The sequence below is a fragment of the Scyliorhinus torazame genome, chromosome 18, assembly GCF_047496885.1.
Source record: "Scyliorhinus torazame isolate Kashiwa2021f chromosome 18, sScyTor2.1, whole genome shotgun sequence".
Classification (NCBI taxonomy): domain Eukaryota; kingdom Metazoa; phylum Chordata; class Chondrichthyes; order Carcharhiniformes; family Scyliorhinidae; genus Scyliorhinus; species Scyliorhinus torazame.
Window position 1 is genome coordinate 4,489,772 of NC_092724.1, and position 140,762 is coordinate 4,630,533.

The following is a 140,762-nucleotide window of genomic DNA, read 5'->3' on the forward strand; positions in this document are numbered from 1 at the left end:
ACAGGAGAGAATATTTTGGGTTTTCATTTTATTCTGTGGAGGATCGGACTCTTTCCATCAATAATACAAACAGATTGTGATTAGTGATCATGCATTCTCATGCTGTTCTTGTCTGATATGCTACATTAAGCACATTTAGTCCATGGTCATTTGTAGCTATCTGTTTTCTAATTGCAGCTCCCTGAAGCCACTGGGCAGCATATAAATGGGAAACTTCAGGGTCACTGTTTAAATTAGGTCGGGCACCTACTTGATCATTTAAACTTGCTCATGCCACATGAGCTGTTATGTCCTTGCTGTAATGTTGTGCTTTACAACTTGATAAAAATATTGCAAAATAGTTTTCTAAAAAATAATGGGAAGGTCATTACAGGACTATTAATAGCTGGGTCAGTCAAGCAGGCTCTCTCACCACAAGGAAATCTCTTGAAAGGCACTTTAGTGTGCTTGTCTCTTGTGTCAGCCACACAGATGCAATTGGTGATGTGATAATCTTGCAACATAAATCATGCCTGAGACTACAAGTTAATCATTATCTTTTGACAATTTTCTCCCATGCGGAATACATCGAGTCCTTGAAGGGCGACGGTCTTCTCAGCTTCAGGCATCCTTTGTGACTTTATTTGAGTGGCCCTTATTTGCACATCAGCCTCTCTGCCCTGTGTCGCTCAGATTCTCCCTGGTGAGTTTTGAAGGGGAAAACAAACTAATAAATCCATTCCACCAAAATAAATGTCTTATATACAGAACAAATCGTGTTGCGTTGTATTTCAGTTAATTTTTGTTGAAGTTTGTTTCAGTTTGAATTTGTTTTGGATTTATAAATCACAGGCTGAATTTGCAAACTTTTGGGAGTTTTGTTTGTCCCCAATCTGAGCTTCCAGCTCTGTCACAATGATCTTGTCATGTGCATGGAAGGGATGTCAGCATGACATCACTAGAAGGGAAGTTTGTCATGTGATCCAGTCTCAGCTTTACTTTTGCTTTGATATATATAACTATTTACATGTGCTTAATCTTTCTAAATGAACCCACAATGTGCTTATCCAATTCCTTATGAGCGATAGGTGCCTTGTACCTTGTGCAGTAAGTAAGCCCAAGGTATTATTGCATCATGATAAAAACACGACAGTAAGTGCCCACATCTAGGACATCATCACCACCAATCCCAACCACTCCCTGCTCATCTTCCCCTACCTGCAAACACAGCCCATCTTTTCCTGAAGCTCTCATTCATAACTCTTTTTCTCGTTTCCTCCAAACCTGGTGGTCCTGCCAACCATCCTCTGCCCTCTGTGCACTCCACCTCATCGAACACTCTGTCATCCTACCCCAAGTCTTGGTGAACCATCCTTCTGACCCCAGCCGATCTGAACTGTCTCTTGACACCTGAATCTTGAAACTCTTATCCCCTGTTTAAATCCTCCAGAGCTCACTTTGTCCGAGCCCCCTTGCAATGGCCTCACCGACTACCCGACCTCGCCCTCCCATCCAACCCGTGTCTTGAACTCAATTCCCTTTAACTCCATTGGTGGATATATCTTTGGTTACTATTCCTATGGTAACTCACGATCCATTCATCATAATACATGTGGTACATTAAATCAAATGTATCTTATTAGAAAACTGCTGAAATTACTAAAAAATAATTAGTGAGAAACTTCAAAAAATGGTGTTTTGTGAGTTGGACAGGTCATTCGTCCGCTACTAACTTTGACCAGATTTATTGCGATTGCTCTGACCTGCTGACATTTGGAACTGTGAACTTGTTTGTGAGGTAAAGATACTGAGAGCTAGTGGGTGCTGTTTATCTCTGGAACAAGCCTTTCACAACCATTTTCACCTGTATTAATCACAGGGCATACTGATATTTAATGAGCATTTTAAAACATTTGCAAAGCAAGTAAAGACGAGGCTATATTAGAACAGGTCGGGCTGTGTCTGCGGAGAGAGTTAGAGCAAAATGGGGGTATTTAATGCCCTCCCTGAGGTGAATTTGGAGGCAGGGGGAAATTTAATCTATTGGGGCAGTACCTGACGGCTACCCTGCCCCACCTCCTGCCTCTGACCTGAGTCAGTCGGGCTGAGAGACTCGTGGACAGCCTTCCTGCCCAGCTGCCAATTGATGCTCGTAAGTAGAAAATTAATACCCACCTGAGAGTCTCACCCCCTCCACCATTGGTAGAACCAGATGTGGGCGGGGCAATCTACACGTGGGAAGCCTAAAAATCAAACCCTGTCATGTTGGCTTGGGGACTCCTAAGGGGGAGGGGGCTATTCAAAGGTCCTCGGTGCCTGATCGGGGGATCTGGCATTGGGAAGGGCAGTGGGGGCGGTGGGGGGGGGATGTTCTGAGGGACATCAAAGAACCAGTTTTAGTCACATGGGCAACAGCAATTGACATGCAATACAAGGCAGATGGTGATCATTCGCAATAAACTATCGTCAATTTCCCTTGTTAAATTGCAAACCTAGAGAAACAGAGTCTAGGGGTCCATTGACTCTGCGTTTTGAAGGAAGCTTCAGAGAATGGCAGGCATGAATTCCTCAAAGAAGTGCTGCCTAGACATGTCCATTCAAGGGGGAGGGGTGTGGTGGGGTGACCCCACCTGGTGTGACTCAATTCATAACTTTCTGGATGTGTGACAATTTGGGCTGATTCCGACACCCATCTTTCTTTTTTAAAATTTAGAGTACCCAATTAATTTTTTTTCCAATTAAGGGGCAATTTAGTGTGGCCAATCCACCTACCCTGCACATCTTTTGGGTTGTGGGGGTGAAACCCACGTAAACATGGGTAGAATGTGCAAACTCCACGCGGACAGTGACCCAGAGCCGGGATCGAACCTGGGACCTCGGCGCCGTGAGGCAGCAGTGCTAACCACTGCGCCACCGTGCTGCCCCCGGCACCCAGCTTAACAGTTCATCAGTGTCCGTTTATAAATAAATAAAAACAGTTCCAGACTTCTCCATATGAGCACAGACCATGTTTAAAGTTATCTTTATGACATGCCTTTTACTGGGCAATGTTTCAGGGGAACCCTTTGCTTACATGTTTACATATAATATCAATATATTCACTCTGGGCTAATATGTGGATGGTCTCTCTCACACACAGTGAGCAAGGTGATATAGAGAACAGCAGTGAGCATGCAATTGGAAGCCTATTCAGCAAATGAAGTCGCATTGGGAAGGCAAAGATTGCTGATCAGTAGATTTGGGTTGTATTGGCTGAAGCTACCAAGGTTGATTGGCAAGGAGCTGCTAATTCCTTTGTAGGGGCTCCGAGAGGAGGCATATGGTTAAGGGACATCCATCCTTCCAGAAGCATCTGGAGCAGCAGGCATGGGGTGAAGCAACGTAAATCCAACACAAGCTGCTGCTAATGTCACAGATCTCTGGCCTTGCAACTTCTAAACTTGCCAGAATTACAATAGGCTGTCAGTGAGGTGTTATACCCATCAGTCAGCGCACGTCTGCAAGCAGCCGAGTTAAGAGGAGTGATAGGCTAGAAGATAGATGTCCTGCCTCTTAAAGCTGATAATATAGGAGTAATTGCTGAGGGAGAGTCATGGCTTAGGTGATAGGTTCAAATCTTACTCCCAGACTTGAGTGCAGCAATCTCTGCTGACACTCCAGCACTGAGGAGGTGCAGCACTGTTGGAAGTGCTGCACTGAGGAGGTGCTGCACTGAGGGAGTGCTGCCTTTTGGGTGAGACGTCTTGTCAACTCAGACAAATGTAAAAGATTCCATGGCACTATTTTGAAAAAGAGTAGGGGAGTTACTTCTGCTGTCCCGGCTAAAATGCATCAACATCATAAAAAGCAGATAATTGTGATCACATAGTGCCCTGCCCACAAAAAGCAGAACAGGTCCAACCTGACCTAAAACTGCCCCATCAGTCTACTCTTTATCATCAACAAAGTGATGGAAGAGTCATCAACAGTGCTGTCAAGCAGCACCTACTCGGAATAACATGCTCACTGATGCTCAGTTTGGTTTCAGTTAGGTCCATTCAGCTCCTGACCTCATTACAACCTTGGTCCAAACATTGACAAAAGAGCTGAATTCAAGAGGTGAGGTGAGGGTGTTGCTAACTTTTGGTTGGTTCTTAATTTGGCTCTATTTAATCACGTTTGCTCAAGAGTCGGCAGGTATCTTTCGACATACCACAAGGTTCAGAACCGAATACTGATCAATGACTCGATACACCAGTTAGTAAGTTCAAAAGCAATGCTCATTTATTTACACACAGTCAAATCTACTCATGCATAAACTCTAAGAACTAAACTACCACTATTACTAAGGCCTATACTTAGCTTCGGGCACCCACTCAGTCAGAGGAACAATGGCCGTTGCTCGGTTCTGAGGCTGCTGGGTTGAGCTGTTTACAGGGTAGCAACTAGGAGCGTCTATCTCGTAGCATGCGTTGACTTGGAACTTACTTGGTCTGCTGTAGCTGCTAGGCTGGTCTCTCTCTTCGGTGAGAGCCAAAGCCAAAGGAGGAGGATTCTCCCTTGGGAAATACCTTTTATACTGAAAAGGGCTTTGCGCTCTTTTGGGCGGGCTCTGAACTTGGCCTCAACTAATTGGGTCTTTCCCTATCATCTGTATCGATTTTCCTCCAATAGAGGGGTGGTTCCCTGATCGCTGGGCGTGTCCTGGTGACTGTCAGTCTGCTTTGTCTTAGCTTCTTCTGGCGCCGGGGAGTCTGTCCTAACGTTGTGTATCTAAATGTTTCCCTTTTGTCCCCGGAGGTGGCTCATTAGTATGTACATCCTTTGGTAGTTTATGTCCTGTCTGAGCGTTTAAGGTTCTAATCAACAGACAGACCTTGCACCTGCTTGTTTCTTTGCATTGTCCAATTTTCCCTGCAGTCTTTGCGTATGTCCATTTTGTAATCGGGACGTGGCCATCCCAGATGTCTACAAGGGTGACTGTCCTTGATTGAGTGTGGCATCAAGGAGCCCTAGCAAAACTGGAGTCAATGGGAATCAGGGGGGAAACTCTCCACTGGTTGGAGTCATACCCGGCACAAAGGACAGTGGCTGTGATGGTTGAGGGTCAATCCTCTCCAGGAAATCACTGCAGGTGTTCCTCAGGGAAATATCCGAGGCCTTTGATCTTTGACCACTTCATCAATAACCTTCCATTCATCAGAACATCAAAAGTGGGGATGTTCACTGATGATTGCACAATGTTCAGCACCATTCGCAACTCCTCAGATGCTGAAACATTCCATGCCCGTACGCAGCAAGACTTGGCCAACATTCAGGCTTGGGCAAGTGACATTGCAAGATAAATACCAGGCAATGACCATCTCAACAATAGAGAATCCAGCCATCCCTCCTTCACCTTCAATAGCATTGCCATCACTGAATACCACACCCTCAACATCCTGGGGGTTACCAGACAGAAACTGAATTGGACTAGCCATATAAATACTGTGGCTACAAGAGCAAGTCAGGGGTTGGGAATTCTGCGCGGCATAACTAACCCAAAGCCTATCCACCATCTGCAAGATACAAGTCAGGAGTGTAATGGAATACTCTCCACTTACCTGGATGAGTGCAGCTCCAACAACACTCAAGAAGCTTTACATTACCCAGGACAAAGCAATCCATTTGATTGGCACCGCATCCCGCTCCTTAAACATTCACTCCCTCCACCACCGAGGCACATTAGCAATAGTGTGAACCAGCTACAAGAAACGGCAACTCACTAAGGCTTCGTCGACATCACCTTCCAAACCTGTGACCGCTACCATCTAGGATAAGGGCAACAGATCCATGGGAACACCACCACCTGGAGCCTCCCTCCAAGACACTCACTATCCTGACTTGGAACTATATTGCCCTTCCTTCATTGTCGCTGGATCGAAATCCTGCAAAACCCTCCCTAACAGCACTGTGAGTGTACCGACACCCCAGGGCCTGCAGTGGTTCAAGAAGGCAGCTCACCATCACCTACTGAAGAGACTATAAAAGCTGGCCTAGCTAACGCCACTCATATCCCATGAAAGAATTTCAAAAGTTGTTGTTTGTGGGCTGCCAGGTTTCCGATATTACAACAGAGGTTGCACCTCACAAAGTATTGAATTACTATAAAGTACTTTGAGACATGCAGCGGTAACGAAAAGTGCTATACAAACTTGCGCCCCCAAGTTTGACAATGCCTGGTTTAGACTACAATATTGGGCTGGAATCTCCGTTCTGGAAACTAAGTGCTCCCTCCAGCGGAGACTCCCTCCTGGTCCCTGCTTGCACTAGGAGCCGCGTCCATGTGCGATTCCCTCTCCTTTTCCATGAAAATATATGCATGGAGGAGAGCTCGCAGGATTCTGTTGGAATCCCGTTACCCATTTTGAGCGGGAAGTCCGATACCAAGGTCTGGTGGCTGGTCCCCCTCCCCCCCACACAATGCAAAACCTCCCCCCCCCCCCCCCCCCCACCCAACTGTAAAGTTGGGATATCCGTCCCCCCCACCATAGGAAAAACAGGTAACCCCCCACATACACGCACAACACGCACAAATGAGGGTGGCCCAACCCCTCGCCCAGCAGACCCTGCCAACGTACCTTCTCCAATCAGACCCCCCCAACAGAGCTCCCCCCCCATCAGATGTTCCATCAGAGACCCCTATCAGAAAGCCCCTACCTGAAAGCTGAAAAGAAGTCCAGGCAGGTGCATTTTCACTGACCCTTTCCTTTTAAAAAAAAATGTTTATTAAGAATTTTTCAACAAAATTTTCAACCATACAAACCCCGTCCCCCGTAACAAAAAGAAAAGAAAAGTCGCGTAGCAAGACATAAACATGTCAAATCAACATAATACAGAACTTTGTACATTGGATTCCTCCCGCACATATCAACTTTCTGGAACATTTATGTATTTTCTTGCTCAAGTGCCCCCAGGAAAACCCCCCTTCCCCGTCCACCCTTCTTCCCCCCACTGACCCTTTCCTAACATCTGCTGCCTCAGACAAAAGTGTTTAAAGTACCAGCTGTTACAAGTGTCAGAGGCTTCCTTGAATGCCAAATACGTTTCAAAGGGTTTGAAATCCCTTGACAACCTTTGAAATGCAAATCTTCCATTCAATTTCACACAGCAATATGTTATATTAGCCGTTAAGATTTCCTCTATTTCACAACAGCTTTTGACGTGATGCGGAGCTCTCAATTGTAGCAAGAGTGTTTATAAACATTGTGGTTAGCATCAAAGTCGGGTCTTGGAGGTGCATTCTCACATGAAGGGAAAGATAGATCAACAATCCACTAAGCAGCTGTGTCTAGGGTAATAAAACTGCCAATCACTAGCTAATGTAATGCATTGCTGTGCAAAATTGAATTGACCACTCGTGAGGTCATTAATGCCTTGCGATACTATATCCAGAGTATAAAGCTCCTGACGTCGTGCTTTGCAGTTAGCTGCTCCCACAACCTTCTCACTCTGTGACTGGAGGGCCTCCTGCTCCCCTTGTGGAAACCACACATCTCTCTTCCTTTCTACCGCCTCCACCAGGACCTCCAGTGTAGCATTATCAAACCTTGGGGCAGACTGTGTTCCATTGTCAACCATTGCCCTTCGCTGCACGGCACCGTTCTGAATGATGTCAGCACCTCCAGCACCCACAATCCCAAGAGGTGAAGGCTAGGTTTAAGGAGTGCTAACAAGTAACAACATTGGAATCCCTTCTGACGCATGCATTCAATGAACAGTGCAGGCAGCAATCATGCTTATGGCTGCTTTATACTGAGTGGGTAGTCCCACACCATGGTCCTCATGTCTGTTTTCAAGTGTACTCAATTGGATCCCCGTGATCTGAATATGATCACATTGCTCTGTGCAAATTGGCTGCAGCATTTTGTACTTTGGAACAAGATTTTGTCAAAAGTGTTTTATTTGGTTCTAAAATGATTTGGGACATCTGGGGCGGGATTCTCCACTGCCGCGCCGAAGTGCCCACGCCGTTGTGAACGCCGCCGAGGTTCACGACGGCGCGAAACGGCCCCTATCCCGACCGATTCAGGGCCCGATAATGGGCTAGGCACGGGGCCGCGTCATCTACACGTGCCGCGTAAAGGTGGCGCCGCATACATGACGCATCCGGCGCCGCATAACTGGCGTAACCCGCGCATGCGTGGTTGCTGTCCTCTGCGAGTCCGCCCCGCAAGAAGATGGTGGACGGATCTTGCGGGGCCGCAGAAGGAAGGAGGTCCTCCTTCAGAGAGGACGGCCCGACGATCGGTGGGCACCGATCGCGGGCCACCCCACATTTGAAGTACCCCCTGGTGCAGGATCCCCCCTCCCCCACCCCCGCAGGCCGCCCCCCCCCCAACGTTCCCGCGCTGTTCCTGACGGCAGTGACCAGTTGTGGACGGCGCCGGGGGGGAACCCGCCGTTTTGGGCTAGCATCTCGGCCTATCCGGGCTTGAGTATAGCAGGGGTGTCGGAGAATCGCCATTTTGGATGTCTCGGGCGATTCTCCGGCTCGACGGGGCCGTTCCTGCCGCTTGGGCAGCCAAACGTTCCCGCGACGTCGGTCCAACGCCCTGCCGCGATTCTCCCAACCGGCGCGGGAGTAGAGAATCTCGCCCATGAAATCCCGACAGGAATGCATGTTTCTCTTTTCCTTTCTGTCTCTCTTTTTGTCTCTTTGCTTCTCTCTTCTTTCTCACATCACTAATACAATTGGAATAACATTAAGAGATGCATAAAATTGGCATCGAAACAGATCTCTTACTGCGCTGGCACTAAACAAATGTTGTGCTGTGATAAACAATACTATGCCAGTTGCAGCACAGGAACATTTATCCAATTATGCTTTTTTTCTCTCATCTATTTTGTCCTTTTTACATGCTCATTACCAACTTTCCATCCTCCTCCACCCCATGAACGGTTTTGATGTGTGAAATGTGAAATTCCTCTGTGCGCTATTTTTGACTGGACTGATTGCTTTGTTAAAGTATCAGATGCAGGAATTTGACCCAAATGCATTAATTAATCACCAATGGCCGCTTCTACGTTACTGCCGATGCGTAGGTTCTGCATTGTTGATGCTGCTGGTCAATATAAATACACTGGCAGACGTGGAGAACAATGACTTTCACAAGTCTCCTGATTTCCCGCTGCGCCTCCCTCCAGCCCAGAAATACCATTGTGAAGATGGTGCCTGGGTGTCCTTTTCCAGATGAGGAAATGGATTATCAGGAGTTGCATGTATAAACTTTGACATTTTCAGTGTTCATCCCTATCACTGTAAACTCCCCCCACCCCCCCACCCCCTCCAAGATATCTGAGCTCCTCTAACTCTCACCTCTTGTGCATTCCAAAACAAAACTGCTCCACCATTGGTGGCCATGCCTTCAGCCGCTTCGGTCCCAAGCTGGCGAAATGCCTCCCTACAGCCCTCTGCCTTTCTACCTCGCTTTTCTCCAAGAAGACACAGCTTAAAATCGACCCCTGGACCAAACCTTTAGTCCGAATATCTCCTGATGTGGATCGGTGCCATGCTTTCTTTTATAGTTTCCCTGTTAAGCGCATTGGGGTGTTTCACTCTATCAAAGGCACCATATCAGTGATAGGCAGCCTAGGCTGGCGATTGGGCCGAATGTATGGCTCGCCTTCATCTTAATGAGACGCAAGATTGAAATGGTGCTCGTTCACTAAATATGATGCTGTGAATAGATTAAATACATTTACTAGATGCCAAATATTTCAGAACAAGTTATAGGGGCAGCACGGTAGCACAGTGGTTAGCACTGTTGCTTCACAACGCCTGGGTCCTGGGTTTGATTCCTGGCTTGGGTCACTGTCTGTGCGGAGTCTGCATGTTCTCCCCGTGTCTGCGTGGGTTTCCTCCGGGTGCTCCGGTTTCCTCCCACAAGTCCTGAAAGACGTGCTGTTAGATGAATTGGACATTCTGAATTCTCCCTCTGTGTACCCGAACAGGCGCCGGAATGTGGCGACTAGGGGCTTTTCACAGTAACTTCATTGCAGTGTTAATGTAAGACTACTTGTGACAATAAAGATTATTAAAAATTAGGAAATGGTTAAGCATTTATATATTAATAGAACTGTCATCAACTTCAAGTGGTAAAGGCAGAATAAATATTTCCACTTGACTGGACGCAGAGGGAGCGCATGGCTCTCTCAGTCAATGTTGTGAGCAATCAGCACGCACCTCATTTCACTCACCCTCGCTTTACGTGTGAATCACTTCAGCCAAACTGTTGGGGAAAAGCACGAGTGGAAAGCAGCTGAATGTGGCAGCCCTGCACCTGGGCAATGGTCAACAAAGTGACTCGTGGTCAGCGCTCAGCCCCCTAATGGGCTGCATGTTACCTGTTGTGTTGGGCTTCTCGGGCCCTCCGCCTGCACTTTTCACCTCCGAGGTGGCCTCCGTGCAATTGTTCGAGGACAAGCCGGTGCATGCTGTGTGGGATCACAATCCGGTCCAACTTTAGGAGGACACCATCAATGACGGCCAAGTCGTCCCGGACATTGTAAAATTGTGGGCACTGCCCCTTGAGCCACCCTTCCGTCATGTGGCGCATCACACGTTGTAGAAGGGGGTCAGCCGCAGTCTCACGGCGAATGTGGGCCAGACGTGCATCAGTCGCCAGCAGATTGGCCGATGTGAAGGCTACTGTTGCGTCGACCTGACAAACGAACCCCTCCGATTCGGGTGGTGTGTTCACTGCTCTGGACAGGGCATCCGCGATGATGAGGTCCTTTCCCGGGGTGTAGACAAGTTGGAAGTCGTACCTCCGGAGCTTGAGCAGAATGCGCTGGACGCGAGGGGTCATATCGTTGAGGTCCTTCTGAATGATGCTGACCAGGGGGCGATGGTCGGTCTCCACAGTGAACTGCGGAAGACCATCCACATAATCGTGGAATGTGTCGATGCCGGTCAACAAACCCAGGCACTCCTTTTCAATCTGCGCATAGCGCTGTTCTGTGGGGGTCATGGCCCGCGAGGCATAGGCGACCGGGGCCCATGATCAGTGTTGTCCCGTTGCAGGAGTACCGCCCCAATGCCGGACTGGCTGGCATCAGTCGAGATCTTTGTGTCCCGAGTGGTGTCGAAGAGCGCCAATACCGGTGCGGTGGTGAGCTGGAGACGACTGATGTGCTCCTGTGGTGTGGTGGACCAGATGATGACGTCATCAACATAGACTCGTACCCCTTCGATGCCCTCCATCATCTGTTCCATGATGCGATGAAACACCTTGGATGCCGAGATGATGCCAAACGGCATCCTATTGTAGCAGTATCTGCCAAAGGGAGTGTTGAAAGTGCACAGCTTCCTGCTGGACTGATCCAGTTGAATCTGCCAAAAACACTTTGAGGCATCAAGCTTGGTGAAAATTTTAGCCCGGGCCATTTCGCTCGTGATTTCTTCCCGTTTGGGTATGGGTCGGTGTTCCCTCATGATGTTGTTGTTCAGGTCTTTCGGGTCGATGCAGATCCGGAGCTCGCCGGAGGGCTTCTTGACGCACACCATGGAGTTGACCCATGGCGTAGGCTCGATGACCTGGGAAAGCACTCCTTGGTCCTGCAGGTCCTGCAGCTGCTGCTTGAGGCGGTCCTTGAGTGGTGCTGGGACTCTGCGAGGTGCGTGAATGACCGGGGTGGCGTCCGGTTTGAGCCGTATTCTGTAAGTGTAGGGCAGTGTGCCCATGCCCTCGAAAACCTCCTGGTTGTGGGCGAGGAGCGAGTGGAGCTGCGCCCTAAAGTCTGCATCCGGGAAATCGGACGTGCCTTCTGGAGACAGAGTGTGTACCCGCTGAACGAGGTGGAGGATCTTGCACGCCTGTGCGCCTAACAGAGAGTCCTTCGAGGATCCAACTATCTCAAAAGACAATGTGGCTTTATGTGAGTTGTGTGTAACCTCGAGCTGGCAGGACCCCGTGGCCGGGATAACGTTTCCGTTGTAGTCAACCAGCTGACAGTGGGATGGCAGAATCGGTGGTTTAACCTTCAAGGTGTAGAAGGCTGACCATGCATTGAGATTGGCGGAGGCACCAGTGTCTAAGCGGAATGTGATTGGTGATTGGTTGACCGTTAGGGTGGCACACCATTCATCTACCGGATTAATGCTGTGCACTGGTATCGGCTGGTGGGTCCGACTTGGGGACATCCGGTTCTTGTTTAATACCACAACGCGGAAGGCTTCCCGGTCGTCGGTATCACCGGTCTGCACGTTGTCAAGGTATGACTCGGTGCATGGGGGCTGAATGGCCCGCACGTCCCTGCGAGGCTGGCGGAATTGCGGAGAGTTGGCAGGTTAAGCTGCTCGACAGCAGGCAGCGTAGTGGCCCATCCTGCCACAGCGGAGGCATTGTCGCGCTTTGGCCGGACATTGCCGCTTTAAGTGTGCGGATCCACAGTTGCCGCACGTCGTGACTTCATGGCGTTCGTTGCACCACCGTGCATGCGCGGTGCAGTCCTGCGTAGAGCGCGCATGCCCATCCCGTCCCTCTGCGTCGATGTCCCCTCTTTTGGCGCGTACAAGCGCGGGAGGCCTCGGAAAGCGCGCGAAATGGCCGCCCTCGTCCGGGCCGCGGGCCGGGAGGAATTCGATCGACTGGACGCGCTCGGGCTCGTAGGACACCTGCCGTGCCGATTCGGCCGCCTGGGTTTGGGAGTACCGGCTGGTCGCGTTTTCGTGGAGGACGCAGGTCTCGATGGCGGTGGCTAGGGTGAGGCGCTATATTTTGAGGAGCTGCTGGCGTAGGGTGTCCGAGGTGACCCCAAAAACTATCTGATCCTGAATCATGGAGTCGGAGGTGGCCTCATAGCCGCAGGACTGCACGAGGATACGGAGGTGTGTCAAATAAGATTGAAAAGGCTCATCCTTACCCTGCAGGCGCTGCTGGAAGAGGTACCTCTCGAAGCTCTCATTAACTTCCACACTGAAGTGTTCCTCAAATTTTAGAAGGACCGTCTTGTATTTCGTCGTGTCCTCGCCTTCCGTGAATGCCAGGGAGTTGTAGATGTGGATGGCGTGTTGCCCCGCCGTGGAGAGGAGGAGGGCGATCTTCCTGGTGTCCGATGCATTCGTCCTGTCTGTGGCTTCGAGGAAGGGCTGGAAGCACTGTTTAAACAGCTTCCAGTTGACGCCAAGATTTCCAGCGATCCGGAGCGGCTGTGTCGGGCTGATGGTTTCCATGGCGCAGGATGGTGGGTTTCTGAAGAGGTGCAGGTAGGTCTCACAGTCGCTGGCAAGTTTCCAGGCCTGGTATCATGTTGTGTTGGGTGTTCCGATACACAAACGAACCAACACGGTTGTAGATGGTACAACTCTGTTTTATTATTCTGTACAATAATAACTATTAACCTCTGGCTGTGGTTCGTACTTCACCAGCTAACCTGTGGACCCAGCCCTTTCACTATCTTAGTGAGGCACTCAGCACATGGTGTATGTCTGAGTGGCACGCTGTGAGCTCTGTGCTCTGAGCTATCTCCTGGTAGAATGAGCGGGAACAGTGGTGTTCCCTGTTTTATAGTGCGTGTGCTCTCACTGGTGATTGGCTGCGATGTTGTATGTGTGTTGGTTGGTCCAACTACCTGTCCATCAGTGTGTGTGTGATTGCACCATGATATGTTAATGTGGATATCATGACATTACTCACCACTGCGCTCTACGAACATAAGTTGTTGTTGTTGTATTGGTAACTAAACTTCATCGTGAATGCTACAGGATGTATAGGTTTATCCTCGGGCGTTCCTTCAAATTTATGCTATTAATTAAAAATTTCTTTTGGGTGATTAACTGTTAATGGGACATGTTTATCTCTTGCCATCTTTTTAATTGGCTGAAAATGTATTTTTCAAAGGGGGAGTTCAACAATCAGTAACCCTTTTAAACAAATGAAATTGCATAATTAGTATTAAGTTTAAAGTCCTTTGATTTGATTTGGTCTGGTAATTTTTTTTGTAATGTTTGAGCGAAGTTTGTTCCTTTATGTGATTAAGGGAACTGGTTTATAGAATAGTTACTGAACCAAATCAGCTGGTACGGCTGAATTAATATTAACAAGGACATGGAAATTGCCTGTGTTCATTATGTGTAGTGCCACTGTAAGAACATTATTTACAATCCTGTTTATAATTTCATTATAAATGGCTAATGGCAGAGTCCTTCCCCGAAGGTCTCTCAATCAGGGAGCTCCAACCATGTCAATTTTGCATTTTCATTCATTCCCTCGCACTGTTGGGTGCAATAACTCAACCTAGTGCGTCTCCTTCAAGTTGCAAACACTAGCTACTCTTTAAACGACACTGGAAGAGAGAATGTGGAAGTTAATCACATCTTTTATAGCTCGGTTTTACACCGCTGTTGAAACCTCTACTTTGATGACACAACTCACCCATCACAATGAGAGTCCCTGAGAACAATATCTCTTTTGGAAAGCCACTGGACTTTTACATTTTACACTAACAGACACTCATGCTGGGAGCTAGATGTTTGGATTTCAGTGTGAGGTGTGAGAGCATTGCCTTACATGAATTGGAAATCCAGCGACAAATTTCCATGAAATTTCAGATGAGAATTCTGCTCCTGAATGCGGACTATGACAGTCCATAATGTCCAGCACATTGTTAGTATTGCATTAAGCACTTTTGAGGATTGCTCCATGCTGTCCAGCTGTTGAATAAGTCATCAATACAACATCAATGACCCATATGCTTTGCTCCACTCCAAAAGTGTATAATTGGCTGAGAGCATTCAGGGATATCCAGAGGTTGTGAAATATGCTGTTTTTTCTCAATGTATAACCAGGGAGAACATGTTCAAAACCTGCGCAGAGTAAGCAGAAAGCAGGAAAGGGTTCAAAAATAGCACTCTCTGCATTGTTTACTTACTACAGTGTCTCAATAAGAAGCTGTATGCCAAGGTATATTGCAGCACTGATCTCAGAATGACAGGCTTGTTGTCCAAGTACTGTTACAATGAGAGTGAGGTGTTTATCAGTAACTTGAAGAAAGACTGTGTTTGGAGGAAGGGGGAGTGGAACGAATTTTACGGCATCTCAGGATATCACGGTGTGCAGCCAGATGGGTTTTTCAAGCCTTTTTATTTTGACCAGAAGCATCGATGGGACACTGGGTCTCCGACACAGAACCGTGCTCTCGAACACTGATGGGACACAGTACGAGCCTTAGGTCAGAACATGATGGGTTTTTTCCCCATCAGAACTTGTGATAATCATCACTTTTTCGATAGGGCACTAAGTACATTGCTGGATGGGTAGGGAGAAATGGAAATGACTCAAAAGATCACCTCAATTTGCAATCGTACTATGAAGCTACATCTGCAATGTCTTTGAAAACACTCCGGGATTGCACGTTTGAATGTGTAGCTGGCTGTTGGCCACATTATTTCCAGTACCAAGTGCAGGTAGCCATTGTTCCTTGTTTTGCTATCTGATCACAAGGCTATCCCCGAACGAGGCTAGTCGCGAAATAATTCAGTGCGCAAAGCCCTTTATCAGCCCAGCACAGTCCAAATGCAACAGAATTTCCAATTAGCACAAACACTGACCCAGCGAGCAGAAATAAACCCACATCACGGTCCCCTGGCGACACAAAAGACGAACAGTCACAACAATGTGCAGTTCATATATCAGAGCAATGCAGACGCAAAATGTGAACGCAAACAATGAACTATTGGGAAGGATTCCTTTTTCCCACCCGTCCAGCTTATTTAAAGCTTTGTCCAACCAAAATCCTATTTGCATCAAATGAGCACAGAATGAGATTTTACAAGACTTACACGGCCCTCTGCAGTCAGTGACTCGCTGTGCTGGGTAGCTAGTGTTATTCTGACAGCTCAGTATGTTTTTTTTGTTGCAGAGAAATAACAGGAGATGCATAAACAACAATTCCTGTCATTCTGCCTTATTTTACAGCTGCCTGTAGCATCCAAAGGTGGGAGCCCTTATCAGGGAATCAGATTAAAGTAAATCGCGAAGGATCTTTTAAAGCAGTAAACTTACTCTGTGTGTCAACATGGCAATACACAGTGAATGCATAAGTAGATATTATGCCTGGTGACAGTCAAAAAGTTAATTTGTGAAAACAAGCCACCACATGCCAAAGTTAGGGCAGGCCAAGTTTAAAGTATTATAGTGGATCAATCTTCGAACCTTTTATACAGTTGGAGCCTTATTGTAATGAATTAATGCAAGGCACATAATGTTCACATGCCGGAATCTCCTGCAGTGAAGATCCACGTCCTGGAATCTCCTGCAGTGAAGATCCACATCCCGGAATCTCCTGTAGTGAAGATCCACATCCTGGAATCTCCTGTAGTGAAGATCCACATCCCGGAATCTCCTGTAGTGAAGATCCACATCCTGGAATCTCCGGCAGTGAAGATCCACATCCTGGAATCTCCGGCAGTGAAGAACCACATCCTGGAATCTCCAGGCAGTGAAGATCCACATCCTGGAATCTCCTGTAGTGAAGATCCACATCCCGGAATCCCCTGTAGTGAAGATCCACATCCTGGAATCTCCGGCAGTGAAGATCCACATCCTGGAATCTCCGGCAGTGAAGAACCACATCCTGGAATCTCCAGGCAGTGAAGATCCACATCCTGGTATCTCCGACAGTGAAGATCCACATCCCGGAATCTCCTGCAGTGAAGATCCACATCCCGGAATCTCCTGCAGTGAAGATCCACATCCCGGAATCTCCTGCAGTGAAGATTCACATCCTGGAATCTCCTGCAGTGAAGATCCACATCCTGGAATCTGCTGCAGTAAAGATCCACATCCTGGAATCTCCTGTAGTGAAGATCCACATCCCGGAATCTCCTGCAGTGAATATCCACATCCTGGAATCTCCTACAGTGAAGATCCACATCCCGGAATCTCATGCAGAGAAGATCCACATCCTGGAATCTCCTGCAGAGAAGATCCACATCCTGGAATCTGCTACAATGATTTGATCCATGTGGTTACTGGTCCACCCACCTCATGCTGCATGTGGTGCTCGAAGGTCACTGGTGGCTTCCATCTTCTGATCTCTGCAAGCAGCCCCAGGCCTTTTCCAGGTGATTCTGATGTGTCCATACCACATTAGTCTGAAAGATAAAATGTATTAATGTTTATATATCTGTTGCAGAGAAAGGGCCAACGAGGTGATTACAGAATCATACAGGGCTAGATTATTACCCCCAAGACTTGCTTAATCACAAACCTTACACATAAGTTTAAGTTTGGTTTATAAAGTAATCTTTATTGTCACAAGTAGGCTTACATTAACACTGCAATGAAGTTACTGTGCAAAGCTTCTAGTCGCCACATTCCGGCGCCTGTTTGGGTACACTGAGGGAGAATTCAGAATGTCCAATTCATCTTTCTGGACTTGTGGGAGGAAACCGGAGCACCCGGAGGAAACCCACGCAGACACGGGGAGAACGTGCCGACTCCGCACAGACAGTGACCCAAGCCGGGAATCGAACCTGGGTCATTGGTGCTGTGAAGCAACAGTGCTAACCACTGTGCTACCGTACCGCCCATATGTGATGCAGGTTTTACTTCATGCATCTTATCCTTTCAACTAAGAACAATTAAATAAATTATTGATAAGGTAATACTAGTTATTGTGTGATGTTTCAAAATTGCCTGAACAATCACCTGTTCTGAGCCTTCAGTTTTATTATTTTCTTCAATTTTCCTCAATCTAATTCTCTCAGTCAATTTTTCTTCATTCCAAAATTGCAACAATAATTTCACTTCAAAAATACTTCATTTGCATTAAAGAGATTTGGGAGATCTTGAGGATGTAAAGGTGCTACGTGACTGCAACTGAAGCTGGCCGGGACCTCCATATCAATACTGTAGCTACAAGAACAGGTCAGACAGAGGCTGGGGATTCTGTGGCAAGCAACTCACCTTCTGACTCACTCAAAACCTATCCATCGTCCACAAGGCTCGAGTCAGGAGTGTGATGGAATACTGTCCACTTGCCTGGATGGGTGTAACTCCAACAACACTCAAGAAGCTCAACAGCATCCAGGATAAAGCAGCCCCGCTCGATTGGCACTCCATTCACCACCGTAAACATTCACTCCCTCCACCACTAACGCACAGTAGCAGCCGTGTGAACCCTCTGTAAGATGCACAGCAATAACTCACCAAGGCTCCTTCATAGTTTTCATAGAATTTACAGTGCAGAAGGAGGCCATTCGGCCCATCGAGTCTGCACTGGCTCTTAGAAAGAGCGCCCTACCCAAGCCCACACCTCCACCCTATCCCCATTACCCAGTAACCCCACCTATCCCCATTACCCAGTAACCCCACCCAACACTAAGGGCAATTTTGGACACTAAGGACAATTTAGCATGGCCAATCCACCTAACCTGCACATCTTTGGACTGTGGGAGGAAACCGGAGCACCCAGAGAAAACCCACGCACACACGGGGAGAACGAGCAGACTCCGTACATAACAGTAACCCAAGCCGGGAATCGAACCTGGGACCCTGGAGCTATGAAGCAATTGTGCTAACCACTGTGCTACCGTGCTGCCCTAGACAGCACATTCCAAACCTCTGACCTCTGTGTGACAAGGGTAGCAGATGCATGGGAACACCACCTGCAAGTTCCTCTCTGGGCCACACATCACCGTCGCTTTGAACCATATCACCGTTCCTTCATTGTCGTTGGGTCAAAATCCTCGAAAGCCCTTCCTAACAGCACTGTGGATGTACCTACACTACATGGACTGCAGCGGCTGAAGAAGCTGTCTCACCATCATCTTTAGGGATAGGAAATAAATGCTGGCGGAGTCAGCGACACCCACATTCAGTAAAATAATACATTTTTTAAAAGTTATTTCTTTGTCCTTCCCATACTGGTTTACAACACAATGCTTGTAAGTTATTTCCATTCGTGACCTGTCCACACTCAACATCCACTTCCAGCTCAGGTGCCTGAGTAGCTGCCACAAGTGACTATTCCGGAACCATATAGCATGGAAGGAAGCCATTCATTCCATCTTACCTATGCTAGTTATTTGAAGGTGTAGTCTAACTAGTCCCACTCCCCAGTTCTTTCTCCAAGTTCCCACAAAATCTTCTTTTCTAGGTGAATAACCAATTTCCATTTGAATCTGCTTCCACCACCCTTTTAGAAAGCGCATTAAAACCTGCCCAATATTCCTCACCCAGAAGCACTGAGGCCAACTGCAGTGGGTGAAGTTTATCTTCAGCTAATAAGAAACACCATCGATGAAACAGGGGATGGCACCTCAACCGTCCTTTAAGCACCCTGCCCTGTTTCCCTTCTCATTGACCACATTGAAAAGGAAATGAAATGGAGGGTGGGCGGCAGAGGGGGAAGGTGCAGTAAGCAACCACTGACGTTGAGTTTCACCCCCCCCACCCCTCATATAGCCCTCAGATGGCCGATATTATTTGACTTCTAACAAAGAGAGGAGATGCAATCAGAGACACTATCGACCTGCATTACTCTATAATCAGGGGAGCAGAAAAAATGATTTCCTCTAATACTTACTTTCTTCAAACTAACCATGGACATGGAGATGTTAAATAGTACTTTTGCATGGTGAAGCACTGAAACCTAAACGATGAAGGCTAATGGGCTATTGAAGGCCACAAAGACATTTGTTCAGCGAGCAAGTCCATTAATAGTCTTGAAAACATTCAAGGGCATTGTGATTTTAAAGAACAAACTTGTATGTTAGGAACTCCAGCACAAAAGCAAGAATAAAACATAGTAATTTTAAAGCAAAATACTTGTGGATGCGGGAAATCTGGATTAAAAACAGAGAATGCTGGAGACAGTCAGGTGGTCTGTCAGCATCTGTGGAGGGAGAAATAGAATTGTTTCGAATTGAATATGACTGCTTCAGAAATGAGGGAAGGCAAAATTGTGAAGGCTTTTATGCCATTGAAAGATGTTGCTCTCTTTATTTGGTTCTAAATCTGGTGGTCAATATGGTCGCCTTCCTTAATTCTAATTACGTTTGTTTTAGCGTCGTCAGGTATCTTTCGATACCGCCACCGAGGTTCAAACCGAATACTGATCAAAGAGCCGATACACCAGTTAGTAGTTCAAAGTCAATACTATTTATTTACACACACAGCAATATCTACTCATGCACGAAATACTACAGACTAAACTATCACTACTGCTAAAGCCTATACTTAGCTTCGGGCGCCCACTCAGTCAGAGGGACAATGGCCGATCGTATCTGAGGCTGCTGGGGTCGAAGTGGTGAAGGGGAACAGCTAACATCGTCCGTCTGTTAGCGAGCGTTGACCTTGGACTTACTTGCTTCTGGTGTAGCTGGTGGAAGGGTCTCTCCGCTTTGAGAACCGATTCCAAGAGAGCGTTTCTCTCTCGGGGCCTTCTTCTTATACCCAAAGGGGGCTTCGCATGCTTTTGGGCAGGCCTTGAACTTGGCCCCAATCAATTGGGCCGTATCTTGATCACTCGTATTGATCTTGACCAATAAAGGGGTGGATGCCCTGATGGCTGGGCGTGTCCTAGGTGGCCGTTGGCCTGGCTTTGTTTGTGCTTTCGGTTTTGGGAACTGGCACCGTGAGGTCTGGAGCCAGATCGGTTACTTGAGTATCTCCCTTTGTTCCCGGAGATGGGCCATCAATATGCTAATGGACCTCCAGTTTCAGTCTCGTTTGGGAGCTGCGGTTCCAATGCACGTACAGGTTCTGTGCCTGCCTGCTTTCTTCGCATTGTCCATAGTTCCCTGCAATCTTTGCAAACATCCATTTTGTATTCTGGAAGTGGCCATCCCAGATGGCTACAAAGGATTGATGGGAAGGATAAACAAAAGGGAATGTCTGGGATATGGGACAGTAACTTCATTGCATTGCAGTAAGCCTACTTTTGACATGAAAGATTATTATTACAGAGGACAGGAGGGATTAAATGACAAAGATGTCATGGAACAGAAGGCAAATGGAGTGGTGATAACAATGATAAGGAAATAAAGCATTTGTCCAGAGAGAGTGTCAATGGCAGAAGAACGAACAACTGTGTCTGAAAGCAAAATCAGACCAACACATAGCGAATAAAAAAAATAGAATCAAAATGGGGACAGAGTTCATGGTCTGAAATTGTTGAACTCGAGAGCTCAGAATGCTGCAAAGTGCTCAATCAAAAGTGCACCCACGCCGGGTGGGAGAATCGCCGGGGCACCGCGGCGAATCGCGCCACGCCGCCCCGACCCCCTCACGCGATTTTCCCACCCCCCAGAAACCAACGGTGTACGATTCGCACCGGGGTGCTCGGAGAACCAGCGAGCGGCGATTCTCCGGCCCGGATGGGTCGAGCGGCCGCTACGACACGACAGGTTCCCGCCGGTGCTGTCCACCCCTGGTCGCTGCCGGCGGGGATTCTGCGGGAACGCTGGGGGAGGCGGCCTGTGGCGGAGGGAGAGGGGCTCCTTCACCGGGGTGACCTCCGATGGGGTCTGGCTCACGATCGGGGCCCACCGATTGGCGGGCCGGCCTCTCCCCCCCCCCGGGTCTACCTCCTTCCACGCGCGGCCCCAGAACACCGGCCCCATGTTGGTGAGGGGCGGCGTGCGTAAGACATTCCTTGCGCATGCGCAGGATTGGGCTGCCCCAAATGCGCATGCGTGGGGGCCTGTGGGGGCCAGAATAGGTCGTGCCCGGGCCCTGTTCACGCCGCCATAAAACGCAACGGCGTTCGATGGCGCGAACACTTGGCCTCCATATCGGAGAATTGCCCCCGGGGTGCTGTTCCTTGAGCTTATGTTGAGCTTCATTGGAACACTGAGGCCCACAACTTAAATTTGGGCTTGAGAGCAAGGCGGTGAATTAAAATGGCAAGGGTCGCGTTTGCGGACTGAATGGCAGTGGTCCACATTCTGTTTGATCTTTCTCTTGTAATGGAGACCATATTGTGAGCAGTGAATGCATTAGAGTAAATTGAAAGAAGTTCAAGTGAATTCTGTTTGGGGCCTTGGACGTTGAGGAAAGATGAGATGAAAGGGGCATTTTTTACTGCTTGTGAGATGAAACATGGTCACCGCGTTCTAATCGCTTTTTTCACTAGCTACATAAAATAAAACAAGAACATTTACTCAAGGCCAGAAAAAAATATTAGTTTGCTGTGCACCAGACTCTTCTGGCCACTCTCCTCTGTGAGTAGGAGCAATTCTTTTATTTATTCATCATATACAGGGAGTGCGTTCCGTTAGCCAGCTCAGTATATTCAGTAACAAAATCCTACAGCATGCAGACTTCAACCATTTCTGAAGGTAAACACTTTGACACAAGGAGATGAAATTCCTTTATGTCAATAATTTTACTGAAAAATCTGGCACAGGTACAATAATGACAAATTCTGTGCTGTGTTGGCGCTGACTTTTCAGTGAAAGTAATGACAAGAGCAATTTCACCCCATGAACGAGTAGTTTTGCCTACTAGTCCTGCCTTTGTTCAAGATCTTCAAGGTCGATGGGGAGGAACATTATTTTTTGCGCGCGCGTTACATTTGCAGATGATTAATGACCACTTGGCTGAAGTACTTTGAGCCTTCCCTATATTTGGAGCCAATAAGCATCTTAGGAAAAGGAGGGGTAATTGGAGGTTGACAGAAGGGCTATTGATTTAGATGGTTGCAATGGAAGTCTCATTACAATCAGGTTGAAATGAAGAACCCTCCAGTAGGACAAAAACAATATTGACCACAAAAATGATGGCAGACTAAACATGTCGTTCAATAAGCAATGAGAGCCAGATGTTCAACATCTACTCCTTTTGGTTTCAACATTAAGCTCACAAATAGCTGTTTTTTTCAGTAATAATGCAGCAACAGAACCACAACCGTTTCATTAATTTAAAAAAAAATGAAAGAGATATTTGTGATGCAAATGGGGATTGCTATTGATAGGAAAAATTGTTCATTGTTATTTCACCTCTCAACAAAAATTCTCCATTTGATTGATCTGACATATTGCCCTGTGTAATTAGATGCAAACATGCTGCGGAATATGGAACTTCAGCTGGCAAAGTGTTTGATTTGGTGTTGCTGTGGGCTGTGTTGTCTCTTTAAATAAGACAGCTACCACTTGCAATGCATGAAAAAGTACAATGAGAAGCAAGTTAATTTGGTTCTTTTTGCGTTTGATTTTCCGTTTTCTTTTCCAATGTGAGTGTGAGAGAACCTCCTTGCAAATAACGCAAAGCACAAACCCAAACTTGTTCAATGTGAAACAAACAAAGGTCCCCAGCTGAGCGGGAAACCAGATACTCCAGGGATTACTGTCCACAACGTAAGTGGGCAGATACTTAGGGGGCTAATCTTAGGGGCTTGTTGTACCTGCCGGGAGCTTCGTCTGGTAGCTGCGCGACTTTTATAATCAGGATTATCTCAGGATTTACTGGCCCTCCAAAAAAGTCTCAGTAAGTTATGGGCATTGTGCGCACAAGTTTCTGATTTTGGCTCAAAAGGTAAAGTTGCAAGGACCAATGGCATAAAGTTGGCTTATATTCCCTTGAGTTTAAATGGGTGAAGGGAAACTTAATTGAGTTACATAAAATGAAAAAAGGGATTTGTTTGAGTAGTTGTGGGGAAACTATATCCTCCGGCAGGAAAATCTAGGAGAAGGGAAAGCAGTTTTTAAATGAAATGAAAATCGCTAATTGTCACAAGTAGGCTTCAAATGAAGTTATTGTGAAAAGCCCCTTGTCGCCACATTCCGGCACCTGTTCGGGGAGGCTGGTACGGGAATTGAACCGTGCTGCTGGCCTGCCTTGGTCTGTTTTCAAAGCCAGTGCTAAACCAGCCTTAATAAGAGCTTAACTGAAATCATGAAGCACTTTTTCACATAGAGGATGATGGAACTTTGGAATTCTCCACAACAGGTTGTGGATATTCAGGCAATGCTTCAGGACTGAGAGATTTTTATTAGATAAAGAAATCAAGGGTTATGGTTCAAAAATGGGCAAATGGAGTTGTAGCACAGATTGGCCATGATCGAACTGGATAGAATAATGGGCTTAAGGGGCTGAATGGCGTCAGCTTGGTTCTGCATTTGTCGTGTTGATAGGTGACATTTTCTGGGAGTAACATGGACTCACTAAATTATCTTTCGACTGTTCCTATTAGACTCTTTAGTCTACTGTGTAAATTCAGCTGCCCAAAATACCTACATTTAAGTGTGAAAACATTTGATATTCTCCACTGGTAATGATCATTTTTGGCTTGGTTTCTTGATTAATAAATTAAGATCTTTTAAGATGAACAGAAATAAAACTGCGGTGAGCTGTGATTTTCTTGTGTGAGCAGTTGAAATGGTCAATGCTCTTTGCCCACAATGCATAGCTGGACATCATTCCCTAATGTCTTCAGGGTTGGGTAGTGTGTGAGCTTCAGTACCAGTGAGATGTTGGTTGTGACACGATATGTCCCTGCGAATGCCCGAACAAATCAAAAAACATCTTCCTCCAGCTGTTGTTAATAGGCAGTGCGCAGCCCCATACACAATCAGCCCGCACTTGCAAACCCCAAAACAAAACATTTAATGATTCCGCAATTGGGCAAAACCTGCGGAGCAATCCTTGGTGCGCTAATAGCTACTCTAAAAACCAACTTAAGATAATCAGTCAGGCTCATAACACAGCTTTCTTGTGATTGTTAGCAGTGACATACATCCGCAGAGACCCAGTGGGCGATTCTCCAAGCCCCGCGCCAGGCCGGAGAATCGGAGCAACCGTGCCACGTCGCCCCGACAGCGGCGCGCGATTCTCCGAGGTGCAGAAAATCGGCGCCATTTGCGCCGGCGCATTTGGCTCGCTGCGGGCCGCTGGAGTCGGCAGGGCCGCCGATTCTCCAGCCTGGATGGGCCGAGCGGCCGCTCCGACACGACAGAGTCCCGCCGGCGCCGTTCACCCCTGGCCTCTGCCGGCGGGAACTCTGCAGGAACGCTTGGGGGGCGGCCTGTGGGGGCAGGAGGGGGGCTCCTTCACCGGGGGGGGGGCCTCCGAAGGGGTCTGGCCCGCTATCGGGGCCCACCGATCGGCAGGCCGGCCTCTCTGTCGGCGGGCCTCCATTTCTCCGCCGGCAATGTTATAGCCCTGCACCATTGTTGTGCGGGGCGGCCTGGGGGAGGACGGCCACTGCGCATGTGCGGGACCCAAGGCACCGCGTCTTTTACACGGCGCCGGGTCTCCGACTCTGCATCGAGGCCCCGCCCCCGCAAATCTCACCACGCCCCTGCCAGCCCCACAAAGGCCCCAGAATAGGGGTCTGGGAACGGGTGCCGACGCCGGAGTAAAACACTCCGGTTTTTACTCTGGCGTCGGCACTTAGACTCCTGGTGGGAGAATCCCGCCGACTTTCTCTGCAAACACAAGGAATATGTTCAAGCCTTGCACCTATTTTGGATTACCCGGAAGCATGTGGAGTTTATAATTTTCCATTGCTTTCTCCATGGCAATGCCTCAGCCAACCAGAGTCAACTTGCTAACCAATCAGCACCCTTTTCTCCTCCAGCATAAATTGCTGTGAATGTTTGAAATTTGGCATTCTTGCATTTGTCCTGATTAGTGAGAGATGAAAAGCTTCAACCACATGTAATAATAATAATAATCCTTATTGTCACAATTAAGCTTACATAAACACTGCAATGAAGTTACTGTGAAAAGCCCCTAGTTGCCACACTCCGGCGCCTGTTCGGGGACACGAAGGGAGAATCCAGAATGTCTAATGTTTCTCTTTTCAGTAACATTCAAGTTCTATACACCCAAGTGGCTGTTTGCAAAATTTGTCAAGAGCTACTTTGATGATGCGATTTGTTACGGGAATGGGCAATGAGGTGATGGGGAGTCAGGGTCAGTGAAGACTTTGTCTTTGGATGGATAAGTATTGATAGACTAAAGGAACCTCCTCGTCTGTATTTGTCTTGTGTCCAATTTATATTGCGGCCATCAAATCATTGCATACTGATCAGGGGAAAACTTCCCTGGCTGTTGTCAAGTGGACGGCAACAGAATCCTCCCTACACATCGCTTGCAGAGCGCTCAAACTGCACCACAGGTCAAATTGAAACAGTAATTTCCTTTTGATTCAGGCACGTCTGCTTCCTTGTACTAACCTGGGAAATTAAATATCCTCACACCTAAGAGTTAACCCGTCAGAATGCTGTTTAATTCACAGCAGAAATTATGTGTTGCTGCTTGACAGATGTGGTAGATGATGATAAATGGAGGTCCAAACTGAGCAATTACGAAGCTGCTCAGACATGCTGGTATTTAAATGCAATCATTTGAATGTACAAGTGTTTCAAAGTGAGATAAAGAGCCTGCAGCATCAATGGCTTGCTTTCGCGGGTATCATTAGAATGCTGCCAATTTGGAATGTCCTCGAAACATGGCTGCCTGATGCCTTCCTTTGGTCCCATTACCCAACTCCATGGGATGGAAATGCATTTTTCCCAAAGCCACCAGGGAATTTGCAGAGGTAATCCACCTAGAGATGTGAGAATTATTAATGGAGTGCGATCATAAATTACTTTGTTTTTCAACAAAGTAGTGAAATCATAAAAACAACTAGGCAATTAACTCAAAAATAAAATCATACATGGCCCCTATAGTGACTATTGGGAGTTTTATTATTATTGTATTTTTCTCTGACTTTTGCTCACAGTCCCCATTCCTTGTTGGAGCTCACCCCCTGGCACCAATAACCATCCCTTACTTTACTGGCAACCATCTTTCACGGGTGAACAGAGACAGTGAGAATTAGTAGACCTTGTGGGACATGGGGACCATTACAGCTGATCCCAATTTTATTCTCCCCCAATGCTGATTAACAATTACTTTCAACTGGGAGTGACGGGAAATGAGAACAAAGAATGAGTGAGAATGAATGGTTGGTCTTATCCCACCCAATTCTGCTCCTATGTCTTAGGGTCTTATGGTCTAAGTTTGCGGATGATACGAAAATTGGTTGGGTGAATCCAGCAACCGGGTATTTAAATTAACTGTAAGGCTCATTTAGATATGCAGATCCTGATCACATCGGGCAGAGCGAGTTGAGTGACTCACTATCGGCCCAGTGTCTGGTGAGGTGCCCCATTTGAGACTTCCTTGCAATTCACCCGTTGCACTCGGATCCCCGCTGGGCACAACGGGATCGCTGAATCGCACCCACAGTTTTTGTGGGTGTTTATGGTGACATAGGTTCTCGTCGCCTCATCCAGTTCAAATAGCGAGTAGGCGCGCTCATGTCCAACTTAGTATATGTCAGGCCCCCAGACAACTTTGCATACAGGTCCCCTATTTTGGCTATGGTGTACCTGTCCAACTTCCCAGCTTGATTCACCATTAATTTGTAATTTCAACAAATTCTGATTGTCTTAGTGGATTTAACTACTGGTACAATGGGTGTTGCCCACTCAGAAAATTACACAGGTTTGATGATGCCTTGATCTTCCAACCACCATTTAACATTTTCCACTTCTGCATAAGGCACGGACGGGCCTTGTCCTAAAAGTTCTGTGTGTAGCTTCTGGACCCACATGGATCCTAGCTTATAATCCTTTAATCTTTCCAAGTTCTATTTGGAATACTCCTGTTACTTCATTAAGACCTCATTCAGGCCCCCTCATTTAGAATCATAGAATCATAGAAGTTTACAGCATGGAAACAGGCCCTTCGGCCCAACCAGTCCATGCCGCCCAGTTTTTTACCATTAAGCTAGTCCCAGTTGCCCGCACTTGGCCCATAACCCTCTATACCCATTTTACCCATGTAACCATCTAAATGCTTTTTGAAAGACACAATTGTACCCGCTTCTACTACTACCTCTGGCAGCCCATTCCAGACACTCACTACCCTCTGAGTGAAGAAATTGCCCCTCTGGGCCCTTCTGAATCTCTCCCCTCTCACCTTAAACCTATGCCCTCTAGTTTTAGACTCCCCTACCTTTGGGAAAAGATGTTGACTATCTACCTTATCTATGCCCCTCATTATTTTATAGACCTCTATAAGATCACCCCTAAGCCTCCTACGCTCCAGGGAAAAAAGTCCCAGTCTATCCAGCCTCTCCTTATAACTCAAACCATCAAGTCCCGGCAACATCCTAGTAAATCTTTTCTGCACTCTTTCTAGTTTAATAATATCCTTAATATTAATAATTTAATCTTAAAGATCTCCAGCCAGTTTAATTTTATCTCCTGGAGCCAATCACATCCCATCCAGCTCGATTCCTGGCCTGAAACTACCACCAGAGGAAGCTGTGCTGAGTACTGTCCATAATTTGCAGGGGCTGGGTGGAGCCACATCCATATGTGGGGGGGAAGGGGTGTACAGATGAACCACAGATCGTAAAAGAACGGGAAGACAGAGGTGAGGGGGCAAAATCCCATTTTTAAAAACGCAGGACACAAGGGACATAGCCACAGGGGACAGGCCTAAGGGCAAGTGGAGGATCAGAGGGAGTACAAATACATGGGGAAATACGTGCCAGGGCAAACACTGGACAGGGCAACTGAGGCAGATCGGCCATATGGGGCCCACAGCCACAGAGGAAGGGGAGGGGGAACATGTGGATGTAAACATTTATCGTGACACTCTTTTGTTTGTGTTATGTTTTTCTTGTTCTTTGGTTTATCTCTCTTTTGTAATTCTAATTTTGCCGCGGTTGCTTTTGTTTGCTATTTTGCACGGTTATGACACTTGTAATTTAATGTATCAACTGAAATGTGTAACATAAAAATGTGAAAAGCAATAAAAACATTTTTTTTTTAAATGGTTGCCAGCACCCTCAGGAACTGAGAGGTGCTTTACACCAAATGGCCAGGGAGAGCCATTTACATCTAACAGCCGGGGGCCGAGACTAGCATTTAAGCCTTAGAGATAAGGTTGTGCAGAAACTGTAGTAAAGGCAGTTTAAATATCTTTGTGGGACCAGAAGAAAATGTTTCCCAGACTTGCCTATCTGCAGTATGAAGTAATTATAATCTGGATTGGACTTCTAAATAATTTGGATGTTATTTGGGAAAGGAAAAGTCTTAAGGAGCTTAGAGATAATAGATATATTTTGGAACATGGGGTACGTTCTACATAAACTGTGTGTGTAATTACTGATTCATATATTTAATGGTCTTGGACTATTGCAGTCCTGTTTGTGTGTTTTTGTCTTTTCTTTAACTTAATAAATCGTTTTTAATAATTGTTACTTGGCGGCTGGGCTGATTATTCTTATTGGGGGCTGCAAATGACTCCTCACACCATTCCCCCCCAAAAACTGTACACCCCCACAAATCGGTGTTCCAAGTTGGGAAACCCTCGCAGATACCATCAGCGTGGTTCGTGACAGCGGAATTCGCACAAGAAATTTCTTGCTCATCTTTCAGGCCATACTTTCGCTTTTAGTCTATTTCATGGCGCAAAAGCTGCTAGAAAATCTACCAGAGAAATGGTTTTCCCGGAGCCTATCTTCAAATTTAAATTCCTATTCCCTTCCTGTTCAGTTACTGTGCGAAATCGCTCTCCAATTAAATAATCCAGTTTACTTGACCCCATTAATGTAATTGGGTATTGAAGAGTAAAATTAAATGCTTAATTCAAGCACAAAAATTAAAAAAGATGCTTTACACATGAAGGTATATTAACCTCCATGCTACTTGATCCGTTCCTGACCTCGGCACTAAAGGAATGCTGGGTAGTTCATGCAGGTTGTAGTATTTTCAAAATGGTGCTTTGACAACTGTAATTATGAAGCAAATTATAAATTTGGATGCAGCTGAAGAAGAACTGACGCAGTATGTGTAATTATTAGCGACAAATATCCAATTTCCCAAAGTTGCCAGACTGACCGAAACCAAACATTATTATCGTAAAGGACAAATATGTTTGGGATTCTTTGTGCCGCTTGCTTCATGTTGTTTGGCTTCCTTAAGTCAAACAAGGTCTAAAGATGGATGTTGGTCCTCAATAAACAGGCAGAGTGAGGATTACAATGGTTTTGTTTTATTTGGTTTGAATAGGTTTTGGAAACCGGTTTGCTTATCTTCAGGATAAATAGTGGTTAGCCCAAAGGATGGGGGTCAAATGATGTTTATAAATAACAGGCGAGCAATATATACTTCCTGGGTTTGGACATTCTTTTTTTTCTAACCTTTCAGGATATCGTACATTTACATTGTGCAGTGGTTGAGATTTGTCTCAGGTGGTGGTGCAAGGCAAATGCTTTTGGAGCGACCGCCCGTTCCACACAATGCTTGATATTCAGCTCCACTGCAGTCAACAGAAATAAATACCAGGTGAAGCATATAAAGACCAGACGTTCTGATATTGCCTGTTTCGTGCCACCCCTGAAGACAAATCCCCGATTCCTTAAACGACCAAAGATGAGACAAAGCTATGTGCCCTAACGAGTCGGAGCCTAACCCTCGCAGTCTAATACCCAACCATTCAGGTTGTAAAAACTCCTAATTTTCCTTGTTGCTAGTGAACGTCTATGATTGTGGTGTGATATGCATCCAGCAAAATCAGAATAAGTCATGGTTTTTGCTTTTAGATACTGGACGATTGTAAATGAAACTTAAACTGCAAAATTGTTAAACAGGCTAATCATCGACAACGACAGAATGTATTGGCTAAATGGATAATTATAGACTATGAATAAGAACGGTGTGATATTTGGTTTGTTGAATCGGCAACCTAACATCATATTGGCAATCCAGAGTAAAGCATTAGAGAGATCATTTAAAGAAAGATGCATCAATATATTTTGCAGGCAATGTATTTAATCACATTTCTTTAAGTTTTGCAAATATTTTTTCACATTTCAGTAATGCAAAGATATCGAGTGATCCATGATTTAAAGAATATATAGCACTCTTTTCAAACCTGCCATTTACCAACTAGTCCTGATATGGTGCTCGACATCACCACGAGACAGGAGCTGCCAGCAAAGTGCCAGATAGCCATGTTTGACCTGCTCCTGCAACTCCTTGAGGGCCAGTTATGTGTGGCACAGTGGACCCGGGTTCAATTCCGGCCTTGGGTGACTGTGTGGAGTCTGCACGTTCTCCCCGTGTCCGCGTGGGTTTCCTCCGGGTGGTCCGGTTTTCTCCCACAGTCCAAAGATGTGCAAGATTGGTGGATTGGCCATGATAAATTGCCCTTGTGTCCAAAGGTTAGGTGGGATTATGAGATCCCAGGGATAGGGAGGGGGAGTGGGCCTAGGTGGTTACTCTTTCAGAGGGTTGGTGTAGTCTTGATGTGTGGAATGTCCTCCGTCTGCACTGTCGGTATTCTATAATACAAAGGAAAGTGTCCATGCCGCCAAAATGAAGATAAACGCATGATCCGGCCCAAGAATCCCCATGTCCTGGTGCTTCTTACAATAAATAAAAACAAACTTTCAGATCTTCCCACATTGCTTAAGACTGCTGTGCCTTGATGTACCAGGCTGTTGGTGATCACTGAACTCTACATTGAAATTTCCCTTTCTCCCTCCCCAGCCCATTGAGATGCTCCTCAGGGAACCTAGTGGACCTAATTGTGGTGATGAGATTCCCCATTCCCCTTCCTCCCCACTTTCACTTTAAAATGGTGATATATTCTGGAAGGATAGGTATCCAGCAACTTCCTCTGGAACATGATCCAATCCTGCCTGCAATTGAAGACCCAGCCCAACATTTCAGGCCAGATGATTGGTTATTGGCCTGACACAAAAGGAAAATCATGCTTGACAAATCTACAAGAATTCTTTGAAGACATACCTAGTAGAGTTGACCAGGGAGAATGGGTGGATGTGGTTTATTTCGAATTTCAGAAGGTTTTTGACAAAGTCTCACATAGCAGATTAATATATAAAGTTAAAGCGCGTGGCATTATGGGCAGTGTCTTGAGATGGATAAAAGTTGGTTAGCAGACAGGAAGCAAAAAGTTGGAATAAATGGATCTTTTTCTGATTGGCAGGCAGTGACGAGTGGGGTACCACAGGGATCTGTGCCAGAGCCACAACTGTTCACATTCATAGAATTTACAGGGCAGAAGGATGGTCATTTGGCCCTTGGAAAGAGCACCCTACTTAAGCCCCACACCTCCACCCTATCCCCTTTAGCCCCTTAACCCAGTAACCCCACCTACCCTTTTTGAACACTAAGGGCAATTTAGCATGGCCAATCCACCTAACCTGCACATCTTTGGACTGTGGGAGGAAATCGGAGCACCGGGCGGAAACCCACGCAGACACGGGGAGAACGTGCAGACTCCATACAACAGTGACCCAAGCCGGGAATCGAACCTGGGACCCTGAAGCTGTGAAGCAACTGTGCTAACCCACTGTGCTACCGTGCTACATTATATATTAATGATTTTGATGATGGAACGAGATGTAATATCTCCAAATTTGCAGATCACACAAAGCTGGGTGGGAGGGTGAGCTGTGAGGAGGATGCAGAGATGCTGCAGTGTGATTTAGACAAGTTGACTGAGTGGGCAAATGCATGGCAGATGCAGTAGAATGTGGATAATATAAGGTTATCCACTTTGGCAGCAAAAACAGGAAGGCAGATTATTATCTGAATGGCTATAGATTGAGAGAGGGGAATGTGCAATTAGACCTGGGTGTCCTCGTGCATCAGTCGCTGAAGGTAAACATGCAGGTACAGCAGGCGGTAGAGAAGACAAATGGTATGTTGGCCTTCATAGCGAGAGGATTCGAGTACAGGATCAGGGATGTGTTGCTGCAATTATACAGGGTCTTGGTGAGACCACACCTGGATTATTGTGGGCAGTTTTGGTTTCCTTATCCGAGTAAAGATGTTCTAGCTACAGAGAGAGTGCAATGGTTGTTTACCAGTTTGATTCCTGGGCTGGCAGGACTGATGCATGAGGAGGGATTCAGTCGGTTATGGTTATATTCTATTCACTGAGGTTTAGAAGAATGAGGGTGAGATCTCATAGGAACCTCCAGAATTCTAACAGGACTAGACAGATGCAGGGAGGGTGTTCCCGATGATGGGGAGTCCAGAACCAGGGGCCATAGACTGAGGATACGGGGTAGAGCTCGGATGAGCAGTAATTTCTTCACCGAGAGAGCGGTGAGCCTGTGAAATTCATTACCACAGAAAGTAGTTGAGGCCAAAATATTGTGGGTGGGGCTCTCCGTTTGGGGGTCGTTCTCCGGCCAGAGCTGAATTGCAACCAGTTTATGCTCCCCGGGAGCTCAAACTGGGAAGCAATTCAGCGTTCCATGCCATGCAAATTTATGCATGGTGTGGAAAACGAGGGATTGCCAGGGAATCCTGCTGGTGGACCATCACCTGGAGCGAACGGCCCGATAGCAAGATACTGCCGCTGGCCACCCCACCCCCCTGCACCACAAATCCGGCACGAACCCCCCACCCTCGCAAATCAGCCCCTCCCCCCTCACACTGCACAGCAGCCCCCCACCCCCAGATTGCATTCCGAGCACTAAGTGCATCCCAATCACTCAAGCGTGTGATTTCACTGCACTTACCTCTCTTTGATGTGGTCAATATTTACAAATGTTGGGGTTTCACCACTTAGGCCACTGAACCTTGAAGGGAGATGAATGAGTCAAAGCTGTAGATGGCTTGTCGAAGCTGTCAATCACAGACCACTACGCGAATGACTTGAATGACTTGCAGATAATGGATCTGTGAAAACCAAACACAGGTCACAGCTGCTCTCCTTCCAGGAATGGACACCTGGAGCTGCAAGGTAAGTGTTACAGCTTTAATTCTTCTCACTGCCCATGTCTGGTCTGCTCTCGCTTCCAGATAAGGGTCTCATTTCTTGGGGTGGGGGGTTGGGAGTGACTGTGTGAGGAAGAGGTCTGTGGCAGTGTCCATTTAGAAAGGGGTCCAGGGAACCCCAATTTAGGTTTTTCTTGGGGGGGGGGGGTCCCTGGAGGGGGGTCCCCTTATTACAGAGGTACCTGAGGGGTCTCCCTATTACAGGGGTCCCTGGGGGGGCTCTCGGGGAGTCTTCCAATTATAGGGGTCCCTGGGGAACGTTGGGATGAGGGGGGTTCTAGTCGAGGAACCGTGGGCAGGCACTGCATTGTTGGCGAGAGGTAGACCCTCGGATTCAGTGTACAATTGGGAAACACAAAAGGCTCAGTTTCAATTTGTGGGACATGCTGAGTCAGCTGATCTCAGTCAAAGTGACAGTAAGGTGCTACCATTGGCCTAGCTACCTCTCTGGCTTCACTTCCTGCTCCAAACTGCTACACGGTGATTCTAATAGCAAGCAGTGTACAGTGAGTGACTGGTACGCAGAGTAAATTGCTGCTGTAATTGGGATGGAGATTGACTTCAATTTATATCAAATCTTCCTGCTCCCCACTCACCGTCTCCCAGCCACCGATATCTACCCTGCTTCTAGACTAGGGCAGTGCACGTTCTCAAATGCTGTTACTGGCCAGGTACATGAGAAGCAAGGTTTATTTTGGGTGAATATCATCACATGGGGATGCCTCTCTGATGCAGACCTGTCCTTGTCAAGGAGCAGTTTAAGGGTAGGAATTGTGGGCACGGCAGGGGGGAACCCTTTGCTCTGGTTTAAAATAATTGACAGACCAATTGCCTTTATATCTTTGGCCTGGTCCTCACCAATTGGGTGAGGTCTGGGGGACAGCTGGTGTGTTATATGTCACAGGAGACATCCACTGAAGTGTGCCAATCCCGTGTTGCAGTGGTAAATTAAGGCAGGGAGACAGGAACTCTCCTCCTCTCGAAGATCATTGAGCTTCCACTATGCACCAGCTCCATCCGTCCCTCCCCTCAATTGGTGTGTTGTATCCAGTTTATGACGATACACTTAAGGAAGGATGTGAAGGCATTAGAGAGGGATTCCTGAGAATGGTTCCAGGGATGAGCAACTTTGTTTTGCCGGTAGATTGGAGAAGTTGGGATTGCTCTCCTTGGAGGAGAGAAGGTTGAGAGGAGACTTGATAGAAATTTTCAAAATCACGAGGGGTCTGGACAGAGGAGGGAGGGAGAAACCGTTCCCAATGGTGGAAGCATCAAGTACTGAAGGGCACAGATCTAAGATAATTGACATGAGGAGAACCTTATCACACAGCGAATGGTTAAAATCTGGAATGCGCTGGCTGAGATTGTGGTGGAGATAGGTTCAATCTCATACGTAACCCACACCGGCGGGCATTCGGCCCGTCGAGGCACGGAGAATCGCCGGGGGGGGGGCTTTCAACGGCCCCCGACCGGCGCGGTGGTGATCCCACGGGCGCCTGAGAATCGGCGCTGGAGAATCGGTAAGCTAGTGTCGGGGCGTGATTCTCGCGTCCACCCGGGGATTCTCCGACCCGGCGCGGGATCGGATAATCCTGGCCCCAATCTTGTGATTCAGGAGAGGGTTACCAACCGAGCCAGGCTAACACTGACATGGCTTACAATTAAAACAAATCAGATCATTTATAATTTAGAGAGGGAAATTAATGATATATAACTATCCTTGGGCTATATTAAAATCTATTAAAAGGGACTGATAGAAACTGGGAGTCATTTATTACACACAAGGTCACAGAGTTGAATGGCCAACCAATTCCTTCCTAACCTTGTGACCACTAACCAGGTGTCCCATTTAAGGCTGTCTCGAGGATTTAAACTGTTAATTCGCATTCAGCGTCCAGCTTCATTCTACAGCCCAGTACAGTACCATCTTATGTATGAGATTTGTCATTCACTCTTACTGCTCTGCGATGGTATCAAGCACTCCCAGGGCCGCGTCACAAAAGTCCAGTGCAGTTCACAATCCTGATGACTTTGCCGCTGTAAATGGATCATAGTTATAGCCACTGTTTGGTACCTTGGTAATAAGGAGCCATAGAATGAGGATCATTATTTGAACGGAGGCAAAAAATGTTGGCGGCAATGTTTTCACACAGAGCGTTATTCGTAGAAACATAATAGATCATAGAATTTACAGTGCAGAAGGAGGCCATTCGGCCCATCGAGTCTGCACCAGCTCTTGGAAAGAGCACGCTACCTAAGGTCAACACCTCCACCCTATCCCCATAACCCAGTAGCCACACCCAACACTAAGGATAATTTTGGACACTAAGGGTAATTTATCACGGCCAATCCACCTAACCTGCACATCTTTGGACTGTGGGAGGAAACCGGAGCACCCGGAGGAAACCCACGCAGACACGGGGAGAACGTGCAGACTCTGCGCAGACAGTGACCCAAGCCGGAATCGAACCTGGGACCCTGGAGCTGTGAAGCAATTGTGCTATCCACAATGCTACCGTGCTGCCCTATTAGAGTGTGGGAAGCTTCAGCACAAGTAACTATTGAGGTACAGAATTGATGGGTAATTTCTGAATAGGCACCAGTGACCTGGAACATTGCCAGCTGTCAGTGGATGTCAGAATAGTGAAGGCATAAGGTCTACAATTTTACACCCATTGATATCAGTGAGTTGTAATTTTCTGAAATCTGCTGGGGTGGAGAGTATTCGAAACCTTGGAACATAAAAGGACCTGGATTAAGGGAAGGGAGATGGGACTGGATTAGGTGGCTTCAATTGAAGGGCTAGCATCACACAGTTTGATGGGCCAAATGCTCTCGTTCTATGTTGTAACTTCTGTAAGGAAAGAAAACCTTTGCATGTCAGAGGTGCCAGAGAGAAAAGGTATTTGTGTTTATTCAGATCAGCCAAGTTTGTTCAAAAATATATATGTGAGGTTTACCTGTGCCACCCAGTCCAGGAAGTGCCAGAGTTGATCTCTAATGTGGCAATAGTCTGGCAATCACAGGCAGGACAATCGATGTCAGCATCGCTAGCTCGAGAAAGGAGGAAAATGGCAAGGTTACCACATTGGAATGCTCTCCAGGGAAAGACAGAATCTGAATCCAGAACCTGGCAGGTTATTTATGAATGAGATGAGGAGGAATTTCCTCACTCAGAGGATTGTGAATCTTTGGACTTCTCCACCCCAAAGGGCTTTGGAGACACTTTCATTTAGTCTGTTCAAGACTGAAATTGATAGATTTCTACAGATCAGAAACATCAAGGGCCATGGGGATAGTGCAGGAAAATTGTACTCAAGTCGGAGATCAGCCATGAGCTAATTGAATGGTGGAGAAGGCTTGAAGGGCTGAAGGGACGACTCCTGCCCTTATTTTTTATTTTCTTATGATTCAGATATCTTGCTGACCTTGATGAAAAGCCAACAGACACTCCTCATCGATGTTATTGCATAGCACTCAATCACCTACTAACTCACTTAATACTGCATGAATATTGTGACAGTTATGAGGTTTATAAGATTATTAGGTTTTGGGACAGTGTTTTAAATTTAAGGCAAAAATGAAAAATGTCATGTGACCGGTTCTGAAGTCAGCTTACCAGCAAACCTGGATACTTTGATTGTTCGAAATTAAATGTACCCAAAAGATGGAAAATGTTGATGCTTGGCAGAAATCTGATTGTCCCCAGGATATAGACTGTGAGTTGCCAAAGTCTCAGAAAAATATTGAGAATGTTGCGTTGTAAATAGAGTTTCATAGAATTTACAGTGCAGAAGGAGGCCATTTGGCCCATCGAGTCTGCACCGGGCCCTTGGAAAGAGCACCCTACTTAAGCCCATAGTTCCAACCTATCTCCGTAACCCAATCTAACCTTTTTGGACACTAAGGGTCAAACCTAACCTGCACATCTTTGGACTGTGGGAGGAAACCGGAGCACCCGGAGGAAACCCACGCAGACACTGGGAGAACGTGCAGACTCTGCACAGTGACCCAAGCTGTGAATCGAACCTGGGTCCCTGGAGCTGTGTAGCAACAGTGCTCACCACTGTGCTGCACACATAGCTGTGCTTTAAACTGTCCATTTAGTTTCAAGGTGCAAAAGAATCGGGCTCCCAGCAAATCAGCATTTCTACCTGAATATAAGGCTCATGTGATTCATGTTGCCATGGAAATTAACGTTGAGAGAGGTAGGATTTTTTAGACATCCCTGAAAATTCACAGATGCAGTTAGTCTGCAAAGTCCAGCAGAGGGAGAACAGCTAGAGACCAAAGGTGTGTACATTTCACTGTACCAGAATGTGGGTGGAGGTTTGTGCTCGAATTGTTAAGACAAAAATAACTTTTTGAGAGAGACTGGAAGATTTGCCTAGCTTGTGTTGGAGGGAGGATCTCCAGTAGTGCCAGGTTAGGTTTAGAAGGTCCGAGGTTGGGAAAGAAGGGAAAAGAACAGAAGTAGTCCTTCTGGAGCTAAGAATCACTTCAAACTGATTTCAGGAGAATTTAATGCCTACTTAAACAACAGTTTAACATATAATTGTAGAGTGTGCTTTCTCCTTTGTGCTAAAAATAAAAGGGGTTCTGTGGTTTAAAGTATAATTTGCCTATAAAGAGAGTTAGGTTGTTGGACGTAAATAACTCAATACTTCAATCTAGCTGGAGGATTGTTGGAGGAGGTAAGGCATTGATGGACATGTCTTACTGATGAGGCCCATCAGACCTGTGCAGACAGTATGACAAAATGTAAAAATATCTTTGAAGTATTGGAAAGAGAAGCCATCAAGAGTCGAGCAGACATGGAGGACAGACATGTGGAAGGCCAACATCATCTCCTCAACCTACCATCTTCCGTGCAGAATGGGAGAAGTGCCAAGATAAACAGTATGAAGATCACTATAAGCTAGGCCACAGTGCTCTCTTTGGGAATTACTGTCAATTATTTTACATTGCATTTTATATTGGAGCTAGTGTGAATGATCTTACATTGACAGAAATATCTCTCCAAGCAGTTTGAAGGCGAGAGTCATATTTTTCCAGTAACTTCATATGAGAATGATGTGAACCTGAATTATATCAGTGCCTTTTTGTTGTTAGATTACTTCTGATCTGGTAGTCACCCATTTACTAATAGCTGCGAAGAATACTTACACCATGTAAGGGATGTACTTCTGAAGCTTTATAAAGCACTAGTTAGGCCCCATTTAGAATACTGTGAGCAATTTTGGGCCCCACACCTCAGGAAGGACATACTGGCACTGGAGCGGGTCCAGCGGAGATTCACATGGATGATCCCAGGAATGGTAGGCCTAACATACGATGAACGTCTGAGGATCCTGGGATTATATTCATTGGAGTTTAGGAGGTTGAGGGGAGATCTAATAGAAACTTACAAGATAATGAATGGCTTAGATAGGGTGGACGTAGGGAAGTTGTTTCCATTAGCAGGGGAGACTAGGACCCGGGGGCACAGCCTTAGAATAAAAGGAAGTCACTTTAGAACAGAGATGAGGAGAAATTTCTTCAGCCAGAGAGTGGTGGGTCTGTGGAATTCATTGCCACAGAGGGCGGTGGAAGCCGGGACGTTGAGTGTCTTTAAGACAGGAGTTGATAAATTCTTGATTTCTTGAGGAATTAAGGGCTATGGAGAGAGAGCGGGTAAATGGAGTTGAAATCAGCCATGATTGAATGGTGGAGTGGACTCGATGGGCCAAATGGCCTTACTTCCGCTCCTATGTCTTATGGTCTTATGGTCTTATGGTCAAAAGCAATACAAATCATCATTCTGCTTTTCCATTTTCAGGTAGCAAGATATTTTTCATTGTACATGTTATGGTGGCCACGAAGAACACGGGGATCATCAATAGAGCTCCCCGTGCACTTCCCTATTGAGCCGACGGGAGCTTAAAACCCGTTGCTTCAACTCGGGCCGGTATTCTGCGGGTCCCTGGGTTGGTATGTGCTCTGTAAACCATTGCTGCGGCCTTTTCCGTTATGTAAATAAAAGGGTATGGTTTTGTTAAAACTGGCCTTGGCAGGTTTATGACATTACATATACCTGGCAATCGATACTATTGTACTCTTGCAGAATGATGTCTCAAACAATGTATGTTTTTTTTCAAAATCAGCAAACTTCAACTGATTCCAGCTGTTGCGTTAACACTGGCTCAGCTGGAAGCACCTCTCACCTCTGATTGAGCAAATTATGGGTTCAATTCTCACTCCAACTTCTGAGCACAAGGCTGAAGCTCGGCTGCAGTTCAGAAAGAGTGCTGCACTGTTTGGGGAGCTATCTTGTGAATGATATTGAACCTGTCGAGTTTACACCTAATAACAATGAGTGCTGTTAGTCGCACCATTATTTTTACAATCAATTTTGGCCCCGTGCATTGTCACTCGTGGTACATAAATTTCACAAGCATGACACTCTGGGCTTCTTCAGTGACACCAAGGCTCCAATACCCAAGGCCTCAAAGCGATGCTGTATGAGGACGGAACCCTCTTGAGGGACAGAGAAAATATCGGCCTCCGATGGAAAGAGTCAAAGAACTCCTAAATCGTGATGCAAATATAAATGAGGATGTCTTTGAGGCAATATAACTCCCCATCAAAAATGATCTTGGGCTCCCACCAAGTGCGGATGAAGTCGGAGCCGCCATTAAACACGTGAAGAATTGAAAAGCTGCAGGAGTGGATGGGATTGAGGAGAATAGATGACCGGTCATCAGAAAATCTGGGACAGAGAAGAGAAGAAATTTCTGCCGATCTCAGGGATGCCGTCATTGTCACCAGCTTCAAGAAAGGAGACAAAGCGGGACTGTGGGAACTACCGAGGGAACCTCCCTCTTCTTTATCGCTGGGAAAATCATCACCCAAATCCTCGCTAGCCGCCTTCTCCCATTCTCTGAAGAAATCCTTCCAGAAAGACCGTGTGGCTTCCGACCCAACCATGGAACAGTGGACATGATTTTCACTACTCGCCAAATTCAAGGTAAATGCCAGGGGCAACATCAACCACTCCTCATGGTCGTCATCGATCTGACCAAGGCTTTTGACTCATTCAATTGGGAAGTGCTGTGGAAGATCCTATCAAAGGTCGACTGTCCAGAGAAATTCATCAACATCCTCCGACTCCTCCACGGCAAGATGTTGACGACAGTCCGCACCGACAGAAATAAGACAGAAACCTTTGAGGTCAAGACTGGAGTCGAGCAGGGATGTGTCATCAACCCCACCCTTTTCTCCATCTTCATCGCCGCCATCCTTCACCTTGTCAAGAACAAGCTTCCCAGTGGGGTGGACATCGTCTACAGGATGAATGGAAAACTTGTTGTCGTCAACCGGTTGAAATCCAAGAAGAAAACATCACTGACATCACTGGTGGAACTTCAGTATGTGGATGGCATTGCAACCTCTACCCCCTCAGACGAGAAACTCCAAGTCAAGACACCTTCACGGAAACATACTAAAGAATTGGCCTCAGCCTCAACCTCAAGAAGACTCAAGTCCTTTACCAACCCGCCCCTGGGCAGGGGCAAGATCCAGTAGCTCTCTCCATCAAGATCAATGGAGAAACACTGCCAAACATTAAAAATATCCCATACCTGGGGGCCACCTCTACTCTAAGGCTGACATCAAAGCGGAGATTCAAAATGGTATCCAAACCACGAGTGCCTTCTTTGGATGCCTAAGGATGAGAGTGTTTGATGACTATGACATCTGTGCTGACACCAAGATCCTCGTGTACAGGGTGGTCATCCTCCCAACTCTTCTAAAGGGCGCAGAAACCTGGAGTACTTACAGACACCACCTCAAGGCCCTGGAGAGGCATCTCAAACGCTGTCTGAGATGTATTTTATGCATCAGCTGGGAGAACAGGCGTACTAACTGTCATAATATACACCAGTATATTATGGTGCAGACACACACTGATGGACATACAGTGGGACCAATCAGCATACACAACACCGCAGCCAATCACCAGTGAGAGCACACGCACTATAAAGACAGGGGACAGGAGAGTTCCCACTCATTCTAGTAGCAGCCAGCTCGGAGCACAGAGCTCACAGCCTGCAACACAGGCATTCACCATGTGCTGAGTGCATCACCTGGTTAGGACTAGGCAAGGGTCAAAAGTTAAAGCTGGTATTGCATTTACCCACAGTTCAAGTATGTTAATATGGTTAACCTTATAATAAAATAGAGTTGCGCCACTTCCAGTGTTGGTGACCTGTTTGTGATCCAGAACACCCAACACATCACCAACATCAGCGCCCTTGAAGGATCCAAGACAACCAGTGTTGAGTTCGTGTTCACCCAAAACCAGCTCCGCTGAGCTGGCCATGTGCTTAGGATGCCAAACTCCTGACTGCCAAAGCAAATCTTCTTCACCCAGCTTAAGGAAGGATCCCGAACAAGAGGACATCAAAGGAAGCTCTTCAAAGACACCCTGAAGGCTTACCTCAAGAAATGCAACATAGACATCATTGCCTGGGAGACCCTTGGTCAGTAGAGACGTACTTGGAGGAGCCTCCTGATTGATGGGACACAATTCTCAGAGGACACCCAATAGCAAGGGGAGGCCCAGAAAAGGAGCCTGAGAAAGGAATACCCACGATCTAGAGTACAAGGACTGATCCCACCTCCCGGAAACACCTGCCAAATGTGCGGTTAAAGATGCGACTCTAGGATCGGGGTCATCAGCCACGCAAGGACCCACAGAACCCGGGACCGGTAACACGGAGTTTCTTAGGTGGATTCATTAACGAGTGATCGCTGAAGAACCTGGTCAGCTTACACATAATGACAATGGGTATTGTTAATCACACCATTATTTTACAGGAAATGCTGTCCCTGAGCGTTGTCACTCTTGGCACATACATTTGCGTGATGACAACACACATGAGGAATATGGAAATGGGTGCCAGTGCACCTGATTGGCTACCAGCACCCCATTTTCGTCCATCAGATTTGGATGTGAGCTCCTATCAGGCGAAGGTTGTGGTGGATGACTAAATTTACACAAACTGACCTTTCCTTATTTTCAATCCTTTCCAGTTCATTCCCTTGTGTTTTCCACCTGAATCTATTCTGAGATATTCTTTAGGAAGCTTGGTTTTCTCTTTTTTGAAGAGACACTGATTAAAACATTTTTCTGTGAATTGATCGTTAATCACAACTTCCAAAGTTTGCTCAGAGCTCCAATGGGTAGCTGATCAGATGTCAGTTGAAAGCTCAGTAACTTCAACACGAACATTGTCTCTACCACCGAGGATTCCTTTTGCTCGTTCATGAGAAAGTTGCAGGGCTATCATTTGTTGCCCAACCCTAATTGCCTTTGAATTAAAGAGCCTGGAGTCACATGTAAGATGTTTGTGTTCCCCAAGGGCATTTTTGAACCAGGCAATGCCTGGGAACCACTCCAGTCCCATGGGGGGTCACCCCGGCCCCACGGCCAACCCCCCCCTCACCTCCCCCTTCCCAAAGCCCTGTCAAGGCTCCCCACCAACCCCAGCCAGCCCCCCCCGTGTCCTATCTCCTCTCTTTCCCTCATGACTCACCATCATTAATCAGACTAGTTTGCAATTCAAGATTTAATATTAATTGAATTTTAATTCCACTATCTGCTATGGTGGGATTTGAAGCCGTGTGCCCGATGTATTGACCTGGGTCTTTGGGTTACTAATCCACTATGCCACAGGGCGGAATTCTCTGCTGCTTGCCGCCGGTAGTGGGTTACCCGATGTGGCAGAGGATTGGGTGTCAGGGGTAAAAACAGGATTGGCGCCTATGCTCCCTGAAATAGGGGAACCCCCTCCATAGGGGGATTCCCCCCCCACAGAGACTGCTTGCATAGTGGACCCCATACAGGGTCCCCCTACATGGGGTGACACCCCCATAGGCCCCCTGAATAGGGGGACTCCACACAGAGACCCATTACATTGGGGGACCCAGAGATTCCCTAACTAGAGGGTCACCCTCCTGAGACTCCCGAATTAAAGGGCCCCCGAGACCCCCTAACTAAAGCAATCCCCCCCCCCCCTCCCCCCCCCCCCCCCCACCCAGAACTCCCAAAAGAGAGATCCCTCTCTGGAAGCTAGAGAGCAGTCCAGACACAGGCAATGAAAATATTACTGTTATAACACTCACCTGGGCATACACCAGCTGGCTCAGACACAGGAAACATCACCGGCGGAATTCTCCGTTTCTGAGACTAAATGTTGACGCTGAGGCAGGATCCTTGGACTTCTACAACAGCAAAACTGATGTCGCACCTGGACTGATTCCACCACTCTTAAGGGGATAGCACCGGGCCACGTGGAACAATAGATTCCAATAGGAAATGGTGCCGGTCAGTGTGGTGTGAAGCAAGTTGGCTGCCTTGCAGGCTGTGGCAATGCCTGGGAACCACTCCAGTCCCATGAGGGGTCACCCCGGCCCCACAGCCAACCCCCCTCACCTCCCCCTTCCCAAAGCCCTGTCAAGGCCCCCCACCCACCCCCAGCCAGCCCGGCCAGTGTCAGAACCGACAGCCCACTGTGCCCACTTCCCATGTCCTATCTCCTCTCTTTCCCTCATCAGCCACGGCACCTGTTTCCCGATTTCTAAAAGCCCCCCAGTGGAGGCGGAGAATCGTGGAGGCTCCGGAGAATGTCGGGTGGGACCCGCTAATGATATGCAAACAGCATTTGCATGCGCAGAGTGGGACACATTGACATCGCTGTCGTGGCACTGGAACATTGCAATTTGGCGTGAACCTGTGCCCGCCACAATTTTAGCGTCAAAATCAATTCCGCGATTCCGCGTCTGCCGGTGGAGAATCCTGCACCACGTGTCCAGTTCTGGAAAGAGAAAAGCAGTGACCCTTCAGCTGCAAGCCATTCATTCATTTCTATTGATGGGCTGTGATTCACAGCTTCCACCAACACCTTGCTGCATTCATCTCCCTTCATGGATGAGTAACTCTGGAGTTGCTTTCGGGGGTTTATTCAGCAGGTCTCTGGGGGGGATGGGCGTGTCGGGCCCGTACTTAGGGGAAGGGAGTTCCCAGAAAATCTCGGGCTGGGGGTGGGGAGGTGAGGTGCTGCTTTGCGATGTGGAGGTGAGGTGCTGCTTTGCGATGTGGGGGTGGGGGCCTGCTTTGTGATGCAGGGATGGGGGGTGGTCAGCTGTGAGACCTCGCTATCGGGTTGCCTGCTCAAAATGGCAATCCCCATAACGGATTCCCTTGGGAAACCCTCGCAAACCTCGCCATGCATCAATTTGTGCGGCTGAGGATTGGGAATCACTGGGAGCGCAAATCAACTCCAGCGGGTAGGCTCTCTGTATGAACATTAACAAGACAGCAATGTGAAAAATCATCAGCTGTTATGCTTAACAATCTCTACGTCTACTCTCTCAGTGAGAGACAGTTCATTGGGTTTTGTCATATAACCCATTCAGGTCATTCTTCATTTATGTGTCTCGGAAGTGTGACAAGTTATCACTTTATTACATCAGCGCTGGGCCATAAACCCATATTAAAATCAGACTTTTTCATTCCGAGAGTTAATCTATCAAGGTACTACAGCACATAAAACCGGAACTCAGTTTCAGCAGCTGGCATATACTAATCTTTTAAGCACTTTGTTCATCTGCTGAAAACTTGTAAATGCTCAGTTGTAGATAAACATACAAGCTCTTCCTAATTCATGCCCTGAAATCCAAAGCGCGGAATTCTCTCCAATCCCTTTCCATTGCAAAGAATCCCTGACTCACACCAGAGAGAGCAACACTGGCAAAAAAAACACAATTCCCAATTTGTATATTTGATTTTAGCCGCAAAGCATTGAACGTTTGATGATAAAATAGTTAGGGTTAGGGTTAGGGTTAGGGTTAGGGTTTGGGTTAGGGTTGGAGCACACACGTTTCTAATCTCCCTGATTTCCCCTCAAGGTAATTTGACATGATGAAACTGCAGACTGAACCCAGATTTACACATTACATCTCTTGGCTGACTGGTTTTTGCATTCATTAAATTTAGTGGCGTTGACAGCTTTGGGTGGGTCACCTACTTTGGGGTCACTGAGATCTGATACCGAATGAATATGTCAGAATAGGGTAAAGAGTAACGAATGGGCTAACTTGTTCCGGGGATGACGGGAGTGTCTTGTGAAGAGATTGGGGAACTGGGCCTGTATTTGCCAGAGCTTCCATTCGAGAGGTGATCTCATTGAAACCTACAAAATACTTAAAGGAATAGACAGGGTAGATGCGGGTAAGATGTTTCACTTGGTCGGGGGGGTCGAGAACTAGGGGGCACAATTTCAAAACAAGGGGGAAGCCACTTAGGACCGAGATGAGGAGAAATTGCTTCACACAGGCCTGTGATTCTTTGGGATTCTCTACCCAGACGCTGTGGAAGCTCAGTCACTGAGTGTGTTTAATGTTCAGATTGATGGATTTCTGATTCACAATAACATAAGTGGTTTGGGGGATATTAGGTGTGAAAGGAATTGAAATGTCCGATCAGCTGTGAGTGTATTGAATTGTGGAGCAGGCCTGGTGGGTTGTGTTGCCTTTTTCTTTCCTGTGGTTCTGCTCTAACTACGACAATCAGTGGGCTTGTCCTTCTTTCTTTAGTATCTATGTCCGAATGCTTAGAGTCGCCAGGTATCAATGATGCCACCACAAGGTTCAACCGGATATCGATCAAAGAGCCAAACACCAGTTAGTTTGTTCAAGGTCAAGGGTACTTTATTTACACACAATTAGTCATGCAACATAAACATTACTAGTTAACTTTACCTATCAACCAAGACAACCTGTACTTAACTTCAGGCACCTGGCTTAGGTCAGAGAAACAGAGGCCGCTGTTTGATTCTGGATCTATCGGGTCCGAAGGAGTAACTGCTGCTCAGCTGGGCTCATCCGTCTGGTAGCGAGCGTTGAACTTGGACTTGCTTCTGGTGTTGCTGCGATTGAAGATGGACGTTGCCGGGGCGCCAGGTCCAAGAGAGGACAAACACATGGTGGACTCTCTTCTTATACTTGGGGGTTTTCGCGCTCTTTCGGGCGGTCCTTCAGTTTGGACCCCACTAATTGGGTGATCCCTGATCACTCTGTTCGATTCCTAACCAATAGATGGGTGGGGGCTTGGATGGCTGGGTGTGTCTCAACGGTCACTGACCCTGTTGTTTATGCTTCCCTTGAACAGGGAGTGGCGCTGAAATGTCTGGGACTGTACCGGTTGCTCGAGTACCAGTCCCTTGTCTTGGTGAAGATGGGCCATCAAATGGTAATCAGCTCATCAAAATTCTAATTGGTCGGAGTTTCGATACCATCTGGACTCCTTGCTTGCAAATATACATTTCAGGCTCTCAGCTTGCCTGAATTGTGCTTTGTCCATTTTACCCGCTAGGCTTTGCGAGTTTCTCTGTCCCTGGTTGTAAGTGGCCAACTCAGATGGCTACAGTTGATTTTCTGATGGCCGGTCATCTATTCTCCTGTTCCTCCATTCCTATGAAATGTAGCCTTTGGGACCCTGGGCAATGCAGGGTAATCCTGCTCTTGGTCACCCCTACAATGGCCACTGCTGTATCATGCATGGACACAGCTGAGACCAGGTTTAGACTCTGTTCTGATGTCCTGCACAGCTGCGAACAGCATTCACTGCCCAGGTTTACACATCAACTATAGCCAGGTGGGGTGCCATGGTGGCGCAGTGGTTAGCACTGCAGCCTCACGGCACTAGGGGCCCGGGCTTAATCCCGGCCCCGGGTCACTGGAGTTTGCACATTCTGCCCAATGTCTGCGTGGGTCTCACCCCCACAACCAAAAGATGTGTAGGGTCGGTGGATTGACCGGGTTAAATTGTCCTTAGTTAGGGTACGGTGGCACAGCGGTTAGCTCTGCAGCCTCACAGTGCCAGGGATTCCTGTTTGATTCCGATCTCGGTTAACTGTGAGTGGAGTTTGTACTTTCTCCCCGTGTCTGCGTGGGTTTCCTCCGGGTGCTCCGGTTTCCTCCTACAGTCCAAAGATGTGCAGGTTAGGTGGATTGGTCTTGCTAAATTGCCTCTTAGGGTGGAGCTGCAGGAATAGGGTGGGGGAGTGGGGCGTGATGTGTCGAAGGGTCGGCAGACTCGATGGGCCAAATGGCCTCCTTCTGCACTGTGGGGATCCTATGAATTCCAATTCCTATGAATTGGAACAGAAAAGAATTGGGTACTTTAATTTTATTTAAAAAAAACTTTACCAGGCTGCTTCTGGAAATCGGAGATTTCTGCTCACGGTTTGGGTATTCCACCTCCAATACCCTTCTGGGCAGTGGGCACCAACGTATTCCCCTGCAGAAAACTGGGTATTCCTGATTTGTGGGGTTATTTTGAATGAATTGTATGATTTGAATTGCTGAAGGACCATCCATTCTTTTATTCCTGTGCTGATTGTTTGACAGACCAATCCATTCATTCCCATTCTCTGCCCTTTCTCCACGCAACACATGTTCAAAATGTTCTCTTTCAAATGGTTACCAGTTTCCTTTAAAGGATATATTATTCCATGACAAACAAACAACTAAAAGGATGGACAAATAAAGGTCAACCGGTCCATTAAGTCTGTTCCAGTTAGCTGCCCTGCAATTTCTTTGGGGATGAGAGTGAGGCTGACAAAGGAAGTGATTGTTTCCCAACCCTAATTGTTCTTGAGAAGGTGGTGGTGAGCTGCCTTCTTGAACCGCTGCGGTCCATGTGGTGTAGGTACACCCACAGTGCTGTTAGGGAGGGAATTCCGGGAATTTAATCCAGCGATAGCGAAGGAACAGCGATATAGTTCTCAGTCAGGGTGATGTGTAGCTTGGAGGGGAAAGTGCAGGTGGTGGTGTTCCCAGGTATCCGCTACCCATGTCCTTCTCGGTGGTAGCTGTCATGGGTTTGCAAGGTGCTGTCTAAGGAGTGCATTTCGCAGTGCATCTTGTAGATCTCACTGCTGCCACTGTGCATCAATGGTGGAAAGCAGAAGTGTTTATGGTGGTGGATAGGGTGCCAATTAAGCTGGCTGCTTTGTCTTGGAGGGTGCTGAGCTTCTCAATTGTCACTGGTAGTGACAATTGTCACTGGCAGTCACCATTGGGTCACTCAATTGCACTCATCCAGGTAGGTGAAGAATATTCCATCACACTCCTGTCTTGTAGATAGTGGGCAGGCTTTGCTGAGACAAGAAGTAATCTGCCACAGAATGCTCAGATTTTGACCTGCTCTTGAAGCCATTTCATTGAATCATAGAATTGACAGTTCAGGAGTAGGCCATTCGGCCCATCGAATCTGCGTCAGCCCTTGGAAAGAGTACCCTACCTAAGCCCACACCCCCACCCTATCCCCGGAACCCAGTAACCCCACCCAACCTTTTGGGACACTAAGGGCAATTTATCATGGCCAATCCACCTAACCTGCACATCTTTGGACGGTGGGAGGAAACCGGAGCACCCGGAAGAAACCCACGCAGACACGGGGAGAACGTGCAAACTCCACACAGACAGTAACCCAAGCCGGGAATCGAACCTGGGGCCCTGGAGCTGTGAAGCAATTGTGCTAACCACTGTGCTAACGTGCCCCCCTAACCTGTTCGAACTTCTCGACCGCAGATGGCGATCCTATTCCACTTTCTCTTCGAAACATTACAATGATCCTTCTCGACTTTCCTTTTCAATAGAGACCCTGATCCTCCTCAAGCTTCTCTTCAACACAGGCTCTGATCCTTCTTCACCTTCCCTTCAACAGAGGCCCTGGACCTCCTTGTCCTCTTCAACACAGGCTCTGATCCTGCTCGAACCTCTCTCCAAAAGAGATCCTGTCCCTCCTCGCCTCTTGTTCAAAACACAACCCGATTCTTCTCAATCTCCTCTTCAACAGCGAATCTGATCCTGCTCGACTTTTTTGGTCCAGTGAAGTTCCTGGTCTCAGATGTTGATGGTGGCGTATCCAGTGATGGTAATATTATTGAATGTCAGGCAAAATGCTTCGTTTCTACCCTGTGAGAGATGGTCACTGACTGGCACACTGTTGATAGAATTCAGATTTGATTTATTTTATAGGAAATGAAAATGGCGCTTATTCCAGCACCATTCTCAATGACAGGATATTAAAGCCGTGAAGTACTCTTGAGGCGCAGGTACTGTTGTAACATGGGAAATGTAACAACCAATTTTCTCACAGCAATCTCTCACAAACAGCAATGTTAGCATTACACCGTCTGTTTTTGGAATGTTGCTTGAGGGATAAATATCAGCAGCGCAATGGGGCTAACTCCCCGGGTATTCCTGGGAATTGTGCCTTGGGGTCTTTTATGTCCCTCTGACATGTAGGATTGCAAGGAGGGAAATAAATTCAACATGTTTCATCAAATTTGCGGTGGCACAGTGGTTAGCACTGCTGCCTCACAGCTCCGGGGACCCGGGTTCAATTCCGGCTTGGGTCGCTGTCTGTGCGGAGTCTGCACTTTCTCCCCGGGCCCACCGATCTGCGGGCGGGCCTGTGCCATGGGAGCACTCCTTACTTCCGCGCCGGCCTTTGTAGAGCTCCGCCATGGCCGGCGCGGAGAAGACACCCCCTGCACATGCGCCAGAACACGCTGGCCCTTCGGCGCCGGTTGGCATGGCACCAGCCCCTCCGGCACGGGACTAGCCCCCGGAAGTGCGGAGGATTCCGCAATTTCCGGGTGGCCCAACGCCAGAGTGGTTCGCGCGTTCTTGGCGCCAGCATCGGGCCATCCTGCCAATTGCGGGAGAATCCCGCCCTTAGTGACCAAAAAGTGTTAGGTTGGGTTACAGGGATAGGGTGGAGGTGTGGGCTTAAGTAGGGTGCTCTTTCCAAGGGCTGGTGCAGATTCGATGGGCTGAATGGCCTCCTTCTGCACTGAAAATTCTATGATATCTGATAAAATTCTTTGGTTTTAATCTTTAAGGGTTATTTGAAGATATTTTATGTATCCATGTGTATGTTTGTAATTCCTGCTCCCTGGAATTTTTCTCATAGGATTTGGGCAGCTGGTCACTGTTGCCACATATGCATTATATTGTTGTGCTACAAATCCCAAGAAAAAATGCAAGAAATGGACAACAATAGCATGAACCCAGCTAGCAAGTGAGGAGACAAATGTAACTCTTTGTGTGGATAACTCAGGAGGGAAGTTGCAAACACAAATAGACGTCAACCAAAAGGTTCTGATTCAGATTTTCTTTCAAGAGACCCGCCTTATTGGATGTATCATATAAAGAAAGCTAACATAAAGGTCAGTTCTAAAAGAATTACACTGGCAGACATACACCATCAGACGAGAGCAACGTGAACAAATCACATCACATTATATTCTTGAAGTCTGCATTTATCGCCAAGGAAATTAATTGAAATCAGGTTGAACAATGGCAGAAACCGAGGTTTTTCGAAATGTTGCAACATCTTGAATTTAAAGTTGGCTCTGAAGGGTGTTCTATAGTGAAAGGCCAGACAAAGGCAAGCTGCACTGCTGGGTGGGCAGGAGCCGCTCTCACCCAGCAGGCGGACATGCATTTTGTCCCTGTGTTTTCCATCAGACACATCTGCAGAATCGTACCCATTATTAGATTTGTCGTGTAGGAGTAATTGCTAAGTAGCCCATCGCAATAGAAGGTATGTGAATTTGCAATTGTTGTGTTGTTCAGCGGGAGAGGTAGGCCGAGGACACTAGAGTTGCCACTTCTCGTTGCTTTTATCAGGCTTTTCTGGGGCAAAAAAAAGGGGGCTCCGTTAAACTCAGGATTCATTATTCAATTCAGTAACACAGGAGGTGTTAATTCTCTTACCATCGCTGACCTTACTGCTTCTCACTGGCTGAAACCCCTTGGGAGCGATGCCAGGAGTTCAAATTGCCCATATTGTCCATTAATGTTTTAGTACAACTCGCACACATATTTATTTTGTCTCACGGTAAATCTATCTATTACGTGTAAATGTAATTCAATGCCTTCTGATCAGATTTTGTTTTAAAAGGCAATAGTTATTAAAGCATCCCCTTTCCCATGCTGTAAATATTTTCTCGATAATTCGGGCATTGTTACAGAAATATGAAAATAATCTTGGATCCTGATAAACGTCGAACTGCTTTTCCAAGGCCGTTTTTGCTTGAATTCTACAACATTGCCCCTTGTTGCACCATCCAAAATGGCCACCTGCAAAGGACTATGGGAATTGTGGTCAATTTGGATACAGACAAGTACACGGTCTCTGTGTATTGTGCAAAGAAGCCAGACCTGATCCGAAACTTACACCCATTGAAAGTCAATCACCATTTCCCCCAGGCCAATAGAACTCGAATCGAGGAACGGCAACAGTAGCAGACTAACCGGCGCCACCGCCCCTTATTTGGAAAGGCCTACGTGCCTGGGACAGTGACACCTGTGACCCACCCAGCCACCGAGGTATCCGGCCCTTAATTGGCCAGGATCAATGAGGATGATCGAAACCCTATCGACCCATTGGATCTGGAGTTAGGACCGCCCAAAAGGCCGCAAAAGAGGAGAAGGATAAGAAGCCCTGCGCACTAGGGATCGGCCTCTTTTGGACCGGCCTGTGTGCGACCAATTGCAGCGTATCAACCAGCCAAGTTCAGGACCCGCGATCGCTACCTGAAGGACGAGCCCAGCCGAGACGAACCTGACGACTTCCAACCGATCCACGTGGACACAGATAAAGGCCTTATCTCCCGCACAGTGCCGGTCACCCCGAAATTAAGTAAAGGTCATCTTAGTTATTAGGTCTTGTTTAGTGCGTAGCCGCGTGAATCATTGCAAAGAGAAATAAGTCTTAAGTTTGTTAATAAACTGTCTTTTGAACTAATATACTGGTTGTATAGTCATTCGGTCAATATGAAAAACAGCTTGTGGTTCACATAGAAATAAAGAAGTCAACATTGTATAAATCCATATTATACATGCCCCACACTCGTCAAATTGCTCAGGCTGCTATTTAAATAAAAACAATTTGGTCCGCATTACAGGGAGCCACACAGAACATGCTGGTTGTATAGCCTTCCATTCACTTGCACTTAATACTGTCTGACTCACGCGCTCCTCTGTGTCAAACCACCTCTGTCGCACACCCACCAGAACAAAGAATTTGGATTTAAAAATCCTGCGAACCCTGCCAACTGAAAATAAGGAGCTGGTGATTCTTCGAAGGTCAATCAGCACTTGAGCGAGGAAAGTGGTTAATATTTCCATTGAAAAGAAGGGTCAAGCCAACATCATTGATGTAACTTTCTCTCTCTGCCATTCGATAGTGTCTGATTTATTAGTTTATTTAAGCATTAATTTTGACAGGGCAAATTGAGTATTGGGAACAGTCAGCCAGGATGGGGATAACCAGCCACTGACTCATATCAGTAAATCCAGTTTCTATTGAAACTTTGATGAATCCAGGGCACTAGTGGGTAACCTGAGGCCGGGGAGGGGCACATGAGGCCCATCAGGGTTCTGAGTGTGGCCCACGAGACATATCATTGACCGTTGCGCAGGCGCAGGGTTGTCGCACGTCACTGATTTCCATTAGTGTATATTTGTTTCCCACCAAGAATGACTGAAGTGATTCGCACGTAAAGCGAGGGTGAGTGAAGTGAGGAGCGAGCTGGCTGCTCACAACACTGACCGTGACAGCCGGGCACTCCCTCTATGTCCAAAATGTAAATATTTCTACTGTTTTTATCAATTGAACTTGATGACAGTTCTGTTAATATATAAATAATTCAACAGTTTCAATTACTGATTATGGAATATTCAGCACGTATAAAATGTATTTAATCTTATTCATGGGGTAATATTTAGCGAACGAGCCCCATTTCAATCTTGCGGCCCATTACGGTGAAGGAGGTTCACTCATGCGGCCCACTCACTCGCCCAGGTTGCTCATCACTGCTCCAGGAGTTGATGTTCGATGGAGAGTGTCTGACTGGACAGGGGTCGGTGAACGTGTTGACTATCTGGAAGTGTGTTCGTTTGGAGTGGGGAGTTTCCAGGATCCAATAGACACTGGAGAGCTCTGGAAACGCGGAGTTCACAGCCCACAGGTTTTCACCTCTTCATTTTAATGAATGGACAACAAGGTGTCTCTGTGATTCTCCTGAGATGTGCCTCGAAAAAACTACCTCTCCACACCTGTACAGGGAACGTGCCTGTCTGGACGGGTATGAACCCTATTTTTGTCCAGTTGTCAACGCCTAAGTTGAAATAATTTCTTGGGGCAATGTGATTATGTGGGTTAAGGGCCCATTTCCAATCCTGGAAAGTGGGGCTGGGTGGGTGTGATGTGCTTTGTGTTTGTAAAACAAAATTGTCTAGGAATTTCCTCAGGATACTTTGGCTCCGGTGACTGTAACTTCGTTGGGAACGCATCAGAAACCGTCTGTAGGCACAAAGTGGCGGCAGCAGATCTGGGAACAATTTCTGAGGAAAATCCTAGCTTCCTTTTCAATTTAATTTGACATTTCAGGTAACTGGGGTTGTTAACAGACGTCAGGAATATCCCAGTTCAAGCTGCAATTTGTGTGGCATTGGTATAACAAAACCAGATAAATAAATTGTAGTTCTCCTCGCTCTTTGAACAAGCATTGACCTCCTGAATTAAAATAAGCCTTTGTGAAAACATCTGTGAAAATAACTTGATAACTGTGTCAATACACTCGTTGATTGGTTAATAACGCACAAGGTGCAAGATTACTTTTCCCTTTAACTTCTATAGTTGACCCAAAAAATCCAATATGGAGAAAACTGGTTTAAACATTCCTTCATTGACCAATCCCCCTGCCGGTTGGGGACCAACTCACCTGACTCTAAATAATAAAGCAAAATTGGTGAAGAGCAGATTATGGGCGCGATCCTCCGGCCACGCTGCCCCTTCGCCACGGGGACATCGGGCACGTGCCATGTGGTCCTGATCCCCACAAACGGGACCAGAGGGGCTGGGAGGCCCCCAGCTTCATGCCCTTCAGGCAGGGTGGGGCCCTGACCATCCCACCCTAGTGTTTGCTTGGGGATTTGTTCCTTTTTGGGAAGATCGTACCCTGTAAGTATTCATCGTCTTGCTCCCCCCATTCGCATATCCCATCCCGGTCTCTGCTCCTCTCACCGTTCCTGTCTTAATTGTCATGATGTATGGAATGGAAAGTTGCAGCTCGATCTAAAGTGAGTCTTCACGATAAAAAATGTCCAAAGCGATGGGCTGTCCTTTGGAGTATATGCATAATGCCAACCCGTGTAAGATTTTAATATGTCTCTTTTATTTTTCCATTGCTCTCCGAGTCTCTCTGAAGATAACTTTTATTACGCCAAAAACAACAACAACAACTTACATTTATAGAGCACCTTGATCGTGGTAAAGCAACCCAAGGCACTTCAAACCAAATCTGGCATCAAAGGATAGAAGGAAATGTTAGGACAAGTGATCAACTACTTGTTGAATGTGATGGGTTTTAAAGAGTCCCTTAAAGGAGGCGAGACCGGTGGCGAGGAAGTGGGAATGGAATTCTCCAGCTTAACCACCAGGCAGTTGAAGGCACCAATGGTGTGAGTGATGACAGATTCCAGTAAGGTGGGATGGATTTGTATTGCCAAGTTGGGCAGTGTTCCGATATGTGCTTACACAGTGGCGGTAATACTGGGCGGATGTTTCGCGGTCGGGCGGGAAAATGCAGTGAGCCGTTTAAATTGGCTTGGGCGGGACCAGATCTCACCGCAGGAAGGGCAGTAAAATTCTGCCATTGACTTTAGGAGAGTCTGGATCATCTGCTCTTGATGAGCAGCCACTGAATCCCAACATTTACTAAGCGTTAAGAGCAGGAGTTTGGAACAGGCTTTTCGGAGTTTCCTGTGCCAATTGCACACCTGCTGCCGTGTGTGTGTTCAGAATCTCTGCTGTGAAACGTCCCACAACCTCACTATGCACGCTCAATATCTTTAAATTAGGACTTTTCAGGCAGACCTCCGTTTTGTGATTCCACTGTGTTAATTCTGTCCTTTAACATGGGCAGAGCAGGCCAGCAGCAAGTCTCGCGGAGGGGGAAAATTCAGCTGCTCAGGGGGCACAGGCCTTTCTTTTTAATTGGCAATACTTCATTTAATGTGCAGTTTGCTGTTAACATAATGCAGAACCAGCAGAACTTTCACTGATCTGCTCATCAAACAGTCACACAGCATTAAGCAGACGGCCACTTTCACTGCAATGAATATCTTTCTAATCCTGGGTTGGACGTTCGTAAACTCAGTGATGCACGATCAATGACCACTAAAGCGAGGTTGTAGTCCAACTGAAGGCTTGAAAAAGCTAGATGTTTCCCCCAGCAGCTCAGGTACAGAATGAAGGCTGCTGGGGCGGCACGGGCTCTTATACCCCGCCTTGCAGGGCGGAACTACCATACAGCTTGACCAATAGGAAACATACAATATCTACCAATGGTGTTCCAGCATTACCAGGTACCGTAATACCTCTACACAGACTACCACACTCAGGTGAACAGTTTCTGCAGGAATCCTAAAATCATAGAATAATATTGTGCCAGAGAGACCCTTTGGCCCATCGAGTCTGCACCAACACATGAAAGGCCCTGACCTGTCTACCTAATCTCATTTGCCAGCACTTGGCCCATAGCCTTGAATGTTATGACATGCCAAGTGCTCATCCAGGTAATTTTTAGTGGAAGCAACCCGCCTCGACCAACCTCCCAGGCAGTGCGTTCCAGACCGTCAACACCCTCTGGGTAAAAAGGTTTTTCCTCAAATCCCCCCTGAACCTCCCACCCCTCATCTTGAACTTGTGTCCCCCTCGTAACTGACCCTTCAACTAAGGGGAACAGCTGCTCCCTATCCACCCTGTCCGTGCCCCTCATAATCTTGTCCACCTCGATCAGGTTGCCCCTCAGTCTTTGCTCCAGGGAAAACAACCCGAGCCTATCCAACCTCTCTTCATAGCTTAAATGTTCCACCCCAGGCAACATCCTGGTGAATCTCCTCTGCACCCCCTCCCGGGGGTCAAAGATTTGAGGAAAGAAAACAGAAAGAAAACACAGCTGGTGTTTTTCCGTGTAAGAAGATGCATGTGAATAACAGGTGAGGGCCACATCAGTCTCAGCCGTGATGCCTCGTGAAATCAAATAGCTTCATGCTATACGAGCTTCTCCACGCACACAAAAACCCCCAGCTATTTCGGCAGCCAACAGCTGTAGAAACAAACAGCCAGTCACTTCAGAAGAAAGTCGGAAGGGGGCGAGACAAATTGTGACACGCAAATCTAAGGTGCACAGGTAGTGAGTTTAAATGCTCCATTTTAATTTTAGCTGACCTAGATAGTCACAAGAAAGGCAGCAGGGTGGCGCAGTGGGTTAGCCCTGCCGCCTCATGGCGCCGAGGTCCCAGGTTCGATCCCGGCTCTGGGTCACTGTCTGTGTGGAGTTTGCACATTCTCCCCGTGTCTGCGTGGGTATCGCCCCCACAACCCAAAGATGTGCGGGGCAGGTGGTTTGGCCACGCTGAATTGCCTCTTAATTGGAAAAAATTAAATTGGTTACTCTGAAGTTTAAAAAAAATAGATAGACACAAGAGAAAGGTTGCACGGCGGTCCATCAATAAATACAATCCGCAATTAACGCTGAACATGACCCCATTGTGAAGAGCCTGATTGGCATCAAATGCATCAACAAAATACATTTATGAAATAGTTGTGAATGACAACCTGTTAAATATTTAATGGAACAATATTAGATATAGTTAAATCCATGTAAGGTCAACGTTGCAGTTTTAATTATTAATATTTAGATGTTGCTCACATTTACACATTATCCTCAAGTTCTTGGGTGCAATGATTTATCGACATATTCATTAATAATTTATCGCTGTGGATTCCATTAATCACCCAGGGTGCGATTTTATTACCGTTGCTCTGGCATAAAATATATTCAGTATCAGTTGTGGAGCCTAAAGAGGCATTAGCCTCACTCTCTTTGAATTTCATTTTTGTTTTCATCAGCACTTGCAAGTAAAGTTGAAGCCAAGTGTGTTATTGGGCCTAGTTACTGATGTATTTGGGTGCATTGGAAAATTCAGCCCTTATATTTAAAACAGCGAGAGGAGAGCCGGGAGTTTCAGTGTTTAAAACAGTGAGAAGAGAGCCGCGAGCAGAGAGGAGTGGACTGCATGGGACACTGCTGCAGGGGAGAGGATAAAGGCAGCACCAGGCTCGGGGCTGTGCGGACCTGCACGGGACACTGCGTGGGACAGTGTGCGGGACACTGCGTTGGACACTGCGTGGGACACTGCGTGGGACAGTGTGCGGGACACTGCGTTGGACACTGCGTGGGACAGTGTGCGGGACACTGCGTTGGACACTGCGTGGGACAGTGTGCGGGACACTGCGTTGGACACTGCGTGGGACACTGCGTGGGACAGTGTGCGGGACACTGCGTTGGACACTGCGTGGGACAGTGTGCGGGACACTGCGTAGGACACTGCGCGGGACACTGCGCGGGACACTGCGTGGGACACTGCGTGGGACACTGCGCGGGACACTGCGCGGGACACTGCGTGGGACAGTGTGCGGGACACTGCGCGGGACACTGCGCGGGACACTGCGCGGGACACGGCGCTGAACGTAGGACAGCCGCTTGTCTGTTTGTTTATTTCAAATTGAAAAAACCCGGTAAAGTGACATCACAGGAGACTGTGACCTGATTGGCTGAAAGGCAGACTGGGCTAAATTTGAATATTTGTGGAGGTACTATTTTTAATTTGATTTAAATTACTATTTTTAAAATTTGACTTAAATTATTATTTTAAAGTTGATTTGAATTACTGTTTTTTAATTTTTAAATCTCACTTAAATAACTTTTGGGTTGTTTCAATTACTATTTTTAAGTTGATTTAAATAACTTTTAAAATTTTAATTAAATAACTTTTTAATTTCAATTTAATAACTATTTAATTTGTTGTCAGATCAAGCAAGATAAACACTCAGGGATAAAGCTAATTAAATAGTATACAGGAAATTGGATATAATCCGACACAAAAACATCTTTCTCAAGTTTAATGTCAAAAATTAAATTTAAAGGAATAAATCATGGCAGGACAGCTCCAAGGCGTGGTCTGCTCCTCTTGTTCCACGTGGCAGGCTGGGGACAGTTCCAGTCCCCAGGTCAGCATGTGTGCAGGAAGTGTCTCCAGTGCAGCTCCTGGAAGCCCGGGTTTCAGAGCTGGAGCGGCGGCTGGAGACACTGTGGAGCATCCGCGAGTCGGAGAGCATCGTGGATAGCACGTATAGAGAGGTAGTCACACCGCAGGCTCAGACTCCGCAGGCAGGAAGGGAATGGGTGACCACCAGACAGAGCAAGAGAGCGAGGCAGGTAGTGCAGGAATCTCCTGTGGCCATTCCCCTACAGAACAGATATACCGTTTGGATACTGTTGAGGGGAATGGCCTCTCAGGGGAAAACAGCAACGGCCAAATTTGCAGCACCACGGTTGGTTCTGCTGCAGAGGGGAGGGGTGATAAGTGTGACAGTGCAATAGTTATAGGGGATTCAATTGTAAGGGGAATAGATAGACGTTTCTGTGGCCGCAAACGAGACTCCAGGATGGTATGTTGCCTCCCTGGTGCTAGGGTCAAGGATGTCTCGGAGTGGGTACAGGACATTCTGGAGGGGGAAGGTGAACAGCCAGTGGTCGTGGTACACATCGGTACAAACAACATAGGGTAAAAAATGGGATGAGGTCATAAAAGCAGAATACAGGGAGCTAGGAAGGAAGTTAAGAAATTGGACCTCGAAGTTAGTGATCTCAGGATTACTACCGGTGCCACGTGCTAGTCAGAGTAGAAATGAGGATATATAGGATGAATACGTGGCTGAAGGGATGGTGTCAGGGGGAGGGTTTCAGATTCCTGGGGCATTGGGACCAGTTCTGGGGGAGGTGGGACCTGTACAAACTTGACGTTACACCTGGGCAGGACTGGAACTGATGTCCTAGGGGGGCTATTTGCTAGAGCGATTGGGGAGTGTTTAAACTAATGTGGCAGGGGGATGGGAACTGATGCAGGAAGTCAGAAGTTAGTAAAGCAGGGACAGAAATAAAAGGCAGTAAGGGGGAAAGTGTAAGGCAGAGAAGCCATAGTCAAAAAGGGCGACAGTACAAGGTACAGTGACTGAGGGGAGCTCAGTGAATAGGCCCAGTAATACTAAAAGGAATAAAATGGGAAGTAAAAACATAAATGGAAAGCGACGCGGCAGGTTGTTACATGAAGATAAGGGTTCAACGACAAGGAAAATTAGGAGAAACGTTAAGAGGAAAAATAACTTAGAAGAGGTTACTGATCAAGGTGTTCAGATTCAGAGGTATAAAAGCTAACATAAGTGTACTTTACCTGAATGCTCGTAGTATTCGGAATAAGGTAAATGAGTTGATGGCGCAAATCATCGTGAATGACTATGATTTAGTGGCCATTACTGAAACATGGTTAAAGGATGGTCACGACTGGGAGTTAAATATCCGAGGGTATCAAACTATACGGAAGGATAGAGTGGATGGCAAGGGAGGTGGTGTAGCTCTGTTATTTAAGGATGACATCGGGCAACAGTAAGGGATGACATCGGTGCTATGGAGGATAAGGTTGAATCCATTTGGGTGGAAATCAGGAATAGTGAGGTGAAAAAGTCACTGATAGGAGTAATCTATAGGCCACCAAATAGTAACATTATGGTGGGGCAGGCAATAAACAAAGAAATAACGGATACATGTAGAAATGGTACAGCAGTTATCATGGGGGATTTTAATCTACATGTCGATTGGTTTAGCCAGGTCGGTCAAGGCAGCCTTGAGGAGGGGTTTATAGAATGTATCCACAATAGTTTCCGAGAACAGTATGTAATGGAACCTACGCGGGAACAAGCGGTCCTAGATCTGGTCCTGTGTAATGAGACAGGATTGATTACTGATCTCATAGTTAGGGATCCTCTCGGAAGGAGCGATCACAATATGGTGGAATTTAAAATACAGATGGAGGGTGAGAAGGTAAAATCAAACACTAGTGTTTTGTGCTGAAACAAAGGAGATTACAATGGGACAAGAGAAGAACTAGCTAAGGTAGACTGGGAGCAAAGACTTTCTGGTGAAACAGTTGAGGAACAGCGGAGAACCTTCCAAGCAATTTTTCACAGTGCTCAGCAAAGGTTTATACCAACAAAAAGGAAAGACGGTAGAAAGAGGGAAAATCGACCGTGGATATCCAAGGAAATAAAGGAGAGTATCAAATTGAAGGAAAAAGCATACAAAGTGGCAAAATCAGTGGGAGACTAGAGGACTGGGAAATCTTTAGGGGGCAACAAAAAGCTTCTAAAAAAGCTATAAAGAAGAGTAAGATAGATTATGAGAGTAAACTTGCTCAGAATATAAAAACAGATCGGAAACGTTTCTACAAATATATAAAACAAAAAAGAGTGGCTAAGATAAATATTGGTCCTTTAGAGGATGAGAAGGGAGATTTAACAATGGGAGATGAGGAAATGGCTGAGGAACTGAACAGGTTTTTTGGGTCGGTCTTCACAGTGGAAGACACAAATAACATGCCAGTGACTGATGGAAATGAGGCTATGACAGGTGAGGACCTTGAGATGATTGTTATCACTAAGGAGGTAGTGATGGGCAAGCTAATGGGGCTAGAGGTAGACAAGTCTCCTGGCCCTGATGGAATGCATCGCAGAATGCTAAAAGAGATGGCTAGGGAAATTGCAAATGCACTCGTGATAATTTACCAAAATTCACTAGACTCTGGGGTGGTCCCGGCGGATTTGAAATGAGCAAACATGACACCACTGTTTAAAAATGGAGGCAGGCAGAAAGCGGGTAATTATAGGCCAGTTAGCTTAACTTCGGTAGTAGGGAAGATGCTGGAATCTACCATCAAGGAAGAAATAGCGAGGCATCTGGATGGAAATTGTCCCATTGGGCAGATGCAGCATGGGTTCATAAAGGGCAGGTCGTGTCTAACTAATTCAGTGAAATTTTCTGAGGATATTACCAGTGCGATAGATAACGGGGAGCCAATGGATGTGGTATATCTGGATTTCCAGAAAGCTTTTGACAAGGTGCCACACAAAAGGTTGCTGCATAAGATAATGGTGCTTGGCATTACGGGTAAAGTAGTAGCATGGATAGAGGATTGGTTAATTAATAGAAAGCAAAGAGTGGGGATTAATGGGTGTTTCTCTGGTTGGCAATCAGTAGCTAGTGGTATCCCTCAGGGATCAGTGTTGGGCCCACAATTGTTCACAATTTGCATAGATGATTTGGAGTTGGGGACCAAGTGCAATGTGTCCAAGTTTGCAGACGACACTAAGATGAGTGGTAAAGCAAAAAGTGCAGAGGATACTGGAAGTCTGCAGAGGGATTTGGATAGGTTAGGTGAATGGGCTAGGGTCTGGCAGATGGAATACAATGTTGACAAATGTGAAGTTATCCATTTTGGTAGGAATAACAGCAAAAGGGATTATTACTTACAGGATAAAATATTAATACATGCTGCTGTGCAGAGAGACCTGGGTGTGCTAGTGCATGAGTCGCAAAATGTTGGTTTACAGGTGCAACAGATGATTAAGAAGGCAAATGGAGTTTTGTCCTACATTGCTAGAGGGATGGAGTTTAAGACAAGGGAGGTTATGCTGCAATTGTATAAGGTGTTAGTGAGGCCACACCTGGAATATTGTGTTCAGTTTTGGTCTCCTTACCTGAGAAAGGACGTACTGGCGCTGGAGGGTGTGCAGAGGAGATTCACTAGCTTAATCCCAGAGCTGAAGGGGTTGGATTACAAGGAGGGGTTGAGTAGACTGGGAGTGTACTTGTTGGAATTTAGAAGGATGCGGGGAGATCTTACAGAAACATATAAAATTATGAAGGGAATAGATAGGATCGATGCGGACACGTTGTTTCCACTGGCGGGTGAAAGCAGAACTAGGGGGCATAGCCTCAAAATAAGGGGAAGTAGATTTAGGACTGAGCTTAGGAGGAACTTCTTCACCCAAAGGGTTGTGAATCTATGGAATTCCTTGCCCAGTGAAGCAGTTGAGGCTCCTTCATTAAATGTTTTTAAGATAAAAATAGATAGTTTCTTGAAAAATAAAGGGATTAAGGGTTGTGGTGTTCAGGCCGTAAAGTGGAGCTGAGTCCACAAAAGATCAGCCATGATCTCATTGAATGGCGGAGCAGGCTCGAGGGGCCAGGTGGCCGACTCCTGCTCCTAGTTCTTATGTTCTTCTGTTCTGATATTCATTTCACTTTGTGTATAAAATGCACATTGTCAGTACTGAACTATCACTGGGCTTACCACCTCATGGGGATTTACCATTTCAGGACCTACTATTGAATCTGCCCCCACCCCCCCTTTCCAGTGATACAATCCAAAACCTAACAGACCACTGAGTAAAATAACATGACCAAGGGCGCGATTCAACAGGAAAGAAGATCCTTGGGCAGCACGGTAGCCTTGTGGATAGCACAATTGCTTCACAGCTCCAGGGTCCCAGGTTCAATTCCGGCTTGGGTCACTGTCTGTGCGGAGTCTGCACATCCTCCCCGTGTGTGCGTGGGTTTCCTCCGGGTGCTCCGGTTTCCTCCCACAGTCCAAAGATGTGCGGGTTAGGTGGATTGGCCATGATAAATTGCCCTTAGTGTTGGGTGGGGTTACTGGGTTATGGGGATAGGGTGGCGGTGTTGACCTTGGGTAGGGTGCTCTTTCCAAGAGCCGGTGCAGACTCGATGGGCCGAATGGCCTCCTTCTGCACTGTAAATTCTATAAATTCTATAAATCTGTCCAGTTTTGGGTCCGTTTAGTGGGATGTTTTTCAGCGGCTGCAATGTCGAGAATCTCCCCACTAATCAATGGCACTTTGCAGTTTGTTTTTGGCTTGGGGGGGGGCCATGTGTCTGTACATATCTGTGTGGGTGTCAGTGCCCCCCCCCCTCCCCCACTGAGCCCGCATTTCAGCCATTTGCTGCTGGTGAACCCAACAGGAAAGGCTCCTCGCAGATCGGACCACCATTCTGGCTGCCCCAATTTCCCTCCTGCCCGCACTTTCAGTGCCCTCCCCTTTTCAAACCCCCTTCCCCCAATCTCGGGGAGGCCCCCTGGAATACCTCCTCCACCTGGTATGGTCCTCAGGCCCGATCCATGGCAGTGCCAACCTGACACCTGGGTGCCCTGGCAGTGCCCCTGCCAGCCTGACAGTGCCATCCTGGCACCCTGGAAGTGCCCAGGTGGCGCTGCCAGAATGCCCAGATGGCACAGCGAGGGAGCCAGGCTGTGTCAATGCCAACGTGCCCAGGTGCCAGAAGGAGTGCCAGGGTCCTACCCTGTGTGTGTGTGTGTGTGTGTGTGGATGTGGGTTGGTGTATATAATGTGTGCAGGTGGGTTGGTGATGTCAGTGTGTATTTGTGTGTGTTTGTGTGTCCGTGTGAGGGGGACAGTGTATCTGTGTGGCTGTGCTTCTGTTTGTGTGTGTGTTTGTGTGTGTGTGTGCATCTGTGTATGTGTCTGTATATGTCTGTGTGTCACTGTGCGTATATGTGTGTGAGTGTGTGTGTATCTGTGTGTGAGTGTGTATGGGTATGTGTGTGGGTGTGTGTGTTTGTCAGTGTGTGTGTGTGTTCACTAATGTCCCTTTAGAGAAGGAAATCTGCTATGCTTACCTGGTCTGGCCTACATGTGAGCCACAGAATTGTGTTTGACTCTGAAATGCCCCCTGAAATAGCCGAGCAAGTCACTCAGTTCAAGTGTAACAAATGTCGGCCTTGCCAGCATTGTCCATGACACACAAATGAATTTCTTTAAAAATCAGACACAATCAGCACTCCTGCTTTTCGGCTCTCTCCAATTCAGTCCCGACTTGTGTCTGCTCAGTCCTTCCAGGCAAACTCGAATTATGGAAATTGCCAGTTAGGAACACAGGAACATTAGAGCAGGAGCTGGCCCCAACCCACTGAGCTGGTGCGGCACGGTAGCACAGTGGTTAGCACAGTTGCTTCACAGCGCTAGGGTCCCAGGTTCGATTCCCGGCTTGGGTCACTGTCTGTGCGGAGTCTGCACGTTCTCCCCGTGTCTGCGTGGGTTTCCTCCGGGTGCTCCAGTTTCCTCCCACAAGTCCCGAAAGACGTCCTGTTAGGTGAATTGGGCATTCTGAATTCTCCCTCAGTGTACCCAAACAGGCGCCGGAATGTGGCGACTAGGGAATTTTAACAGTAACTTCATTGCAGTGTTAATGTAAGCCTACTTGTGACAATAAAGATTGTCAAAAAAAAGGAGTAGGCCCCGGCCCATTGAGCCTGTTCTGCCATTTGTGATGAATGTTAGAAATAGTAATATTTTATATTTTTCGCAGTAATGTTTTTAAAACCTGGGTTAAGATGCATGCAGACAGGATGACTGCTGGAGTGGTGATTGTGGTGCCGTAAAAGTGAGACAATCATTTATTTGCAGGTGCTAGTAGATTAGATTCTGCTGATAGGCCCATCCCGGGCCGAGAATCGGCTGGGGGGGCCGCGTGGAGCGGCCCCTGACCGGTGCCGCACCAGCGGCAATGGCGCTGATTCTCCGCTCTGCGTTGAGGCGGCGTGGTGCGATTTGCGCCGGTCGTGGCGATTCTCCGGCCCGGCCAGGGGCTGAGAGAATCCCGCCCATTGTGTTCGGTTCTGACTAAACAAGTCAGGGGACATCTTTTAAGAAGAGATAAAAGAATGCTTTATGCTTTGAGTATAGATGATGCGCTTAGTGGGAGGAGCCAGGTTTGTCTGAAAAGTCAGTTTGTCCTAGAACTCTAATCAGTTTGGTCCTGAAAGGTTCTCTCTCTGAAGATTCTGCACAGAGAAAAGCAAGTAGAAACCTGGTTGTTAACTTTATTCATGAGTGGTATTTAAAATATATTGGTTTGCTTAATTGGAATATAGTAGCAGGTTTAGAGAGTAATTTAAGGTTTCTTTTTTTAACTTAAGAACTGTTGTAACTGTTAACTGTAAATATATTTATTTGTTGCAAATGTAGTTAATTTTGTGATTAAATGAAAGTTTGTTTCAACATAAAAGAACTGAAGGGTCAGTGTGATCACTCCTGGGGTGTGGTAGCATTTTCTCACAGTTTTACAAGTTGAAAATGGTTGGGTTCTCATTTGGAATCCTAACACATTCGATTAGATCATCATTGATCATCTACCTCAATTCCACTTTCCCGCACTTTTTGATTCCTGTCTTAAACATGATTGAGCTTTCATTTCCCTCTGGGGTAAATTCCGAAGGTTCTTCATCACAAATAAAAACTGAGTTGCACTGGATCAGTTTTGAATGGAAATTGGAACTTATCCCGGTTTGTTAGTTTGAACGGGCCCCAGTCGGCCAGTTCCATTGTCTCCGGTTGAACCACAAAGTTGGTTACAGTTGTCACCAGTTTGCCTGGTAAAATTTACCACCCAACTGATTACAATTGACACTAACCTACCCCGGAGTTACGGAATAAATATATTTATGCAACATTGAAAAAAGGAACACTTCCACTGTGGGACCAGCTGTGTTGGCTGCTGATCATAAGAGCTGGGGTTGGGGGTTTTGTAAGTACGGTCGGTGGGAGGGGGTCGGGGGGGGGGGGGGCGGATTGGGAGCTGAGATGTGTGGTGAGGAGGGGTTTCGGGGAAACAAACATGGCGTTGAGACATCTCTGTTGGCCGTCTCATTTTTCATTGTTGAAACAATTATGCCAATCCAGCTCTTGCTTTTTATATTGGAAAGAAAACAAAGGTTAAAATTATATCGTTAAGCGCTTCAGCCAAAGCCTCGGAGTGAAAAAGTTCCTCCTTGTCTCAGTATTAAATGGCCTGCTCTTTATTCTCAGTCTGTGTCCCCTGGTTCTAGACTCACCAGCCAGGGGGGAACATCTATTTTGTAAGTTTCAACGAGATCGCCTCTCATCCTTCACAACACTCGAGAATACAGGCGACCCAGTTTCCTCAATCTCTCCCCATGAGACAATCCCGCCGCCCTAGGGATTACTCTGGTGAACCTTCATTGCACTTCCTCGATAGCTGGTATGTCCTTCCTTAGAAAAAGAGACCAAAGCTGTACACAACAGTCCAGGTACAGTCTCACCAAGGCTCCGTACAGAGGCAACAAGACATCTTTATTTCTGTACTCAAATCCCCTTGCAATAGGCTACATTTATATCCTAAATCTAGACTGTACAATCTAGACTGTGTCGACTTAGCACTTATTTAGCACCTGTTTTTACCTCTTGACCAAAATAAATCTCATTGATTTCTAAATTCCCCAACTATTCCCCACCTTTTGAGGGAGACAGTCAGAGTCATTCCAGTATCATTTATTCATAATAACTTTCCCCCTACCCCCTCAACTCTCCTCCCATTGCAATGTTTCAGTGCGATTCCACCCGACCCCAACTTGCCTTCAATATCTGACCCTCCTTCCTCAGATGTCTGGAGACCGACCCGGTCAATTTTTAAAATTAACGTCAGGCTTATTTTCGAATTGCACTCCGAATAAATGAGAAATACCAAGTGGGTCTGAAATCCAATCTTATCTGAGGTTGCCCAGTTTGGTAGAACAAGGCCAGAAAAACATCTTTTTTCAGTTCCACTTGAGAGGAGATTAATTCATGATTTCCTCCTCTTGTACCCCAAACGTGAAATAAAAACTGGCGGCTGTGCCGCATTTTCACTTTGCAATTGAGCTGGAAGAGGAATGGAGATTTAGTGGTTTAGATAACTGCGGTGATATGGTGGGAAGTCATTTGCTCGTGGCTATATTTCATTTCTGTTTCACACTGCGCACTAAAGATTCCCTTAATTATTCCAGAATTGCCTGAAAAATACATCCTTTAGTGACATTCTCTAATTTAGCCTATTTAAGTGCTGTACTTATTGCTTTCCCATGGTACAGGCTGTGGAACCAAATGTTTATAAATTCTATCTTGCCTCAATAGGGAAAAAAAAAAAGATTGAGCAAAATGCTAATGTAGAGCAGAATCCTGGAATAGGTCCTCATGCATTAAACAGCAGAGAGATAGAAAATGATATACATTGTACAAATAAATTCAAGAATAAATTAGAATTTGATAACACAAACAGGAAAGAGAAATAGACATTTCAAATTTAAATAAGTTTATTTTTACTCCTGATGTTAAACAAATAGCGCCGACAACACAAAAATGTCTGTATGAGATTTGCAGACAGACGGACAGACAAATTGACAGACTGGAAATCAGCCACGGCAGACAGACAAGTAGGCAGTTAGACGGGTGAGTGTTGTGGTTCCAGACCCCTGCCTTCTGCTCTCCATTTGAGCACTAATCGGAAATATGTAGGGGTAATGTTGAGGGACTGAGCCCTCTCGTACTCTGCTCCTCCCACCCAAGGAAGCATCTTTTGTTTGGTTGATGTCTCCATTTGGGCGGCATGGTGGCCACAGTGGTTAGCACTGCTGCCTCACAGCGCCAGGGACCCAGGTTCAATTCCGACCTCAGGTGATTGTCTGTGTAGAATTTACACGTTCTCCCCATGTTTGCATGGGTTTCCTCCGGGTGCTCAAGTTCCCTTGCACAGTCAAAAGATGTGCGGGTTAGGTGGATTGGCCATGCTAAAATTATCCCTTAGTGTCCAAAGGCTGGGTTGGGAGGGGTAATGGGGATGGGCCGGGGGATTGAGCCCAGGGAGGGCTCCCTTTTGAAGGGTTCGTGCAGACTCAGTGAGCCGAATGGCCTCCTTCTGCACTGTGGGGATTCTATGATTAGATTCCAATAACAGACATGCACCTGTCACAAAGATGTGCAAATTGGGTGGATTGGCCATGCTAAATTGCCCCTTAGTTACGTGGATAGGGCAGGGTGTTCTTTCAGAGGGTCAGTGCAGACTTGATGGGCTGAATGGCCTCCTTCAGCACTGTGGGAATTTTATGGTTCTATGCCTCTCTACAAAACCACATGTAACCTGATAGCCCCATGTCAACTTAGTGTCAACTCAAGCCAGCCCTTGACCCCACAAACGACCCTTTTTCCATACACTGTCCACACCAACTCATTCCATATCCACCATTGGAAGAACTCAGGAGCCATATTGGGATGAAATAAAATAAAAGTCTATGGGCGGGTTTCCCCTTCCCAAATCTGTTGCGGCATGCTGTCGGGATTCTCCGTTTCGCCGGCTGGTCAATGGGGTTTTTCATTGTGGGTCAGCCCCACGCCAACGGGAAACCTCCGGGCTGCCGGAGAATCCCGACAGCAGAGAATTCAGCCCTTAGTATCTGTCACAAACTTTTCAAGCTACTTTTTAAAATTCTCATTGATTAAAGATAATTTAATACATTTGACCTTTGATAACCTCTCAGCACTGTCAATAAAACTAGGAACTTACAGGCCCACCACTGTGATAATGAGTGAAAGCAGTCAAGTAGTAATAATACTATAATGATTACCCTGGTGCTTACATCAACCAACAAATTGACACAATAGGCTTTTTTAAATTAAAGAGCAGGGGATTTAAATATCTTGACAGTTCCACAGGCCTTATCCACTTTTTACACACATTCACAGCTACTGTTAAAGATTGTAAATCATCACACACTGTAAGAACAGACATTGCTCCAGCATAAAATGACGTCTGTTTAAACTGAGCATTTAGTCCAATTGGCCCTGCTGGGTTCACGTTTGCTTCCCACGTGAATCACAGCCTGCCTCCTTCCCTCCTCCCCACCCGGCAAAAATAGGATACGTTTGAAATGGGGGTGGAACTTCCAGATTTGGGGACCCATTTTGGCCAGGCTGTGGGGCCTCGCAACTCTGGGAAAGTCCAGGCTTGTATCTCATGAATAAATGCAGGAGGTACAGTCTGCAGCCCTTATGGACATATATATATGGACCTTTGTTGAAGTCTATGAGAAATGCCACAAACACTAGGAACATCTGTATTTTGATGTTGACAGCATTACATCGGGAGCTGCTTAATTTGGGAATCTGTTGAATTTGTGTCCCTCAGAAGAAAATGGCAAGTGGGCTTTTCAAGCAGGTTGCCAAAATTCAACTGAGACAATCACCTCACAACTCTCAAGGATAGCAGACCTCCGAAAGTACATTTTTGCAGTGTTTGAGGCTCAGTACTGTTTCATCCCAGCCACTTCAAGCATCAAAACTTTTACTAATCTATTTGCTGTTGGACCGATGGTTAGTTTTCAATCTGCGATATTTACTTTCAATTGATTGAATTGTCCATTGGAAGAAGAGAGGACAAATTTAAACATAAAAATGCACTCATTGTTTATACGAACCTTAAAGAATTTTCCTCTTGCATCCCAAATGATCAATTAATTATCCTGCTGTTGACCTAAGGTATATTTTCCATGTTCACATGTTTATATTGACCCTTGTATCATTTTCAATGGGCCAGTCAGCTGGGACTGTTTGTTTTGCCATGGGAAAAATAGGAAGACTCCGCACTTAATATGCAACCAGTGACGGGCAGGGTAAGACGCATTTGTCCCTGTCCCATCCCAACCGGAGACCATGAAATCTCCTGGGAATGAGGATGACTGACTTGGAAATGGAAAGCATGAGGGTGAGGAGCACAACACAAAGATGGAGAAAACAACAGAAGCTTTCCATGAAACAGAGACCAAAGCTCCCTGGTGCCACTGTTGCTAGGGGCACTTTCCAGTTTTGGAAGTAAAGCTACTTTTGTTTTGCACTTCACACAGCATCTTGTTTTGTGAAGACTGGTCCTTCTCCAGCTTTCCCCCAATGCTACGCAAGGTGCTGAAAGCAGATTTCTGTCACCCGCTGCAGTGTCTTTTTTGACATGGAGCCCCAGTGTTGGCTTTCCGTGGTTACTTAATTAAAACAGACTCCTTAATTCTGCTGCAAGAATGATACTTCTGAAATTACTTTGATTCCTAGAACCTTTGCTTTTTTAACCTATGATTGCAGGAATTGGAGAGAGATAATGCGTATTTGCTGTTGACAGCATTCGATCAGTGGCAAGGGGCTGGATTCTCTGAATTTGCGGCTAGGTGCTGATGCCAGCGTGGGAACTGTGGCGTTTTCCCATGCCAAAATCGGCGGCGAGCCCTCACCAATCCTGGGACTGGTGAGGGGCCAGCAGCCATGCTGGGTAAAACTCCTGGCTCCCACGCTAAAGAAGGCCAGAGAATTGCCCGGTCCCTGGCGGCGCATGGGCACAGACCAGGCCTGCAGCGGTTGTGCCATACAACATGAAAGAGCCGCACACTATGGGCGGGATTCTCCGGGAATCGGCGGGGCGGGCAGAAACGGCGCAGTGGAGTGGCGGGAACCACTCCGGCGTCGGGCCGCCCCAAAGGTGCAGAATCCTCCGCACCTTCAGGGGCTAGGCCGGCGCCTGAGTGGTTTGCGCCTCGCCGACCGGCGTGGAAGGCCTTTGGCGCCACACTAGCCGGGGCCGAAGGGACTCCGCCGGCTGGCGCGGCATGCGCGGGAGCGTCAGCGGCTGCGCAGGAGGGATTCACCATCGCGCCAGCCATCAGGGAGGCTTACACGGCGTGTAGGAATAGAGTGCCCCCACGGCACAGGCCCGCCTGCGGATCCAAGGGCCCCGATCGCGGGCCAGGCCACTATGCCCCCCCCCCCCCCCCGGGGCCAGATCGCCCCGCACCCCCCCCCCCCCCCCCCGAGGACCCCGGAGCCCGCCCGCGCCGCCAGGTCCCGCCGGTAAGGCACCAACTCCAATTTACGCCGGCGGGACCTGCATAGAACAGGCGGGACTTCGGGCCATCGCGGACCGGAGAATTGCCGGGGGAGCCTGCCGACCGGCGCGATTCCCCGGCAGGGATCGGAGAATCCCGCCCTATATCTGTAACCCAGTAACCCCACCTATCCTTTTTGGACACTAAGGACAATTTAGCACGGTCAATCCACCTCACCTGCACATCTTTGGACTGTTGGAGGAAACCGGAGCACCCGGAGGAAACCCACGCACACACGGGGAGAACGTGCAGACTCCGCACAGACAGTCGCCCGAGGCCGGAATTGAACCCGGGACCCTGGGGCTGTGAGGCAGTAGTGTTAACCACTGTGCCTCCTAGTTGACATGCTGTGCCTGAAAAGTGACGTGTTTGCAGTCAAAGGCGCAATGGGAACACCCCCAGGTTTAACTCCGTCATCTGCTCCTTTTGCCTGCTTGCCCCTGAGAAAAGAGGACAAACTCTTGTTAGTTCTCAATACATAGAGGGTGTCAGCAGATTTTAGCATATGAGATATTTTAAATCTCTCTCGCTGCAGCCTGGAATGTGGTAAATAAATAGTAAGCAGATAACACCACAAACTTCTCCATGGGCCCCGTGCGGCCAGCGGTCGCTGCCACCCCCATATCCCAGGGCCACATGCGGACCCCGGGCGCCGCCGTCTTGTTCCACGGACGCCACGCTTGAGGGATGAGCACCGCCATTTTGTGCACCCACGGCCACGTGCGACCAATGGGAGACGCCATCTTGGATGAACCCCCAGGACCCCAGCTCGGCCGACCACACACTGCCTGAACAGAATTCTCAACTACTGCGATTGGCCTCGGTGACTCTGGATCAGTCTCGACGTCGAACACTCTCAACCGCTATGACGACTGTTTTCATCAACGGGCACGAGACGTCCTGCTTAATTGACTCTGGGAGCACGGAGAGCTTCATACACCCCGACACGGTAAGGCGCTGTTCTCTCCTCATCCACCCCGTTAATCAAAAAATCTCATTGGCTTCCGGTTCCCACTCAATGGAGATAAAGGGGTTTTGTTTAGCAAACCTCACAGTCCAGGGAAGGGAGTTCAAGAATTTCCGTCTCTACATCCTTCCCCACCTCTGCACGGCTACACTCCTGGGTTTAGACATCCAGTGTAACCTTCAAATTCGGCGGCCCTATACCCCCCCTTACTGTCTGCGGCCTCGCAACCCTTAAGGTCGACCCGCCTTCCCTGTTTGCAAACCTCACCCCGGATTGCAAACCCGTCGCCACCAGGAGCAGACGCTACAGTGCCCAGGACCGGATCTTTATTAGGTCAGAGGTCCAAAGGCTACTGAGGGAAGGGGTCATTGAAGCCAGTAACAGTCCCTGGAGAGCTCAAGTAGTGTTGGTAAAGACCGGGGAGAAGCATAGGATGGTCATCGACTACAGTCAGACCATCAACAGGTTTACGCAGCTGGACGCGTACCCTCACCCCCGCATATCAAACCTGGTAAACAGGATCACGCATTATAAGGTCTTCTCCACAGTGGATCTCCAGTCCGCCTACCACCAGCTCCCCATCCGCACTAGTGACCGCAAATACACTGCCTTCGAGGCAGACGGTCGGCTCTATCACTTCTCAAGGGTTCCCTTTGGTGTCACTAACGGGGTCTCGGTCTTCCAGCGCGAGATGGACCGAATGGTTGACCGGTACGGTTTACGGGCAACATTCCCGTATCTCAATAATGTCACCATCTGCGGCCACGACCAGCAGGACCACGACACCAACCTCCGAAAATGTCTCCAGACCGCTAAAATCCTTAACCTAACATACAATAAGGATAAATGCATGTTTAGCACCGACCGTCTAGCCATTCTCGGCTACATAGTGCGAAATGGAGTTATAGGCCCCGACCCTGAACGCATGCGCCCCCTGATGGAATTCCCCCTCCCTCACTGCTCTAAGGCCCGAAAACGCTGCCTAGGGTTTTTCAGCTACTACGCCCAGTGGGTCCCCAACTATGAGGACAAGGCCCGTCCCCTGATCCAATCCACAGCTTTTCCCCTGTCGATAGAGGCCCGCCAGGCCTTCATCCACATCAAAGCAGACATTGCAAAGGCCACGATGCACACCATCGACGAGTCCCTCCCCTTCCAGGTCGAGAGCGATGTGTCCGACCTAGCTCTGGCGGCAACCCTCAACCAAGCGGGCAGACCCGTGGCCTTCTTCTCCCGTACCCTCCATGCTTCCGAAATCCGCCACTCCTCAGTCGAAAGGGAGGCCCAGGCCATAGTAGAAGCTGTGCGACATTGGAGGCATTACCTGGCAGGCAGGAGATTCACTCTCCTCACGGACCAATGGTCGGTGGCGTTCATGTTCGATAATGCACAGCGGGGCAAGATAAAATATGACAAGATCTTGCGGTGGAGGATCGAACTCTCCACCTGCAACTACGAGATCTTGTATCGTCCCGGGGAGCTAAATGAGCCTCCTGACGCCCTGTCCCATGGCACATGTGGCACCACACAAGTGGACCGCCTCCGAGCCCTCCACGAGGACCTCTGCCACCCGGGGGTCACTCGCTTCTTCCACGAGACCCGCAACCTGCCCTACTCCATCGAGGAGGTCAGGACTGCCACCAGGGACTGCCAAACCTGCGTGGAGTGCAAACCGCACTTCTACCAGCCAGAGAGAGCGCACCTGATAAAGGCTTCCCGTCCCTTTGAACACCTCAGCATGGACTTCAAAGGCCCCCTCCCCTCCACCGACCGCAACATGTACTTCCTGAAAGTGATTGACGAGTACTCCCGCTTCCCATTCGCCATCCCCTGTCCCGACATGACCTCCTCCACCGTCATCAAGGCCCTCCAGGGTATCTTTGCACTGTTCGGGTTCCCCGCTTACATACACAGCGATAGGGGGTCCTCCTTTATGAGCGATGACCTGTGTCAATTCCTGCTCTGCAAGGGCATCGCCTCGAGCAGGACGACCAGTTAAAACCCCCGGGGTAACGGACAGGTAGAGAGGGAGAACGGAACGGTCTGGAAGACCGTCCTACTGGCCCTGCGGTCCAGGAACCTCCTAGTCTTCTGCTGGCAAGATGTCCTCCCGGATGCCCTCCACTACATCCGGTCACTACTTTGTACGACCACCAATCAGGCACCTCACGAACGTCTCCTTGTCTTCCCTAGGAAGTCCTCCTCTGGGACCTCGCTCCTGACCTGGCTGGCAGCACCCGGACCCATCCTGCTACGAAAACACGTGCGGGCGCACAGGTCGGACCCGTTGGTCGAGAGGGTCCATCTGCTCCATGCTAGCCCCCAGTGCGCCTATGTGGCATACCCCTACGGCCAACAAAATACAGTCTCCCTACGGGACCTGGCGCCCGCCGGAACTCCACGCACATGCCAGCCACCAGTCCCACCCTCCCCCCCCCCCCCCCCCCCCCCCTACGGCAGCACCTTACAGGAGGATCGGTCCTTCCGCCGCCCCTGCCTAGGCACCCCCACCCACCGACGCCCCCCGCAGGCACTCCCTCCCCAGGTCAGCCGTTTTCTCCACCAGCGCCGTCTAGGGGTGACGAAGCTGCCATGGAGATCAAAGCCACGCTCCCGGAGTCACAGGCGCCCGAGCCTCCACCGAAGCCACCACCAAGGCTCCGACGATCACAGAGGACGACCAGGGCCCCCGATCGACTGATTGCTTGATTTTAACTGTAACCTGTAAATATAAACCATCAAATGTACATAGCTACCAGACTTGTAAATAGTTACTAAACACTGTACGGAGGTATTACGGTACCTCCATCACTAATTATGCCATGTTATTAAGTTTTGTAGTTGCTGGCCACCACCCCCGCTGGACTTTTTTTTAATAGGGGTGAATGTGGTATTATAGGTATTACGGTACCTGAGAGGCTGACGTACCATTGGTAGAACCTGTATGCTTGCTATTGGCGAGAGTGTATAATAGCTCCGCCCTGTTGGCGAGCTGTCATCCCAGCAGCCCTCATTCTGTACCTCAGCTGCTGGGGGAAACATCTAGCTTATTAAAGCCTTCAGTTGGACTACAACCTCGCTTTAGTGGTCATTGATCGTGCATCGCACTGTCAGTGGGGTTTCCTGTCGTTCGCACCCATGGTGGTTGGTTTAGCACAGTGGCTAAATAGCTGGCTTGCAATGCAGAACAATGCCAGCAGCGCGGGTTCAATTTCTGTACCGGCCTCCCCGAACAGGCACCGGAATGTGGCGACTAGGGGCTTTTCATGGTAACTTCGTTGAAGGCTGCTTGTGATAATGAGTGATTGTTATTATTATTATTTTTGGTGTGGGGGGTGGGGGGGTGGGGAGTGGTCACTGACGGCGGGCCAGAGGTTCCCGCTGGCAGGATTGGCAGGACAATTTCGGCCAGTCTCCCTCACGTTCACAGCTACTGGCGAAGTGAGCATTGCCTCCTCTGGGGTTACAGCCTAGGCTGCAGCAGGTGGCAGATTTCCAAGAGGATCTCCCTATGGGAGAGCAGAGGTCCCTCGAGCTGTGCCCCACTGCCGTTCCGTGGTAAGAGAATTGTTCCCTGAGAATCCGGATGAAACCTCTCATCCTCCCTCTCTTCCAGGAACCTGTCCCGCTCTGCCTGCTTTCAACTCCTTCCCCAGGTCAGGCTGTGCTCTCAGGGGAATGCGTGCCAGAACATGTCTGGAAGCAAGCTGCTTATGCAGAAACTTTGGAGTCAGCACAAAACCCTTTGGTACCTCTTCCACCACTCCTCGTAGAATTCTGTAACTTGAAATAGCTATAAAAATCACCCGACACTTGTAGAATCATCACATCAGCTGGAGAAAAATTAGCCAGCATCTAACCTATGTTAGTTGATCCCTTTAAATGGTAGAGATGGTAGATCCTTTCTGCTGTTTACCATGTGTTCATGATTAAGAGATGGCATCAGATCGAGCATTGAGTCCCAAAATGGCAGTGCTGACACCTACCCAACATTGCACACTGCGGAATGCCAACGATCCTCCTGCTTTGCATACGTCCAGCCGGCAGTCACAGCACACGCACAAACACCCTCAGAAATATGGCTTTCAGTGCAACTCCAGTAGTGCATGCCAGGATGGCTCCAGGCATGAGAAACTTCAGTCCTGAGGTGAGATTGGAGAGGTTGATACTGTTCTCCTTGGAGAGAAGAAGGCTGAGAGGAGATTGGAAAGAGGTGTTCAAGATCACGAGGGGGCTGGACAGAGTAGACGGGGAGAAACTGTTTCCGCTTGGGAATGAGGGGACACAGATTTCAAGTGATTTGCAAAAGAAGCGAATGTGACGTGAGAAAATAAAATTCACAAAACGAGTGATTCGGGTCTGGAATGCACTGCCTGGAAGTGTGGTGGAGGCAGGTTCAATCGAGGCATTCAAGAGGGCATTAGATAACTATTTGTTAGGCGTACAGGGAAAAGGCAGGAGAATGAGACTAAGTCATGATGCTCAATTGGAGAACAGGTGCAGACATGCTGGACCGAATGGCCTTTCTGTGCGGTAAAAATTCATTGATTTTGTGATTCTGCCTGCACTTTAGACAACATTTTGGACCTCAAAGAGCACCCTGTAGCACCTACGCACCAGGTGCAACCAATCTGAATTTCACACCAGGAGAATCTTGGCAGTTTTGGAGGAATCTGGGACCCCCCTCATTGCTATCTCTCATTAACTATCCCTGGCAGAATCTAAGTGGCTGCTTTATCAGTAAGCTTTCATAGTGATGGACTCCTCACACACGAGGAATTTAAATATACACTTACATTTATTTCACTGACAAGATATTTGAGATGATTAATGGACCATTACCTCAATGAAATGTTTACAAAATCAAGTGCAAAGGCAAAAATATGACAGTGAATGTGACCCAGTTCAAGAATTTAATCCAATTTGCCTTTTGAATTGGAAATGTCGATTTATCTCAGTGTTTGCAGTCAAGATGTTGCATGGATGTATCGCATAGTCATATTCCCAGAGTTATTGTCTGGGATCGACGCTCATTTGTACTTTTAATAATAAAGATGACAGACAACCTTAAGCAGGGATGTTGCATATATACTGAAGGTCATGCGCTGTGAATGAAGAGGCCGAGTTGTGCTCTATTTAGATATCATTTGGTTCCAGATAAATACCCAAAGAAAAGAAATACCGCCTTTGTTGTCTGAAACAGCCTCCCCATAACAGCCTCCCCATAACAGCCTTCCCGTAACAGCCTCCCCGAACAGGTGCCGGAATGTGGCGACTAGGGGCTTTTCACAGTAACTTCATTGAAGCCTACTTGTGACAATAAGGGATTTTCATTTCATTTTCATTTCATTCATTTCAAAAATGAACATATAATTACTTGGGGGTTGAAGTCATGGTGCATTGAAATGCAGGTGTGAAATTGTGAGATCCATTATTTTAACAAAGCTATTAAACATTTAACTTTAATGAGATGCTGCCTTCATTCATATAATGGCCAAAAAATCGCTGATGTGTGACACACATTACCGAAAATACACAGCTAATTCTTTTAGATTTTTTTTCATACTGATGTATTGCGCTGGTATAGTTTCACCTATTAGATATGCTAATATTGCACTGAGCATCACACCCATTAGGTTGCATTAGATTAATATTGTACAATAAAGCCAGAAGTAGCGCCACTCGCCGATTGCAATGTTAAGTTTTATTCATGGGTCATCAGACCATAAAGTGGTCCATGTCCATGCAGCTGGATAAAAAGCGAGTGTTGTTCATACCACAGAAATGGCAAGGCAGTGGTCATCTCCACCAAGGCAGACCACCTCCTCGAACCAGCTCCTCTTGACACTCAATGGCATTATCATTGATCAACATCCTGCCACCTTACCATTGATTAGACGGCTCAACTGGACCAGGCACATAAATGGCAATTTATTTAAGAAGGTTGGAAGGTATTCTATGATGAGTGGCTCACTCTCTTAATCATTAAAGTCTTCCCACTATCTACAAGACACTGGTAAAGAGTGTGGTGGAATACTTCCCACTTGTTTGGGTCGGCACAGCTGGAAGCTTCACACTCTCCGAGACAAAGTAGCTGCTTGATCAGCACTTCATCCAAAGTCTACTCCTTCCACCACCAGCGCAATCTGTACCATCAATGGGATTAATGACAGTGACTAGTCTCTTCTTCAACAACACCGCCAAACCCTGTGACTTATAGAAGGGCGAGGGCAGCGGGTTGATGGGAACACCATCATTTCCAGGTCCCCGCTGGGTCGCACAATATCCTGACTGGGACCTAGAACTGCTCCTTCCCCTCCACTGTCGGAGTCTCTTCACTGGAACTGGAACACAGCAGCTCATGAAGAAGGCTCAAGGGAAACTAGGGATGAGAAATCAATTCTAAAACTAAATACTTGCGATTGATAGACTGGTGTTTAAGAGTTAAGGAGCAAGGATATGGATATCGAATGAGGTCAATCATCTGTTCCTTTGTCCCTAACAAAAAATGACAATCTTGCAAGTCAAGCTCATGTCCTGAAAATAAATTTAATGTGACAGTTTTACCTATTTGACAACTTTGTACCAATATTACATGGATGAAATAATTTATCAATTCATATTATATAGCATGGTCGGACCAATTTGCTATTTTTCATGCAAATATTAAATGACATGGTCTGATTTTTAATGCATGTAAGTGGAGAAAATATATGTGATATATTATTATCTCATATGAAATTAGCAAGGTGGGGTTTAATGTCCGTAATTTGGGAGCATCCTTATATGCCAGAAATGGGGCAGCTTTCCACTGCGATTAAAGAAATTACATTTTAGTCAGATTAGGTTCTTGAGGTTGTGTTTAGTTTATTTCCTAATTTTATTGAAAATAAAATACATGAATAGCAATTGATGTTGGGCACTATTACCATTGTGACGGCCATTTATGATCTGAGGATGTTATCTTTTGGATCCCTGATGCTGGTATTAATCACACTTTAAGTTTAAAAGATGAGAACTCTTTATGTTTAATATTTTTCACACTGTTTTGTATAACAGAAGGTCCAGTGTGAACTGGTTCTGTTACATATCACATGACTCTGTCCTGCAGCCATGAAATGTGGCCCACCGGAACACTTACACGTAACAGTCAGTTCCTAGCTCAGTAGCTAATATATCTTTACAGATATTTACACATAATGCAACAGTATATAAACAATTTCCGTTGGCCAAATCTTCCAGTCCCCAGATCGTAGGAGACCAAATGTATGGCTGAAGATATGCAGAAGTCCTGACCCGTGTAACTACATGGGAATTGGCCGGTGTAGTACCCTCAATAACGACACAAGGCGGAGTCCCCCAGGGTTCCAAACCCGGCCTTAAAGGGGCATCACCTATATGGTGTTAAGGGTACAGTAACCATTCATCACATTCACCCCCTGTTTATAAAAAACGCAAAATCCGTCGGGGGTGAAGTGGAATTACATGTCTATTCTTTTCGGCAGCCTGATCGTCCTCGTCGACCTTCTCAGCTTGGGCGGTGGTGCGGCAGGTACGGACGTCTTTGGTCAGGGTACAGCCGGGAACACGGTGGTCGGCGCTTTCGTCCGGGTCGGGGTAGCGGGTCGGGGGGCAGGGGGAATAGCTGGGGCTGGGGGTAGTGGTGCCGGCGCCAGCGGGGAGTGTGGAGGGGGGCACTAGGGGGGGCGTGGTCGGAGTCTACCGACGGAGTGGGGGCCCAGGGGGGGGGCATCAGTGGGGAAATCAGCGGGTGCCAGGTCCCGGAGGGAAACCACAAGGGGGGGGCGTCAGTAGGGGAACCAGCGGGTGCCAGATCCCGGAGGGAAACCGTGTGTTGCCTGCCGTCGGGGTGTGCGACGTAGGCATATCGGGGGTTCACATGTAGCAGTTCGACCCTCTCGACCAGGGGGTCCGTTTTATGACTCCTTGCGTGCCTCCGGAGAAGAACAGGTCCCGGAGTCATCGGCCAAGGTGGAAGTGAGACCCCAGAGGTGGACTTCCTGGGGAAGACAAACAAGCGGTTGTGAGGGGTCTCATTCGTGACCGTGCAGAGGAGCGACCTAATGGAGTGGAGGGCATTGGGTAGGACCTCCTGCCAGCGGGTGGTTGGGAGACCTCTCGACCGTAGGGCCAGAAGGACAGCCTTCCAAACTGTCATGTTCTCCCTCTCCACCTGTGCGTTTCCCCGCGGGTTATAACTGGTCGTTCTGCTCGAGGCGATGCCCTTGCTGAGCAGGTACTGACGCAACTCATCGCTCATGAACGATGTACCCAGGTCGCTGTGGATATAAGCGGGGAAACCAAACAGGGTGAAGATGCTGTGCAGTGCCTTGATTACGGAGGCCGAGGTCATGTCGGGACAGGGAACGGCGAATGGGAAGCGGGAGAACTCGCCAATGACGGTTAGGGAGTAGGTATTGCGGCTGGTGGACGGGAGGGGATCTTTGAAGTCCACGCTTACTTGCTCAAAGGGCCTCGAGACCTTTACAAGGCGAGCCTTGTCTGGCCGGTAGAAGTGCGGTTTCCACTCCGTGCAGATCTGGCAAGCCCTGGTCATGGCCTTGACCTCCTTGGTGGAGTAAGGTCGGTTGCGGGACTTGATAAAGTGGGCGAGTCGGGTAACCCCCGGGTGACAGAGGTCATTGTGGATAGCTCGCAGACGATCCTCCTGCGCGTTGGCGCACGTGCCGCATGTCTGGACACCTAGGGGCTCATTGAGCTCCCCTAGAACATAGAACATTACAGTGCAGTACAGGCCCTTCGGCCCTCCATGTTGCGCCGACCTGTGAAACCACTCTAAAGCCCATCTACACTATTCCCTTATCATCCATATGTCTATCCAATGACCATTTGAAAGCCCTTAGTGTTGGTGAGTCCACAACTGTTGCAGGCAGGGCATTCCACGCCCTTACTACTCTCTGAGTAAAGAACCTACCTCTGACATCTGTCTTATATCTATCTCCCCTCAATTTAAAGCTATGTCCCCTCGTGCTAGACATCACCATCCGAGGAAAAAGGCTCTCACTGTCCACCCTACAAAATCCTCTGATCATCTTGTATGCCTCAATTAATTCACCTCTTAACCTTCTTCTCTCTAACAAAAACAGCCTCAAGTCCCTCAGCCTTTCCTCAAAAGATCTTCCCTCCATACCAGGCAACATTCTGGTAAATCTCCTCTGCACCCTTTCCAATGCTTCCACATCCTTCCTATAATGCGGCGACCAGAATTGCACGCAATACTCCAAATTCGGCCGCACCAGAGCTTTGTGCAGCTGCAACATGACCTCATGGCTCCGAAACTCAATCCCTCTACCAATAAAAGCTAACACACCATACACCTTCTTAACAACCCTCTCAACCTAGGTGGCAACTTTCAGGGATCTATATACATGGACACCGAGATCTCTCTGCTCATCCACACTGCCAAGAATCTTACCATTAGCCCAGTACTCTTTCTTCCTGTTATTCCTTCCAAAATGAATCACCTCACACTTTTCTGCATTAAACTCCATTTGCCACCTCTCAGCCCAGCGCTGCAGCTTATCTATGTCCCTCTGTAACTTGTAACATCCTTCCGCACTGTCCACAACTCCACCGACTTTAGTGTCATCTGCAAATTTACTCACCCATCCTTCTACGCCCTCCTCCAGGTCATTTATAAAAATGACAAACAGCAGTGGCCCCAAAACAGATGCTTGTGGTACACCACTAGTAACTGGACTCCAGTCTGAACATTTCCCATCAACCACCACCCTTTGTCTTCTTCCAGCTAGCCAATTTCTGATCCAAACTGCTAAATCACCCTGAATCCCATGCCTCCGTATTTTCTGCAGTAGCCTACCTTGGGGAACCTTATCAAATGCTTTACTGAAATTCATATACACCACATCAACTGCTTTACCCTCATCCACCTGTTTGGTCACCTTTTCAAAGAACTCAATAAGGTTTGTGAGGCACGACCTGTCCTTCACAAAACCGTGTTGACTATGTCTAATCAAATTATTCATTTCCAGATGATTATACATCCTATCTCTTATAAACCTTTCCACGATTTTGCCCACAACAGAAGTAAGGCTCACTGGCCTATAGTTACCGGGGTTGTCTCTACTCCCCTTCTTGAACAAGGGGACAACATTTGCTATCCTCCAGTCTTCTGGCACTATTCCTGTAGACAAAGATGACTTAAAGATCAAAGCCAAAGGCTCAGCAATCTCCTCCCTAGCTTCCCAGAGAATCCTAGGATAAATCCCATCCGGCCCAGGGGACTTATCTATTTTCACACTTTCCAGAATTGCTAAGACCTCCTCCTTATGAACCTCAAGCCCTTCCAGTCTAGTAGCCTGAATCGCAGTATTCTCCTCGACAACATTGTCTTTTTCCTGTGTCAATACTGATGAAAAATATTCATTTAGCACCTCTCCTATCTCCTCGGATTCCAAGCACAACTTCCCACTACTGTCCTTGACTGGCCTTACTCTTACCCTAGTCATTCTTTTATTCCTGACATATCTATTGAAAGCTTTAGGGTTATCCTTGATTCTATCTGCCAGACTTCTCATGTCCTCTCCTGGCTCTTCTTAGCTCTCTCTTTAGGTCCTTCCTAGCTAACTTGTAACTCTCGAGCGCCCTAACTGAACCTTCATGTCTCATCTTTACATAAGCCTCCTTCTTCCTCTTGACAAGTGTTTTGACTGCTTTAGTAAACCACGGTTCCCTTGCTCGACCACTTCCTCCCTGCCTGACAGGTACATACTTATCAAGGACATGCAGTAGCTGTTCCTTGAACAAGCTCCACATTTCCATTGTGCCCATCCCCTGCAGTTTTCCTCTCCATCCGATGCATCCTAAGTCTTGCCTCATCACATCATAATTGCCTTTCCCCCAGATATAACTCTTGCCCTGCGGTATATATCGTAATTAATATTGTATGCGTTGGTGGAGAGTTCGATCCTCCACCTCAAGATTTTATCATTTTAAATTTTGCCCCGTTGTGCGTTATCAAACATAAAGGCTACCGACTGTTGGTTGGTAACGAGGGTGAACCTCCTACCGGCTAGGTAGTGCCTCCAGTGCCGCACAGCCTCCACAATGGCTTGTGCCTCCTTTTCGACTGTAGAGTGCCGAACCTCGGAGGCGGTGAGAGTCCGGGAGAAGAATGCTACTGGCCTGACTGCCTGGTTGAGGGTAGCAGCCAGCGCAATGTCTGGCGCATCGCTCTCTACCTGGAAAGGGATGGTTTTGTCCATCACGTGCATAGTGGCCGTGATGATGTTGGAATTGATGCGACTGAAGGCCGACTGGGCCTCAATCATCAGGGGACGTGTCGTGGTCTTTATGAGTGGGCGGGCTTTGTCTACATATCTGGGGACCCACTGGGCGGAATAGGAGAAAAGCCTCAAGCACCGTTTGAGGACCTTGAGGCTATGGGGAAGGGGGAGTTCCTTAAGTGTCGGGGTCGGGACCTAGGACCCTGTTTTCCACGAAGGAGCCGAGGATGGCTAGTCGGGTTGTGTGGAAAACGCATTTTTCCTCGATATAGGTCAGGTTGAGGGTTCGGGCGGTCTGGAGGAACCTTTCAATGTTCGTGTCATGGACCTGCTGATCATGGCCGCAGATGGTGACATTGTCGAAGTACGGGTAAGTAGCCCGCAGGCCGTACTGGTCCACCATTTGGTCCATCGCCCTGTGGAAGACGGAGCCCCCATTTGTGACGCCGAAGGGGACCCTGAGGAAGTGGAAGAGCCGGCCGGCTGCTTCGAAGGCAGTATAGGGGCGGTCTTTCGGTCGGATAGGGAGCTGGTGGTAGGTGGATTTTAGGTCGACAGTGGAGAATACACGGTATTGAGCGATCCGATTGACCATCTCTGCTATGCGGGGAAGGGGGTACGCATCGAGCTGCGTGAAGCGAATAATGGGCTGGCTGTAGTCCATGACCATCCGTTTCTTTTCCCCGGACCGTAGTATCACCAGTTGTGCTGTCCAGGGGCTGTTGCTAGCCTCGATGACCCTGTCTTCCAGTAAACGCTGGACCTCTGACTTGATAAAAGCCATATCTTGGGCACTGTAGCGCCGGCTCCTGGTGGCGACGGGCTTACAGTCGGGGATGAGGTTCGCGAATAGTGACGGGGGTGCAACTTTCAGTGTTGCAAGGCTGCATGCCGTGAGGTGGGGGGGGGGGGGGGCAAGGGTCGGCCGAACTTCAGGGTCAGGCTTCGGTGGCTGCACTGGAAATCCCGACCGAGCAGCAGGGGGCGCAGAGGTGAGGGAGGATGTACAGCTTGAAACGAGCGTATTCGGCGCCCTGGATCGCGAGATTCGCAATACAATACCCCTTGATTTAGATCGAGTGGGACCCGGAAGCGAGGGCTATGGTTTGGGAAGCGGGATAGGTGCGCAAGGAGCAGCACCTTACCGTTTCTGGGTGGAGAAAGCTCTCTGTGCTCCCGGAGTCGGAGAGGCAGGGAGTGTCGCGCCCGTTGATCTGGACCTGCATCATGGAGTTCCGCAGGTGCTTTGGCCTCGATTGGTCGAGGGTGCTCGCTCCCAGTTGCGGGTAGTCCGAGTCCTCAGCCGAGTCGGATTCACAAAATGGCCGCCGCCGTCGGTCGGGTCCAGAAGATGGCCGCCACCCCCATGACTTGCACGAGGCCGATGATGCGGCAGATAGGAGCATGTCCAGCCGGTGCGCAGCTGCATTGTGGGGCCTGCGGGCCTGTGAGCTCGATTTTCGGGCCTGGCGAGCTTTTGGTTTCTGGGCCTTGGGCCTGGCCAGGCAGGCCCTGGCGAAATGCCCCTTCTTTCCGCAGTCGCTGCAGGTGGCGGAGCGGGCTGGGCAGCGTGGGCGTGGATGCTGGCCCTGCCCACAGAAATAGCACGGTGTGCCCGCGGTCTGGGCGGGTCGCCGCGCGGTGCAGGCCCATAGCGTGGCCGTGTCTGGGGAAGTCCGAGGGGGGCTCGCAGGGTCCGCGGGGTACGTGCCTAGGTTGTGGCGGGCCACTTCCAGTGAGGTGGCGAGCGTTACCGTGTCCTGAAGGTCTTTAGCTCCATTTTCGAGGAGTCGCTGCCTGTTATAGGTGGAATGGATGCCGGACACGAAGGCGTCTCAGATGTGCTGGTTCATGTGGACTTCCCCCGTCACATCCTGATGGTTGCAGTTCCTGGCGAGCGCGGTGAGCTTTTCCACGTACTCGTCCAGCATTCCCCCTGAGCACTGCCGGCAGGTAGAGAGCAGGTGCTGTGCATGTACCTCATTTATGGGTTTGACGAAACGCTTTCGCAGGATCTCGATCGCCTCGTCGTAAGTGATCGCCTTCTCGATCATGGCAGAGATTCTATGGCTCACACGGGCGTGGAGTAGGCGCAGCTTGCGAGGCCCTAGGACGGGAGCTTCCGAGGATTCCAGGCAGGCCTCGAAGCAGCGGAGCCAGTACTTAGAAATTTCTTTGGCCTCCGGTGTCCGTGCTTCCAGGTTGAGCTTTTCTGGCTTGAGACTGGCGTCCATCCGAACGTAGTCTGCTTATTAAATTGTAGTACCCTCAATAACCACACGACACGTCACCTTATATACGGCTCCCTGGTGGGCGGAGCCGGAGGCGGAGTCCCCCAGGGTTCCAAACCCGGTCTTAAAGGGGCATCACCTACATGGTGTTAAGGGTACAGTAACCATTCATCACAACCGGGAAGTTTCAATTTCCTATGGGCAATTCCGCTGCTCCCCAGGACGCTCCACAAATGTCTCCTACTCTGAGTGTGAGTCAGAGACTTTGGTTAGTTCTATGGTACTTACCTGGACAGTCTAATATCTGGTTAACTCTACAAATGACCCTCCCAATCTCATCACCACCGCACCACACCCCCCCCCACCCACCCCCACCAATCAACCCACTCCCTCCCCATGACTCCCCCTGGCTACCCGACTACCCCCCCCCCCCCTTGCCCCCCCCCCCCCCCCCCCCCCCGGCCAACCTCCTTTCTCGAGCTGCTGATTCACCCTGGAGAACTGCCGGATCCACGGCCGCACGGCGATGGCCCGCAGCGGCCACGCTGAGCTCCCGATGGAGGAGACCACACGTGTCCCACGCCGTTTATCCTTAGGCAACGTCCTGAGGCCGTCGGTACAGCATGCGCCGTACTCCTAGAGTATGTTGCTTTGGAGGGGGCGGAGCATCGCGAAAGCGGCACCGCCCCCAATTCGGTCGGGAACTCGGATTCTCCGGCCGGTTGCCGAATGCGATTTTGGCGTCGGTGACAGGAGAACCCAGCCCACGGAGTCCGTATCCTCCCATTCCCAGCCCGTTCATATATTTGTCTAGATCCCTCTTGACCTGAGTCTCCTTCCTGACCCAACTGATCGGTCGACCTGCTTCGCAATTGGCCACCGGCGGGATCGTCCAGTCCCGTTGATGTCGATGGCGTTTTGTGTGGCTCATCTGTACCGGTGCCATGGGATATGCTGCGGGCGGGGGGGGGGTGAGGTTGTTGCCTTCAGCAGGATGGACGTTCCCGTTGGGGGAGGGTGGAGGACAAAGAAAGTCCCACCCTTTGCTGACAGGACCCAGGAAGTGTAGAAGATTGTAGTTTAGTCGGGCAGTATGGTCGGCACGGGCTTGGAGGGCCGAAGGGCCTGTTCCTGTGCTGTACATTTCTTTGTTCTTTGTTCTTTGTTAATATCAACGATACACTAACACTCACAAATGATTACCTTCCTTCAGGTTAGAAATACATTCCACTTGCCGTTCTCCTGAATTATTGAATCATTGAATTCCTGCAGTACAGAAGGAGGCCATTTGGCCCATCAAGTCTGCACAGACCCTCTGAAAGAGCATCCTACCTAGGCCCACGCCCGTTCCCCACCCCCATAACCCAGTAAGTCGACCTAACTTTTTGGACACCGAGGGGCAAGTTAGCGTAGCCAATCCACCGAACCTGCACAGCTTTGTACTGTGGGAGGAAACCGGAGCACCCGGAGGAAACCCACACAGACACGGGCAGACTCCGCACAGAAAGTGACCCAGCGGGGAATCAAACCTGGGACCCTGGAGCTGTGAAGCAACTGTGCTAACCACTGTGCTACCGTGCCGCCCATTTAAATGAGCCCAAGGCTAATTTAAAAATTACGATCTGGAGGACGCCCAGGAAAGCAGGCAACACAATCAAAGGCCCCTCCTGTCCTGTTTGTTCTGTTTTCCAACTTCTTCCACTGGGCAGAAGATACAAAAGTTTGAGAACTCATTGTAACAGATTCAAAAACAGCTTTTTTTCCTCTTGCGACTAGACTCTTGAATGACCCGTTTGTAAATTAAACTCATCTTTTTATGCAGTTTACCTTTTTACAGTTGTTGTTATTTTTTGTATGTATATATATATGTATGGAGATTTCTGACAGGGCTGTACGCAGAATAATACTTTTCACTGCACCTTGGTATATGTGACAGACTTTATCAATAAACAATAAAATTAACAATAAATCACTGTAATGTAGAGTGAGCAAAGCCTCAAAAAATTAATTAACTTTGTTTACAACGTCCGTGGAGCTTTACATTCCCCAAATCAGGCTGCATAATACAGTGTTGTCTGTTTCATCTGCTGGGAAAGTGTTACCGTTTGTCTGTCATGTTAAATTTGCTCCCTGTAATGGTTTCAAGTAACAAAACGCCTGCGTAAACATCATGCAGCCAACGCCACGCTCTGTGCGAGGCACTCTCAGTTTCCCAGTTCGACGCAATGGAAAAATAAAATACTTTTTTAAAAAGTTGAGAATGGAAACAAAGCAAAATAAACGCATAATACGTCTGAGATACAAATGGATCGCAATGGTAGGATTTACCCGGAGAATATTCTCCCTCCTCTCGTGAGATTGCTCAGCTTTCGTACCAATGGCAGTGCTACATTCTTAACGTGACTTAACGCTTGAGTTTCAGTTGCAGGCTATTCGACTCAGGAGGCCATGATAGCCAAGCCGGAATCCACGCAAGCATCTGACAAAACACCCAAAGCTGTGTTGTTAAACTATCTAAATTTCAGATATTGTCATGTCTGCTATACATTTCCAGCATTTTGTGTTCTGATTCCAGCAGAGGCCATTACACAGGGATTGGGAGCCAGAATTCTAGCTGTCAGCTCGCTCCTCTTTGAGTACTGAGGTCATTGGAAGCACTCCAACTCCCCTCCCTATTTCCACACTACCTTCCCACTGTACTGGGGGGAGACAGTGGTGACATCAGTGGGCGAGTAATTCCAGAGGCCCACGCTTATGTTAGTTTTTAAATTAAATTTAGAGTACCCAATTCATTTTTTTTCCAATGAAGGGGCAATTTAGCGCGGCCAACCCACCTACCGTGCACATCTTTTGGGTTGTGGGGGTGAGACCCACGCAGACACGGGGAGAATGTGCAAACTCCACAGGGGCAGTGACCCGGGGCCGGGATCGAAGCCGGGTCTTCAGCACCGTGAGGCAGCAGAGCTAACCACCGTGCCGCCCCGTGCCGCCCTCTGGGGGCACAGGTGCATACCCCACCATGGCAGCTGGTGAAATTTGAATTCAATTAATAAATCTAAAATTGAAAGCCAGCTAATGATTGTTGTAAAAACCCCATGTGATTTGCTAAAGTCCGTCCACTGTCCTTTGTCAGACTGGTGGCCAGATGTCCACAGTAATATAGCTGATTCGCAACTGCCCTCTGAAATGGCTATCATTGCCACTCAGTGGCAACGGGCAACAATGCTGACCCCGCCAAAAATATCTACACCCCATGAAAGAATTTTTTAAAAATGCCAGTCATTTATTTTCATGGACTTGTCATTTATTGCAAGGGGAATGAATATAAAAGTAGCAAGGTTCTGCTGCCAATGTATAGAGGGCGGGATTCTCTAATCTCGCGGCAGAGTGTCCACTCCGTCGTAAACGCCGTCGTAAACGCCGTCGCGTGAACGGACTTCTCCCAGGAATGATTCTGGCCCCTACAGGGTTCATGCCCCTCCAGCTGCCGATCCCGGCGCGAACTGGGCGCCGAGGGAACTGCGCCTGCTTCAACGCACCGGCCCCGACTCAACATGGCGCAGGGCTACAGGTTCAGCCATTAGGAAAGGAGGCCCCCAGCCTGAGAGGCCGGGCCGCCGATCGGTGAGTCCCAATCGCGGGCCAGGCCACATCGGAGGCCCCCCCCCCCCGGGGTCGGACACCCCTCCCCCCCCCCCACAGGCCGCCACCCGACCCCTCAATGCCGAGGTCCCACCGGCTCAGAGCCGGTTAGAATGGCGCCGGCGGGACTCGTTTTTATCGTCCGCCAGGCCCACCTGGGCCAGAGGATCGGCGGGCTGGCCGCATAGAGCGGCCCGCGACCGACGCCGATTCGCCGGCCCCGGGCTCAGAGAACCCTGCCCAGGATGAGGTGGATATAGGACAGAATTCTCTGGCCGTTCCTGTGGTGAATGTAAATACAGTTAATTCACCAGTTATGTTCTATGTTATTAATCCTGTGGGTTTTATCTGTGGGCCATTGTATGGCTTCACCCACAGGGGGAGATGTTGGAGGATGTTGGAGCGTGAAGGAGTATAAGAGTAGCTGGCCTGTGGGACTGTCCTCAGTGTGTACCAATCTCAGGCAGGCAAAGTTAATAGTTAATTAAAACCACTGTTTTACTCCGACACGAGTCCTTGAGTGAATTGATGGTCGCATCAGTTCCCTGGCGGCGGGATTCTCTGATCCAGTTTCCCTGCGGCGCGGGGTGGGCCCAACAGAGATTCCCACCGCCAGAGAATGGATCCCCCCCACCCCCCACCCCCCACCGCCCCCCGCTGTCAAGAAACACACGGCTGGGAGGCCAGAGAATCCGGTCCCTGGCCTCCTTATTTAATTAGCAGTGGAAGTAATTCAGAGCATCTACACTCAACTGAGTCCTGTGATGAAGAGGTCATCCTGTGAGGAAAGGCTGGGCCTGTATCCATGGGAGTTTAAAAGATTGAGAGGTGAATTTGTGGAACGTATAAGGTCCTGAGGGGGGCTAACAGGGTGGATGCTGGGAGGATATTTTCCCTTGTGGCAGAACAGCTTCAAAATAAGAGGCCTCCCATTTAGGATGGACGTGGGGAGAATTTTCTTCCTTCCGCGGATCATTGGTCGCAGGAACTATTTTCCCCAGGGGGCAGGAGAGGCTGGGGCATTGAATACATTTAAGGCTGAGTGAGATAGATTCTTGATTGACAAGGGATTCAAAGGTTATAGGGGGGTAGACAGGAAAGTGAAGTTGAGGCCACAATCAGATCAACCATGATCTTATCAAAGGGGGGGGGGGGGGAAGCAGGCCGAGGGGCTCCTGATTTGCATGTTTCTTTGTAGCTCTGAAGCAGTTAACCCAACACATCCTGGGTATTGAACCTGGGGACCTCGCTGATCTGTGAGGCTGAATACAACGCCAGGCACTCGAGGAGAAATAGAATCTGAGAATTGTTGACACCTCTGAGACCCTCCCCCCCCTTCCCCCACCCCCACATGTGGTTAAATATGGATGTAGCGCCTAGTTAAGAGGGAATGAAGTCATTTATTTATATGGAGAAAAGTCTGTGTACAAAGGTCTGAAACAGCACAGCTGCCAAATACAACGCTACACTTCTGTTGAATGAAAAGAATATATATTTCCGATGACATTCACAGGGCTTAGAATCATTTGATTAAATCTATCAGCCAAAAAAAAAAACCCTCTCTGTTTTACGACATGAATCAGTTCTTATGTGGAACATTGAGAGAGAAATTACACATAAAGAGTGTGCTTAACCAGTGGGTGGCTTCAACAAAGGCCTGATATTTGGGTTACCTTGGCAACCTATTTTAGGCCTGAGCTACCAAAGCTCTTGAAACAGGCTGTCTGGCCTCGTTTGAGAATATATGAATACATCAGACCTTGCCTGCTTGACAGCATCTACCTCCATCATTCCAACCCACTCAGGACCAGAATATCAGATGCTTTCTGGGGTTGTGTTCTTTCACACTAAAGCAATTAGTTGCCCCTCGAGCCAGCCTGCTGCGCAGCCTGACTAGTGCACCAGAGAGGGCTGTGTGTAAATGTCAACAGTATTATTTCATTTCACATCCCCGCATGTGAGACCAGACAAGACTGTGTCAATTCTGAGGGTGAATTACATGCACATTATTGCGGGAAAGATAGAAATATCAACGTGCCCTGGGGGCGGGGGCGAGAGAAATATGGTACAGTGAAGAACCCCAAAACCGTTTAAGCAAGCATGTGTTTGTATCCCTAATGGAAGCCTCCCCACTTAACAATCGATCGGGACAAGCCCAAACAGATTTTAATTTGGATAACAGAAACATGGGCTTCATTCCACAAGAAATCATCATTTGAACTGACTGAAGGGTGTGGTGTGGGCTAGCAGCAGTTAGTTCATCGTTGAGATCCTGCTTCTAATTTTGAAAGGACAGAGACAGCTCATCCCAAATTTAACATATGACGTGGTTGGTCATTCATTCCGCTAAGCACAGCAACACTTTTACTCTCGCCGCGGGGGTTTTATTTTGTGTATTTTTACGTTTTCTCCCCTTTTCCTCGTACAAATTCAGAAGACACTGAGGGTACGGTTCTGTGGATGTCGGAAACCAATCGATTCCACATCATATAGAACATACAGTGCAGAAGGAGGCCATTCGGCCCATCGAGTCTGCACCGACCCACATTAATCCCTCACTTCCACCTTATCCCCGCAACCCAATAACCCCTCCCAACCCTTATGGACACTACGGGTAATTTAGCATGGCCAATCCACCTAACCTGCACGTCTTTGGACTGTGGGAGGAAACCGGAGCACCCGGAGGAAACCCACGCGGACACGGGGAGAACGTGCAAACTCCGCACAGACAGTGACCCAGCGGGGAATCGAACCTGGGACCCTGGCGCTGTGAAGCCACAGTGCTAATCACTTGTGCCAGTGTTTTGTTTCACCTGTGAGGATGGGCAGTGGGTATCGGCGTTCTTTGACAATGAATGTTTGATCGGATCCTGATTTCACTTTCATACCCACAAGCGCACAGAATCAGCCGATTATTTGACAACGGGGAACAACGCAATCCAGCCTAACATCCACGCTGAATTCCCAATCCTTCCCCAGCCCCGGCTGCTAACGTCACACTCCAAGCGAATCACTTTGTAACCAGATTGCCCAACACAGACCAGCGACTGAACCCAGAACCTTTCTGGCTCTTTAATGGATCACCAATAATTTTGGCAATGCAGTTATTCATTAAAGTCATTGGATGGATGTCTGAACCAGTGTAATTTTATTGAAATAAGTCATTCACAAATGGCCCTGCTTCTACATTTGAGTGAATAATCATTGCTTTCTTTTTCTATGCAATTGACAGGTAGCTCTTTGAAAAAATTGCAAGCATTCTTCCGATGAAAGTGTCAAAACTTAGCGCAAATTAATAACAACTCGATTAATAGAAGTGTGAAATAGCTTATATATTTTAGATTATTTCAAAATTGGACTGGCTGGGGTAACATTTACCACAACATTACCGAGTCAAACGTCTTAAGGGCTTTCATATGTGGTTTTGTGGAGCAAGTGTTGCCAGTTCTGAGTTCTGTAGAAGGGTCATTCAGGCTCGAAGTGTAAACTCTGTTTCTCTCCACAGATGCTGCCAGACCTGCTGAGTTTATCCAGCGTTTTCTGTTTTTATTACGGTCCCAATTTCTAATTGGAAATGGAGGGGGACGGCTCTGCCGATTAAGTGAAAACAGCACTTGCTGTAGTGACTTCTTTCTTTTAGAATCACAGAATTTACAGAGCAGAAGGAGGCCATTCGGCCCATCAAACATGCACCGGCCGTTGGAAAGAGCACCATACTGAAGCCCACGCTTCCACCCTATCCCAGTAACCCACTCTGTGTTGCACTTGTGCCTGAGTTTAAAGAGCCTCCTCGAACGTAGGTCTTAAGCTTGAGAATGAGAAGGGATGGAAAGTCTGGTACATACTTGTCAGATATGGCGCGGTGCCAGTCGGGGCCTGAATTCTCGGCCCGGGATGGCCGTACAAAAAAACTCGAGTCCTGCCAGCGCCGTTCTAACCTGGTCTTACCCGGCGGGACCTCGGCGTGAATGGATCAGGGGGCGGCCTGGTGAGGTGGAGGGGGGTCCGACCCCTGGGGGAGCATCCGCTGTGGCCTGGCTGGCGATCGGGGCCTACCGATCGGCGGGCCGACCTCTTGGGCTGGGGGCCTCCTTTGTTCCGCGCCGGCACCTGTAGCCCTATGCCATGTTCCGTCGGGACCGGCACGGAGAAGGGAGCCACCACGCATGCGCGGCAATCGCGCCAGTCCCCCCGCGCATGCGCAGACCCGCGTCGCCCATCTGACGCTGAGATCGGCAGCTGGAGCGGCGTGGGTTGCTCCAGTGCCGTGCTGGCCCCCTGTAGGGGCCAGTATTGCTGCTCCTGAGACCATGTTGACGCCATCGGGAAACGCGACGGCATTTACGACGGCATAAACACTTAGCCTCAGGACCAGAGAATCCCGCCCTATATTTGGTTGGAAATCAGTTGATTTTCCCGTGCAAAGATCCAGGACCACAAATAATTTTAGGCACCCAGCTCGCAAAGGGCAAGTAAAACTCGTGAAGAACAGCAACATTACAATTAACTCCAGTGCCTGCAGCAGTGGGAATCCTGCCAATCAGGGGGAGTTAATTGATTCAAAGGCTGGACCTCTGACACTGCCATATATACATAAAAGTGCAAAAGGAGCTGTTTAAAATGTAGGATTCCTGTTTTGCAGGTGGAGCTCTATTGAGGCAGAATTCACTGTCCAGATGTTTTGGGGTATCCTTTCTACCAAAAGGCATTCTGCAGAGGCTGGAGGTGCTAATTGGTCCTACACCACCCAGATCAAAGAAAAGATCAATAGCCAGGGTGAAGTGATCAACCAGCACCTTCTGTCAAGTAGATGGAAGGAACATTACACATCAGGCAATGTGCAGAAGATTGCATATATAAATTAAGCTCTTGCATCATTCATGTGCACTATGTGCCCACGTTCAATACTTCACAGGAAATTGTGTGTCTATGAGTGGAACAGGAAGTGATAAGATGTGTTAATTCCTTTGTCCTGTACTTCCAAAATCTACCATTGTGAATGGGTGGAAAATCTACACAATAGTTCCTCATCTATTTGCATTTATTTTATATAAACTGTGAAATCAATAATTGATCATTATGTAATTGTTACCAGCACTCGAGTAGGATTTGGTTACAGTGAGTGATTTGTATTCACTTTGGCTCGCTACATCAACTCCCCATTGACTCATCAGGTTTATTCAGTCAGTAGCTGAGCCATTTAGATTAGGTACAGTCGCAGTTTCAATCTCAAACCTGTGTTGAATTAGGCAATCTTAATCAAGGCAGCACTGCTATTAGCCTCAGTACCCATGTCGGGAGAGGGCAAATGCAAACAGGATTCGCTATCCTGGCCACTATCCTGCAAGCATTGCTGGCAGTGAGTATCGTGTGAGGGCAGGAGTCGGCCTGACTGTGTTGTCTCTTGCTGTTAATACTTATTGTTGGTGTTTGCTGATGATTAATGGACACATGGACAAGATACTTGGCGGGCATTCATAGCTTCAAAGCTGCAAGCCAAGCAGAAACCAGCATTTGGAGGGAGAAGGGGAGAAAGATAAAAGAGACTATTAGAATAGACACCAAATGTAAAGGCATTATGAGGAAAATTAAATATGTAACATGGCATGATGGCAAGTAGAGGAAAAATAGCACTCAGGTGAAGGTCATTACAGAACACCGATATACCCTTCTTGCCGTGCAAGGTTTAATATACCTGAGATAACACCTGTTCCAGTCAGCAACTCCTTCTAGTGTTATCAGAATATGGAACAGATGTTCTGTAAAAACCAGAGGGAACATTTTTTTTTCGCATCTCTGGATAAAAATCCATCAGGAGTATTGGTCTGGAACTAACATGGAAGGATCAATCCTCCATTAACTCCTCTGAGCAGAGTGAAATATTGATATAACTCGCTGGTGTGTTCTATTGCTTCAATGTGATGGACAGGGGTTAAGGGTGATTATATCTCACTATGCTTTGACACCCATTTTAAACTAGATAGATTTTTGTATTCATATCATAAGTAATTTAAATTTTAAAGATCCTTATTTCCATGAGTTACTTAAAACATCAAAGTTCCTACGTATAATTCACTGAAATAAAAATGCTTTATATTTTAAACCATAAACTGCAAATGGAAAGATGGCTAACTTCAAGAAGCATTTTCTGCACTTAAGTGAGGTGTCCGGGGATAATTGAAGTTTGTACCAGTTTCTGCATAGTGGTCAGCACCAATCTTTAACAGGGACCTCTTTTTGCACAAGTTTATATTGAGCACCAGAGTTAGAAAAATATTGTGCAAACTCAGAGACATTACTGCTAAGGCAAGTTGCATCAAGGAGGCCTGATAGAACAGTTTGGTTCTCATTCATCAGAGAGCGTGGCTGCATCATAACGTTGGCTGCTTTTCAGAAAGGTTGTGCCGACGTTGGAGAGTTAATTGTCTATGAGCCAGGACACGAGAGAATGTGTTGTGTAACAGAATGCTCCATCCTGGGGCTTATCCTGTGATGAAGTGCTCTTCATGTCAGCCACTGTGGACGGGTATTAAAAAAGACTGGATTTTCCTCTGAGAGCTCTGTTGTCTGGTAACATGTGCAGCAAGGTATCGGACCACAATTTTATTCCGAGACACAGTCGTGATGTGAAGATATTGTTTTGTCACTGACTGCTTTTATAGAGGATGGCGGCATCGTGGAAATGTTACAGGATTGTAATCCATAGGCCTGGACTAAACCCCTGGGGACGTGGACCAGAATATTCAGACCCCTCCCACCGATGGGATCTTCCAGTCTCGTTGAATTCAATGGACTAATGAACGGTTTGTCGTATTTTCCAGCCCTGCCCCCTCTATGACGGGACCTGAACTTTCGACCTGTCATGATGTCCACATCAGCATATCATGGTGCAATCACACACACACTGCTGGACAGGTAGTTGGACCAACCAGCACACACATAACATCGCAGCCAATCACCAGTGAGAGCACACGCACTATAAAACAGGGAACACCACAGTTCCCACTCATTCTACCAGGAGATAGCTCAGAGCACAGAGCTCACAGCGCGCCACTCAGACATACACCATGTGCTGAGTGCCTCACTAAGATAGTGCTAGGGCTGGGTCCACAGGTTAGCTGGTGAAGCACGTACCCAAGCCAGCAGTTAGTAGTTGTCGTTGTTAAGACAATAAAACAGAGTTGTACCATCTACAGCCGTGTTGGATCATTTGTGCATCGGAACACCCAACACGACACGACCCATGAATTCAAATGGCACCACGGTGACAGGAGTACCTTAAATTCAATTAATTAATAACTATGGGGAAAAATACTAGTCTCATTAATAATGATCATGAAACTACTAGATTCTCATAAAAACCAGTCTGGTTCACTCCAGGGGAGAAATTCTACCAGCCTGACCTGGTGTGGCTTACCTGTAACGCCAGATCCATACCTATGTGGTTGTCTCTGAAATGCCTGACAAGGCGGTCACAATCTCACAGTCATCTACTCAAAGGCAATTAAGGATGGGACATAAAAACGAGTCTTAACAATGGCGTTCATATCCCAAGAACAAATAAAAAATAATCTACTTTCGTAATGCAGGACACTGTGGAAGAAACAATCTTGCTCACAAGAGGCAATGCCTCTTACATAGTCTAGGCATTGATGATTGTCAAACTGTTCCATCAATGCTGAGCCAATCATGCCCTCATAGTATATCTGCCACCAGAAATCACTGTACCATGATCAAATTAGTCATGGTGTTTTACCCTCTGCTTGACATTTAGGCCGATTTTAATCCTCTACCACCACTGATAAGAACCAACTCAGGAGTCAAACCTTGGACCTTTTATGCCTCAATTCACACAAGAGACTTTTTAACTGAGCTGTACTGGGAAAGCCATTGTTGACGCTTCTAACCTTGCTGAATTTCTAACCTCATGAAAGCGACAAATGGCTAAATCTGAGGACTGAAGTCAGAAGCCCCGACGATTTACTATTTCCAAACAAAAAAGGGAAGGAATGTTGTGATAAAAGCAGAAAACTGGGATGAAAGAAAGGAGGGATTTATACTTTGGGGATATTTACACCACAGTTTTGCTCTGAAGTGGAATCAATGGTAAGATTAATGTGAAGCATAAATTGCTTCTTTCACTAAAAAATGTTTACCCAAGTAACAGGGCTCTCCGGACTGTGTCCCTTGCAGAGTCAGCTATAATACGCCTGACATTGCTGTCGTCCTTTAATGGATTAGCAGGCTGACATCCATCACAGCCACCCGGCCTGTAAATCACCAGAAAGTGCAAGTAAATATAGCCCTCGCAGGGAGCCCATAGTATTATGGGGGGAAAACAAAGAACACAGCACTTAACCTAATGTCCTGGGACCAGTGCAGCTTGATAGAAAATCTGATTTATGTATTAAATTACATTTATTTAATTGGAGTTTAAAGCTCCAGTATATAAACAGTTTCTAGAAGCGTGGTCCTCGCCCCTGGTTCAACAACCTTTCAAATGAAGAGAACGATGGACAGATTGAGTATGTGTGGTTTTATGCATTAAACGGATATTTATTGGACAAAGTTATGAGATATCCATAAAAGCCCATTCAGATGAAAAATGGTCTGGTGAGTGAGTGGCAACAAACTACAAATGCCTCCCACAAACTACTTGAACAAAAAACTTGGCAAGTCATGTTGCAACTGTACAGGACCTTAGTTAGACCTCATTTTGAATATTGTGTACAATTCTGGTCATCACACTACCAGAAGGATGTGGATGTTTTGGAGACGGTACAGAAGCGGTTTACCTGGATGTTGCCTGGTATGGAGGGCATTAGCTACCTGCAGAACTTCGATAAACCCGGTCTGTTCTCACTGGAACGAGGGAGGTTGAGGGGCGACCTGACAGAGGTCTACAAGGTGATGAGTGACATGGACAGAGTGGATGGTCAGATGCTCTTTCCTAGGGTAGGAGAGTTAAGTACTAGGGGACATAGGTTTAAAGTGCATGGGGAAACGTTTAGAACAGATGTGCAAGGCACATTTTTTACACAGAGAGTGTTAAATATGTGGAACACGCTGCCTGGGGAGGGGGTGGGAGCAGGTACGATAGCGGCATTTAAGGGGCATCTAGACAAATATATGAATAGGATGGGAATGGAAGGATATGGACTCCGTAAGAGCAGCCGGTTTTAGTTTAGGCAGGTACATGGTCAGCGCAGGCTTGAAGGGCCGAAGGGTCTGGTCCTGTGCTGTATTGTTCTTTGTTCTTAAATGCCCATCTTCATCCACATCATTGCCAAATGGTTAAATGTTTAACAGTCATTTTCATTTAAAGCAATGGTCTTGACATTTTGTAGGAAGTGGCATCCGCACAGTGGGAAATTATATTACGTGATATACGCGGAAAGCGTTTGATAAAATTCCTGATCCTGCTGCAACTGAAAGAAAGGAGAACTCGGTGTAAAACCTGATTGTGTGGCTGAAGGGAACAGAAAGTATTTGTTAAGCCAATAAGATGTGAGGGAGGCAAGGAGGTTTTGAGTGGTCCCATTCTCCAGGTCAACGGTTGACAAATGGGTTTAGGCCTGCGCTTGGGCGGAGAATGGATAGTTCGCTCAAAACCAGGTCAGAAGCTCAAGAACTGAAGTTATTTCCTTAAATTGGGCCTCAGTCCTCATTTGAAGTCTTCTGGTGGGGCCCCCGGGTGCAGCCCGCCAGCCTCCAGAGCTCACACTCTTCCAGTTGCCATACCTGGAGCCTGCAGGTATGTCCTGGGAGGGCAAGGAGAGGAGGTGGGGTGGGATGCGGTGGGGTTGGATGCTGACTGGCAACAGCCCACATAGTGCTGTGTATTAAGAGGAAACACTCCTTTTTTAAGGAACACTGTTTCCAGAAGGAACCAAAGACTGAGTAGTTCCAGCCTCCCATCTTAGTATCATAGAACTTCAGTGCAGAAGGAGGCCATTCGGCACATTGAGTCTGCATCAGCCCTTGGAAAGAGCACCCTACACCAAGCCCACACCTCGACCATACCTAACCCCACCTAACCTTTTTGGACACTAAGGGCAATTTTGGACACTAAGGGCAATTTATCATGGCCAATCCACCTAACCCGCACATCTTTGGACTGTGGGAGGAAACCGGAGCACCCGGAGGAAACCCACGCACACACGGGGAGGATGGGCAGACTCCGCACAGACAGTGACCCAAGCCGGGAATCGAACCTGAGACCTGGAGCTGTGAAGCAACTGTGCTAACCACTGTGCTACCGTGCCGCTTGTTGTTGACCAGATTTTAAGCAGGATGCTTGAATGGGTGTTAGGTCCTTCAGCACCAGCATATACATCAGCATAAGTCAAAGGCTGTTTGGCCTTTGGCAGCTTCCAGGAATGCCTGAATATTACCTGAGCCAATGGGATTTCGGAAGAATTCCAGGCATCCTGGAGGCACTCCAAATTTGGACCTTTCTGCTGACTCGTTACCAAATTCTATCACGGGTAGGATTTTCTGTGCAGCCCGCTGTGTCTGTCCCAGCGGCAAAGGCTGCCCACTATTGGCCAACTGCCGGATCTTCTTTCCCTGCCATTTTCGACAGGGTTTCCCGTTGTCACACCCTCGCTCCCGGGAAACCCATGCCGGGGGCAGCACTGGAGCATCCCGCCGGGGTGAACAGCTGCAAAATTCTGACCTATGTCTACAAACTTGAATTCAAGATCTGCATAACTTTCTTGGATAATGTTTGGAGACGCAAGCCTGTTAATTGAGACTCTGGGCTGGATTCTTCCACCCCGCCTGCCGCAAGAATGCCACGGGCGAGTCGCGGATAATGGAGAACTGCATTGACCTCGGGCGGGATTCTCCACTTGCCGGACAGACACGGCCGGAGAATCCCGGCCTACAGCTTTACAGATGCAGTTCTTGGATCCCTTCTCTGCTACCTGTTGTCAGGCCATGATGGTTGCTGACTCTGATTTCTTAATTGCAGTTACACCAAAGTCAAAAACATCATCCAATTGTATTGTCGTGTTGGGTGTTCCGATACACAAACGAACCAACACGGTTGTGGATGGTACAACTCTGTTTTATTATTCTGTACAATAATAACTATTAACTTCTGACTGTGGTTCGTATTTCACCAGCTAACCTGTGGACCCAGCCCTAGCACTATCTTAGTGAGGCACTCAGCACATGGTGTATGTCTGAGTGGCACGCTGTGAGCTCTGTGCTCTGAGCTATCTCCTGGTAGAATGAGCGGGAACTGTGGTGTTCCCTGTTTTATAGTGCGTGTGCTCTCTCTGGTGATTGGCTGCGATGTTGTGTGTGTGTTGGTTGGTCCAACTACCTGTCCATCAGTGTGTGTGTGATTGCACCATGATATGTTAATGTGGATATCATGACATGTATCTCACGTACTTTAGAGATAGTTGTTTTTTGGGGAAATTAATTAAATACGTTTCCTTTTTTAAGGAACTGTATAATTATTAGAATCATTTGAACATCAAATACCCAATTCTTCAACTGAATCACATAAAAGGCCAAGGGTGTGATTTAAAGGCCTCGTCAAGCCCATCTTGGTGTTGGGACAAGGCTGTTGAATCTCGCGAGAGGCGTCTCATCAGATTTGCGACGCTTGAAATGACCCATAAGATTTCATGAAATCTCGCGAGACGTCGTGATCTGGCCCTCGCCCTCACTGGGCGTGATCCACACCTGCATATTCAAATTAGCATTAAGCACATTTAAATATGTATTTGTGAGATTTGCCACTCCTCACACGCCCCAACCCCCGTCACCCTGTCCCACCACCTACCTACCCCCCACCCCTGCCCCCTCCACCCGTGCCCTCAGTCATCCTCAATGTGCTTGGCCCTCCTAGCTCTGCCACTATGTCCAGGTGTTCCCCAGGATGCACATCAGAGGTGGAGGTAGTCAGCTGCCCAGCTCGTCTCGAGGCCTTTGCTGCCCCTGCCGGGTGACCGCTAGGGGCTCTGGTGCCTGAGGGCCCCGGCTCACTTGTCGGCAGCACATGCACAGCCGTGACGTCCTGTCCCGTGTGCTGACCTCAAGTCGGAGCCTCATCAGAGGGGTGGAAAGCAGGGGATCTGGTGGCCATCATTGCCACTCCATGGGCGGTGCGGCAGCACAATGGTTAGCACTGTTGCTTCACAGCGCCAGGGTTCGATTCCCGGCTTGGGTCACTGTCTGTGCGGAGTCTGCACGTTCTCCCCGTGTCTCTGTGGGTTTCCTCCGGGCGCTCTGGTTTCCTCCCACTAGTCCCGAAAGACGTGCTGTTAGGCGAATTGGACATTCTGAATTCTCCCTCTGTGTACCCGAACAGGCGCCGGAGTGGGGTGACTAGGGGCTTTTCACAGTAACTTCATTGCAGTGTTAATGTAAGCCTACTTGTGACAATAAAGATTATTAAAAATTAGGAAATGCTTAAGCATTTATATATTAATAGAACTGGCATCAACTTCAAGTGGTAAAGGCAGAATAAATATTTCCACTTGACTGGACGCAGAGGGAGCGCATGGCTCTCTCAGTCAATGTTGTGAGCAATCAGCACACACCTCATTTCACTCACCCTCGCTTTACGTGTGAATCACTTCAGCCAAACTGTTGGGGAAAAGCACGAGTGGAAAGCAGCTGAATGTGGCAGCCCTGCACCTGGGCAATGGTCAACAAAGTGACTCGTGGTCGGCGCTCAGCCCCCTAATGGGCTGCATGTTACCTGTTGTGTTGGGCTTCTCGGGCCCTCCGCCTGCACTTTTCACCTCCGAGATGGCCTTTGTGCAATTGTTCGAGGACAAGCCGGTGCATGCTGTGTGGGATCACAATCCGGTCCAACTTTAGGAGGACACCATCAATGACGGCCAAGTCGTCCCGGACATTGTAAAATTGTGGGCACTGCCCCTTGAGCCACCCTTCCGTCATGTGGCGCATCACACGTTGTAGAAGGGGGTTAATGTAAGGGTGTTAATGTAAGCCTACTTGTGACATGAATAAAGATTATTATTATTTTATGGGACGGGTCCGGGTTGGCACTCAATGTCCCCCCCCCCCCTCGGTGCCCATTGGGCCCTGGGGTTCACCTTGGGACGGAAGGGAAGCTGGTTCGAGCCCCTGCTGCCCCTGCATCATTTGCCGGCCCTGGCAGCTCCCCATGGTCGGCACCATCGTGTCGACGTCCTCAGCGATGCTCCTCAGTGACCGGGACAAGTTCCGCAGAGCCTCGGCCATTTCTTCTGAGACTGGGACTGGGCGGTGCTCACCAGATTCTGCCCCAGAAGCCTGTCCACCAACATGTCCCACTGAGGTGTGTGTATCTGCGCTGGGGGAGGGTAGGGGTGACAGCTGTGCCGCGACTATAACAGTTGATTCCTCGGAGTCAGGAGAGGAGGCTGCCCGGGATGGGTCGGCGAGGTCGGCTGGAGATCCTGCGGGAGAATGGACATGTGGTCAGTGGGAGGGATGGGTCAGTCAGTAAGGCAATAACAACTCATGTCCTCTGGGTTGAGCCCGGTGGTCCCTCACCTCTGCGGCGTCCGCCAGCCTCGCGTGGGTGACCGCTCTGTCCTCGGCCACACCGGACACCTCAGGGGTCCGCTCCTCAAAGGAAGTGAGGATTCTGATGTCCAGCACCCCACCGCCAGCCTGGGCCCACTCCTGACGGTTATGGGAGTGCTTAGCCTGAGGAGACACAGAGAGGGCATTGTTAGTCACATGTGTGGTTCACAGTGGTGGGAGAGGGGGTGTGAAGGAGGGGGTTGGGGGTTTGAAAGGGGACAGGGTGGAGGAAGGGCTGAGGGTTGCATGGGGAGTTGGGGTGTGGATGCTCCCTTGGGGGGGGGTGGGGGGCGTTACTATCTACTCACTCGTGCTGCCCGGTGTAGGTCGTTGAACTTCTTCCTGCACTGGATGCCCGTTCTCCTGGTCACACTCCCCGAGCTGACAGCTGCCGCCACCTCATCCCAGGCAGCACTGGCTGCCTTGTCGCTCACCCTCGGGGTCCGTCGGGGGAACAGGACATCCCTCCTGTATTCCACCGCGTGCAGGAGCCTCCCCGGGTCAGCATCCCCGAATCTTGGGACCGGTCTCCTGGGCGCCATTGTTGCGAGCTGGCTGGGATTGGCTGAGCAAGTGCAGCTTAAGTGCTGCTCGACCTTGTTAGCGGGGGGCTGGCGAGCGCAGTCCCGGCGAATCAGCTGACGAGCCTTCATTTACGACGAGAAGCCCGTGAGGCCTCGTTAAGTGGACCAATTAACGTTGAATTGCGTTGCCGGCCTCGCTAGGCGGAGCGCCTGGTAGCTCACGGCAATTCCCGATCACTCACGCTTGGAAATTTTTCTGGAGAATTGGGCCCTTAGATTTTTTTCCGTTGAATCGCGTCCCATAACGCTCACAAAACAAATGTCTTATGAACCAGCGTGGGCCTCGTTTCTGTGAGGAGAAATGGAAAATCACAGCAAACCTGTTGCTTCAAGATGAATTATGTTAAACTAATGCCAATTAGACAGGCACCATGGAATCTCACTGTATTCAGGTCACCTCCTCTCTGTAGCCTCAGTGCATGATTGTCTGCTGGATTGAATCCTGGAAAATTAGGTAGTTTCTGACCATATCCCCAAAATGTATTTCATTCCCAATTGTTTTTTTCCTGAGGCAGACACAATGGGGAAATTAACTTCACGATCGAGTCTGCTCCTGGCTTTCTGATATTCATACTTTCGAGCTGTTATATTCTAATTAACTTATCAAAATATTCTTGCACTGATTTTTTTTCTTGTTTTGTTTTCAGCTGCGCACCGCCTAATGAGGCCATGTTAATCTCTATCCTCTGGGATTTAATCTTTTTCTGGTCAATGCATCTCTTGCATCCCCAAGTGGAAGGTTTGCTTTCTGCCAATATCAATGTAGTCCAGATCCCAGAAGAGTTGCTGAACCTCTTTGGGGGGGGAGACCCCAATCTCAGTTTTCTCAACAAGCTACCCTGGGAAAATGTGCTGATTCCATTCGCTGCTTCCCTCTGGCACTAATTGACTAAAATTACTCAGGTGGGCCTCCAGTCCGTCACACCATTTAATAGCATTGTGATGATCTCTATAAACCCTGTTCAAGTATCACTGCTGTACTTAATTTCCACTCTTATTGATGATGTCAGTGACCTACTCGTGATCATTCCTGAAGACCGTTTATTTATGGACCACATGTAAAACATTGATGATAACCTAACAGTTGTGCCTTGTAGAGGAACGGTGTAATCTAGCGGGGCGAAGAGCTCTTTATCCTTTCCTGGGATGTAAACATTGCTGGCGGAGCCAACATTTGTTGTCTATTCCGAGTTGCCCTTTGCTATTCGGAGTCAGTCACCTTGCTGAGGGTTTGGAGTCACATGTAGGCCAGACCAGACATAGATGGCAGATTTTCTTCCCTCGAGGAAATGGGTTTTTACAACAATCAGTGAGAGTTGTTTGTTGCCCCGTCACCGAGACTATTTCTATATTGTGAACCTGCTCAGTATAAACAACACTAGCCGTCACGATGAGATTTGAACCCATGTTCAGAGATAACAAATAGGTTATAGACCAAGGAGAGCCAATGGATGTTATCAATCTTGACTTCCAAAAGGCCTTTGATAAGGTGCCTCACGGGAGACTGCTGAGTAAAATAAGGGCCCATGGTATTCGAGGCAAGGTACTAACATGGGTTGACGATTGGCTGTCAGGCAGAAGGCAGAGAGTTGGGATAAAAGGTTCTTTTTCGGAATGGCAACCGGTGACAAGTGGTGTCCCGCAGGGGTCAGTGTTGGGGCCACAGCTGTTCTCTTTATATATTAACGATCTAGATGACGGGACTGGGGGCATTCTGGCTAAGTTTGCCGATGATACAAAGATAGGTGGAGGGGCAGGTAGTATGGAGGAGGTGGGGAGGCTGCAGAAAGATTTAGACAGTTTAGGAGAGTGGTCCAAGAAATGGCTGATGAAATTCAACGTGGGCAAGTGCGAGGTCTTGCACTTTGGAAAAAAGAATAGAGGCATGGACTATTTTCTAACGGTGACAAAATTCATAATGCTGAAGTGCAAAGGGACTTGGGAGTCCTAGTCCAGGATTCTCTAAAGGTAAACTTGCAGGTTGAGTCTGTAATTAAGAAAGCAAATGCAATGTTGTCATTCATCTCAAGAGGCTTGGAATATAAAAGCAGGGATGTACTTCTGAAGCTTTATAAAGCATTAGTTAGGCCCCATTTAGAATACTGTGAGCAATTTTGGGCCCCACACCTCAGGAAGGACATACTGGCACTGGAGCGGGTCCAGCAGAGATTCACACGGATGATCCCAGGAATGGTAGGCCTAACATACGCTGAACGTCTGAGGATCCTGGGATTATATTCATTGGAGTTTAGGAGGTTGAGGGGAGATGTAATAGAAACTTACAAGATAATGAATGGCTTAGATAGGGTGGACGTAGGGAAGTTGCTTCCATTAGACGGGAGACTAGGACCCGGGGGCACAGCCTTAGAATAAAAGGGAGTCACTTTAGAACAGAGATGAGGAGAAATGTCTTCAGCCAGAGAGTGGTGGGTCTGTGGAATTCATTGCCACAGAGGGCGGTGGACGCCAGGACGTTGAGTGTCGTTAAGACAGAAGTTGATAAATTCTTGCTTTCTCGAGGAATTAAGGGCTATGGAGAGAGAGCGGGTAAATGGAGTTGAAATCAGCCATGATTGAATGGTGGAGTGGACTCGATGGGCCGAATGGCCTTACTTCCGCTCCTATGTCTTGTGGTCTTATGGTTTCCCAGAGTGTTCACCTGGGCCTCCAGATTACCAATCCAGTGACTATCACAACACTACTGTCCTCCCTGCAAATGTGAACAGTTCAATAGTTTATAAAGTGTTTATCATTTTACTGGTCAATTAAGGCAAATTGCATTATAAGGTTCTGTATTATAAGAATGTAGCACCAAGATCTTAAAGCAACTTTAGCCTCAAATCAATGTATAAAAATCATTGTTAAAATCCATGAAGCAGAGTCAGCTAAATGCATTCACTGCTTGCAGATGTTATCACACAGCAGACGATCTGACATGTTCGGAGTTGTCTAGGACAACTTGACAACAATACCCTTTAATTATATTTTCCTTGGCATGTAAATTGCACAAATGGGGATTCATGACAGTGGATACCCCTAATGTCATTCCATGCTGGTGGGATCAGTCAGCCAAAATATTTCAAGTTCCTTGAAACTTCTAAAATAAACAGACAGGCTCCGCGGTTTTGTTCGACAATTGGAGCCACTTCTTATTAACAGCGCAGGCTCTCGGTAGACATTCCTTCCAAAGGCCTCTTCAACCTCTCCACATTTGACTTTATTCAATGTTCGTTTTAGGTGAGCGTTCATCCAGAATGTTGATGCAATGAAGGCCTGTCTGTCGTCTATCGTACCTGATTCAATCAAAGGACTATCTGTAATACTGAAATTCCAAATAGTAAAATTGGTGGGATTTTATGTGCCCCCACCGCCACCCCAACCCCCGCCACCCCACGGCTCGTATGGCGATGGTGGAAGCGGTTTGCCATCGGCCTGGGGTGGGAACCTCTGGTCCCGCCACCGTCAGCGGGCTAACTCTCCTGCTGTCTTACCCTCATGGAAATGAGCGATCGGAATCCAATTTGGATTGGTAATTGACATCTGGGAGTTAATCCAGGAGTTGAGGGGGTTGGGTTACAAAGAGAGGTTGAGTAGACTGGGACTGTACGCGTTGGAATTTAGAACAATGCGGGGGGATCTTATAGAAACATATAAGATTATGAAGGGAATAGATAGGATAGATGCGGGCAGGTTGTTTCCACTGGCGGGTGAAAGCAGAACTAGGGGGCATAGCCTCAAAATAAGGGGAAGTAGATTTAGGACTGAGTTTAGGAGGAACTTCTTCTCCCAAAGGGTTGTGAATCTATGGAATTCCTTGCCCAGTGAAGCAGTAGAGGCTCCTTCATTAAATGTTTTCAAGATAAAGGTAGATAGTTTTTTGAAGAATAAAGGGATTAAGGGTTATGGTGTTCGGGCCGTAAAGTGGAGCTGAGTCCACAAAAGATCAGCCATGATCTCATTGAATGATGGAGCAGGCTCGAGGGGCCAGATGGCCGACTCCTGCTCCTAGTTCTTATGTTCTTACATTCTTATTAACTCACGCACCAAATCACAAGCTCCAAATGAGATTGCGTTTGGAGATAATCACCTTGGTCCAGTGATAGCAAGGCATTTCTTTTGTTATTCCAAAGATGTGAAGTGGCTCCTATCTCAACACCTTGGGAATTTTAAAAACATCTTTTGTTCTGAGTGGAGTATATATGACCGCGTTCCAACGGGAGAAGCACTGAGTGCGGTAGCGAGCGCGGCTTCTTGGGTGATTCCTGACAACCGAGCGGCCAGACCGCGACCCGTATCTAACATCAATCAGGGCCGGAAAAGATCCCCCACGGGTTTCATGGTGGAAATGGCTGTCCCCCCAGCTCATTCACCTGGACCGCGCCCATCAGGCATACGACGCCCCCAGGACGTTCCAGGGCGGCCACGAGCCAGGGACAGACCCGGAGCACCAGGCGGACGCCGCCCACATCTCGTGCGAGTATAGCGACGCCGGCGGGCTTGACCCAGTGATGAGGAGAGCAGCCACAGCAACAGACCCCGTCGCAGCCGACCCAGGACACTGACGCAGGTCACTGACACACAGGACACTGACGCACAGGACACTGACGCCCAGGACACTGACGCCCAGGACACTGACGCCCAGGACACTGACGCCCGGGACACTGACGCCCGGGACACTGACGCCCGGGACACTGACGCCCAGGGCACTGATGCCCAGCACATTTACACACAGGGCACTGATGCACAGGGCACTGACGCACAGGACACTGACGCACAGGACACTGACGCACAGGACACTGACGCACAGGACACTGACGCACAGGACACTGACGCCCAGGACACTGACGCCCAGGACACTGACGCCCAGGACACTGACGCCCAGGACACTGACGCCCAGGACACTGACGCCCAGGACACTGACGCCCAGGACACTGACGCACAGGACACTGACGCACAGGACACTGACGCACAGGACACTGACGCCCAGGACACTGACGCACAGGACACTGACGCACAGGACACCGACGCACAGGACACCGACGCACAGGACACCGACGCACAGGACACTGATGCCCGGGACACTGACGCCCAGGGCACTGACGCCCAGCACATTTACACACAGGGCACTGACACACAGGACACTGACGCACAGGACACTGACGCACAGGACACTGACGCACAGGACACCGACGCACAGGACACCGACGCACAGGACACTGACGCACAGGACACTGACGCACAGGACACTGACGCACAGGACACTGACGCACAGGACACTGACGCACAGGACACCGACGCACAGGACACCGACGCACAGGACACTGATGCCCAGGACACTGACGCCCAGGACACTGACGCCCAGCACATTTACACACAGGGCACTGACGCACAGGACACTGACGCACAGGACACTGACGCACAGGACACTGACGCACAGGACACTGACGCACAGGACACTGACGCCCAGGACACTGACGCCCAGGACACTGACGCCCAGGACACTGACGCCCAGGACACTGACGCCCAGGACACTGACGCCCAGGACAGTGACGCCCAGGACACTGACGCACAGGACACTGACGCACAGGACACTGACGCCCAGGACACTGGCGCCCAGGACACTGACGCCCAGGACACTGACGCACAGGACACTGACGCACAGGACACTGACACACAGGACACTGACACACAGGACACTGACGCCCAGGACACTGACGCCCAGGACACTGACGCCCAGGACACTGACGCCCAGGACACTGACGCCCAGGACACTGACGCCCAGGACTTTTACGCACAGGACACTGATGCACAGGACACTGACGCACAGGACACTGACGCACAGGACACTGACGCACAGGACACTGACGCACAGGACACTGACGCACAGGGCATTGACACACCGGGCACTGACGCCCAGGACACTGACGCCCAGGACACTGACGCACAGGACACTGACGCACAGGACACTGACGCACAGGACACTGACACATAGGACACTGACGCCCAGGACACTGACGCCCAGGACACCGACGCACAGGACATTGACGTATAGGACACTGACATACAGGACACTGACGCACAGGACACTGACACACAGGACACTGACGCCCAGGACACTGACGCCCAGGACACTGACGCACAGGACACTGACGCACAGGACACTGACGCACAGGACACTGACGCACAGGACACTGACGCACAGGGCCCTAACACACAGGGCCCTAACACACAGGGCCCTAACACACAGGGCCCTAACACACAGGGCCCTAACACACAGGGCCCTAACACACAGGGCCCTAACACACAGGGCCCTAACACACAGGACCCTAACACACAGGACCCTAACACACAGGACACCGATGCCCAGGACACTGACACACACGACATCCACACACAGGGGACATGTGGACAGGAATCACCACTCCAGGGGACCCCGGACTTCGGGTTGGATGAGGAGCATGCCATTACGCCACTGCTATCTCCTACACCCTCCACCATCGCAGAGACACTCACCTCGGTTGGGCACTTAAGCGATGAGGCATCTGGGACACTAACTGGTGCGCATAACACAGCTGTCCCGGTACAGCAGGGGGAGGTAGGAGCAGCCGAGGGGCCGGGCGGTCGGAGGGCAGCCCAGCCCATGCGAACATCTGCCGCCCAGATGGATCCCGGGTTCCTGGAGTTACCACACCCACCCATAGACCCGATGCAGTCACGGACCCAGGGCCGATCGAAGGGGGTGACGGCCGGTTTGCGGCAGCTGCAGACGAAGGTGGAGGAGTCCACCCGTGTGCAGGAGCAGGTAGTGGTGCCGGTCATGCGTGCCACCCAGGCTGACACCGCACAGGTGGCGTCCGCGATGGAGGCAATGGGGGGCGACGGTGTCAGACATGGGGAGCAGTATGCAAGGTGTTGGGCTTTCCGTGCAGGCGGCGTCCCTGGCCCAGGACATGGCTGCCCTCTCACAGGCAGCAGATCGCAGAGGCGCTCAACGCCGTGGCCCAGTCTCAGCAGGCCATCGCTGAGGACATCGGCGCCATTGCCCAGGTGCTGGCCGGCGTCACCCAGACACAGACAGGGATGGCCAACTCCCTGAGCTCCATGGCTGCAAACTTGTAGACCCTTGTTGATACCAGGGCGGGCCTCCAGGACTGGCAGCGCCAGGTGTCGGGGGGGGGGGGGGGGGGGCGTCGGGTGCTCGGTCCGTTTGCAATCCCGACCCATGTAGAGGCCCGGGGGCCATTGGGCACACCGAGGGAGGAGGAAGTGTTGGGACCCGTTCCGGGTACCGCTGTACGGGCGGTCCCGGAACACCGCGACACCTCGGACTCCCCCCCCCTTCCGTCCCAGGTGCATCTGGTGGGCAACGGGCAGGACAGGCTGGCAGCTCGCCATCCCAGTCGCCCGAGCCGCAGCCTGGCCCATCTAGGCCAGGACGCCCCAGGAAACGGCCATCAAAGGGGTCCCTAGTCACAGAGCAGGAATCACAGGAGCCCACCTCCAGTTCTGCTGTACCGGCAAAGGGCCCGTAAAGCCAAACAATTAGACCCTGAGTAAGTTGGCACGGGTGCAGGGCACAGATTAGGTTCTGGGGCTAGGGCACGTGTATGAACTGTTTGTTATTAAAATCACTTTCACACCTACAGCAGCTGCCTTTATGCTCTGTCCGATGCGTGCGGGGGTGGGGTGTGAGGGATGATAGAACGTCGGTCTCAGGTGAGTGTGCCCCCCCTCCCCGCGGGTCGTCCTCGCCATCCTCCCGGGCAGACGACGGGACCGTGCGCTGCAGTGTCACGGCCGCACGCAAGGACGGTCCGGGTAGAGGGTGGTACTGTGACCATGGGTCAGACATTGCCCAACGATGTAGGGCTGAGAGCTCATTGCAGAGCGGGTCGTCATCATCCTCCGTGGCCTGCAACAAACACGCTTCCACCGACGACCCCCTCCCCACCAGCTCCTCCCCCCAGCTTCTCCCCCCCAGCTCCCCCCCTCCCCCCAGCTCCTCCCCCCCTCCCCCCCAGCTGCCCCCTCCCCCCCAGCTCCCCCCTCCCCCCCAGCTCCGCCCCCTCCCCCCCAGCTCCCCCCCTCCCCCAGCTCCTCCCCCCTCCTCCCCAGCTCCACCCCCTCCCCCCCAGCTCACCCCCCCTCCCCCCCAGCTCCGCACCCTCCCCCCCAGCTCCTCCCCCCTCCTCCCCAGCTCCGCCCCCACCCCCCAGCTCCCCCAGCTCCCCCCTCCCCCCCAGCTCCCCCCCTCCCCACCAGCTCCTCTCCCCAGCTTCTCCCCCCTAACTCCTCCCCCCCTCCCCCCCAGCTCCCCCCCTCCCCCAGCTCCGCCCCCTCCCCCCCATCTCCCCCCCTCCCCCCAGCTCCTCTCCCCCCTCCTCCCCAGCTCCACCCCCTCCCCCCAGCTCACCCCCCCTCCCCCCCAGCTCTGCACCCTCCCCCCCAGCTCCTCCCCCCTCCTCCCCAGCTCCACCCCCTCCCCCCCAGCTCACCCCCCCTCCCCCCCAGCTCCGCACCCTCCCCCCCAGCTCCTCCCCCCTCCTCCCCAGCTCCGCCCCCTCCCCCCCCCCCCCAGCTCACCCCCCCTCCCCCCCAGCTCCGCACCCTCCCCCCCAGCTCCTCCCCCCTCCTCCCCAGCTCCGCCCCCTCCCCCCCAGCTCGCCCCCCCCTCCCCCCCAGCTCCTCCCCACTCCCAGCTCTTGTCCCCACAGCTCCTCAACCCCCCAGCTCCTCCCCCCCCCCCCCCCCGGCACGCACACTCCAACGACTCCTGCGACCCCCCCCCCGCCACCTGTGGCCGTGCCGTCACTTCTCCGGCGGCCGCATCACGCCAGCACGACTGGTTGGCGCCGTTAAATGGGTGGTTTGATTTACCCCGGCGTGACCCGTGGCGTGACTTCGGCCCACCCAGCCCAGATGGGGCGGCCCCGGGGCACGCTGCGTCGTGCCGGTCCTTGACATTCTCCGAGGCGCGCGGCGCGATTCACGTCGACGGGATTTGGGGGGGGGGCGGAGAATATCGCAGGGCGTCCGGGAGGGATTTACGCCGCCCCACCCCCCCCCCCCCCCCCCCCCCCCCCCAGCGATTCTCTGATCCGCCGGGTGGTCAGAGAATCCCGCCCCCTGTTCCCCCGAGGGGGTCGGAGGGTCAGCCACAGGTCAGCCAGGGCCGCCAGCTCGGAGCGTGTCACCGGGAGAATCCCAGTCCAGTGCTGTAAGAAGCTCTGTAGCCTCCACCATCCGCTCGGGTGAGTTAACGCCGGCCCCCCTGCTACCACCTGCCACCCCCAGACCTCCCCCGCCCCCCCCCCCCCCCCCCGCCCAACGGGTCGACGGCTGCCACCTCTCACCCCCCCCCCCCGTCAGCACAATACCGTGCCTGTGCCCCAGCACCACCCTCGCACCCACCAGCACAACCTGCCCATGTCCAGCAGCTGTGCCCACGCCTGTTGCTCGCCATAGAACCCACCCCCCTCCCCCGTGCATGAAGCGTGTGGCACGTGAGGTTGGCACACAATAGGTGGGAAAGATACCAGATGCGTGGCTGGTTCCGGACATCAGAGTCCTCACCCTCTACGAGGAACGTGCCCTGTAGATCGCGGGACTGGCCGAGGGCAGAGCGAACACTGGCAGCGAGGTTGGTCTGTGCCGCAGGGGCGAGGATCCATTTTCCCTCCATGCAGGTGGCCTGTCACAGGCGAGGGCTTCACGTCAGACAAAACGAGCCTTCCCTCTCTCTGACCATATGTCCATTCTCCCGCAAGATCTCCATCGGATGATACCTTCTCACCCGGGGCAGTCCCCCTCCACCTTCCAAGTGTGCGCCTCGGAGGAGAGCTCCAAGGATGTGACTATCGATGCCTCACAGCTATCACCCCCACCCTCAGCGCAGAGGCACACGCAACTCGGTGGGTGGCATTAGTGGGCAGGCATTTGGGGCACAATCTGGTGAGCACCAGACAGTTAGAACATAGAACATACAGTGCAGAAGGAGGCCATTCAGCCCATCAAGTCTGCACCGACCCACTTAAGCCGCTTCCACCCTATCCCCCGAACCCAATAACCCCTCCTAACCTTTTTGGTCACTAAGGGCAATTTAACATGGCCAATCCACCTAACCTGCACGTCTTTGCACTGCTACCCATCAAATGGAGGCAGGAACGTCCAGGAGAGTCAGCAGTCAGTGGTCTGCTGGATCCCAGGACTCAGCTGGGTGCCAGGAGGGGTTGTCAGCGACACTCCAGCAGGTCCGTAGCCGATTAGAGGTGTCCCAAAGGTTACGGGAGGTGGTGCCGGCAATAAGTGGCAATGAGGCTAAACACTGCTAGGGAGGCGGTCGGAAGCACGGGGTCAGCATTATGAGATCATGAGTGATGGTGTCCAAAGCAGGGCTCGGTCAGTGAGTGCCATGGCTGAGCGCCTCAACATGTCCCAGTCACTCGGCGATGTGTCCCATATGCATGGGGACCTTTCCGAGGCATTGCGGAGTATGTCCCAATCTCAGGTGGGCATTGTCGAGGCACTCCCGAGAGTGTCCCAGTCACTGAGGAACCTGGCCCAGGTGCAGATGGACATGGCCGAGGCACTCCAGAGCGTGGCCCAGTCACAGGGGAGCATCGCTGAGGAGGTTGACACCATGATGCAGACAATGGGGAGGGGCCAGGGCTGACAGAGCCAGCTGATGCAGGGGCCTCTGCAGCTTACTCCAGCTGCCTCTCTGTCCCAAGGTGACCACCAGAAACCCAGGGTCACCGTCTGTGAGGAGGGGGTGTCGCAAGCTGAGCCGGAGTCTTCTAACAGAGAGGCCACGGCAGTCTACAGCTCTCCCAAGTCACCCCTCCTGACAACAGTGTGTCTCAGGTCAGCGGGCAGAACAGGGTGTCACTGAGAGGCATGTGTAACCAATAAAACTGCCGTGGCCCCCTGACCACAGGCCCTCCAGTGGACACAGGCCAGGAGCATCAAAGGCCTGAGGCCACGGAAAGCAGCAGGCTGGCCACCACCTCCGATGTGCATTCTGGGGACACAACTAGACTCAGTGGCAGAGCACGGAGGGCTCAGCCATATTGAGGACCTCTGAGTGGGCACTGGTGGGAAGGAAGGGGAAGGGCAACATCAGTAGGTTGGGACAGTTAGAGCTTTGATTGTTCACAATTAAAACAGTTACACCTGAGAAGGTGTCAACACAGGCCCATCACCCCGGAGTGATGGGACACAGACCTTGGGAGGATGGGACAGGGTGATCGGGGCAGAATGTGTGGGGAGGGAATGGGAGGGGGAGGGAATGGGTGGGATGGGTGGGCTGGGGGGGGGTGGCGGGGGGGGGGAGCAAGGAGAGGGGGTAAGGTGACGGACAAAGCCCTGTCCAATGTGAAGCGGGTCAGCATGAAGGCCTCCCTGGTCCTCAGGGATGCCGGACACTCGCCATTGCCTCCTGTCCTCCATCCTCGGGCTGCTCCCGCGTGTACATCCCACACTCGTCCTCTAGCCCCTCCTCCCCGTCATCCTCGGGTGAGGCCGCATGCCCTTCCTCCTCCACCTCCAGCACGCCGCCCTGCTGCGGTGCCAGTTTGATCCGGCTTCTGCTGCTGTGCGAGGCCTGGCCCAGCGGGAAGTTTATATAATTTGATGCCAAGGCATACAGGGCATCGCACACGTGACTTCATGGGTTCACTGTGGGTTGTAGGTTGCAAAACTCTGCACAAGTCGCCACTCAAGCACTGGAATGTGGTGCCAAGTCCGCATGGACATGGCACAGATGTCACACTGTCCCCTTGCTGAGGCGGAGCCTCCTGCAGCCCACGCTGTCCGACATCTCCTCAATCGATCAACAATGCCTGTACATCGTGGCCCATTGCTGACCTCCCTCTCCGGGTCCCTCCCCAGCATGATGGGGACCAGGTCCTCGGAATGTGGGGCAGCCTCATCAACATGGGCTTCCTACTCGAGCCTGCGTCGGTGCTGCTGCCGCTTCCTTCTCCAGTGTCTGGTCACCTGGACCTCCAGCACCGCGAGGGAAGCTGCTGCCGGGTCCACAATACCACCCACAATATGATAGCCCCCCCCGCCCAACCGGTTCACACACTCACCCTCTGGTTACGGGGCTATCCCCAGTATTGAAGCCCAGCTCTAGGGTGTTTGATTGTTGGCTGCTGCCTCTGGGTAGTTGACGCCTCCGATGTTTCGGCAAAGTGTGCAGGCCTCACAGTTTGATTGCGATGTTGGGCAATAACAATCGCCTGCGTCATGGCATGTCTACCCATGGCATTCTACCCATGGCATGTCTACCCATGGCATTCTACCCATGGCATGTCTACCCATGGCATGTCTACCCATGGCATGTCTACCCATGGCATGTCTACCCATGGCATTCTACCCATGGCATGTCTACCCATGGCATGTCTACCCATGGCATGTCTACCCATGGCATTCTACTCGAGAATATTTTGTTTATTAAACAATCAACAGTACCTCTATGTAAAGAAATGAAAACTAACTACATAGCAGTCCATATATCGCATTCACCATTAATCAACAAGATAACGGCACCGTGCCATACATACACAAGTACCTCTTTGCTACAGAATAGTGCACTTGAGAATATTTTGTTTATTAAATGATCAACAATACCTTTCTACAAAAATATGAAAACAAATTACTTAACAGTCCACACATCACACCAACCATTAAGGACACAGTGTCATATACGCAGGAAACCTTGGGCTGTATCATACTGGTACAAACACAAAGATGGAGCAGTTCATATAAACAGTAAGTAGTCAACAGTACAATAGAGCCACCAGCAATCTGCAGAAGCATTTCTACATCACCTTCACCAAGTTGCCGATTTGGATCGAAAGAGAAAATGCTGGAAAATCTCAGCAGGTCTGGCAGCATCTGTAGGGAGAGAAAAGAGCTAATGTGTAGAGTCCGATGACTCTTTGTCAAAGCCCTGACTTTTCTGTTGCTACAGATGCTGCCAGACCTGCTGAGATTTTCCAGCATTTTCTCTTTCGTTTCAGATTCCAGCATCCGCAGTAATTTGCTTTTATGCCAATTTGGATCAACTTGCCGGCTCCCACAGCTCACAGCATGAGACTCTCAACGGTGGAATGTCGCTTGTGGGTCGCGTAACTAACATGACAATGTCACACCAATGCAGAGTCCAACAGAAAAGAGAAAGAGCTTTCCCTCCCCTTCTCCAGCACTGGCAGCAGGTCATCTTCCACCCTCCCTTTCCTTACTCCAGGCCTCAGAAGCAGAAGAGGTGGCAGCAAACAAACAGAAGGAGCAGGATTCTCCCAGCCCCGCGCCGAGTTGGGGAATCCCCGCAACTGCGCCACGCCGCCCCGGCGCCGGCACACGATTCTCCGCGCTCCATAGGCGCCGCCGCATTTGGTGCGGCGCCGGTCGCTCTACGCGGCCAGGCTGCCGATTCTCCGGCCCAGATGGGCCGAGCGGCCAATGCAAAAAGGCGGAGTCCCGCCGGCTCCATCCACAACTGGTCGCAGCCGGTGGGAACTCTGCGCGCAGGGTCAGGGGGGGAGCGGCCTGTGGGGAGGGGGGGGGCTCCGACCCCAGGGGAGGGGGGGCCTCCGATGGGGCCTGGCCCGCGATCGGGGCCCACTGATCGGCGGGCCAGCCTCTCGCTCCCCAGGCCTATTTTCTTATGTGCCGGCCCCTGAACTCCCGCGCCATGTTGCGTCGGGGCCGGCACGTTGAGGGAGGCCACCGCACATGCGCGGGTTGGCGCGACGCACAGTTCGTGCCGGGAAGGGAGGCTGGAGCGGCGTGAACCACTCCAGCGCCATGCTGGCCCCCTGTAGGGGCCAGAATCGATACCCCCCGTGGCCTGTTCATGCCATTGTGAAACACAGCGGCGTTTCCGACGGCGTGGACACTCTGCCGCCGAATGGGAGAATCCCGCCCAAGGCCTTCAGGCATTTGCATGGACCAGCAGGAGAAATCAGCAAACACAGCCTGCAGCACCACTCAAGCTCATATAACTAACATTGCCAATTCTCTATTAGCAACAGACCTTTAGCTCTGCAGCCAGAGGCTGCTCACGGTCAAAGGGAGTTAAAGTGACCGTCACCGTATTAACATGGACAGGTCTCTGCCCTGGGGGTGATCGGTGGGACGGATGGGCAGCAACTCAAGTTGCCTCTGCAATGGGTATACATAATCTGGTGGTCTTTAGAGAGCCGAGCCCCTCACCCTCCCAGCCCAGGGGTAACCCGCCATCGATGACCCCCAGTCCTCTGGCCAGGCCAGTCCCCCCCATCCCCTCCCTCCAAGCACGGGGGCAGCAGCCCCAGAGATCCTGGGCGGGATTCTCCCACAATCGGCAGGATCGCCCGATGTCGGCGCCAAGAACTGCACGAATCGCTCCGGCGTCGGGCCACCCGGACGTTGCGGAATCCTCTGGACTTCCGGGGGCTTGGCCGGCGGCGGAAGGGTTGGTGCCGCGCCAACCGGCGGCAAAGGGCTGGCGTGTTCTGGCACATGCGCAGTGAGGTGTCTTCTCTGCACCGGCCATGGCAGAGCCCTAGAGAGGCCGGCGCGGAAGTAAGGAGTGCCCCCATGGCACAGGCCCGCCCGCAGATCGGTGGGACCCGATAGCGGGCCAGGCCAATGTGGGGCCCCCCCCCCCTCCCCCAGGGCTGGACCCCCCTGCTCCCCCCGAGGACCGCACCAGCCGGTCTGCCAGCCAGGTCCTACCGTGTGGGACCATGTCCATTTCACACCGGCGGGGCTGGCCGATAACTGACTGTCGCTCAGACCATTGGGGCCCGGAGAATTGCCGGGTGGGCCGCTGCCAACGGCCCCCGACTAGCGTGGCGTGATCCCCGCCCCCGCCCAAAAGCCGGCGCCGGAGAATATGGCAGCCAGCGTCGGGGCGGCGGGTTTCACGCCCCCCCCCCGGGATTCTCCGACCCGGCAGGGGGGTCGGAGTATCCTGACCCCTGCGCTGAATACCTGATCTTGAAGATGGCTACTCATCTCCTCCGATCCCCTCAGCAGCCATTGCGCTCAGTTCGTGATCTCTAGCTGGGGAGCCGGTTAGATCTTGGGGGACCATTAGATCGGGCGCGCACCCCGTTAATGAAGTAGAGATTGTCCTCGGTTGGTGTTAATTGGTACCTTGCCACGTCTAGGTGGGATCTGGAACCCGCGAACAGGAGCAGGCCGGTTAGACTGGAAACTGATCGGCGCTCGGCACAGATTCTGATTTTGGCCTCTCCCGCGATCTAACTGGCTTGAACAGATCTGCTCCAGGTGCAACGCGACTGATCGGTTGCACACTATGTTTCAATCGTGCTGATATGACGAGTTAAAGATAGGATTAAATAGGATTAGATCGAAAGGTTCACCTTGCGCTCTCCCCATGCACTGTTGAACCTTCCCGCTACGGACAAAATGATGACGGGGGCAGTGAGTGGCCCTTAACTGGGGCCCTAAGCAGCTCCATTGACTCCAACCTTGAGATTCCCACAGGTGGTAATATTCCATGGCAGCAGGAAGACTTCTGGCTCCCCTAATTCCTGCTGGACATCCGAGTGTCTTCTTGGATTATGTGCTTGACTTTATGGAGTGGAACCGGAATTCACAAACACCTGACGCACAGCCAGGTAAGAATATTATCACTCCGCAAAGGCTGACAGGTATGGAGAATTTACAAACAGCACAGCAGGAGATCCTAGAAGTTAAATAAAAGTTAGAATAGAAAGATCACCATCACTGGTTTGATTTGAGGGTAATAATGCACGTGGTCTTGTATCAAGCTGCAATTGAGGAGCGGCAAATGGCTCAACCTGTGAACTCAGTCAAGCTATCAATCCTCAATTACAACCTAATGTAATCCTACTTGTCCAATATTGCTTAATTACAGGCTGGTAGTCACACAACAGTCAAAGATAGAGGTGAGCAGATTTTTAATATTAAACAATATTTGGACTGCTTCCAGTGTGTGATGTTTCCATGAATGGATTTGAGATTGCCTAAAATAATACTTAATATAAAAATCAATGAGTCAAGCACATAAGCATTTAATGAATGAATAGTTTAAATTTTTTCTCATTTCTCTTCCCGGCTCCTGAGGATATTGAGTCCACGCTGGTTTATGTTGTGATTGCTCTCAGCGAACCTCCAGGAAAGGAAGGGCTTACTTTTATATGATGTCTTTCACATCCACAGAATTCCCAAAGTACTTCGTAGTCGATCATTTACTTCGGAACAGCAATCACTGTTGTCACATGGCCAAACCTGGCAGCTAATTTATACACAGCAAGGTCCCGCGAACGGAGAACTGCCCTTGTTGCCTGTGAACTCAGGCACTTCAACATTGACGCTGCTGCCCTCCAAGAGACCCGAGGAGCAGGCGAAGGGAAGCTGAGGGAAGATGGCGGTGTCCACACTTTCTTCTGGAGAGGAAAACCTGAGGATCAGTCCAGGACACGTGGAATTGGTTTCGTTATCAAGAACTCTAGGAGCTCCTTCTCAGCATCAACGAGCGCCTCATGACTCTTCGTCTACCAATTGCCAAGGACCGGCAGGCAATGGTCGTGGGTGCCTCCCCCCCAACTCTTGATGGCAGTGATGAGTCCAAAGAAGGCTTCTATTCCACCCTGGACACCATACTCTCCAACATTCCTAAGGAAGATAGGATCTTCCTCCATGGAAACTTCAGTGTCAAGGTTGGAAAGGACTCAACTCTGGAAAGGAACCATCGGAAAGGAAGCAGTTTGGAATTGTAACTCCAACAGGGTTAGAATCATAGAATCCCTACAGTACAGAAGGATGCCATTCAGCCCATCGAGTCTGCATTGACCCTCTGAAAGAGTACCCAACCAGGCCCACATCCCTGCCTTATTCCCATAACCGCTTACTCCCACCTAACCTGCATATCTTTGGACACTAAGGGGCTGGTAATTTATCATGGCCAATCTACTTCACCAGCACATCTTTGGACTGTGGGAGGAAACCGGAGCACCCGGAGGAAACCCTCAAAGACACTGGGAGAAATTGCAAACTCCACACAGACTGTCTCCCGAGGCTGGAATTAAACCCAGGTCCCTGATGCTGTGAGACAGCAGTGCTAACCACTGAGCCACCATGCTGCCCATGCAAGGTTCTCTAACTCATCAAAAGCACGGAACACCAGTTTATCATCAATAACACATTGTTCTGGCAAAAAGACAAGCTCAGGACTTCCTGGGGACATCCACGATCAAAGCGCTGGCACATGATGAACTTTGTCATTATCTCGGGCAGCACGGTGGCGCAATGGTTAGCACTGCTGCCTCACAGCGCTGAGGTCCCAGGTTCGATCCCGGCTCTGGGTCACTGTCCGTGTGGAGTTTGCACATTCTCCCCGTGTCTGCGTGGGTTTCGCCCCCACAACCCAAAGATGTGCAGGGTAGGTGGATTGGCCACGCTAAATTGCCCCTTAATTGATAACAATTGATTGGAAAAAATTTGTATTCATCTGATCCCGAGACCAAAAGGATGCCCTCATCACCAAAGTGATGATCAGTGGAGATGACTGCTGGATAGACCGCTGTTTCAGCCGCTCCTCAATGTCCATCAAACTCCAGCAGAAGATGCAAAAACAACTCAGTAAAAAGATCAACATTCAGCAGCTTCAAGTACCGAGGATGCTAGTGAACGTCCAAAGTGCTCATTTGAATGGAATGGAGGAGAACTGGAGAGAACTGACGACAGCCATCATCTCAAACTGTGAAGAAACCATGGGCTACAGGACCAGGAAACAACAAGACTGGCTCGGCGAGAATGATCACATCATCCAAGACCTCATCGACAAGAAGAGGAAAACTGCCCGCGCCTGGCAAGCAATATAACCAGCATGACAAAGAGAAGAGCTCATTAATCAACCAAGGTGAAGGCACAAAGAAGAACTAGGGAAATGAAGAACCAATGGTGGACTGAGAAAGCCAATGGGCTGCAACTCCGCACTGTCTGACTCCTTCAGTGCCACTGAAGGGGGTGTCCAGCGATGAGACCTCTTAAAACTGAATAACTAGGATGCCACTAGAGTAGTTTCACATAAGTAAGGATTGAGATTAATATCAGAAAGTGTACTGGGTAATCGTTATTAACCATTAACCCTGTATTTTTGGCCATAGGCAGTGATAATCATGTAAACTCTAGCTACAAGCAGTGGCCATAATGCATGATGGGATTTAAGCTAGCTAACTTGCCCAGTGTGATCATTGAGTTGGATGATCGCCACGATTGTGCAGAGCAGGCTCGAAGGGCCAAAAGGCCTCCTCATACTCCTCTCTTCTATATGTATCTATGTGGCCTCCAACCAAACCGTGGAACAATGGACTTGATTTTCACTGCTCGGCAACTTCAAGGTAAATGCCAGGAGCAACATTAACCACTCTACATGGCCTTCATCGATGTGACAAAGGCTTTTGACTCAGTCAATCAGGAAGTGTTATGGGAGACCCTATCAAAGACCGGCTGTCCAGAAAAATTCATCACCATCCTCCGACTCCTCCATGACAAGATGTCGATGACTGTCCTCACCGACGGAAAAAAGACAGAACCTTTGACTGGAGTCAAGCAGGGATGTGTCATCGCCCCCACCCTTTTCTCCGTCAAGAACAAGCTTCCCAGTGGAGTGGACATCGTCTACAGGATGGAAGGAAAACTTTTCAACCTCAACTGGTTGAAAACCAAGAAGAAAATGACACTGACATCACTCCTGGAACCTTCAGTATGTGGATGACCATTTCCACTCTCTCAAAAGAGAACCTCAAAGTCATGCTTGCACCTATGCAGAAGCATATCATAGAATCGGTCTCTGCATCAACCTCAAGAAGACTCAAGTCCTTTAACAACCTGACCCTGGGCAAGATCCAAATTCTCCTTCCATCAAGATCAATGAAAAGTGGAACATTTCCCCTACCTGGGGAGCCACCTCTCATCTAAGGCTGACATCAAAGTGGAGATCCAATATCATATCCAATCCACAAGCACCTCTTTCGGACGCCTCGTGTACAAGGCAATCGGCCTCTCAATCTTCTATACGGTTCAGACATCACCTCAAGGCCCTGGAGAGACTCATCCTCCACATCAGCTGGGAGGACAGGCATACTAACATCTACATCCTTGAATGAGCCAACAGCATTGAGACCATGATCATCCAGAACCAATCCTGTAGCTCGTGGAAGGCTCCTAAATAAGAGGAGGATAACGGAAGCTCTTCAAAGACACCCTGACGAATGTCCTCAAGAACTGCAACATTGATGTCAATGCCTGGGAGACCCTTGCTCAGAGGAGACCTACTTGGACGAACTTCCTAATTGAAGGGACACAATTCTTCGAGGTCACCCGACGGCATGAGGAGGCTCGGGAAAGGATCCTGAGAAAGGAATACCAGCGATCCAGAGACCAAGGACTGATTCCCACCTCCCAGAAACACCTGCGGTCAAAGATGCAGCTCTAGGGTCAGGCTCATCAACCACGCAAAGACCGACAGGACCCATGACCAATAACACGGAGTTTCTTAGGTGGACAATCATACTTGTTAGCGAGTGATCGTCGCAGAAGTCAGTCAGTGAGCCTGCAGTGAAGAAAGGGCTTACTTTTAAATGGTGTCTTTCACATCCACAGGGGACTCGGCAGTCGAGGATTTACTTTGGAAATGGAATCATTGTTGTCATATAGCCAAACCTGTCAGCCAATTTATTTATAGCAAGGCCCCACAAACAGATATTAGGGAGAATGGCCAGTGATCTATTTCGGTTGCGATATACAGGTTGACAATAATGCTGTTCTGCTTCTCTTTGAATGTCAGAAAATATGCATATTCATCTCTTTAAGCAGAAGGGACTTTGGTTCAATGTCCCATCCAAAAGACAGCACCTCAGGCAATTCAATACTTGGCTCCGTGGTATAGGACTCTTGAAAGTAATGGTTTCAAGCTCAGCTCCGAGAATTTGCACTCATTATTTAGGCTGTCACTTTAGTGCAGTAATGAGGAAGTTCTGCACGAACAGAGGTGCCACTTATTTGAATAAGATATTAAATTGAGTCTGCTTTGGCTTGCTTGAGTGGATGTGGAGGGCAGAAGAGCATGGAATTCTCCCAGCATTCCACCCAGCATGTTTCTCTCAAACAACATTGCAAAAGCAGAATATTGACCAACTCTCGTAGTTCTTGTTTTGGGACAATGCTGTGTGTAACTTGGCTGCTGCGTTTCCCCACACAGCAATCCTCCGTGTACTTCACAAAATAGCTCTATGGGTGGGACTTTCTTGCCCCCACCCCTTCCTCCCCGTGGCGTGTTTCACGATGGTAGCCATTGGCCAGCGGCAGGATCACCTGATCCCAGCACTGTCAACGGGGTTTCCTGTTTGATGCATCCCCTTCCTCTGGGAAACCCAGGACAGGGGGTTCGCCATCAGCAAGATCCCGCCGGCGAGAACCATAGAATCATGGAATTTACAGTGCAGAAGGAGGCCTTTCGGCCCATCGAGTCTGCACCGGCTCTTTGAAAGAGCATGCTACCAAGCCCACACTTCCACCCTATCCCCATAACCCAGTAACCCCACCCAACACTAAGGGCAATTTAGCATGGCCAATCCACCTAACCTGCACATCTTTGGACTGTGGGAGGAAACCGGAGCACCCGGAGGAAACCCACACAGACACGGGGAGAACGTGCAGACTCCGCACAGACAGTGACCCAAGCCGGGAATCGAACCTGGGAACCTGGAGCTGTGAAGCAATTGTGCTAACCACTGTGCTGCCGTGCTGCCCTAACGGTCAGAACATTCCGGCCAATGTCTGTAAAGTACTTTGGAATGGAAAAGGCCGTGGGTGGGATTCTCCATCCCGCTGGCACGCCCCCGCAAGCAGCAGGATCATCCGTCCCGGCAGCCGGTCAATGGGGTTTCCCATTGGGGGAACCCCCACGCCGTCGGGAAATCCATGGGCGTGAGTGCGCTGCTGACTAAGTGGAGGATCCCGCCGACTGAATCCAGATACATATAAATCTTCAATTGTATTTAATTGGCTGTAATGTGCTTTGGAACATCTTGAGGTCATGAGAGGAGTTATATGAATGTTCTTTATAAATCCAAGTTATTTCTTTAGCTCCTGGAGTTGGCATCAGCCCCGCTGATTCGGGGTGAGAATCAGACTGAGAGTCAGCACTGCTTAATATTCCATTTTCTTTGTCTGAAGCTTCAAAATAGAATGTGTAAGTTTGTCCCTGGGATGTGGCTGTCACTGGCAGAGCCAACATTTGTTTCCCATCTCTAATTGCCCTTGGGAAGGTGGTGGTGAGCTGCCAAATTGAACCGCTGCAGGCCATGTGGTGTAGGTGCATCCACGTGCTGTTAGGGAGGGGGCTCCTGGATTTTAACTCAGTGACAGTGAAGGGACGGTGAGATAGTTCCAAGTCAGAATGGTGGGAGATTTGGAGGTGAACTTGCAGGTGGTGGTCTTCCCATGGGGTCTGCTGCCTTTGTCCTTTTAGATTCTAAAGGCCATGGGTTTCGAAGATGTTGTCGAAGGACACTTGGCAAATGGCCGTAATGCATCTAGATGCTGCGCACTGCTGGCACTGGGCGCCAATGGTGGAGGGACTGAATGCTGAAGGTGGGGAGTAGGATCTGTTTTGTCCTGGATGGTGTTGAGTTTCTCGAGTGTTGTTGGAGCTGCGCTCATCCGGGCAAGTGGAGAGTATTCCATCACACTCCTGACTTGTGCTTTGTAGATGATGGACAGGCTTTGGGGAGTTGGGATGGGAGTTCCACACAACAGAATTCCCGACCTCTGACTGTCCTTGTCGGCCATAGTATTAACCTGACTAAAGAACTCAAGGCCAAGGTTCTCCCATCCCCCCTGGAGGAGGGGGGGCTCTGTTGACGGAGGCGGCCCCACTGAAATCAGTGGCCGTTTGTGTTGCTCACCAGCTGTTCCACCGGGTAGCCCACCGTGGGGGTGGGGGTGGGGTGGGGTTGGTTACAGCCAAGAATGGGTTTTTCGCAAAAAGTAAACACTTTAAGTAACTTTTAAAATATATACACAACTATTTTCTAGTTAGATTGGGGCCCAATACTCAGTCCTCTAATAGATTTTTAAAAATAGACCCTTCTTTTTAAAAAAAAATGTTTTTATTAAGGCGTTTATATACATCAAACACACCACAATCAAAAAGAGAACAAACAGGAATTCACACAACAAATAAATAACTAACACTCCACCGCCCCACCCTCGCCAAAAAACTAGACCTTTCAAAGCCAAAAGGTTCAGTTTCAGTTTCGGAGTCTCTCCGAATTAGACGTGAAGGGAGTCTAATTAGTGGAATATCCAAAAGGTGATTAATTTACCTGGCGGCATGGTCAGTTTTGTGGACGGGATTGCTTCGGGCACAATATTATTAAACTAGTGCAGAACTTCACAGAAACGTGAATTGCCCCAAGTCCATTTCTGAGTTTAAGCAGTAAAGCTCTTGGTCCCAACCCGCTGTGGGAATCGTCACGGGCGGGTCGGAAAATTCGACAAACCCATCGAAAGGGTTGTTCTCGGGGAGGGCAGGACTGGAAAATCCCACTCTTAAAAGTCTGCAGTTGTTGGCACTGCCATTGGGGGAACTGAACTGTAAAAATCTGTGCAAATCCGGGGCCCACTCCAGGCTGTTTGACCATGCAGTACATCAACAGGTGAATCAAATCCAGTGTTCATTTCATGACCATCCTACCTCGCACTTTCCATTGGGGGATCATTTTGTTTTGGTCCTCTCCCAATTATTGGCGAGCTCAGACCAATCGTAGCACCCGGGCCAAGTTCACTAGCTCAGTATTGACTGGGCATCAAGCTTTGGCATATTGTTGCACTGTATGATTTAGCACAATGTAAGGGAGTAAATTGTATCCACTACACACTTAGTGAAGCTTACCAAAGGGTGTTTTTTAAATGGAAGTTCTGTACTCTAAGTGGAGCATTGTTGGGGTGATTTAAAGAAAAATGAAGTGTCTTTTTGCACTTTGTAATAAGTGTTGAAAATAATCAAACCCTTTTTGCTTGGAAGCGGTTTGAGGCAGGTGTTGCAATCAATACTCTCTCTTAGTTCTTTGTGTTCACTGTTTCCATTCTATACTTAATCTTGGAACTAGTGTCAATTATTCATTCCAGAATGACCAAGCACTTCAAGGGGAAACTTAACTTTGTAATGATAAGAGTTGTAACCGAGCTTACAAACAAAACCTTGATCCATTGTGCTTCCTCTAATGATACGAACTAAACCAGCAGTAGATTTTGTAAATCTCTCTCCTGAAGGTACAGAATTGTGTTCAAGGACAGTCCTGTAGACACCATCATATTTAAGGAAGGATATACTTGCGTTGAAGGTGGTACAACGAACATACACAGGAAGAGGGGGTTGTCCTCTGATGAGAGGCTGAGTACATTGGGTCTATATTCTCCGGGGTTTAGAAGAATGAGAGGTGATCTCACTGAAACATTCAAAATTGTGAAGGGACCTTGATGCGGAGTGGTTGTTACCCCTGGGGAATGTAGAACAAGCGGGCACCCTGTTTGAGGATATGGGGCTGCTAATTTAGGATTGGGACGAGGAGAACTTTCTTCACCCGAATGGTTGTGAATCTTTGGGATTCTCTACCCCAGAGGATTGCGGATGATCGATCATTGAACACATTCTCACCCGAGAGAGACAGATTTGTGGATTCCTCGGGAATCATGGGATATGGCGAGTGAGCAGAAAAGTGGAGTTGAAGCCAAAAGTCAGATATTGAATGGCGGAGCAGCTTGGTGAGACTATGGCCTCCTGATCCTCTTTCTTATGCTCTGATGATCATCGTCCTCATCAAAATGGCTTGTCTTTGTGTATGGGCTGGCAGCAGAGTGTCGAACATGGAGGGCAATATTGTGCACCTGCTCGTGCTCCCAAACTAGACATCCAAACACGAACACTAGATAACAGTCAGAAAAGGGGATCCCTGATTATCTTTCTCCCTTTCCTAATTGGGGGTTCTGAGCCCAATAGCAATGATTCAATTATAGCCTGTGCTGTGAGTGAATGTATTGACCCTCTCCGCCATCGGGGGATATCTGAGCCAGAGGGTGGAATTTTCCCATATTTTTTCAAAGTGTCCGTTCCATTGAGAAAACTGTGGAGAATCCCACGTGTGCCAATGGGAAAACGCACCACATATCATAAAATCATGGAATTTACAGTACTGAAGGAGGCCATTCGGCCCGTCGAGTCTGCACCGGCCCTTGGAAAGAGCAGCCCACCAGGCACACACCTCCTCCACCCCATCCCCTTAACGCAGTAACGCCAATTAATCGTTTTGGACACTAAGGGCAATTTTGGACACTATGGGCAATTTAGCATGGCCAATCCACCTAACCCGCACATCTTTGGACTGTGGGAGGAAACCAGAGCACCCGGAGGAAACCCACGCAGACACGGGGAGGATGTGCAGACTCCGCACAGACAGTGACCCAAGCCGGAATCGAACCTGGGACCCTGGAGCTGCGAAGCAATTGTGCTAACCACTATGCTACCGTGCTGCCCCCTCTTTAACCAGCCTCTTTAACAAAATATTATTTCTCCATGTGGTGCTTGTGGAGGCTTGCCTCTGATAGGTTGGCCCCGGGGAAACTCATTCTCTGGAGTCAGTGGGACGCTCATTTTTTTTTTTTATAAATTAGATTACCCAATTAATTTTTTCCAATTAAGGGGTAATTTAGCATGGCCAATCCACCTAGCCTGCACATCTTTGGGTTGTGGGGGTGAAATCCACGCAAACACGGGGAGAATGTGCAAACTCCACACAGACAGTGACCCAGAGCCGGGATCGAACCTGGGACCTCGGCGCCGTGAGGCAGCAGTGCTAACCACTGCACCACCGTGCTGCCCAAGGGACGCTCCTTGTAAATGCCTCCCCAGCACATGTTCCAAATTCAGTCGAGGGAATGACTACCATAAAGACTGCACCACAATTTACAGAGGGAGCCCTCAGCAAACTTCTCAATGGAGTCGAGTAGAGGCGGGAAACCTTCTCCACACCATTGTGGCAGCCACTGTCAGCGTCAGTTCAATCCAAAAGAGGGTGGGGCTGCAGTGGCGTACGATGAATGACCATCATCCTGCAGCCAGGGTCAGTCGGACTCCTCATGTCTCCCTTAGCACCCGGGAACACAGCCCTCACACCTCCACAGCGATCGCACTCCCGCCACCTCGCGGGGTCACAGCACTTGTCAGGCACGACCCCCCACCACCAGACTTCATCCCCATCTGACGTTGGGCCTCTGCCCCTCGGTGGTGGAACTGGGTGCGCTCCACGAGCCTCACGGGGAAATTAATCGGGTCATTCCCATGACTCACATGAGAGGTATAACACCGCTGATACTCATTACCCGGGCACTCAGCTAATCGTCACCACTTTGGCAAGTCCTGTGCAAATTGGAAAAAAGCAATGACCTGAATCCCAAGAAATCTTTTGTGCCAAAAGTGACACTTTTTATTGGCCAGCTGAAGATTTGAGCGACGCAAAAGCCCATCCTCAGCGCAATTTATTTTGTTTGCTTATTTATTTCAAACTCTGAAGGTAATTCACAAAAACTATTAAAAGCTGCAAGGGATTTTTAACATCTACCTGAGCGGGAAAACATAATCCTAGTTAAATGTGCCACCTCGAGAACAGCATTTCAAACAAAATCACACACCTTCTGACTGAATTGGGCAGCGATGTTGATTAAACTGCTCAGACATGAGCTCAAGGTCAGAACCATTCAATCACAAGGTTAGAATATGGGCAACAGACCAAACTGGCTAAATGTCGGTGAATTTATGACTATTTTTATCTGTGTCGGAACTCCTTTCACTGATTACTATATCAGCATATCTTATATATATCTACAGAGAGAGAGAGAACATTTTATTTAGTTTAAAATATACATCGCAGGAAAACGCAAACCACACACACCTTTAAATTTAGATAAAAAGAGAACCACGCAGAGATTTATCGAGCATCTTTACAGAAGCAGAATTTTGAAAGCTGTGACTTTACTTAACCAGTGGAAGTACATGTAGATACCTCGACTGTACAGCTTGTCCCTGGAGGCTTTTAGTAACACCTCCGTAGCATTTCCATAGAAACATCTTTGTCTCTACATCTCACACTAGTACCGTTCTCCCTCTCAGCAGCATTTCCTGAGGGCATCTCGAAGAACAAACAAAGAACAAAGAAAAGTACAGCACAGGAACAGGCCCTTCGGCCCTCCAAGCCCGTGCCGACCATGCTGCCCGACTAAATTACAATCGTCTACACTTCCTGGGTCCGTATCCCTCTATTCCCATCCTATTCATATATTTGTCAAGATGCCCCTTAAATGTCCCTATCGTCCCTGCTTCCACCACCTCCTCCGGTAGCGAGTTCCAGGCACCCACTACCCTCTGCGTAAAAAACTTGCCTCGTACATCTACTCTAAACCTTGCCCCTCTCACCTTAAACCTATGCCCCCTAGTAATTGACCCCTCTACCCTGGGGAAAAGCCTCTGACTATCCACTCTGTCTATGCCCCTCATAATTTTGTATACCTCTATCAGGTCTCCCCTCAACCTCCTTCGTTCCAGTGAGAACAAACCGAGTTTATTCAACCGCTCCTCATAGCTAATGCATAATCTCTAAGTATCTTGCCAATGTTTGTGTGGAAAGATATTCTACTCCTTTTGCACATTCCCAGTTCTTTCCCCTTTCCCTTCAGAAGGCAAACAGTCCTTTTCTGTGGTAGCAGTTCGCAAGCATGGGGAGCTCTTTCAATGTAGTTCTGCCTTGGCGTGTATCACTCTGGAACCTGATACTCATCCAATATCCGCGTTAGCCAGGAGCACAGGTAACAGTCACCACTTTGGCAAGGGCTACGGCACAAAATTAACCTGCAACTAGCAAAAAAAGCAGTGACCTAAATCCCAAGAAGTCTTTTATGCCAAAATTGACACCTTTTATTGGCCAGCTGATGATTTGAGATGGGCAAAGACCCATCCCACAGTTCCTCAGCTGTTTCTTTCTCCTTCCCTCACCTCAGACAATTGGAACACCAAAGCTCACAGTCCCGTGGCTGCAATTGGCCATTCCGCCAAAAACCCAGTGCTGCACCTGCAACTCTACTCCCTGAATGCGCTTGCTCAACTATTACAGAAGTTGCAGTTCTATAGTTGCGTCCAAACTCCCCTCCGCACACACAGGATCCTCACCTGTTCCATCTTCGAAAAGGGCAAGTTATACATTCAGAAGAAGATCGATTGATTACATTTCCAAAGTAATGGAATGGCTGCCTTTGACAATCGACGGGCGCGCTCCAACGGCTACGCTGCTCCCGAAACACAGCTCGCCACGGCCAATAGAAGCCAGGAGAACCCACTCCCGGAATATACCTGGCTCGCACCACCTCAAGAGATCGCGTTATATGTTGCGATGTGAATTGAGGAATTAGCAAATCTGAATATTAAAGCTAAACAGCTAGTCTCACTTTAATCTGCAGATTCCTGAGGTAACCAAGGCATTGGTATCTATCCCCTTCGACTCAGAGACCTCGGGCGAGTGCCTTTCAGCTCTGGTCTCCACAAATGAGGACTACACAGAACAGCATTTGTGGGGGTCTCCCAGGAGATCTGAGGCCCCCAGCTGCATGCCCTTTGGGCAGGGTGGTGCCCTGGCACTGCTGGTGCCACCTGGATACCCTGGCACTATCAGCCTGGCATTGCCAATGTGCCTGGCTGGCATTGTCAGCTGGCAGGGGCACTGCCAGATTGGCACTGCCAAGCTGCCAAGCTGGCATTTTTCGGGTGTGATTGGGCCCGGGTGGCCCACACGGGTGTTGGGGGGGCTGAAGGGGGGACCGAGGACCCTTCCATTGTGCACTGGGGCTTGTGGGGGAGGTCGAGGGCCGCTTCGGTGGCCTCGGAGTTCAGGACACCATTTTTAAATGCCGTCTTGATCTCTCGCTACTTTGAGGAGTTCCGGCAAATGGAGCCACAAAACGGGGCTATGTGTGGCCTCCGCCACATGTTCCCCATTGAGGCCCCTTATCAAACGCGAGTTGTGTTGTATAGCCTTGTGTTTCTCGGCCGCGCTCGGGCTGGGAAACACACGACTGAACATGCTCGCTATGGGATTTTATTTTCAAGGGGAATCAGGAAATCGCAGCTGGAATTCTGTCCCAAATGTACCGATCAAACTGTGCCTGCAATTTGGGACATGGAATTCAGCAGCTCTGCCAATCCGAGGAGAGAGAAAAGCAGAGTTAATGTTTTAAGATCAATATGACCCTTTTTGAAGAAGGATGGTATTGGACTCAAAATGTTTCCCGCTCCCTCGATGCTGTCAGACCTGCTGCATTTTTCCAGCACTTCCTGTTTTTATTTCTGATCTTCAGCATCTGCAACATCTTGTTATTGGCCTGATGGGTTCACTTTGCTCCCGCAACTCAGCACTTCCACAAGGCAGCACAATTCCATTGATCCTGTGGACAGGCAGGAAAAATAAAGAAACAGGCGGCATATTTGGGGGGGGGGGGGGATGCGGAGTGGGGTAAATGATTCACCCCTCCCCCTGATGTAGTGTCGGCATAGAGCCAGCCGACCCCACACCAGCCAGCTGTGCAGCCATGACAGGCTGTCAGTGGGACACCCACCCCAGATTGGGGAGGAGGTCCTGCCCTCAGGACCTGCAGTCCCAGCGGTGCCACAAGTGCATTAGTGAGCACTGCTGGGATTGCTAGCAGGCCCAAGGCAGTGGTCCATGGATCCCAGAGCAGGATAGTTCTGGGGTCTTGGGCAGGGAATGTTTGGGCAGTTTGGGGACAGGGCAAGGGGATGGGTGTTTTATAAAGCAGGCAGGTGGGAGGAAAGGAGGGATACTATCTGAGAGGGGTTGCCCCCCACCCCTCCGCAATGCTCAAAGGACACTCCTTGAAGACAGTGACCTCCTTCCTTCTTGCCCTTTTACAAAGATGGCCTCTGTATTCCCACCCGACTCTCCATGCCAACTGTGCCAAGGCGTGGGCAATGTATTATCCAGCCCAATTGGCTTGTTAACAAGCTCACTTGCACCTTGATTATTTTGGTGCCCACCCTGCCCACATATTATGGTTATGCGCCCAGGGTGGATGGTAAGATGAAGGGGTTGGCACCCATACCATTTAATGTGCCCTCCCGCCAGAAAACATGCACGGCATGGAAATGTAAAATCCAGCCCAACCTCTGTGACCTTCCCTCGCTCACTGTTCACGCTAACAATAAAATGTACGGTATGGCTCTGAGCGCTCAGGCTGAGGAAGATCCCAGCATCGGTCACTCATCTATGCTGTCACTCGATCTCAGCCGGATCGGCTGCGGGAATGATACAATTGGTGTCTCCTAGCTCGGCCTGGAATGAGAAGTGAAGACAAGTGGGTGGGAATCAGGCGCGGTTCTCAATCTGGATCACTGAGACCAGAACTCATTATGAAAAGTTGAAAAGCAGAGTAGAATCCCCAAAGCAGTCTGGGAATTACATGTCATAAATATGGAATTTGACTTAATCAGTCGCTGTAACCTCGTGGTCCTGTTTACCGGGAGCAGCAAGCCCTTTTGTATATTCGAGGCAAGGTCATTAGTTTTCTGTTTTCACGAAGAAACAGATGGAATTGCGGAATGTAATCACCAAAACATTGGCAGGAAGCCCGTATAATAAAAACAGGATTTGCCTTTTATAGACTCCAGTGTGGCCCGCTGAACACGACCCAGTGAAGCCTGCTGGACGTCTATGTGTATGGGCGCTAGGTGAGGCCAGAATTGGACATAAGCTGCAAAACTCTCCGTGATTGAGTGAACCGCCATTCGTGATCATCCAGACACACGTCTCTAAAATGGCCACAAGCAACAACACGGCCACCACCAGCAGCGGATCGATTAAGATCAGGGATGAGGAAGGGACCCCATTAGAGGAGCACAGACATATCACAGAGCTATAAGGCTGGTGGAGATTACAGGGATAGGGAGGTGTGAGGCCATGGAGGGACTTGTGAACAAGGGTGTAAATTTTAAAATTGAGGCATTGCTTGACCAGGAGCCAATGTAGGTGAGTGAGCAGAGAAGTGAGGGGTGAATGGGACTTGAAACGTGTTAGGACGGGAATATCAGGATTTTGGATGACCTCAAGCATGGTAAAATGTGTGGTACCGGGAAGGAATGCATTGGGATAGTCAAACCAGGAGGTGTTAAAGGCATTAATGAGAGCTTGAGTTGCAGGACAGTTGAGGCAAGGGTGAAGTCAGGTGATGTTATGGAGGCGGAAATAGGTGGTCTTAGTTACGGCACAGCTATGTTGGCTGAAAGCTCGTTTTGGAGTTTGATTTGACACTGAGGTTGCAACAGGCTCAGGCACTTGTCACAGAGAAGTGTGGAGTCATTGAGAATGGAGTGGGGTTTGTGGTGAGGACTGAAGACAATGGCTTCAGCCTTCCGAACATTTAATTGGATGAATTTTCTGGTGTATCAGACAAACTCTCTTCCAATTTTAAAGGCAGCGGGATGTTGAGAGAGATAGCAGTCAGTGTACACGTGGAAACGGATGTATTTTCAGATGACATCACTGGGGGCAGGGGGGGAGCAGGCTGATGTGAAATGGCGGTGGGTGCAAGCATGGAACCCCGGGGGACATTGGAGGCAACAGTATGGGATTGGGAAGAGAAGCCATTGATGACAGTTTTCGAGCTTCAATGAGAGAGATAAGAATGGAAGCGGGCCAGTGCAATCTCACACAGCTGGACAATAATGGAGAGGTATTGGAGGAGGAGGATATGATCAATCGCATTAAAGGCTGCAGATAGGTTCAATACAATGAGGAGGGATAATTTACCGTAGTCACAGTCACACGGCAGTCACTAGCTAATCCGCACTGCAGTGGGGGGTGGGGGGAACCCGATCATATGGATTCAAAGATGGAGTTCCTGGAAGGATGAGCAATACTTTCTAAGCCAACAATACGTTCCAGGACTTTGGGGAAGAAAAGGGAGGTTGGAGATGGAGCGGTAGTTTGTGAGGATGGATTAGTTTAGGGTTGTTTTTTTAGGAAGAGGGTTAGTGGAGACACATCTGAAGGACAGAGGGACAGAATTTGAGGAGAGAGAACTGCTCACTAAATTGGCATGACATGGGAGCAGGAAAGTAAGTTGGGTGGTCAGCGGTTTAGTGAGAATAGGGCCGAGGGAACGGAGTCTCATGGACAAGCTGAGCTCTGAGAGAGGGCATGAGGGGAGATAGGAGAGAAATGGGAGACCGCACAATTTCAGGGCTAGAACGGGAGTGGAGGGGGGGCAGTTTTGGAGGAAGTTCAGCCTTGTGGGCTGGGAGAAGGGAGGCAGGTGGCAGAGGAAGCTGATTGGATTGTTTCAACCCTGGTGACACAGAAATCCGAGGGTTTATTGTACATTTGAACTAATGCCACAGTAACCGAGGGCAGCGGGGAATTGTCTCAGCTCAAGTCGGTGACTTCAGCCCAAGCAGCAAAAGTTAATTCAATTGGTGTGGTCATCATTGGCTGGGCAAACAGCTATTGCCCTGGAACTGAATGGTTTGCCAGATCACATGACAGCCAGACCGGGTAAGGGCAGCAGAGTTCTTTCCCTAAAAGACATTAGTGAACCAGAATGGTTTTTATAACAATTGACAATGGTTTCCCAGTCACCTTTAGACATCTAGGGGGCGATCCTCCAATATTGAGGGCAAGTGTTCGCGCCATCGTGAACGGCGTCACGTTTCACGACACACAAACAGGGCCCGGGCCCCCATAGGGGGCCAGCACGGCGCTGGAGTGGTTCACACCGCTCCAGCGTCCTTACGCGCCGCCAAATGGGCACCGCGCCAACCCGCGCATGAGCAGTTGGGGCAACCCAATCCTGCGCATGTGCGGGGAACGTCTTACGCATGCCGGCCCCTCACCAACATGGAGCCGGTGTTCTGGGGCCGCGCGGGGATGGAAGTAGGCCCGGGGGGGGGGGGGGCGGAGAGGCCGGCCCGCCGATCGGTGGGCCCCGATCGTGAGCCAGACCCCATCGGAGGCCACCCCGGTGAAGGAGCCCCCCTCCCCCCCCCCAACAGGCCGCCCCCCCCCCCCCCCCAGTGTTACCGCAGAGTTCCCGCTGGCAGCCACCAGGAGTGGACGGCGGCGGGGGGAACCTATCGAGTCGTAGCGGCCGCTCAGCCCATCCGGCCGGAGAATCGCCGCTCGCCGGTTCTCCGAGTGGCCCGGTGCGAATCGCGCGCTGCTGGTTTCCGGGGGGCGGGAGAATCACGTGCGGGGGTCAGGGCGGCGTGGCGTGATTTGCGCGGCGCCCCGACGATTCTCCCACCCGGCGTGGGGGGGGGGGGGGGGGGGGGGAATAGCGCCCCTAATTCCAGATTTCTACGGAATTCAAATTTCACCATCTGCTGTGGAGGGATTTGAACCCAGGACATCAGAGCGTTACTCTGGGTGTCCGGACATCAGAGCGTTACTCTGGGTGTCCAGACATCAGAGCGTTACTCTGGGTGTCCGGACATCTGAGCGTTACTCTGGGTGTCCGGACATCTGAGCGTTACTCTGGGTGTCCAGACATCAGAGCGTTACTCTGGGTGTCCGGACATCTGAGCGTTACTCTGGGTGTCCGGACATCAGAGCGTTACTCTGGGTGTCCGGACATCTGAGCGTTACTCTGGGTGTCCGGACATCAGAGCGTTACTCTGGGTGTCCGGACATCAGAGCGTTACTCTGGGTGTCCGGACATCTGAGCGTTACTCTGGGTGTCCGGACATCAGAGCGTTACTCTGGGTGTCCGGACATCAGAGCGTTACTCTGGGTGTCCGGACATCTGAGCGTTACTCTGGGTGTCCGGACATCAGAGCGTTACTCTGGGTGTCCAGACATCAGAGCGTTACTCTGGGTGTCCGGACATCTGAGCGTTACTCTGGGTGTCCAGACATCAGAGCGTTACTCTGGGTGTCCGGACATCAGAGCATTACTCTGGGTGTCCGGACATCAGAGCGTTACTCTGGGTGTCCGGACATCAGAGCGTTACTCTGGGTGTCCGGACATCTGAGCATTACTCTGGGTGTCCGGACATCTGAGCATTACTCTGGGTGTCCGGACATCTGAGCGTTACTCTGGGTGTCCGGACATCAGAGCGTTACTCTGGGTGTCCAGACATCAGAGCGTTACTCTGGGTGTCCGGACATCAGAGCGTTACTCTGGGTGTCCGGACATCTGAGCATTACTCTGGGTGTCCGGACATCAGAGCGTTACTCTGGGTGTCCAGACATCAGAGCGTTACTCTGGGTGTCCGGACATCTGAGCATTACTCTGGGTGTCCGGACATCTGAGCATTACTCTGGGTGTCCGGACATCTGAGCGTTACTCTGGGTGTCCAGATTACTAGTCCACCTGGAGCCATATTGCTTTAATAATGGTATTACAATTGGAGTTTCCTAGTCTCTGATTGGACAAACTGCCCTTACTAATATGCGACAGAGCCAGGTTCGATCATGGACATATTTATTATTGTCAAAAGTAGGTTCACATTAACACTGCAATGAAGTTACTGTGAAAATCCCCTAGTCGCCACACTCCGGCGCCTGTTCGGGTACACAGAGGGAGAATTCAGAATGTCCAGATTACCGAACAAGCACGACTTTCGGGACTTGTGGGAGGAAACCCACGCAGACGGGGGGAGAATGTGTAGGCTCCGCACAGACAGGGACCCAAGCCGGTATTCAAACCCGGGTCACTGGAGCTGTGAAGCGACAGTGCTAACCACTGTGCTACCGTGCCACCCTATAGTTGGCATCACTCCAAGAGGTGCTTTTAGAACATTTAAACTGGTCTAGGCCTGAATGGATTTAGATTATGATAAACAAATCACTATGCCACCCTTTGAACATTACTGGGTGCAGACTGCAGTTGGACCAGCCAACCAGGGAAAGAGTTCAGAGGCAGCAACAGGGGCTGCTGGGTTCAGAGGCAGCCATAGGGGCTGTATAAAAGACCAGCCGAGGGTGTTGTGGAACCTCCTGGGATGAAGGGATTATTATTTTATAAGGAAAAGTTGGACAGGTTGGGCTGGTTTAGAAGAATCTTCTAATTCAGAATAATGACAGATGATCTTATTAAAACATGCAAGTTCCTGAGGGAGCTTAACAGAATGGATGCGAGGGTGGCACAGTGGTTAGCTCTGCAGCCTCACGGCGCCAAGGTCCCAGGTTCCATCCCGGCCCCGGGTCACTGCCCGTGCGGAGCCTGCACATTCTCCCCGTGTCTGCGTGGGTCTCGCCTCCACAACCCAAAGGTGAGGAAGGTGGATTGGCCACGCTAAATTGCCCCTTAATTGGAAACATTTTTTAAAAACCAGAGTGGATGCTGAAGGATGCTTCCCCTTGTGGGAGAGATCGGAACTGTTTACGTCAGAGATGAGGAGAAGTTTTCTCTCTCAAACGATCATAAGTGGATGGAACTCTCTTACCCAGAGAATGGCAGAGGCAGGATTACTAAATATTTTTAAGGCAGATTAACAAGGGTATGAAAGGGTAATGGGGGTCGGCAGGGTAGTGACATTGAGCCTGCAGTCAGATCAGCCATGATCTTAATGAATTCTTTAAAAAAAAATTAGAACCCCCCCCCCCCCCCGCCTCAGGGAGCCGTCACCTGCACATGGCTGTGCCCTGATCTCTGATAGGTCTGTCCTTCTGGTGAGACAGGATTTTTCAGGCAAGTTCAATCCCATACCTAACCATCACGCAATTGCATCTTTTATTTATACAAGTTGTGACAAAAAAAAAATCAAATAATGACATTTTGAAAAGTAATAAAAGGTGAATAATGGCGGCTGAAAAATATTTTTGAATAATTCAAAACAATTTGCTACTGGAGCAATCCAAGAGCTTTCAAAGCATCCTGTATCAAAGCCAAAGAAGAAACATCCATGAAGTGTATTTCGTGCATTTTAAAAATGCAATCTTTTTATTAATGTGCAAACTGCTATTCTTCTCCCCCCCTCCTCGCTCCTCCCCACAGTAGGTGGGAGAAAACCATCTCTGTGGTTGCTGATCAATGCTAGTTTGTACTGATTGTAAAATTCAAACTTTGAGGGAAAGGAAAGGTATCTGCAGAATTCCTCTTTACCCACCTCTTTGTCTGTCCTGCTTCACGGTCCAGAATAGTTACATATACACCCTCCTGTTCATTGCTCCCTGTAAAGATGGCCACCATGCATAGTCCCTGCTGCACATTGCCTCTAATAATGATGGTGGCCATATACTACAGTTTAATAATCATTATATTTATTAGTGTCACAAGTAGGCTTACAGTAACACTGCAATGAAGTTACTGTGAGAGTCCCCTAGTCGCCACATTCCGGCGCCTGTTCGGGTACACAGAGGGAGAATTCAGAATGTCCAATTCACCTAACAAGCACGTCTTTTGGGAAGAAACTGGAGCATCCGGAGGAAAACCATGCAGACACAGGGAGAATGTGCAGACTCCGCGCAGACAGTGACCCAAGCCGGGAAACGAACCCAGGTCCCTGCCGCTGTTCGATTCCCAGCTTGGGTCACTGCCTGTTCTGGACATGTTCATTGGATGTTTCTCAAATAGAAGCGAAATTCTCCAAATCATATTGTTTCTGTTAATCTTCTCCGTTACCCACCTCTCTTTGATGTGTTGTATTTTACTCAAGTACAATTACTTTTTAAATTAGCATTTTGTTTTCTTGACACTGTACCTGTTTGTTTGACCATTGTTTCGCTGATTATATTGGGACACAGGAGCCTTTGATGTATTCCGGCAGTGTAACATTACATTGGGCAGTCTATAGGATCAGTTTTAATCATTACTGATCACTGGTGTATTTTCTCACGGTGATTAACTAATCCTATATAACAGACCGGTTACCTACATTTTTTTTTATATCGCGACAGCCGCAAACTGAGGGTCAGTGGGCTATTTGACTGTGTGAGGCATCATATCGAGCCTGATCTCATCCTTGTCAGCTGTCTGCACACACACACACACACACACACACACTCACTCACTCACACACACACACACACACACACACACACACACACACACACACACACTCACTCACACACACACACACACACTCACTCACACACACACACACACACACACACACACACACACTCACTCACACACACACACACACACACACACACTCACTCACTCACACACACACACACACACACACACACACACACTCACTCACACACACACACACACACACACACACACTCACTCACACACACACACACACACACACACACACTCACTCACTCACTCACTCACTCACTCACTCACTCACTCACTCACTCACTCACTCACTCACTCACTCACTCACTCACTCACTCACTCACTCACTCACTCACTCACTCACTCACTCACTCACTCACTCACTCACTCACTCACTCACTCACTCACTCACTCACTCACTCACTCACTCACTCATGTTCTAACAAAATCTCTGGATGATGGTCAGAAGAGAAATGTTTACCCTCCCTTAACAAATCGGATTGCTGTTCTCACCCCAGCAGAGTTGGCTCCAATACCTGCCCAGTGAATGTAGTTGTATAACTCTCACAACTGTACACTCTGTTACTCTGACCTGAGCAAGTCTAATTATGGAAATTATAATGGGGGAATTGCAGATTTTTCCACTGAGAATGACATTGTGTTGCCAGCACTGAATCAGACCCGTCAGTCCAACTGATCTGTGCCAGTCTTATTAATCCCCACAAGCTTCCTTCAACCTTATTTTGTTTTACACTATCAGCGTATCTATCCATTCCTTCTCCCTCATACACTT

The 140,762-nt window shown here is 49.1% G+C and overlaps 1 long non-coding RNA gene across 1 annotated transcript; it reads right to left on the reverse strand.

Moving 5' to 3' along the window:
• Window positions 1-30,845: 30,845 nt before the first annotated feature.
• Window positions 30,846-97,255, reverse strand: LOC140394762 (uncharacterized). The gene is made up of 4 exons (XR_011935986.1): window positions 97,133-97,255; window positions 36,730-36,823; window positions 33,511-33,670; window positions 30,846-31,296 (listed from the first exon to the last, which is right to left on the reverse strand). It is a non-coding gene; the product is annotated as an uncharacterized lncRNA (long non-coding RNA).
• Between the last annotated feature and the right edge of the window lie 43,507 nt (window positions 97,256-140,762).